The sequence below is a fragment of the Ornithodoros turicata genome, chromosome 3 (genome assembly GCF_037126465.1).
Source record: "Ornithodoros turicata isolate Travis chromosome 3, ASM3712646v1, whole genome shotgun sequence".
Lineage (NCBI taxonomy): Eukaryota > Metazoa > Arthropoda > Arachnida > Ixodida > Argasidae > Ornithodoros > Ornithodoros turicata.
Genome location: NC_088203.1, coordinates 73,308,381 through 73,439,701, shown reverse-complemented (window position 1 = coordinate 73,439,701; position 131,321 = coordinate 73,308,381). Strand labels below are relative to the sequence as shown.

The 131,321-nt window shown below is 46.9% G+C and overlaps 8 protein-coding genes and 2 long non-coding RNA genes across 12 annotated transcripts; 7 read left to right on the top strand and 3 right to left on the bottom strand.

The window, feature by feature from the left end:
- Window positions 1–13,106: 13,106 nt before the first annotated feature.
- On the bottom strand, window positions 13,107–15,410 carry LOC135388610 (uncharacterized). The gene is made up of 3 exons (XR_010421479.1): window positions 15,275–15,410; window positions 13,509–13,724; window positions 13,107–13,442 (listed from the first exon to the last, which is right to left on the bottom strand). It is a non-coding gene; the product is annotated as an uncharacterized LOC135388610 (long non-coding RNA).
- Window positions 15,411–16,668: 1,258 nt separating this feature from the next.
- On the top strand, window positions 16,669–19,053 carry LOC135388611 (uncharacterized). The gene is made up of 3 exons (XR_010421480.1): window positions 16,669–16,804; window positions 18,361–18,576; window positions 18,643–19,053. It is a non-coding gene; the product is annotated as an uncharacterized LOC135388611 (long non-coding RNA).
- Window positions 19,054–19,099: 46 nt separating this feature from the next.
- Window positions 19,100–22,368, top strand: LOC135388609 (uncharacterized). Its single transcript, XM_064618253.1, has 2 exons — window positions 19,100–22,155; window positions 22,214–22,368. The coding sequence occupies exons 1-2, from the start codon at window positions 19,167–19,169 to the stop codon at window positions 22,234–22,236; spliced, it is 3,012 nt and encodes a 1,003-aa protein (XP_064474323.1). The 5' UTR covers window positions 19,100–19,166; the 3' UTR covers window positions 22,237–22,368.
- A 10,727-nt stretch (window positions 22,369–33,095) lies between these two features.
- On the top strand, window positions 33,096–35,033 carry LOC135389644 (E3 SUMO-protein ligase ZBED1-like). Its single transcript, XM_064619678.1, has one exon. It carries the CDS (start codon window positions 33,096–33,098, stop codon window positions 35,031–35,033), a length of 1,938 nt encoding a protein of 645 aa, XP_064475748.1.
- Window positions 35,034–44,937: 9,904 nt separating this feature from the next.
- Window positions 44,938–45,579, top strand: LOC135389643 (uncharacterized). Its single transcript, XM_064619677.1, has one exon. It carries the CDS (start codon window positions 44,938–44,940, stop codon window positions 45,577–45,579), a length of 642 nt encoding a protein of 213 aa, XP_064475747.1.
- Window positions 45,580–49,019: 3,440 nt separating this feature from the next.
- LOC135389642 (uncharacterized) lies at window positions 49,020–50,133 on the top strand. Its single transcript, XM_064619676.1, has 2 exons — window positions 49,020–49,442; window positions 49,525–50,133. The coding sequence occupies exons 1-2, from the start codon at window positions 49,020–49,022 to the stop codon at window positions 50,131–50,133; spliced, it is 1,032 nt and encodes a 343-aa protein (XP_064475746.1).
- Window positions 50,134–52,312: 2,179 nt separating this feature from the next.
- LOC135389641 (uncharacterized) lies at window positions 52,313–53,296 on the top strand. Its single transcript, XM_064619675.1, has one exon. It carries the CDS (start codon window positions 52,313–52,315, stop codon window positions 53,294–53,296), a length of 984 nt encoding a protein of 327 aa, XP_064475745.1.
- A 1,779-nt stretch (window positions 53,297–55,075) lies between these two features.
- Window positions 55,076–112,545, bottom strand: LOC135388608 (uncharacterized). The gene is made up of 2 exons (XM_064618252.1): window positions 107,836–112,545; window positions 55,076–55,089 (listed from the first exon to the last, which is right to left on the bottom strand). Exon 1 carries the CDS (start codon window positions 111,344–111,346, stop codon window positions 110,120–110,122), a length of 1,227 nt encoding a protein of 408 aa, XP_064474322.1. The 5' UTR covers window positions 111,347–112,545; the 3' UTR covers window positions 55,076–55,089; window positions 107,836–110,119.
- Window positions 60,918–68,234, top strand: LOC135389640 (cell surface glycoprotein 1-like). The gene is made up of 28 exons (XM_064619674.1): window positions 60,918–61,090; window positions 61,122–61,193; window positions 61,269–61,340; window positions 61,416–61,487; window positions 61,563–61,634; window positions 61,710–61,781; window positions 61,857–61,928; window positions 62,004–62,075; window positions 62,151–62,222; window positions 62,298–62,369; window positions 62,445–62,516; window positions 62,592–62,663; window positions 62,739–62,810; window positions 62,886–62,957; window positions 63,033–63,104; window positions 63,180–63,251; window positions 63,327–63,398; window positions 63,474–63,545; window positions 63,621–63,692; window positions 63,768–63,839; window positions 63,915–63,986; window positions 64,062–64,133; window positions 64,209–64,280; window positions 64,356–64,427; window positions 64,503–64,574; window positions 64,831–65,021; window positions 65,160–65,269; window positions 68,163–68,234. Exons 1-28 carry the CDS (start codon window positions 60,918–60,920, stop codon window positions 68,232–68,234), a joined length of 2,274 nt encoding a protein of 757 aa, XP_064475744.1.
- Window positions 88,619–103,132, bottom strand: LOC135388606 (uncharacterized). 3 transcript variants are annotated; one of them, XM_064618251.1, is made up of 12 exons: window positions 98,318–103,132; window positions 98,201–98,243; window positions 97,924–97,992; window positions 94,110–94,500; window positions 93,120–93,188; window positions 92,989–93,042; window positions 92,326–92,686; window positions 90,704–90,868; window positions 90,416–90,602; window positions 90,104–90,343; window positions 89,119–89,261; window positions 88,619–88,998 (listed from the first exon to the last, which is right to left on the bottom strand). In XM_064618251.1, the coding sequence occupies exons 1-11, from the start codon at window positions 98,654–98,656 to the stop codon at window positions 89,215–89,217; spliced, it is 1,965 nt and encodes a 654-aa protein (XP_064474321.1). In that variant the 5' UTR covers window positions 98,657–103,132; the 3' UTR covers window positions 88,619–88,998; window positions 89,119–89,214. The 3 variants fall into 3 exon arrangements, with proteins under 3 accessions (XP_064474321.1, XP_064474319.1, XP_064474320.1); XM_064618249.1 differs by having other exon boundaries at window positions 89,119–89,788; window positions 98,318–100,805; XM_064618250.1 differs by having other exon boundaries at window positions 89,119–89,788; window positions 94,110–94,494; window positions 98,318–100,805.
- Window positions 112,546–131,321: the final 18,776 nt, after the last annotated feature.

Here is a 131,321-nt window from a genome sequence, read left to right as displayed (position 1 = left end):
TATAACGCGAAATGTGCGATTCCCGTAGTCAAAACAACCAAGATGGCGGTGTTGCGAAGAACACTTCGGATGTTGCCAACGCTGCTCCACAGACGGCGACGAGCCGCGCAACATCACGCAGCCAGCCATGTGGAACTGCGGTTCCTCATAACCTGGTTGCCGTTTCAATTTCGCTTCCGTGTTTGGAAAGCGTTATGTGCAAATTAACCTTTTGGGCGTATATACGACAACCATCAGGGCCTACTTCTTTCCCTCAACAACAACAACAACAACTTTATTTTCGGCCTTGGAGAGTGGGGAGTTTCATCGCCATATGACGATAGTTTCAGTTTCATATGACGCCCGTACACAGGCAAAGCAATAAGTTGACCCTCTGCCTAACTTTCTCATCAAATGTACACGCTTGATACTTTAGTGGCCAAATGCGAAGTGTCATTGATTACGCCTGATTTTTTTCTTTTTTCGTTGTTGTTGTTGCATTGTTTGTTGACGAATGTCTCTCCATGTGCGAAGGTGAAGTGGGTTTTTGAACAACAACAACAACAACCTGAATGACCATGAGATGAGGTGTTTCACCACAATAATTGCGATTGCGTTTTTCGATATGACGCAGTCTCTGTGCAATCAATTGTACCCCTAATAAGGGCCGTCGAAAAACTCGCTGAGAAGGCCAAAGGCCATAGTCAAAGGAGGGGTATGATGAAATTTTAGAAGTGCGATTCGACCTGGCGTCCGTCCATGGCAATACAACGATGCAGCCGTGTCACATATTCGCGAGTTGCGGCTTCTAGCATTTGGTTTGACACAGAAAGAAATGCTGCTTGTATGCGTTCTTCAAGCACTTGCAGGTTTGGAATTTGTCTGCCGTCATAAACTTTGGATTTGACGAAACCCCACAGAAAAAAGTCACATATTGTGAGGTCTGGAGATCGTGGGGGCTTTGGCATGTTAGGCGATCCTCGACCCATCCACCTACCAGGAAACATTTCTTTGAGCCAGCTTCGAACTGACACAGTCCAGTGCGGTGGCGCACCGTCGTGCATAAATGTGCACACCTCTCTCATGTGCAGTTCTTCCAGTTCGGGGAGAAAGAGTTCATTGAGCATTTCAAGGTAGTTGACGGCGCGAACGGTACTGAGGAAGAAGAACGGGCCAATCACACCTTGGTTCCAAATTCCACCCCATACAATAGTTTTTTTGTGTTTGAAATGAAGTTGAAAAGAGCTCCAGTTCCCAATGACGGTTGTCACGTACCCAGTTTCGACAATTTTGGGTGTTAACTCTGCCGTCAAGGTGGAACACTGCTTCGTCAGTGAACATCAGGAACGGCAGGTGATTCGGGTTCTGTTGGATTCTCTCCAACTCTTCAAGGTAGAACTGCTTCCTTCGCCGGCAGTCGATCGCAGACAGGGCATGGATCCTGTGCAACTTGAACGGGTACATTTTGTTCGATTTCAATGCCTTGTGTATTGTTTTTTTTTTTTTTGACACTGAAAAAAGATTGGCAGCACGGCTAATCGACATTCGGGGGTCGGCCTCAAACACACCAACCACGACATTTTTTAATTCCGTGCTTGATACTTTTTCGCTGCTGCCGTGCTTGCGGTTGAGGACTGTGCCGTCTTGCGCAAATCGCTTCACCCACTTTAGTATGGTCTTTTTGCTCGGTGGTCGCCTGTGAAAGTTACGGCGCATCGAATGCGTACTTTCTTGATACTCTTGGTTCGCGCATACCAGAGTACCACCCCACGCTCAAAAGCGGTTAACTGTCGCATTTTGCTCGCGAAACGAACTACGTGAAACGCCAAATTGCCGGCGTAATTACCAGACGACAACCAAAACAGATGTCGTCTGCTTACTGAAAGACAGCGAAATAACGTAAAAGCTGCCGTCGCTAACAATACAGATCTACAGAAAGTTTAAAAAACTAACGTGCGCCGAACATTGCGTAATTTTCTACCCGTTATTTAATCGTTACAGATCAAATAGTTGGAACTGGATACCGCGGTAAAGTTGGTTTGGCTTGCAGTACGGAGGACACGCCTCTGCCAAAGTGACTCGTCGCCGTCTGCGGAGCAGCATCTTAACTGCCCTCTGACAAACCGCCATCTTGGTTGTTTTGACTATGGGAATCACACGTTTCGCGTAATAACTTCGCATCGCGGGGCTCAATCGCGTGGAAATTTAGCACGGTTTATTGTCTCTAAGAGCTTTACATGCAGGCAGTACAATGTTGCGTCTGCATTGTGTATTTGCCAAGCATGGAGTGCCGGCGCGGGTAGACTTTTATAGCGTAACACCCTGTAGTTCTGTATCGGGACCACTATCTTTTTTTTAAAGAAAAAAGAATAAAGACAAAAATTAAACGCTTTTACGTGAAAGAGGAGCTAATTAGTAACGAAATTAAGCAGGAATGACCCTCGTATATTGCGTAAAACGTTTAAAAATTAAATTTTATCGCCTCTTGCCATCTTTACTCAGGACCTTCTGATCTAACCCGAGGCACAGTCTCGACGCCCGCACCGCCTAGTGCGTGCCTGGGTTGGGGGGGCGGCGCCCCCCCCCAGAGGCCCTCCCCAATCTGTAGAACCTAACCTAGACTAACCTCACCAAGGTGAGGTGATCGAACCCAATTCAACGACCCTACCTCTTGCAAGACGGCAAGTTTCGATGCAAGTTTCGAATCCGTTAGGCTTAGCATTCCCGTGTTTCTCCTGCGCTAAAACTGGATCAGATGGGGTTGTTGAAATGAATATAAAAAAACTTCTACATCACAGAATTTTACAATTCTTGCATTTTTAGATTCAGTATATGACCTTCTTCCACTTCTGTGCAATATTTACCTTTCTAACCCTTTCACTAATTTTTAAAAACGAGTGATCCCGATACGGAACTACACCCAAAACCACAATATGAAAGATCTCAACGCGAGCTCTCGTCTAAAGGAGAGCACGCTGTCCTCATATCATTATACATACGCACTTGGAAATAAGTCGGCGATACTCTTTGTCATGTCACGCTGCGGCTTTGAGCTTGGCTTGCCCCATTTCGGTGGCTGCCCCGTGCACGTCACTTCTTCTTTGTTCAGGTAGCAGCACACTGCTGCCGCGTGCTTACATTTTCCCGCTATTCCAGCTTTACAGGTGCACGACGCAGCCTGCACTGTTCGCGGGCACTTGGACACCTGTGATGGAAAGGTACCGGAATCGTGTTACATCACAACTTTCAGTGCGAGGAAAATGTGCATTCAATGATTTTTCTGATTAGACATATCATACTGATGTACAGTTTCTATATATTACGTGAGATCATGTCTACTGACCTCGATCCCGACTTCATAAACGACCCTGCCTTTCGCTTGCGAAATGCACTTCGCTTTGACGACGATTTCGTTTCCGTCCGATGCTTCTTCGACGCCAAAAACATGCTTGACGAGTAACTGGCCCTTCGGAAGGTTTGATTCTCTGGAAAAAAAAAAAAAAAATCGTGAAGGGCATCCAGCTTTTCGAACCCAGCATCACCACTTTACAGCATGCCATCATGACTTCTTCATTTATTGTTGTTGTTGTTGTTTTCGAACCCACAAAAGAAGCGATACATTGCTCCTTGCACAGAAAGTGTCTTCGATTCAGAAAAAAAGTGCAGGGCGCCAGTGTAAGGCGAGCGGGCGGAAGTGTACGTCAGTGCAGCCCCAGTGCAGGTTGCACCAAAGCTGAATCGAATAGGAGAGTTGGCTTCGTGCAGTCTGTCGTCTGCTGCTCGCCGTTCGGTTAATTTCCGCAATTTTTCAACAATCAGCGACTCTTTGCACAGCGCCTTTGAGCTCGCAGACTCCTGTAGCGAGGAGGAGGAAGACGAAGACAACGTCCACCATGGTCGCGACGTGCAAAGTGTTGTGGGAGTTGCGATTGAACAGGAACCGAGTGCCACTGTATTATGAGAACGTCGCAGACACACATGTTGGAAAAAAATATTTTAATTGTCGGCGAGCGCAGATTTTACACTCCAAACAGATTTACAGACCAAACAGATTTTAACACTCCAGCAACTTCAACAGTGAATTCCATGATGGAAAACCGTTCGCTTTGGTGACAAAATAGGCAGACGACACACTTCAAGCTTCAAGTACATTCAGAAACCGGATAAGGAATTACCGCGGAAAAGCGAACACACGGAAGTTCATCAAGATGCTTAAAAAACTAGAATAGGGATACTGAAATTGAACGTGAACCAAGTTTTCTTTTCAGTGCTTTATTTTACGCATCCGCCATGTTGCCGTCTGCTACTGAGTTGCACGGGACGCTGCACGGTGGTATGAGGAGGTGCAACATTTTCCTGCACTCGTGCTGCACTCCTGCGGCACTTTTTTGAATCGTCGGCAGACGACAACATGGAGGACGCGTAAAGTAAATCACTGAAAATAAAACTGCAGCTTCACTGTTTTTGTATTGAATTTCAGTGTCCCAATTCTGTTTTTTAAGCATTTTGATTAACTTCCCTGTTTTCGCTTTTTTTGCGACAATTTCTTACACGGTTTCTGAGTGGAGCAGACTGTCGTCCGCTTGTTTTGTCACCAAAGCAAACGGTTTTCCAACATGGAATTCACGGCTGAAATTGATGGAAAGTTAGAATATGTTTGGCCTGTTTTAGATGACGATGGTAACCATATTTTCCAAAACAGTGCGGCCCTTTTTGCAACAGAGGGTAAGATTTGCCTGATTATAATCACCTTCAAACTCATTATCAGAGACGGTGTCGAACCAAAAAAGATGCTCAAGTGAGCTTGTAAGAAGAAGTGTAACCCGATACAGGGGCAAAAGAATGAGTTCGCTGCTTCAGGTCACAATGCTTCTTACGGTGCAACGCGAATGAGGAGGCAACTACGCATGGTGTAAAAAATAAATAAATAAATAAAATAGAGAGAGCGAGAGCTCCCTTTTAAATTTTTTACAGCATGCGTTCGCATGTCAAGCGTTATTATTCTTCGTAATTGCAAATGCTTCGTGCTCTTACAGACGGGCGCCGAGTATTAGCTTTGCCATCGGACAGCGACCCCATAGGACCCACCCTTGGTTCTCAGACAGCTGCTGCTGATGAAAGAATCCAAAACGTGGACAATTTGACAGAAAATATCCCTACCCAGGAGAGAAAACACTCCTGGACAACACGCCAAACAAAATTTTTAATTACGATGTACAAGGAAATCAAAGAAAAGTCAAGCGGCAATACGTATTACAAACGAAAGAAAGGACATTTGGAAAGATCTGACTGAGGCCATCAACGGAGAGTTCTTGCTAATGTTGACCCCGCTCCAAGTTGAGAATAAATGGAAATCCCACGATCGAGCGTACCAAAAGGCAAAGAAAAAAAATTCCTCATCTGGACACTGTCGCGGAGAGTGCGAATTTGAGAAGTAAGTCTTTTTCAAATAGCGATAAGTAGCGTTCTTTACAAATTTGATGCCTGCAGGGAACTATCCGAGGTGCTTGAAAAAGACAAGAGGGTCAACCCTGCGGTGCTGATAAGCTCAGGGCTAATTCAGATGTGAGCATAGGGCCATATTTTGTTACATTTCCTTCAGCTTGTTAGCACCACTTTAGTACCTGCAAACCAAGCACCAGTACATTATATGCGAACCTAGTTCATTAGCTTTTGCTGTTCCTCAGGGCACAACCTGAAAGCCAAGCTGAGGCGTCCGCACCACCCAGCCCAGTAAGGCCTGCCGACACAGGGCCGCAAGCAACAGCTGGAACTAGCACCCAGCAGACGCAGGAAGCAAGACGCAGGATGGCTCCAGGAAACGAACACTTTAGCATGATGCTAAAAAAAATTCGATGACATTTTGGAAGAAAGAAAAAAAGAACATGCCGAAAGGGAAGCAGCAAATCAGCGCCGCCACGAAGAGCAAATGGCGCTCCTTACTCGGTTGGTTGAAGCCACAGAAAACAAGTTGCTGTAACTTTTCAAATAAAACATATGCTGTGGAGAGCTGTGTTGAGTGAACATTGCCAAGTCAGAAAAACAAAGAGTACGTATTGAGGTACAGATTGAACAGAAATATCAAAATATGTGTACAAGTCTCTGTCTTGTGCAGTCATCACTCTAAGCTCATTACAAGTTTCTCTCGTTGGGCTTCACTATACCGGTGTTCCGCTGCCTCGCTCAACAACGTCGGTCCGAGGTCATCGCCGTCTTCTTCAATTGTGTAATCGTGTAAGTCGTCAAGGATGTCGTCTGCGCCAGAGCACATGTTATGGAGCACGCAACACACCATGATTATCTGACATATTTGTATTGGGCTGTCGGCATCGACCAACTAGAGTTTTTGAAATATCTGTTTCAGGATCCCAAACGCGTGCTCAATGGTAACTCTTTGTTGGCTCAACCTCATGTTGAACTTTTTCTGCCATCGAGGGAAAGTACTCTTGTTGTCCCGATATGGCGTGACGAGCCACGGTAGCAACGGGTACGCGGCGTCCCCTAGTAGGTGTCCCCCTGCGAAAAGAGGTTTCAAAAATTAAGAAGCAATGAAGAGCACCGCTAAAGGTACCGTGCATAAATGAGGAAATGCATTTTTCTAATATACACCTCCTTTCCTGTACACCTACTGGGTCCAGCCTAAAAAAATGGACTGTTCCGAAGAACTTTGGCGTCGTGCACAGATCCAGGGAACCCTATGAACACATCCAGGAACCTGCTGTCCGACCCACACACCCCTTGCAACTCAATTGAAAAAAAAAATATTTCTGTTGTAATAACTGTCCGGGGAGTCATGAGGCCGTTTGATGGGAATATGGCCATCAATGCAACCGATCACGTTTCGAAATCCACGGCCGCCACTCTTCAGAAAAAATGATTCTTGAATACGTGCTCGTTCATCAAAATTTGGCCACGCAATTTCGCGCGCACTTATTGATTGCAACAAATTCAGGAACGTGTGGAGCGTTAGGTGCATGGACGATTCTGAGACATCGAATCTGTCAGCTACATCATACATCGATGATTTCGTGCCCATGTAGAGTAGCCCAATCAAACATGCCTTCCCGGGCGGGATGCACGGCCTACCCCCATTTGGGTTTTCAAGAGAGGAATTTGGGTGAGAGATTTCAAATTATCTTGATAGCGAGTCCCACGTCTGCCTCGACAAGGGAAACAGCTTCTTAAACTCGAAGTCGAAGTACGTGCCTACGACGCTCTCATAATACAGCCGCACTCGGTTTCTGTCCAACCGCAACTCGCACAGCACCTTACACGCCGCGATCAGTAGTTCGACATTATCTTCGTCTCCTTCATCCTCACTACTGGAGTCGGCGAGCTCAAAAATGCTGGGCAAAAAGTCGCTCATTGTCGAAATTAACCGAATAACGCGAAGCAGACGACGGCCTGCACGGGGCCAACACCCCTATTCGATTCAGCTTTGGTGCAACCTGCACCGGGGCTGCACTGACGTACACTTCCGGTCGCTCGCCTTACAAAGACACTTAGAGCGAAATCCGAGAGACCCAAACACTATTGAGTGCGTACCAATGTTTTCATTTGCTTGCACATGCAGCGCTGTCTCCCGCTGATCGCAACGCCGCCTGTCCGAGAGCTACAGGCCTATACCAGTCGGGGAGCAACTCCGATTCGCGATTTTCCCGACACTATATGGCGCCACGCTCGCCGTGCCTTAAACACGCCGTTCGCACCCGGCTCCAAAATAATCCCCATTGTCCACGATTGAGGTCGCGAGTTTAAGGCGGCACGCTCCCCGCGCTGTTTGTCGAGAGGTAAAGTGTCTGACTTTGATACGAAAGGTCCGCAGTTCGATTCGAGACATTCATGTCTTTTTGCTTGTCTCCTATTGCTATATGGCTACTTTGTTATTTTTTTTTGGGGGGGGGGGGGTATATATTTATGCTATAATTATTCTTTTCACAAGTCACTGGCGTCTGTACTGACTGATTATGGAATTTTTAGTTGCTTTTCGTATTGTTGTACTAGTGGGCGCATACTGACTATATGCCGACGTACAAGTGTGATCGGATAGTACGGATTGTAATATGGGCAATACAGACACAGATGGTATTATCAACGAAGGTTGCAGGCACTGAGTCTGAGCACTAGTCGATTGCCAATTAAGATATCAGGAAATGGCCACGGAAAGGTTACTTCATTTGCTACCAAAGCTCGCCCGAGATGTCGGTATCTCGGAGCCTCTCAACTGGATCTACTGGGTTACTTAAAATGCAGGCTCCCATAGTCCCTTCGTAAGTAGGGCCGAGCTCGCTTGAAGTTGTGACATGTCGACAGGAGGCGGCGCAGCGCGTTCAAACGCCGAAAAAAAAAAAAGGAATAGATCATCTGCGCGCTATCTTGACACCTGACGCCCTCCTCACCGTGCCCGGATTGCATTCTGTCTGCGGCGTGTGGTCTGACTGTTGTGTTGAAATTGACTGCGCGTGTTCGGTGTTAAGCATCGTACATCATTGTGCGCGGGACTTGAGCGACATGATCGAAGATCGCGGTGTTCCCTGCGGCTTTGCTCACCTTGGCTGGGTCCAAGCCGTTAGTGCTAAACCGAAAGTAGATAAAGTTTGGGCCTACCTTCGTAAGTCAAAGCATTGCATCCGGCAAGGACATCGCGGATGGAACTTCAAAGAAGGCTACGTGCGGAACGTATTATATAATACGGACACCGACTTCACATCAGAACATGTCACACTGGTGTGTGGTGTATGCCTACCATCAATGCGGAAGGGTGGTTACACGACGACGGCATGGTATCAAGACGACGGCACTGTTTCTGGTGCGCACTGTCAATGCGTTGCCGGGTGAGTACAAGTAGTATAGATTCGAGCCCCACAACAACCACTTTTTTCTAATCCAGTAGTAGGAATTTCTAATCCACCAGCCATTTCTAATCCAGGTCAAGCCAGGTCTAATCCAGGCTCGACCCCTTCATGGTGATCCATCTAATTCCTATGTCATTGGCTGCCCTTCATTGCCACATTTGCTCACTCGCTCATAAACACCAAAATTATCTATTCTATTCAATTCTAAGTCAGTTCATAGGCTTCCACATCACTCTTTTTTCTAATCCAGTTCTAGGAATTTCTAATCCACCACCCAATTCAACTCTAGGTCAAGCCACTTCTAAGTCCTCTGGTTGGTTGGTCACAGCTCCATTCCTTCACGCTGATTGACCGATCCAGGCTCCACCCCTTCATGGTGATCCATCTAATTTCTATGTGATTGGCTACCGTTCATTGCCACAACATCTGCTCACTCGCTCGTAGACACCAAAATGATCTATTCTATTCAATTCTAAGTCATAGGCTTCCAAATCGCTCACCTGTCCATAGGTCCGGGGGGTGGTCACTTCCATTCATTTCTAAAACCTAGTGATTGACCTATTGGCTGCCTCTCATACATGCTCGATAGACTCATTTGTCATTTCCACTCTCTGGTTACTCGGTCACACACTTTCAACTGCATATTGCTTCATAATTTCAACCGCAACATAGACAGCCCCTCGTGGGTCAATTCCATTCATTTCTGGGCCAGCTCACAAGCCCCCCCAAATTGCATATTGGCTTGGGACGCTTTCTAGTTAATCCAGGACAACGCTTCGGAACAGTAAGGACATAGAAAAACACGGGAAATAGTTTTCAACATTTATTAGACACATCATGGCATTCTCAGAGAGATTGTAGTTCTCTCCGGGGCACTTCTAGCACACTGGACATTTCCACCCCGCATCCATGGCGTTTTTCACATAAGTACCGTGTGGATCACCCAAGCGTTCGTCCTTCTCCATCCACGGCTCAGTCCCAGACCGCACGCGAGAACAGCATGTCACGGAAGTATCAGTTCTCTTCCTGCACATCTCCTGGAGCGAAAAAAGAACATTATGAGCTTCACTATTTACATCATCCATTTAAACTTACCATATTCACAGCTTCCGTAAGGGTAGGATTCGATGTCATTACAGAGGTATCTCTTGTCGTCGTATGCCATCAGACTTCTTTTGACGTTTCTGATGGTGTACATGCACTGTTTCTTTCCAACGATTGATACTTGTTCGTTCGATATGCTCGTGTGATTGAACAAGGTATTGTAGTATGTCTCATGGAGGAGGTGCTTGCGTACAATATTCTTTTTGACCCCTTTAGCTCTTGCAATTTGCTTTCCTCCAGCTAATTTGATGGAATACATTTTAGCTTTCAAGCATATTACTTCTTCGATAGGTACACTACCAGTTTCGCTTTTGAAAGCCCCAAGTCTCCCATGATTCTTTTCACTGTACAGTGGATGATCCCGGTCGAAGGAAGACAAATCTAAGTGGTCGTCAGCGATCGCTCGTAACTGATCTTCGTAGTCCTTGCAGAATAGGCCAAGGATCAGAGAATTCGTGTCAAAGTAACAGGCGATCACTGGACAAGTGAGCTTACTCAGCAAGGTTTCGTAGTAGAATGAGTACATGGTTAATTTACTCAGTCCCAAAATCGTAAACCCAATCTGGAGCGGGAAATCGCATCGCACTTTTCTTTTGCGCATTTCGTACATGACACAATCCGGGGACAAAATTTCCATCCTCACGCATTCCGCCCGACTCCCGAGGCGACTCGCCGTCTCCTCATCAAAGGCTACTCGAATGTCCCGCATGTTAAATTTATTTAAAAGCGTTCTTCCGAATACCGCATTATTTGAGAGTTTATAGAAATTTTTTTTGAACGTCGTGCTCGAGGCAACGCGTCTGGCAACATTGTCCTCGATGTAGGGACGCAGGAATGGTGCCTGGCGAAATTTTAGAATTCTGTGAATTTTTGTCACTCTCATACCCAATCTACAATAGAGAGCGAGCAGTGCATAATGAACGACGTACTCGACCTTGTCCTTGCACGTGAGCAGCAGCTTTTTGCTGTTAGCTGGCTGATACATTAATTCTTCGAGAAGCCCTCGCTGGAATGGCGAGAGCCAATCCTTCGGGACGACCATCTTCTCAGGAGCCAGGGGAAAGTACCGTGTCAGTGCGTGGATAGATTTTGGATACTCCAAGTCACATACATACACGTAGCCAACGTCTGAATCAGTGGGGTGACGCATAAAATCCACGGAGCTAAAATCCTCGACCCATTCGAAATCACCAATTGGGAGGTGCTTTATCATACTGAATCCGTAAAGATTGTTGCAATCTATGTATGATATGTACACCTCCTCTTTATCGGGATCATAGCCACTACACAGAGGGTTATTGGCACGTAAATGACGCCTGCTCGCCTGACAGAGCCCACCTCTAACGCCCGATTCGATGGTTCTGTACATGTCCTCGTCGATGATTAACTCCAATTTTGCCTGAGTGTAATTTAGCCACGAATAGGATGCTAGAGAAACACAATGAAGCAATTCCAATCCACTTGCGCTGTAGCACAGACGTCGGAAGTGCTGCATCACGTCAGCATGTAATAGGGCATCCGTTTTCAGGTACAATGCATTATAATCCCGTAAACTCGAGCACCCAAAATGTTCAAATACATGCAGAGCGTACTGGTAGTCTTCGTCACTTATATCTTCCCCAGTTAGATCGTTTCGAAAGGCGGATTTTTCTGGCAAGGTCAATTCATCGTACACTGCGAAAGAACTAATATAGCTGTACGGGAATACACCTTTACGAAGCAAAATTTCGTAGTCATCTCCAAATGCCTGCTTAAGGCATTGGAATGCCTCTGCACCCCCCATGCATTTGACAGTTTCCACAAGCTCCCCCAGCGACGAATTCAGGTACTGCATGGTATCTCTGAAGAGGAAGGTGCCAATTTCAAACGAACGAATTTTTTCCATGGAGCTGGCTACAATGAAGGGAGGTCGCTTCCACCCGAGAACGTGAAATTCCCGCAGCAGCCCGGCCAAATCGTAGGACAAATTGTGTACCATGATCGGCAATTTTTCCCTCGTCGTGCACGCGACGTTACAGGGGTTACACAAAGTTGCGATATAATTTGTCTCGCCCGCACTACAATGCTTCGAATGATCATGATGCCGGACACGGGGTAGATCTTCGGTAAACTCCTGTTTACAGTACGCACAGTGGGTAGCAGCTCTGTGCTCAGCGCATTGCTCATCATTCAGCACCATTGCGGCGGAGCAAGCGTTCAGGGCGATCATCTTATCTCGCATTTCCATGAGCGCCTTCACACACTGCTTTGCCGCATCTTCCCCATGGTGCGTCCTGATGCGCAACACCCTTGAGTCGTGGGTACGCACGAGCACGGCACAAAAGCTAGAGGTGATGTGACGCTGCATGCCATCACTACTGGGCGCAAGTACGCTCTCCGTGTCCAGCGCGACAACGTAGTTGTACTGTTGCATGTACTGTATTTTAGTAAATTTTACAAAGTTTTCTCCGGGTTCACAAAATTCTAATAGGATTTCGTTCACGTCCGCGCAAAGGCGTCGATGTTTCGCCATGCTCTTTTCCTCATTAAAAGAGCGAGTGCAACGTTCGCATACGAAACGCGTGTTCTTTCTCGTCAACAAACGCTCGAGGGACTTAATTCCGAAAAAATGCTCATCAACCTCCAATAAGTGAATTTTCTTTTCACTTTCCAGTTTTGGGGGTCGCGACACGTGCACTCCCTGATCGACGTACGCGTACACGTACACAGATATCCTATTTTTCTCTTCGAACTCGTCCAGATCAGCGAATGAAACAGGGAAGTGACTAGGCCACCAGTACTCTGTTGCATAATTTTCATATTTTTTCCATCGGTTCCTTTCCTGTGGGTGCAAGAGGGCGAGCGTATTGTATTTAAAGCACTCGCCCTCCTTACGCTCTGGTAAAGGGACATTTGTTAGGACATTCCTACGACTAGCCAAATTAGTGGGAAGTACCCCATTGCACCCGAATTTTTTAGTTTTCACAGAGGAAATACACATTTGAACTTTTTGGACGTCAGTGGATACAAACCCACTACCCTCGCGCTGGTAATTTTCAATGCGTGCGGTGGACTCCTGAATCACATCCATCAAAGTATTTGCGATAGCTCCGACGCTGTGGACTTCGCGAGCAAGCGCCATGAAATGAGCTATGTGTGCAGTTACATCCCCTCGATTTTCGTTCATCATTAGAACGTCAGAACAAATGCAAAACCTAAAGGGTATCCTTTGCGCTCGCAAAATAGGAATTATATTGTGGAGGTGGTTCATTAAATATTGTCGCAAGTCCTCTACTCCCTGATCGTGAACAGATGCCAATAGCACAAACGCTTTGACGATACCTCGAAATGCGCTATCAGTTTGAAAGAAAGGCAGGAAGGAAATGTCCACATAGGGATGTGATCGCTCGACGTGAGCATGCAATGTGGCAGGTGAAATGTCTGGAGAAGATGGTGAATTCTCTTCCAATGGCTCATCATCCCCGATATCATGAGGATCAAAAAAGCAGAACACGCATCTAGGCACTGAAAAAAAAAAAGAGGAAACACTAAGAAATCGTGCCCCACAGAGCGTGGATGAAAAATACTTACTTTTGAAGCGAGCTCCGCACACTCCCAAAGCGATGCGAAGACTGCTGCCTCTTTACACATCCTCCCCACTTATATAGCGGCGACCTCGCTGCATGCCCCAACATGCACGGGTGCGAGGAGTCGTCATAGCCTAAAAATAACTTGCTCTGCATGTTCAAGGTCGCAGCTTGCCCTTGGCTTCACGTAATGCTCCGTCCGCCTACACCATTGCCGCACCTGAGCGCAAAGTTCGCTCTCATCACATGTCATTCCGATATGCAAGTTGATTTCATGATCAGGCACACAACTATCCCATTTTGGCTGTGGAATTTCAATAATATTACTTAAAAGAAACAAACTGCAGTGAAATGCTGATTCATCTTAGACAGGAATTTCTACCCTCAGTGTTAAACTCTCAGATACCAGCATTTCTGCTCAAATAGCAAAATAGCTATGACTTCAAAAATTAAACACATGCTAAACAAACTACCATCAACTGCTATCAGATAATTATTGCATAATGCTAAATACTCATTTGCATTGTCCCTACGTGAAGAAAGCACAGGACAGGGGTACACAAATTCACTTAAGCGATGAGGGAAAAGGCTTAAGACCTCAGGTCACCACACATCGCCACGCGGCTAGCACAACATGACACCAACAAGATACTAGCAGCGGGAAGAACTGCAACACTGCTAAACAAGTCCAGACATGCCACGATGACGTCACAAACCAGGAAAAAAGCACGCGCGCGCGCACACAGCAGCTCAGGAATGCACAAGGAGAGGTGCTTTATTGGAATTTCTACTCCTGGCTCAGACATCAACATTTCTGCTCAAATCTGCCATAACTGCAAGATTAAGCACTGCTTACTTCATCGAGCACCCATCAAAATCTAACAAACAAAAAACAAACAAACCCACTTTCCGTAATAGAACACTATTCAGCTTTACCAAGTGATTTTCTTCTGCTTTAGCAGTGAAAGAAGAAAAGAGCCATGAAAAATTACACGTACTTTTGCTTGAATAGCTATAAGAGATAAAAAAAAAAAAAAACGAAGCACAGGCTGTGACAAAGGCACTCATTTCTGCTATCAGATAATTATTGCATAATGCTACATACACAGTCGCGTTGTCCCTGTGTAAAGAAAGCACAGGACAAGGGTACACAAATCGAATTGGGAAAATCACTTCTACTCGCGTAGCATAATACGATATACGCTGATTTTTTTTTACGGGCGAAAATTGCAATAAGAAGCCACTGCTATGCAAGTGCAACAACCCTTATTTTTAAACCAACATTTCATGCAATACCACATAAATTTATCACTCGAGTCACACGAAAAGGCATACACAATGTACTTACTGGTTAAGTGGGGTCACAGTTGCTCACACACACAACACAGACACAACGAGCGACAGTGAAAAATAAGAAATTACACGCACTTCTGCTCGAATAGCAAAGTGTCAAGCATGACAAAACACATTTGCTACCACCAGAAAATTATTAAACAGAATAATACAATATTCGCAAAAATTAAGCTTGTGTGGCAAACACACAACCTGAGGAACCCACCTATTCACATCTGCTTTCTGAATTTGTTATACAGGCGTGAGCGATTCGATAAGAATATAAAGCACGCTGCTTGGAGAAAGCATATATCATGTGTAACGCAGTCTACTCTATTGAAAATGCTATAAACCTTATTTTTCAAAAAAAAAAATCACAGTCGGCATAATATACGGCAATATCGGCAATATCACTGAAGTCAAACACAATGAACTTACTTGTCAAGTGGGGACCCAGCTGCACAAACGCGCACGCACACTCACACATTTTTAGTGCCTCACAACGAGCAAAAACACAAGGTCTATTCACAGCCACATAAATTCATATTATTCCTCACGTCAATAATTATCCAACCATCGTCAAAACGGGGAACACGCATATGCCAATGCGAAACAATAGGCCTTCCCGCCGGATGTAATACGATATCGCCAGTCGACCGTCCCAAAGCAAAAAATAAACACAGCATCTCAGGAATGCATGTTGCCTATACATCCAAGAACAGCGTGCAGCAATTATAACACAGAATGAGATTCATTTCCTTGTACTTTTGTTTTGCTTGCATATAAATATTTCACAAGAAATATTAGAGAATGAAAATGGAGAACAGCATTCGCTACACCCTGTAGCTCTTATCATTTTTAAACAAACCAGTTTTCATATGTTCATAACCACACTACCATTCACTAAATAGGGGAGTCACTAATGATTCAAATAAGATAAAATATCATTCCATCATCATTGATTGCAAACTTCACGCAAGAATAAGCAACTGCTGCGTGTCGTATTTTTCTTATAATAAACACCAAATCTCGCCCTGTTAAACACCAACAGCAACGATTTTTTCTTGTATTTTGTATTTATTTTTGTCCTTTCCAGCAGCTCATTACATTGTGCGAGTCATCAAAAATTAAAAATTTCCGATCTGCTGATGAAACAGTGTGCCCCCCACGTGAGCTGCATTTGGCCCGTTCACGCAGTTAGGACACGCTTGACGCAATGACGCGCGCTCCGTTATCGTTTCCCCGTACACTGTTTTATCAGCAGATCGGAATTTTTTAATTTTTGATGACTCGCACAATGTAATGAGCTGCTGGAAAGGACAAAAATAAATACAAAATACAAGAAAAAATCGTTGCTGTTGGTGTTTAACAGGGCGAGATTTGGTGTTTATTATAAGAAAAATACGACACGCAGCAGTTGCTTATTCTTGCGTGAAGTTTGCAATCAATGATGATGGAATGATATTTTATCTTATTTGAATCATTAGTGACTCCCCTATTTAGTGAATGGTAGTGTGGTTATGAACATATGAAAACTGGTTTGTTTAAAAATGATAAGAGCTACAGAGTGTAGCGAATGCTGTTCTCCATTTTCATTCTCTAATATTTCTTGTGAAATATTTATATGCAAGCAAAACAAAAGTACAAGGAAATGAATCTCATTCTGTGTTATAATTGCTGCACGCTGTTCTTGGATGTATAGGCAACATGCATTCCTGAGATGCTGTGTTTCTTTTTTGCTTTGGGGCGGTCGACTGGCGATATCGTATTACATCCGGCGGGAAGGCCTATTGTTTCGCATTGGCATATGCGTGTTCCCCGTTTTGACGATGGTTGGATAATTATTGACGTGAGGAATAATATGAATTTATGTGGCTGTGAATAGACCTTGTGTTTTTGCTCGTTGTGAGGCACTAAAAATGTGTGAGTGTGCGTGCGCGTTTGTGCAGCTGGGTCCCCACTTGACAAGTAAGTTCATTGTGTTTGACTTCAGTGATATTGCCGATATTGCCGTATATTATGCCGACTGTGATTTTTTTTTTTTTGAAAAATAAGGTTTATAGCATTTTCAATAGAGTAGACTGCGTTACACATGATATATGCTTTCTCCAAGCAGCGTGCTTTATATTCTTATCGAATCGTTCACGCCTGTATAACAAATTCAGAAAGCAGATGTGAATAGGTGTGTTCCTCAGGTTGTGTGTTTGCCACACAAGCTTAATTTTTGCGAATATTGTATTATTCTGTTTAATAATTTTCTGGTGGTAGCAAATGTGTTTTGTCATGCTTGACACTTTGCTATTCGAGCAGAAGTGCGTGTAATTTCTTATTTTTCACTGTCGCTCGTTGTGTCTGTGTTGTGTGTGTGTGTGTGTGCAACTGTGACCCCACTTAACCAGTAAGTACATTGTGTATGCCTTTTCGTGTGACTCGAGTGATAAATTTATGTGGTATTGCATGAAATGTTGGTTTAAAAATAAGGGTTGTTGCACTTGCATAGCAGTGGCTTCTTATTGCAATTTTCGCCCGTAAAAAAAAATCAGCGTATATCGTATTATGCTACGCGAGTAGAAGTGATTTTCCCAATTCGATTTGTGTACCCTTGTCCTGTGCTTTCTTTACACAGGGACAACGCGACTGTGTATGTAGCATTATGCAATAATTATCTGATAGCAGAAATGAGTGCCTTTGTCACAGCCTGTGCTTCGTTTTTTTTTTTTTATCTCTTATAGCTATTCAAGCAAAAGTACGTGTAATTTTTCATGGCTCTTTTCTTCTTTCACTGCTAAAGCAGAAGAAAATCACTTGGTAAAGCTGAATAGTGTTCTATTACGGAAAGTGGGTTTGTTTGTTTTTTGTTTGTTAGATTTTGATGGGTGCTCGATGAAGTAAGCAGTGCTTAATCTTGCAGTTATGGCAGATTTGAGCAGAAATGTTGATGTCTGAGCCAGGAGTAGAAATTCCAATAAAGCACCTCTCCTTGTGCATTCCTGAGCTGCTGTGTGCGCGCGCGCGTGCTTTTTTCCTGGTTTGTGACGTCATCGTGGCATGTCTGGACTTGTTTAGCAGTGTTGCAGTTCTTCCCGCTGCTAGTATCTTGTTGGTGTCATGTTGTGCTAGCCGCGTGGCGATGTGTGGTGACCTGAGGTCTTAAGCCTTTTCCCTCATCGCTTAAGTGAATTTGTGTACCCCTGTCCTGTGCTTTCTTCACGTAGGGACAATGCAAATGAGTATTTAGCATTATGCAATAATTATCTGATAGCAGTTGATGGTAGTTTGTTTAGCATGTGTTTAATTTTTGAAGTCATAGCTATTTTGCTATTTGAGCAGAAATGCTGGTATCTGAGAGTTTAACACTGAGGGTAGAAATTCCTGTCTAAGATGAATCAGCATTTCACTGCAGTTTGTTTCTTTTAAGTAATATTATTGAAATTCCACAGCCAAAATGGGATAGTTGTGTGCCTGATCATGAAATCAACTTGCATATCGGAATGACATGTGATGAGAGCGAACTTTGCGCTCAGGTGCGGCAATGGTGTAGGCGGACGGAGCATTACGTGAAGCCAAGGGCAAGCTGCGACCTTGAACATGCAGAGCAAGTTATTTTTAGGCTATGACGACTCCTCGCACCCGTGCATGTTGGGGCATGCAGCGAGGTCGCCGCTATATAAGTGGGGAGGATGTGTAAAGAGGCAGCAGTCTTCGCATCGCTTTGGGAGTGTGCGGAGCTCGCTTCAAAAGTAAGTATTTTTCATCCACGCTCTGTGGGGCACGATTTCTTAGTGTTTCCTCTTTTTTTTTTTCAGTGCCTAGATGCGTGTTCTGCTTTTTTGATCCTCATGATATCGGGGATGATGAGCCATTGGAAGAGAATTCACCATCTTCTCCAGACATTTCACCTGCCACATTGCATGCTCACGTCGAGCGATCACATCCCTATGTGGACATTTCCTTCCTGCCTTTCTTTCAAACTGATAGCGCATTTCGAGGTATCGTCAAAGCGTTTGTGCTATTGGCATCTGTTCACGATCAGGGAGTAGAGGACTTGCGACAATATTTAATGAACCACCTCCACAATATAATTCCTATTTTGCGAGCGCAAAGGATACCCTTTAGGTTTTGCATTTGTTCTGACGTTCTAATGATGAAAGAAAATCGAGGGGATGTAACTGCACACATAGCTCATTTCATGGCGCTTGCTCGCGAAGTCCACAGCGTCGGAGCTATCGCAAATACTTTGATGGATGTGATTCAGGAGTCCACCGCGCGCATTGAAAATTACCAGCGCGAGGGTAGTGGGTTTGTATCCACTGACGTCCAAAAAGTTCAAATGTGTATTTCCTCTGTGAAAACTAAAAAATTCGGGTGCAATGGGGTACTTCCCACTAATTTGGCTAGTCGTAGGAATGTCCTAACAAATGTCCCTTTACCAGAGCGTAAGGAGGGCGAGTGCTTTAAATACAATACGCTCGCCCTCTTGCACCCACAGGAAAGGAACCGATGGAAAAAATATGAAAATTATGCAACAGAGTACTGGTGGCCTAGTCACTTCCCTGTTTCATTCGCTGATCTGGACGAGTTCGAAGAGAAAAATAGGATATCTGTGTACGTGTACGCGTACGTCGATCAGGGAGTGCACGTGTCGCGACCCCCAAAACTGGAAAGCGAAAAGAAAATTCACTTATTGGAGGTTGATGAGCATTTTTTCGGAATTAAGTCCCTCGAGCGTTTGTTGACGAGAAAGAACACGCGTTTCGTATGCGAACGTTGCACTCGCTCTTTTAATGAGGAAAAGAGCATGGCGAAACATCGACGCCTTTGCGCGGACGTGAACGAAATCCTATTAGAATTTTGTGAACCCGGAGAAAACTTTGTAAAATTTACTAAAATACAGTACATGCAACAGTACAACTACGTTGTCGCGCTGGACACGGAGAGCGTACTTGCGCCCAGTAGTGATGGCATGCAGCGTCACATCACCTCTAGCTTTTGTGCCGTGCTCGTGCGTACCCACGACTCAAGGGTGTTGCGCATCAGGACGCACCATGGGGAAGATGCAGCAAAGCAGTGTGTGAAGGCGCTCATGGAAATGCGAGATGAGATGATCGCCCTGAACGCTTGCTCCGCCGCAATGGTGCTGAATGATGAGCAATGCGCTGAGCACAGAGCTGCTACCCACTGTGCGTACTGTAAACAGGAGTTTACCGAAGATCTACCCCGTGTCCGGCATCATGATCATTCGAAGCATTGTAGTGCGGGCGAGACAAATTATATCGCAACTTTGTGTAACCCCTGTAACGTCGCGTGCACGACGAGGGAAAAATTGCCGATCATGGTACACAATTTGTCCTACGATTTGGCCGGGCTGCTGCGGGAATTTCACGTTCTCGGGTGGAAGCGACCTCCCTTCATTGTAGCCAGCTCCATGGAAAAAATTCGTTCGTTTGAAATTGGCACCTTCCTCTTCAGAGATACCATGCAGTACCTGAATTCGTCGCTGGGGGAGCTTGTGGAAACTGTCAAATGCATGGGGGGTGCAGAGGCGTTCCAATGCCTTAAGCAGGCATTTGGAGATGACTACGAAATTTTGCTTCGTAAAGGTGTATTCCCGTACAGCTATATTAGTTCTTTCGCAGTGTACGATGAATTGACCTTGCCAGAAAAATCCGCCTTTCGAAACGATCTAACTGGGGAAGATATAAGTGACGAAGACTACCAGTACGCTCTGCATGTATTTGAACATTTTGGGTGCTCGAGTTTACGGGATTATAATGCATTGTACCTGAAAACGGATGCCCTATTACATGCTGACGTGATGCAGCACTTCCGACGTCTGTGCTACAGCGCAAGTGGATTGGAATTGCTTCATTGTGTTTCTCTAGCATCCTATTCGTGGCTAAATTACACTCGGGCAAAATTGGAGTTAATCATCGACGAGGACATGTACAGAACCATCGAATCGGGCGTTAGAGGTGGGCTCTGTCAGGCGAGCAGGCGTCATTTACGTGCCAATAACCCTCTGTGTAGTGGCTATGATCCCGATAAAGAGGAGGTGTACATATCATACATAGATTGCAACAATCTTTACGGATTCAGTATGATAAAGCACCTCCCAATTGGTGATTTCGAATGGGTCGAGGATTTTAGCTCCGTGGATTTTATGCGTCACCCCACTGATTCAGACGTTGGCTACGTGTATGTATGTGACTTGGAGTATCCAAAATCTATCCACGCACTGACACGGTACTTTCCCCTGGCTCCTGAGAAGATGGTCGTCCCGAAGGATTGGCTCTCGCCATTCCAGCGAGGGCTTCTCGAAGAATTAATGTATCAGCCAGCTAACAGCAAAAAGCTGCTGCTCACGTGCAAGGACAAGGTCGAGTACGTCGTTCATTATGCACTGCTCGCTCTCTATTGTAGATTGGGTATGAGAGTGACAAAAATTCACAGAATTCTAAAATTTCGCCAGGCACCATTCCTGCGTCCCTACATCGAGGACAATGTTGCCAGACGCGTTGCCTCGAGCACGACGTTCAAAAAAAATTTCTATAAACTCTCAAATAATGCGGTATTCGGAAGAACGCTTTTAAATAAATTTAACATGCGGGACATTCGAGTAGCCTTTGATGAGGAGACGGCGAGTCGCCTCGGGAGTCGGGCGGAATGCGTGAGGATGGAAATTTTGTCCCCGGATTGTGTCATGTACGAAATGCGCAAAAGAAAAGTGCGATGCGATTTCCCGCTCCAGATTGGGTTTACGATTTTGGGACTGAGTAAATTAACCATGTACTCATTCTACTACGAAACCTTGCTGAGTAAGCTCACTTGTCCAGTGATCGCCTGTTACTTTGACACGAATTCTCTGATCCTCGGCCTATTCTGCAAGGACTACGAAGATCAGTTACGAGCGATCGCTGACGACCACTTAGATTTGTCTTCCTTCGACCGGGATCATCCACTGTACAGTGAAAAGAATCATGGGAGACTTGGGGCTTTCAAAAGCGAAACTGGTAGTGTACCTATCGAAGAAGTAATATGCTTGAAAGCTAAAATGTATTCCATCAAATTAGCTGGAGGAAAGCAAATTGCAAGAGCTAAAGGGGTCAAAAAGAATATTGTACGCAAGCACCTCCTCCATGAGACATACTACAATACCTTGTTCAATCACACGAGCATATCGAACGAACAAGTATCAATCGTTGGAAAGAAACAGTGCATGTACACCATCAGAAACGTCAAAAGAAGTCTGATGGCATACGACGACAAGAGATACCTCTGTAATGACATCGAATCCTACCCTTACGGAAGCTGTGAATATGGTAAGTTTAAATGGATGATGTAAATAGTGAAGCTCATAATGTTCTTTTTTCGCTCCAGGAGATGTGCAGGAAGAGAACTGATACTTCCGTGACATGCTGTTCTCGCGTGCGGTCTGGGACTGAGCCGTGGATGGAGAAGGACGAACGCTTGGGTGATCCACATGGTACTTATGTGAAAAACGCCATGGATGCGGGGTGGAAATGTCCAGTGTGCTAGAAGTGCCCCGGAGAGAACTACAATCTCTCTGAGAATGCCATGATGTGTCTAATAAATGTTGAAAACTATTTCCCGTGTTTTTCTATGTCCTTACTGTTCCGAAGCGTTGTCCTGGATTAACTAGAAAGCGTCCCAAGCCAATATGCAATTTGGGGGGGCTTGTGAGCTGGCCCAGAAATGAATGGAATTGACCCACGAGGGGCTGTCTATGTTGCGGTTGAAATTATGAAGCAATATGCAGTTGAAAGTGTGTGACCGAGTAACCAGAGAGTGGAAATGACAAATGAGTCTATCGAGCATGTATGAGAGGCAGCCAATAGGTCAATCACTAGGTTTTAGAAATGAATGGAAGTGACCACCCCCCGGACCTATGGACAGGTGAGCGATTTGGAAGCCTATGACTTAGAATTGAATAGAATAGATCATTTTGGTGTCTACGAGCGAGTGAGCAGATGTTGTGGCAATGAACGGTAGCCAATCACATAGAAATTAGATGGATCACCATGAAGGGGTGGAGCCTGGATCGGTCAATCAGCGTGAAGGAATGGAGCTGTGACCAACCAACCAGAGGACTTAGAAGTGGCTTGACCTAGAGTTGAATTGGGTGGTGGATTAGAAATTCCTAGAACTGGATTAGAAAAAAGAGTGATGTGGAAGCCTATGAACTGACTTAGAATTGAATAGAATAGATAATTTTGGTGTTTATGAGCGAGTGAGCAAATGTGGCAATGAAGGGCAGCCAATGACATAGGAATTAGATGGATCACCATGAAGGGGTCGAGCCTGGATTAGACCTGGCTTGACCTGGATTAGAAATGGCTGGTGGATTAGAAATTCCTACAACTGGATTAGAAAAAAGTGGTTGTTGTGGGGCTCGAATCTATACTACTAGTACATACGTTCTACGAGTTGTGGAGACCTACGTTCCCACACCCTCGGGGCGTCAGCCCGTCCGTTCCGCGCGCGAAGGAACAAGCAGTACAAAAGCAGATTCAAGCAAACATACCAGGTTTATTGCTAAGGAAAAGCAAGCCAACGGTCCAGCCAACAATCACGCAACAAACCCCCATTTTCCCTCCTGCACCGCATTTTATCCTCTATCCCGAGGGGAAACGCCCCCTAAACACAACCGGTTCCCACCGCTGCTGTCATGCAGGCTTCCGCTGCAGAACCACGCCACAATCCCCCCCCCCTCCTCAAAAGTCCATCAGGTCGTCAGAAGCGTCGAGGATAACGTCCTCTGAAGCTTGGGGCACAACTTTCTCTCCGACGGAGGCGCCGCTGAACGCAGGACTGGGTTGACTGGTCTTCAAGGTTCCGGACTCGGTGAGGAGGTCCGGCCACAGTCGTCTGAGCGCCGCCAGGGCGGCACCTACGTCTGTGGCAGCTTCGGTGCGAGCTGCGTGGAGGGAGCCTCGGCGGTGCGTGTTTCTGTGAAGTTCCGGAACCAGGCAAAGCGGACATAATAGCCGCCTCTCTTCCTGCGTTAAAGGTTGTAGGGGGTCCGACGGGTGGCGCTCCGACAGCGAGAGTCCTTTGAACGGGGTTGGTGTCTTGGAGAGGTCGTCGCCTCTGAGTGGTCGAGGCTGGTTTTTTGCCAGCGGGAACGTGAAGCCCAGGAGATGGGTTGGCAATTTGCCACCACCGTCCAGGTGGCGACGGAGTGCTGTTGAGAGTGGAGAGCCCGCGAAGGCTGGTCCTGAGGACGGGGAGCACGAACAGAGCCTTCGCGAGGACGGAAGCGAAAGGCCGGGTGGCCAGGGGAAGCGCGGGAACCCGAGGTCACACATGTCCGACGCCTCGGCGCTGACAGCGGGAGACGTTGCATCTGCGAGGGAAAAAAGAGAAACGGTAAAAAGGCGGCCTCAAACCGTGAGCGCCTCAGAAGGCACCCCTTTAGAATAGACATTACTTTCAGAGACAGAGAAGAGGTTAGAGGTAGAAGAGACCCAGGTCCGCACCACACAAGGTATCGCAGATCTGGGACTCATAGATAAAGAGAAAGCTAAGAAAAGAGAAAGCAACACAGCTAGGGTTAGTGGAGATAGAAGACGAAACAGGGGGGGGGGGGAATATGTTTATTATATATAAAAAAATAAGAGGGAAAGGTTAGCCACCGGTATGGCGGCTTGCTATTCCCAGGAAAAAAGGGGAAAAATAAAGGCAAAGAAAAAGGAAAACAGGAAATGAGACAAAGAATAGGTAATGAGCCGCGAAACCACAACCATGGGAACAGGCAACAACGGACGGCATTTATAGATAATCATCAAAACAAGAAACAATAATAAACATACATATACAACGTTACTTACATAGTTCTGCATGCATCCTGCTCATCCGTCAAAGAAACGAACCACACAAAAAAAATAATAACATGTTTAATCACCGTTCCGCAAAACCAAATCTTCTTGCTCTTAACATTCTACGTATGTACAGTTAACATTTACAAAGTCCCAGCCCGCAAAGTCTCCTGACCACACCAATAAACCTTCATAATATTCCTTTCGTCGGGTCGCAGCACAAGGCCACCTTACAACACTGCAGGTGTACCTGTCCTAGTTCTTCACAACGTCCAGTCACTCCCGTTACACTTTGCCTTTCGCCACTTTCTGTTTACAAACATGTGGCGTCCCGAGAAGACCGGTTCGAGGTTATGTTTTGCTCTGGTTGGCAAGAAGCGGGAAAAACGCGTCTGCTGATAGGCCGAAAAGGCTGATAAGGTTGATAGGTGCCCACCAGCATGCTTTGCGCGGCGGCGAAACGTAATCGATGACATAGGAGTGCAAGTGGTCTATATGTTCTTCACACAAGTCCTTTGCCGGGCAGCACTACCGTCTCCTGTCCTGGGCCGACTTCTCCCCCTCCGTGATGCAGTCCCACCAGAGCCACCAGGTTGAGCATCAAGACTGGTCTAATTTGTCCCGTAGATGGCGCTGTCGCTGCTCCCACGCAGACCACCAGAGGAGTTCCGCCGAGTCCAAGGCCGCCTTCACTTCCCAGGGGGTCCGTGATCGCCTCGTTGTCCTGAAGCACTGCACCCGCGCTGCCAACGCCATCTACACTGAACCTGCAATTCACCAACCGTGCTCCATGCACGAATACGTTAGAGCACCATCCAGAATTCCCTTATATAGCCGGAAACCCTTGGAGAACAATCGAAACGGTGATCCAAGCAGTTACTAGAACAAAGAAATAAGTTACTATACTGGACCAAAAACGGGGGACATTTTACATAGTCTGCTCTACAACAACGTGCTGCACGTGATTACTGTTTGAATTTGTTCATCCATGCATGAAAAATACCTAATGATGTATAATGAGAATTTACATAATGAGACACTGCCCTTGCGTTGTCGCAATAAGATGATTGTCTTAAAATGTTAACAGAATGTTGAGATAGCGATTCCCTTGCTACCAACCGTCCAAAGCGAATCGCAAAGCTGCAAGGCCTCGAGACGCATCACTTAGCGGGTGAGTCCGTCGAAGGACGAGGTCACCGACGCTGTAGGTGAGGTTTCGACGTCCACGGTTGTACTGGCGAGCCTGGTCCAACCTTGCGACGTCCAGACTCTCCCGAGCCGTCCGGGCTGCATCATCCAATCGACTCTGGAGGTCCTCAGCAAACCTTGAATAAGGAGGCCGGGTAGCACCATCCCAGAGCATTCTCCACAGGAAAAGGGACATCTCGTCCCAAGCTCAGGAACGTCGGGGTGAAGCCTGTGGATCTGTTGACCGTCGTCCGTGTAGCGAACGCCAGCTCAGCCAGGCGAAGATCCCAATCACGGTGGTCCTGACTAGTAAAAGCAACAATCATCATTTTCAGGTTCCGATTAACACGTTCGGTAATGTTAGCCTGAGGGTGATACGGGGAAGTCTTCTTGTGCTGAATGCCTAAGACTGCGCAAGAATCTGAGAACACCTTACTTGTAAAGTATGTTGCGTTGTCGGTGATGATGTTGCTGTGCGGGAAACCCGAACCGGCAAAAGGTGTCGAGTAGTTTTTTCTCACACTCCCTAGGAAGTCAGTGTCCTGAGAGAAAACAGCTCAACCCATTTCGTGAAATGATCAGTAACCACAAACAAATACTGGTTACCTCTAGGACTACCGGGAAATGGTCCCATCACATCACAAGCAACTATCTGCCAGGGTCTATTGCTCTGAACAGGCTGTTAGCGCCCAGGGGGTAAACCACCAGGAGGTTTTGCTCTCTGGCATACGGGACAAGTACGAACATACCTTGTTACATTCTGCCTCATTCCTGGCCATGTTGCAACACGACACAACTTTTCATAAGTTTTCCTGCCGCTGCTGTGACCTGCCAAGGCAGAGTCATGAAAGTAACGTATGAAAGACTTATGCAGCTTCCGTGGCACCACGACTCTGAACGGGGATGAGCCGTCGTCCTCATCCGCCTGGGGTATGTATCGGAACAGGATGTCATCCTCGCCCAGCAGATAGGAGTCGTGCCGTCCGTCAGTCGTTCCGATGTCCGCCGAGTCTTGCTCAGCTATCCACTGCGCTACCCGCTGACAAAGGCCGTCCGCTCTCTGAGCGTCTAGGAGCTGCTCTCTGCTCACGACCGTGCCCCAAGACGAAGATACGTCTCGTGCCACTTGTGCTGCTGCCAAAAGTTGAGAAGGCGCCTCGGTGCCTTCCTCTTCCCCCTCCGGTAGAGGCGCACGGGACAGCGCGTCTGCTACCACGTTCGTTGAGCCCCGCCTGTACTCCACATTGAAGGAGTAGCTTTGTAGCGTCAGGGCCCACCTGGCAAGTCGTCCAGACGGGTTATGGAGCCGCTGCAGCCAAGAAAGTGTCCGGTGATCAGTCTGGACAGTGAAGATACCGCCGTCCAGGCAAAGGTCGAACTTCCTGAAAGCGAAGATGATCGCCAAGCACTCCTTTTCCGTCACGGCGTAGTTCCGTTCTGCCGGATTCAGCGTGCGACTTGCAACAGCCACTGGACAAAGAGTAGCGTCATGCTCCTGCAAGGGAACGGCGCCAACACCATAATCGCTTGCATCTGTTTGCACGACAAATGGTTTGTTAAGGTCGGGCAGATAAAGCCTAGCCGTATCAGCGATTGCTTGTGATAGAGCTCGAAATGATCGTTCCTGCTCTTCTCCCCAATTCTAGCGCGTGTCCTTGTGCAACAACTGGTTAAGCGGCTGCGCTAGCTCGGCACAATTAGGAATGAATTGTCTGTAAAAACCAACCATACCTAGGAAGCGCTGCAAGGCTTTGACGTTACCGGGAACCGGAAACTCCATGATCCCCGTTAGGTTGTCGTCGTTAGGATGAATGGTACCTCCGTCTACCATGAAGCCGAGAAGGCTGATCTTAGACGATAACAGCTGCACCTTGCGGGGGTTGATCGTTATGCCCGCTTCGTTCATCCTTGCAAGGACGATAGACAGGCGTTCCAAGTGTTCCTGAAAATTTCTAGAAAACACTACGACATCATCCATGTATGCCATTGCGAAATTGTACTTCACATCTCCAAACACTGTATCCATCAACTGGCGGGTGAACTAGACAGACCGAAAGGCATTCGTACAAATTCAAACAAACCTTTGTGACATGTAAAGGCCGTTTTTGGGACATCCTCCGGGGCAACTTGGATTCGCAAAAATCCTCTACTACAATCAAGCGTTGAAAACACAGTCGCGTTGCCCAGGGAATACAAGATTGACTCAATGGACGGGAAGGGACAAGAGTCCCTTACAGTTACTGCGTTAAGTCGACGCATAACCTAGCCGTACCATCACGTTTCGGAGCCAGAAGAACAGGAAAGGCCCAAGGGCTCTGGGACCTTTGAACTGCACCGGTTTGGAGCATTTCGTCAAGAGCGTCTAACAAAGCACGCTTATGCACACTCAGTGGCCTGGGATTACAACGCCAGGGCCTAGCGTTACCGGTGTCTATGCTATGCTGTAGCACAGACGACTTACCCGGTTTTTCGGTAAAGATTCCGTCAAACTGCCGCAGTACTTGTTCAAGCTGACGGCGTTGCTCCTCGGGACCATGGAATGACCCCAAGACAGTCGGCAGCCCAGACGTTTCAACGGACGTTGCCACAGCTTGCTGTGCTGTGCAGTGGTCCCGTGCTGCGGCGAAGCGGAAAAATCCCGACGAGCCGTGGTAAACATATCCTCCATCGGGCAGGTCCAGCACCAACTTCTGCCGGATGATGAAGTCTCTGCCCAGGATAACAGGAACTGCTAGGCCAGGAAGGTGCACGATGTGCTGCTTTCGCCGTCTCCCATCCAAACGTACCCAGAGCACAACTGCAGCCTGTGCTGGAACGGCGTCATTGGAAGCAAGACGAAGAGTGACATCTGTGGATTGCAATTCCACATGCCGTGATACGCAATGTTCGTAAACACTGTCCCCGATAAGGGAAAGCGTAGCTCCCGTGTCGATAAGGGCGATGTCATCTTTACCCAAAATTCGAACGGCTATGTTTGGTTCCTTATCCTCGATGAAATCTCGGACAGAAAAAGCAGAAGGAGCCAAATCATCTCTTTGCGTTATCTTATTGCTTGCAAAGCTAGTTTTTGACTGATCAAGGCCACGGATAGTAACCGTTCGCTCGCTTTCTTCGCAACTTGCCGACGTCGTTGAACGAGCATTCATGGACGCCGGCTGCGACCGTTTCTCGATGGCACATTACGGGTGTTTGGTCTTTGTCGCGGGCATTCCCGACGAAAATGATAAGGGCTACCGCAATTCCAGCAGCCGTTGGGCGCTCGTGGCTGCGGGGGCGCAGGATGATGCTGCTCCCGCTGCCGTGGGGTTTCGCTAGCTGAAAGGCCAGGTTGACCGCGACCAGACTTGCCCGTAACAAAAAAAAAAGTAACTAAATACGTTACTCGTTACCAACATAGAAAAGTAACGAGTTCTCGTTACTCACACGTAACGAGTTACTTTTACGTTACCGCCGCATACTTAAAGGAGCCAACAAACATGCCGTCACTTGTCTTCAACTCTTTATTAATGAGGAATTGCACTTCAAAAGAAGCTGATCGCCACACGTGGAAACGTGATTAGTAACCCTTCGTTTTGTCTTGTTCCCCCTCTGTGTTGCGTCTTGGGTATATAGTCTGGGTTATTGTAATGAACCTTCTGCTGAGTCTGAGAATTTGTCGTCCGTCCTTCGTGTTCCGTGTCTCTCGGCCACTTACCATGATTCTATATCAGCTTGCCTGGACATTCTCCATTATTTCCTAAGTGGGGGTGATCGGAGATTATGAAAACACAAGAAAAGACACCGGTTTTCGTGCCACCGGTCACCAACAGTTCCCAAAAACAGACGAGGGGCTGCGTCATAATTTAGGGCGCTCAGAAGCTTAGCAAAGACAAGAAAAGGCTAGAAGTTCAAACGCGGTTTTTTGTAGCCATAGCACTGTAGAGACCTGTAGGGGCGCCACCGGTTGGCCAGCACGAGAGTGCTGTTGTGAGAGCGCGCCGCTGCCACGGAGTGGCGAGGAGGAATCCGGGGGAGGAGGACAGGAAGTGTGTTAAAAAGGGAGCGCGGTGGGGCTAGAGGAGACGGGAGACTGGACGCCCAGGCGAAAATCTGGACTGGTCCCAGAACGGTTCCAGTTGAATCTGGACTGGTTCCAGTTGGATGTTTGATGGTCCCGGAATGGTTCCAGTTGAATGTGGATGGTCCCGGCTGGATTCCCAAGTGGGGTGGCTGGTTCCACTTTGGTGACATCAGTGGGACCACTCTGGTCTCAGATGGTTCCAGAAGTTCCAGCTGGAGCCTCACAGGTACCATTTTGTTCCCAGAATGGTCGCTGAGACTCCAAGTGGGGCAGCTTCCCAGCTTCCCCCTTTGAGATTTCATCTTGTCCACACTTGCCATGTTTTGTTTGATCTATTACTCTGATCTATTTTAGCACAGGCATGGTCTCTGTTTATTGCTGTTTATCCAGGTGCGCGCGTCTGCGAATGCTGTAACTCCAATTCGTGCACATTCTCATCTGAGGTGAATATCATAACATATTAAGTACCAGAGAAATGTAAAAAAATACATCTCAACAACAACAAAAATTAAGCTAAATACTAGAAGAAAGACAAAAAGAAAATGTGACTGCAGAGGCTGATGCAATGTGAAGACGCCACGGCAATTCAAACTTCAAACGGCGAGAGCCGAGAGGGAGAGGAGAGAGCGAGAGGCGAGCGACGGAGCGAGAGGGCGAGGCCAGCGAGGCGAGAGTGGCAGGTGGCAGTTGGAAGTTAGATAGTGATGGGAAATTCGGTTCTTTTTAGTGAACCGGTTCGTCCGAATCAGTTAACATTAGCGATTCGTTCGAAAGATTCGTTCGTGAATCAGTGTCGTCACTGGATCATGTGGCCCTGTGATGGAGCCCCCACCATTGCCAGTCACGATAGTGGTGGCGCCAAATTCGAAGTCGGCAGGAACCCGAGTTCGGTCTAAAGATTTTCTCAGCTGTGATCAAAGCACTGTCAAATACTAGTTTGCATCCTTCCGTGGTTTATCTCGGAGCCTTAAATTTTATAAGCGGAAACCGAGAGGGAGGTAAAATGTAACGTCATAAGAAGAATGGAGCATGTTCTGTTTTTAACTTAGGATTTTTGAACTAACGTTAGAGATTCGAAAACCAACTTCCTTAAACTGCAGCCAGCACACTTCTGATTCCGAAGGCTTCCACCCATACAACGACCGCCATAAAGCTCGACGTCGACGCGCCGAATGAACCAACAGTAAAATCCCAAACGCGGAGAGTGAGAACAACGCGGTTCTACGCAGAGTAGCTGAGAACCGAATAACCCATGAACCAGTGAATCGTTTGCTCCTAAACGGTTCTGCTGCTCCTCGATTCATCCCGCGAGTCAGCGGCTCTCCGTCTTATCCGATTCAGCGATACGGTTTAGTTGTTTGGTTCTCTGTGGTTCTGCGATCTCTTCGACTCTCTGATTCATCCCGAATGGTGAGTGAGGCTCGACGGCTCGACCAATCACGATCCCGTCAGCCCTCCGTGTTGCCAACAGTCGAGCCCGTCGAGAGAGGGTTTATGTTACATTTAAGCCTGGGAAGATTGCAGACAGATGGCGTCCGCACCCGAATAGCTTTCAGCCGCGGGGCCTGAGGGAACGGTCGGTCTTGCTCCCATCCTTCCATCCGCATTCGGATCGGAAGAGAAGGAGCAACATGATTGTAAATTTGTCTACCGGCGTTGCGGTTCATCTGTGCTCCACAAGTACCCGTGAGATATTGACTCATGAAAAGTGTGCGAGCTCAAAGAGGGGTTACGTGATGAGGTGAACATTCCATATCTAAAATAATTAAAATTCGAGCTTTGAAAACACATTTTCTGAAGCGTCATGACTTGTGTCGCACCTCGTGGGTCCTACAGGATGGCTGTGCTTCCTTCTTAATGCGTCTGTGGCCGATATGGGAGTACACCTGAGTCAGCAATTAAACAGTTAGGTATCACAATACTTGTGTGTATATTAATTAGGACAGTCCAGTGGCGCGCATTCAATCTTGGTAAGAAGCATAAGGGCGGATATGTTACCCCATACCTCAATGCGTTATTGGTCATGTTATGGACGATGCAAGCGATTAAAGGGACGGTCTCTCGTACAGCCGGGACGATTCCGAAACTTTGCCACAACTATCTTCACGAGTACTGTACACATACAACCGTCAAAGTTTCATTCGGAATAACCAAGTCGTTTTCGAGGAACTTGTCGAAACGTGCCGTAATAGCAGACGACGGAACATGTGCTTTTCTCTCATGCAACGTCACGCATGACGTCGACCTGCGGGTACGTCGCCGTTGCCATGGCAATCGAAACCTGCAGAAGGATCTTGGGTTGAATCATCACCTTGCTCTCGAAATGGACACACTCAGACATATACCTCCGCGAGCGGAGAATGTAGTCCCTTCATTGACTGTGGGGTTCTTTCCCCGAATATTTAATTCGTTTTTTAAATAAACATGCACTCATTCTCCATGTACGTCGTCAGCGACACTTCATTTCGAAATATGATCAGTGTGCAACGGGGAGTGTAATGGAAGCGCGCGTAATATATTTTTGGTCGGAGCTGTAATGCGACCGCGACCGCCGATGGCCGGCGACTTCAGGTATGTGACTGTGAGTGGGGTGGTTTTGGTTCTGCAACTTTTAACTTGTCTATGGAGGTTAACATAGTTGTTCTAAACCACCATGTAGGCCACTTCTTAGAATGTGCATTTTTCGCCTGAGAACTGAAAGAAAATGTACGAGAGTTGCCGCGGTCCCCAGTCTGAAAGTCGTCTCCTCACGTAGGTGCACTGCTCGCGAAAAAGCAGACGACTTCTGTATCCTATCACGGACTTCCCGCAGGGCGACGTAGCCGTTCGGGTTGTTGCCAACACAGACCGTGGCATGCTCTGCAATCTTCATCAATTTAATCCGGTCATTTAATAACCGTGACGTGCTTTGTCGGGTAAGTTTGGGATATTCCATTTTCAACGAAGGGTAATCGAATGATACACTTTATGAAACGCTCGTTCAATGTACAATTCGCGCAATATGCTCTTGCCATATCTTCGGTGGTCATTGATCTACAAGGAATGAAATGACACTACAGTTTCGAAATTTCTCCCTCTCTTTGCCTTTCTCGGCACTGGGACCTCACACTCATTTCCTGTTATACCTTGTTCGTGGCTGCCACTGCTCTGTCTCCTCTATCCACATCTCGATGACATGGCGCAGCAGGAACGAAGTTTGTCGCGAAAGCGAAGTGCAATCTGGACATTGTTTACGCCCGCTGGAGACCATGTTGCAAAATGCAATTTTTGTGGCGCTCTTACGTCCTACAAGGGGGGAGCAACGGCAAATCTCTGGCGTCACGCGCGTACCAAGCACCCTACGTTAACTGTTTCAAGGGCATGTCCTATCCGAGGCCCACAGCAACAGTTAGTTGTCGAAAATGTGGACGATCCTGGGTTGCTGGACCCCCTGCCCTCCGCGGCTGCGTCAAGCTCGGAAGTAGCCTCGACAAGTTCGTGCACAGTGACAACTGTCTGTGCACCATCAACTTCATCTCAGCCAGTGGCGTCCGAGGGACGACGAAGGGAAATTCAAAGTACAATTTCACAGTTCGTGTCACGACCACTGCCTCACAGCAAGACAGCCAAGCTTGATGAGGAACTTGTCAAATTAATAGTAAAGGAGTATCACCCGTTCTCTCTTGTCGAAGGTGAGCGGTTTCGCAGTTTCGTGCGCGCTCTCAACCCGGGATATGTCCTTCCTACGAGAAAGACACTGTCCTCTACACTTCTTTCGCAGCAGTACACAAAAATCTCGGAAGACGTAAGAAGGCAGCTGCGATGTGCTACGCATGTTTGCTTGACAACGGATGGATGGACTTCACTGACAAACGAGAGCTACATCGCTTTAACAGCGCACTTCTTTGATGAAAACTGTGATCTGAGATCGTGCCTCCTTGAATGCTTTGCATATAGTGCAAGGCATACTGCAGAGAACCTCGCAATAGAACTGCAACGAGTGGCAAGAGAGTGGCATGTGGAAGAAAAAGTGTCAGCTGTGGTAAGTGACAACGCAGCGAATATTACTGCCGCCGTACGCATATGTGGTTGGCCCCACCATCCCTGTTTTGCGCATACACTGAACTTAGTTGTTCAAACAGGTGTACGCGAAATTATCAACGTGCAAGCTAAGGTTAAAGCCATTGTTCGCTTTTTCAAGCAGAGTGCTCACGGACTGGCGAAGCTCCAATCGATGCAGCAACAAATGGGTGCACCGATGTTAAAATTGAAACAAGACGTTCCAACAAGATGGAATTCCACATATGAAATGTTTTCAAGGTTGATAACTTTGAAGGAGGCTATACAGTCGACACTGGCCATCCTCGACTCCGGGGTGGAGTCACTCTCCCAGAGTGAATGGCATATTGTGGAAAAATCCTGTGACATACTGAAGCCGTTTTTGGAAGTAACCACTGAAATGAGTAGCGAGAAGGCAGTGACAGCATCAAAAGTAATTTTGCTGAGCAATGCTCTCATGGCCCACGTGGGAAACGCCGCAAAAGATGAAAGCCTCCCTGAAATCTGCGCAAAAATGGTTCAGGTTCTTGACGAGCAAATGAAAAAGCGATTTTCCGATGTGGAAGCCGTGAAAATACTGGCTGAAGCAACGTTTTTGGACCCTCGTTTCAAGAGACACGGGTTTCGTAAGGAGGTCACATTCAGAAATGCCTACCGTTGGCTCACACAACAAGCAAACTCCGTTGAAGTTGCAGAGTGCGACCAATCAAGGTTCCAGCTTTCTGCACAGGAGGCAAACCAGGACTCTCCGTCCATTTGGCAGACTTTCGACACAACCGTGTCGAGCCTCGTCAATCCCGCAAATCCAACTGCGGCTGGGATACGCGAACTAGACAAGTACTTGCAGGAGCCCATGATTCCGAGGAAAACAAATCCAATTCTCTGGTGGAAAGAAAGGAGACACGTCTATCCGCGTCTTTTTGAAATAATGAAGAGTAGGCTGTGTGTCGTCGCAACGTCAGTCCCATGTGAAAGAATCTTCTCCAAAGCTGGACAGATTGTGACGGAAAGAAGAAACCGCCTTGGGCACAACAAGGTTTCGAAAGTGCTATTTTTGAATGCAAACATGCAGTGATGTAAATATACCTGCACAGAAAGCACTTTTTCCGCTATTATATTTTGCCTAACCATATCAACCTTTCACTTGTTTCCTCGGTTTGCTTTTATTAACCTCTTTAATATATTGCTTTAGTTTGTTTTGTTTTTGCTTTGTTTGCTTGCTATCAACTAGTGCAAGTGTGTCACATATATTTTTTTATTTACATATACTGAGTTTGTACATACATATACGTATCTTGAGTAACATTTATCTTTGAATAAAGCAAAAATCAATGTATTTAAGTGTGTTCTTTTTATAGCCGCACCGTTATCCCGCTAAATGAAACAACAAGCTATCATTGTTTACCGTCATTCAATCTTCAAAGCGCCGATGTCCGTTGCAAGCGACACGAGAAGAGCGCCACAACGAAGTGGTTCCTCGCATGTGCGAGCTGCGAGCCACATAACCAAGCCACCAAGCCAACCAAGCGTCCAGTGGTTGACTACGCGAACCACGCGAACGAACCACTCTCCGCACGAACCAGCCGAGAACGACCGCGCCAGTGAATCACTAAGTCGCGATGTCGCGATCGTTTCCACTCGACTCCTTCGACTATCCGTCTCTTCCCAGTTTGCTTCGATTCGTTGAGTGCGGTTCATTTGGGTCAGTAGGATGGTACGATTCAGTGGTTCTCCGATATCTCTCGGTCGTGCCGGACACAAGCAGAATGCACCAATCATGAACAGCTCTAGCTTCTCCCTTGCCTTAGCACCTCCCTCGGGCAACTCATGTTCAGGACTCCAACGTGTCGTCGAATCCCCCCTCATCCACCCTCAGTGTCGTCAGCGTGTTTGTTCCCCTCTGTCTGTCCTTCCACAGTTCCACAGCCACAGGCGATTGAATGCGTACTTGGCGTGTTGGCGCGTGGCGCCGTCTGCTGCCGGACGACGGTTGGTTCAAGCTTCAGAGGAGAGCCGATAGATGGCGCGGTGTAACTACTGAATCTAGTGCTCTAACCTAACTGAACCACTTTGAACCACTGAACGAGGATTTGCGGGACGAGGAATCGGTTCTCGTGGTTCACTCTTATGATTCGTTCGCTGCGAACGAATCATTTGCGAACGACCCATCACTAAAGTTAGAACTGGTTAGAACAACTTCGACGCGTCGTAGCAAGTTCGTTTTGTCTTCAGTAACCGTCGCAAGGATGGTGATGGTGTATCTCCTGTGCACTATTTACGTGTGTTTCCGTGCGCTTTGTAAGACAATGCGATGACAATGGTTCCTCTGCAACACATTGTCGATTTCCCGGAAGAGTTTTGACGCCAAGAAGACGCGAACGGCGTAGAGGCAAGAACGCACTGTGAAACGCCAATCGGACTGCGCGTCGCGAATGTTTGCAGGTATGATTGATGACCGTGATGTTTTGATTGCTATTAATTAGATGTTTCATTTTAGAAACTTCGGAGGAACTTGAAGAGAAACAAGATAAGAAGATTCCGAACGTACGGTGAAGAGGAATGGGGTGTATGTCGCGACCTGCATGGAAAACAGGAGTGTCGTGTCATCTTCTCTAAGAAAATACAAGACGTGAGGTGGCCAACGAACGAAAGCTCCCTGTGGTCCGTGAGTGCATCGCACAGTCAGGCATATGCTTTGTTTAGACACAGTGAGTGATCAGACTTATACTGCGTGGTATGTAAATGTAGAGATGTATTGATTATTTCTTTCTGCTCAGTGTATGCTTTTAGCAGAATAAACGGTAATTTACTTGAGCAATATGTGCATTTCTACGCATTATTTTCGATCATGCATTCAGTGGTCCCAGCTGCTAAGTGGTCGTATCCCGGACCACTTAACAGACGGGACCACTGGATCAATTCCACTGGTTCCACTCCAAGTGGGACCTGTCCAATAAACCACTTCGAAGTGGTCCCACTCCAGATTTTTGCCTGGGCGTTGACCGGAACGACGGCTGTAACTTAGTTGAAGGTATGAAATAAACCTTTGTTTTGTTATTGAGTTGGCACAGCGTTCCAGCGTTGGCACAGCGGGCCGGACGGCCGAGCACGACCCCGAGAGCGGGAATGGTTCTCACAGCACAATTGGTGCCCATTCTTGGGGAGTGATGGCGGAGATGACGGAAACAAGAGAAAAGACAACAACACATCCAGCGAGGGACTGCAAATACTATGAGTCACACGTGGACGGGGGTCACGCAGGTCAGATCTGCACACATTGTGCCACACGGAGTGCTCAAATGTGCTCCCCCGCGCTGAACAAAAGGAACGAGTAACGTCGGTAACGAGTTACCAATTTTTGTAACTGATTCCGTTACTATTATCATGCTTTAAAGAGTAACTCAGTCGTTACTTCGTTACCAAAAAAGGTAACCGTTACCAAGTAATGAGTTAGGCACAACTCTGACCGCGATTTCGGGGCGGGACGGGTCTGTCAAGGCTCAGTCCTGCGGGGATCGTCCTCTGGTCATAGAGGAAGGGATCTAGGGCTCGGTGGGATGACTTCGCATTGTATGAATCACGGGGGTTGTCACCCAAACCTGTTGCATGCAGGGGTTCGACCGAGGCGGCTCCTCCCGTCCACGCGCAGCGCGGTTCCAACGCTTGCTCTGGGGGCGGAGAGGGCCGGTATTCGAGCTCTGGCAGGAGGTCGCCTTGTATTGAACGAGCCTCCTGGGCCAACGCCTCAAGAGTTTTAAAGCGATGGGCTCTTAAGTAGGGCCGGAAGCGCGTGTGGCACTGACGGATAGCCCGTGCGACGCGCTGTGGGATTCGCTCTGCTGTACAGATCCTGCAATGCCCGAACGAATTCAGATAAGCTTTCCTCAGGATGTTGAGTACGCTTATGCAATTCTTCTAGGACACGGTATTCGTAATCCGGGGGAAGAAGTTCGTTTTTGAACCGCTTCTGGAGGTCCTGAAAGGACATAAACTCCGATTGCAACCGAAGCCAGCGGGCGGCGTCTCCGACCAAAGCAACCTGTAGGATGCGTTGGATTAGAACTTCGTCCGAAATTCCCATACCCGTCTGATAGGCGGTAAGGTCGTCCAGGAAATCGGCAACAGACTTCTTATCGGAGTAACCTGAGAAGGTGGGCACCGGTAAGTTGAGTCGTAGAGGCGCTTGTGCGTGCGGCGGCGGCGAAACCGACCCGGCATCCAGGCGTTGAACCACCAACGAGCACAACTCCATCATGAGTGACAGGAATTCTGCCGTTGCAATGGCGTCAGACTGCGGCACTGCAGGTACCTCAGCCGACGTAGCTTGGAACGAAGGCACGGCATGTGCCTCCTTGCCCTCGGCTAGTCCTTTCGCCTCCGATGGCGCCGAGGCGTTGGAGTCCAGCCTCTGTTCCGAACGGGCCCGCTTCCGTCCAGGGACCACGGGTCCGCTACGGATGGGGTACCTGTGTAGCGGCGGTGAACGCTACATCCGCTCCGGGACACAGGTAGCGGGCTGGAGCTATAAAAAAACTCAAAAACAAACAAATAACACACGCAAGAACACACACACAAAAACTAACAGCAATAAACTCTAGCAACTACTAACTACGCACAAACTACAAACAGTGCCGCGTGTTCCCCGCCACGGAACAGACGCGGTCGGACCCCAAACGTTGGGCGCCAGTTGTGGAAACCTAAGTTCCCACAACCTCGGGGCGTCAGCCCATCTGTTGTGTTGCTTGTTCCTTCGCGCACGGAACGGACGGGCTGACGCCCCGAGGTTGTGGGAACTTAGGTTTCCACAAGCTTTCGGGTTTGAGAGCTACCTGGGTAGAAGGGAAGTCCAGGGACCTCGGATCTGCTGCGGAGGTCGTACCTGTGTAGCAGCGATGAACGCTGCATCCGCACCGGGACACAGGTACCGGGCGGGAGCTGTAAAAACTCAAAGAAAAACACGCGCAAATAGACACACACAAAAAAAGGCCGACAGCAAAAAACTACTAGGAACTAACCTAAAACTAGTAAAAACTACGCGTGCCGCGTGTTCCCCGCCACGGGACGGACGAGCTCGAGCCCCACGTTGGGCGCCAGTTGTGGAAACCTATTCCCACAACCTCGGGGCATCAGCCCGTCCGTTCCGCGCCGCGAAGGAACAAGCAGCGCAAAAGCAGATTCAAGCAAACATGCCAGGTTTATTGCCAAGGAAAAGTAAGCCAACGGTCCAGCCAACAATCACGAAACGAACCCCCGTTTTCCCTCCTGCACCGCATTTTATCCTCTATCCCGAGGGGAAATGCCCCCTAAACACAACCGGTTCCCACCGATGCTGCCATCCAGGCTTCCGCTGCAGAACCACGCCACAGACTATGGACATGGATGCTTGACAATGTCTGGTATATCAGTTTGTAAACACTGTATGAAGGGCAGATAGAACTGTTGTAGTTTGGGTTGATCAGTTTGTTGGCACTGTAGAAGCGCCGATCCGTGTCTGTGTCGCCTTGGCAATTCTTCTCAGTGACTTATTCTGTGTTTCTAGCATAGAATGACGTTTCTGCAACAGTTATGCAGTAAATTATAAGTCGTTTGCGGCCGATATGTGTACATTTTAATGTGGGATATTTGCTGCTTGCTTTCAGGCTCAGTGGAACATGTGAGCATGTTGCCGCATTGCCCTTCCATGTTGGTGCCACGAAACAGCCCCAAGTCTCCTGTACAGATGTGCCTTGTGTTTGGATTGTGCCCCCCAAAGGTATAGTCCTGCAAATCATTTGCCGAGCATGCATCGGACCAGAAGTATTTTTGCCATAATTTGTGCTTGTCCTGTGACACCTGCCTGAATTCTTTTGCAGCTAAAAAGCCGGTCCCAGTTACTCCGCTGCAAGATATTACTTTCCGGAAGCATTTGGTCAATAAAGCCACCCACGTTAAGACAAGGCTGCGCCTGTTTGACCCATGTGCGAAGTCCCCAGATCATGACAACAGCGATTACACAAGGACTCTCAAACGACTGGAAAAAGTACGTCCAAGCTTGGATGCTCCTGAGGTATTTCCCTGGAAAGTCCGTTCAGTCCCCCCCCCCCCCAGGCAGCGCAGCCAATACTCACAAATTCACAATAGGCGACGACGAAGACCTCTGGAGCCCCCACGTATCTCAGGAGGTAGACAAGTACATCACGTCACTCCCACAGCTGACTGTGAGTAAAAAAATGTGTGAGAGTACCAAGGGGCAGGCGGACAATGCAAAATGGTACTCCGAAAGAACTGGTCGTGTCACGGCGTCAAACTTTTGCAGAGTGGTTCGCTGCACGATACCTGAGTACCTTGTGAAGCAAATACTTTACCCCAGAAAAAGTGCCCATTCAGAAGCCATAGCATACGGGAGGGAGCATGAAGCTGACGCAGTGGATGCTTACGTGCACCTGATGCACCTGTATGACAGGCCCATTGAAGTGATCGAGACTGGTCTCATCGTGCATCGGAAGTACCCGTTCACTGCAGCCTCACCAAACCGCCTTGTGAAGGAGGGAGACATGGATGGACTGCTGGAGGTAAAGTGTCCACTCTCCAAGAGGGGGATAACAGCAGAAGAGGCCAGCAAGGACAAGAGGTTCTGCTGCAGCATTGTTGACGGCGAGGTTCGCCTGAAGCCCTCACATGCATATTTCTATCAAGTACAAGGCCAGATGGCGGTAGCAGAAAAAGAATGGTGCGACTTCGTTATTTGGACAAATGATGGAGCTGGGAACAGGTCCACGCGTGTTCAAAGGATAGACTTTGACCGCTCGTTTTGGGAGGAATAGATTTTATCTGGCATCCTGCACTTTGTTAGGCACGCGCTTGTCCCTGAAGTGCTGACAAAGAGAATACAGAGGATAGGAAAACTGTACACCAAAGGTGGCTATATTCCCTTTGGCAAGTACAGGAAAAACAACAGCAAAGAAAATGATGGGTTTGACTAGTTCTGGTTGAGACATTTATTTTGCTTGTCAATGTGGAGCGAATCTCTATCATAACACATCATCATCATGAGAAGTGTGTGAAGTAAAAATCATTTCATATACTGCAGTTGCTTTATGCACACTGACCATGTTGCTACATACCTTTTAAATAGATTTCAGCGTACCGTGGTATATAGTGAAACCTCGCTATTATGACCATGGCTGGAGGTTTGCACTACTTGGTTCCCCAGGCGTTTGGTCATACAGCGTGTATGTCAGAGTATCAGGGGTCAGAGAAACCTGTCAGAAGTCAGGTGAGGCTGCGTGTTGTGTTCTCATCCTCTGTTATGTTATCAGGGGTCATATTAACAAGGGTTCACTGTACACCACATGCAGGCCGCAACATATTTAACACACAGCTCTGATGATGGGCGGGTCCCTCCAGCTGGACAAAAAGCAGCAAGTATGGGACACCTGCTCTGCAATGTCAACCATATTCAGTGGCAATGGCCTGTCGAGTATGTGGAATTCTTTCACTCGTCGTATAACGCGTTCAACATGAAGCCTGACACTGGCTATACTGGGAGTTTTTTCCACGTCATTTACATTCATTTGGACTTCTCCTGGGTTCCTCATTGAAGGCATATACAAACTTATCCCAGGGGGCAAATTCTTGAACCTAAACCCTTTGTCAATCATTAGTACATCTCCTGGCATTAGGCTGCTAAACAAGCCTGACTGTTCAACGATATGCCCGTACAGATGCTAAATCCCCCCCACAACTTGGAGACAAAGCATAAGTACCCATCAGGAGCACATCTGATCACAGCTTTGTACGTATTATGTGGACTTCCGTGGCGTCAAGTACAACTCTTGTATTTTTGTACAGGCGGAAGGCTTTCGAGAGGTAGGGAGCAATTTCATTTACTGTAAGGAATGTTGTCAGGCTCTTAAGTTCTGCGTGTAGAAGGTTTATCCATGTGGTGAAGAGTTTGCTGAAGTGACCTTGCGAGATGCCAAAGTTTCTGGATACTTCCTTTCCAGGCATTCCCGTCCTAAGCCGAACCAACACGATGAATAACTCGTCCTGTGTGGTGAACTTTTTCATGTTTTCGTCATGATCCATCCTTTCTGAGCACCAGTACTGCTTTTTGGTTGCTTTTGGCTGCAGAAACTTGAACAGTGCTCTAAAGACATCATAGCTTGGTAGTCCAGTGTAGTACACCGCATTCACCATTGAGTTACGGATATGCTACACAGAACGAAGTCGTGAATTGGCATTCTCCAGTTGGCTTCTCAGCTTATCTTTCTCCTCTTCAGCACAAGGATCCTGCAGCGCAGCTAGGTTCTCTTCCAATGTCACTGGAGGAGCATTCATATTTAGTGCACCTGAAATTGCAGAAAAGACTCATGTGGGGAAGAAAACGGCACTCATAGATAAGGCCCTTTATTTTCTGCTACGGCAAATGTGAAATTCTGTGATCGGGGTTAGTAAAGTCTGCAATTTTATGCAATAATTGCAAAAAAGGGTACTTGTGGCTCCGATACTTACATCACCTTCATACGCAGAACTATTAGAAATCAGAAACAGCTGTTAGAGGACTACGTTACCGCTATCGAGCTACATTTCTGACTGGCCGAAAACGTCAGCCGTCAAATGGGTCATTCCATGCCATGTTATTCACAAGAGTTGCTCCCTCATCATGGATTGTGATGAAAAATTCAAGGTTGTTTGCGGGTTCAGTAGAATGGCTCATGGTGCATAATGTATAATTAAAAAATCTGTAGTGTTCCCCGCTAGAGGGTTCGGAACATGGCGACAGGTGCGACAACCAAGTTCTCTTTTCTAGCGTCTCATGGCACTTGTACTTTTTCCGAGTGACCCACTTCTTGAAAAAAAAAGGAAAGCCTGACTGATCAGACTCATGAATCGAGTGTGCACTTTTTCACCTATATGCGTGACGGTCGAGCAACCCCTCTGGGTCACCTGGCATGGAGTGATCAGTTATTAATAAAGGTTTCCTATAAAGAGAAGAAAAAGGCCTCCCAATGAGCCTAAAGCCTACCAGCTGAAGCTACAATAAAATGGACGACATTTGTATTTGGAACCAACGCACAAGCTGTGAAATATATACACACCCGGCTTTCTCTCAAGGGGGAAGGCTCACCTACCATTGTTCAAACTGAGTGCCTCTGCAAAATTTGAAGAGCAGTTCCAGCAGTCCTCCAGCAGTCCTCTGCGAATGTTGAATCACGTGATGTTGACGCTACAAAAGTGTAGAGGACATTTGTACTTGGATCAGTTGACATTACCCACTATGTGATATGCGACACACAGGATGGCCGAAAGAAAAACTAAATTCTGTACCTCCAATTCACTTCACGACGTTTCAGTGTCAAACCAGATTTGTCCCCGAGTTTCCGCCCTGAATCAAGGTCTACGTGTGCAGTGAATTAGTATTTGGTTTGGGCTTGTTAGTAAGGTGTCAGCAACTTCGTCTTCCCGGTTGTGGTTGAGACGACGAAGAGGGCGATGAAAAAAAAGAAAAGAGGGTGCCCTGATACGTTGATGAGCGTGGCGCGCGGTCACTGGTCGATTCAGTTGTTCCAACATTGAGGACGATAAAGTTGTTGGAAGTCGGCCCAGGACGCACATTCCCCCAGGGCGTGAGTCGTGACGTTGCCCACATACGTGAGGCCGACAACGGCAAGCCCTATCACCACCACCACCACCATAAAGTTGTTTGTGTTCCTGGTCAGGGTCGTCTTGGATGTCCTTTTTGTAGAGATCGAAAGAACATTTTTACATGGTGCCGAAACCCGGGAGACTGACTCAGAGGCCTCCCACTGTATCGAAGCCAGGAACCGTGGACCGGGACTGTCTCAACGTTTAGAGGATTATCGTCTTCAGATCAACGATGGACCGGCTGAAGCCAAAGCGAGCTGCACGCCGAACGCAGACGACTAAGGTCATCTCCGAGGCGACAGCAGCACTGACCGACCCCACTACTACACCACAAACGTACTGCTTGCGACATACTTGTTTGATATCTCCAGCCCCCTAAAAGCGGGTTACCGAACCAAGTTGCTGTGCTACCGTCGCCTCACTTCCGTTCCCCTGGTGGCGGCAGGCCTGCGCAGCGCCACCAGACGGGAGAGATGGCGATCCGATAACCGCGCATCGTCTGCTAGCTCCAAATGCGTCGACGGGGCAGCGCTTTCCTCGGAATGCGGAGTGCGAATGCATGGACCAATGAATGGACCTCAAGAATAACACATCGGGAACAATCGAGAAAGTGTTGATAAGCTTATCAACACTTTCTCGATTGTTCCTAAGGTGTTGTTCCGCCCTCTACGCTTCCCTGCCCAGGCCAATGAGCGCAGTGATTGAGAGTGGAGAGGCACCAACGCGTTACTGAGGTCCCGTGTTCCACAGCGTTTTTTTTCCTCATTTTGTATAAGTTTATTATTTCTTTTTTTATCCTAGCCAGCAAGCGAGGCTTGCTTGCTTCGCATAACACTAGTAAATAAAATGAGATAATCCCTCGCTTGTGCCAGTTTCACGGAGCAGCCGTGGTCCCTTGCATTACTGTGACACCTTTCACAAAAAGTCCTGACGACCGCAGGAACTGCTCAAATGTGGCCTAATCCCGGTGTACTTACGTTTCAAAAACAGTAAACAGGAACAAAAGGAAACAGGTTACAATTCCCATTCCACTCCGCATCCCGAGGAAAGCGCGGCCCCGTCGATGCATTTGGAGCTAGCAGACGACGCGCGGTTATCGGATCGCCATCTCTCCCGTCTGGTGGCATTGCGCAGCCCCGCCGCCACCAGGGGAAAGGAAGTGAGGCGAAGGCGACGATAGCACAGCAACTTGGTTCGCTAACCCGCTCTTACAGCGGTTGGAGATATCAAACAAGTATGTCGCGAGCAGTAGGCATCACTGCTGGAAAGGCTGTCGCACAACAGCAAGGAGCTAAGTATCTTGGATAGAGAAATAGAACCGCTGATTACAGATCAGCACATGGATCAGGAGTATGCGACTGCTCGAATACGAAGATCAAGTCCTCAAGATGACGAGCCTGTTGAAGGCGAAGGCAACTGAACCCGCTCTAAACACTGGGGCAGCCACCACGGCATCAACGAACCCGATATCAAACGGTGGAAGGTCAAGTGTGGTTCGACTTCCAAGGTTGCAGCTGCAGACCTTTAAGGGAGATATTCCGAAGTGGCCACCATTTTGGGAGCAGTTTCGACAGTCTATTCACGAAAATGAAAATCTCTCACGAAGTGAGAAATTCCAGTATTGGCGTTCTTTGCTGTCCGGACCACCTGCAGCGGCGATAGCGGGTCTTCAAGCGACGGAGATGTGCTACCAGGACGCGATTGACATTTTAACTCGTCGTTTCGGAGATCAGAAGAGAATTGAACGAGAGCATCTTGGAAAGCTGAGGATACCTCCTGTGGTGACGTCGTCAGACGACATCCGGGGTCTCCGCGGATTGTTCGACCACGTGCAGACACACAGACGAGGACTACAGGCCCTCGGAATTTCCCCGTCAACGTACGCCGCGTTACTCGTGGACATCATCCCGAAGGCGTTACCTGGCAATATCACCGTCGTGTACTATCGTCGATCGGCTCGTGGATCCATAGTTTCTGCACAACCGAGCACGTGAGGCGGCCACCAGAGCTCACAACGGAACGATGAAAGCACCACAATCTCGATCCGAGCTCGACAGCATTCTCGATTTTCTACAAATAGAAGTGGAGAGCAGAGAGAAAGCTGGTAACAGCAATGCTAGCAAAAATGGTTCTGGTCGAGATCAACAGCCGAAGGGAAACCGAATCAAGAAACCCCGACCAGCGTCCGCAGTTTTGCATGCATCGGCGAAGGTGGCGCGGTGCAACTTCTGCGATTCCGAGCAGCACACGATGGGGAACTGCACCGCCCCCATAGATTTGGACCGAAAGAAGAGGATAATCTCCGCAGAAAGTCGCTGTTTTAGGTGTGCATTGAAAGGACACCGCGCCTTGCAGAGGAGGGTTGTATGCTCGTCGTGCAAAGGCAAACACGTGACTTCACTCTGCGACCCCAACTGGAACTCCGTCTCGGGGACGAAGGTTAAAACGGTCGAAACAACAAGCATGTACGCCGCGAGCACAGGAGGAGTGTTACGGATTTCATGTTAACTTCGTCGTTGAAGAGAAAAAATAGAGGACGAGGAGGAGGAAGTTGGGATTCCCGAGGGGAGAAGCGTGGTAGACGGTGATTGGGGGGACTTGTTGCTGTATTTCGTGATGGAATGATGTTCGGAGGACGATAAAGTTTGTCCCTGCGGTCACCTGTTTTCGACTCCAGTTCTTGGGGATTCTTGCGACTATAATTTGTAACATGGTGCCGAAACCTGGGAGCTTGCTCTGGGACTAACGACTGGGATCGACTCGAGAACCCGTGGACCCGGAGATATTGGACGCATTGAAGACTATCGTCGTCGGACAAAGAATGGATCGCCTGAAGGCGAAGCGAAGTGCGCGGCGAGCTCAGACAACAAGGATCGTCAACGAAGCTACAGCAGCCCTCGCCGACCCGAATAGCACAGCGGAAGCCTGCAGCGCTCTCTTGGAACGCCTTGAGTCATGCAGTAAGGATCTCGGCATTCTCGACAAGGAAATCGAGTCACATGTTACGGACAAGCACATGAAACAACAGTACACTGCAGTCTTGGATAATGAGGATCGTGTGGTCCAAGCGACGGCGCTGCTCAAGGCCAAGATCAGAGGCCTGATGGGGGCTGGACAGGTTACACAGGCGACTACGCCATCGACTGGAACGAACGGTAGGAGATAAAGCAGAATAAGGTTGCCCAAGCTACAGCTGCAGACGTTCCGTGGAGAGCTGTCACAGTGGCTACCATTCTGGGAGCAATTCAGGGCAGCTATCGACGAAAACGACGACCTTCCGCGAAGTGAGAAGTTTCACTATTTACGGACGTTGGTGTCTGGTCCGCCGGCGGCTGCGATTGCCGGACTGCAAGCCACAGAAGGATGCTACCAAGACGCAATCAAAATACTGGAAAGTCGGTTCGGAGACCATCAAAGGATTGAGCAGGACCATGTTGTGAATTTACGAAATCCACCAGTAGTGACTTCAGTAGACGACATACGAGGACTAAGGAAGCTGTATGACCACATGCAAAGCCACATTCGAGGTCTACAAGCACTGGGGGTTTCCACGGGCACGTATGCAACGCTACTAGTGGACATTCTGCTGAAGGCACTTCCCAGCGAGATGGCTGTGGAGTATCGTCGTCAGCTGGCGCACGACGGAAGGGCCGGCCAGCGGCAGGATCACAGGATGACGCGGGTGAACGACGGCCCGACGGCTCCGCAACGACAGTGTTAGAGCTTGACAGAATGTTGGACTTCCTTCGAGTAGAAGTCGAGAGCAGGGAAAGAACTGGAAGCATCAGCGCAAAGAAAGAGGACGCTAGTCGAAAGTCGATGAAAGATCGTCGAGGAAGAAGCCGACCATCAGCAGCTGTCTTGCATGCGGCAGCTAAGAGCGGACAACCTGTTTTGCAGCTCCGAGAACCACGGCACGGAGGTGTGCGACGGTCTAATGAATCTTGAACAAAAGAAGAAACTTCTGGCATCACAAAGTCGCTGCTTCAGGTGCACAGTAAAGGGATATCGGCAAAGGATTGCAGGAGGAAAGTACAGTGCTCAAAGTGCAAAGGCCGTCATGTGACGTCTCTCTGTGACCCGAAATGGCGCTCGTCAGCGGCGACACAGGTGAAGTCGGTGGAGGCTACCAGCATGTACACCGCAAGTACGGGTGAGGACACGAGGGATAACGCCGTTCTTCTGCAAACGTTTCGTGCGTGGGTCATCGCTGATGACCATTCGGTGTACATCAGAGGGATATTTGATGGCGGCAGCCAGAAGACTTTCATCAGGCAAGACATCTCCAGGAAATTGAAGCTGCACGTGCTGAGAGAAATAGTTGTACGGCTGAACACGTTCGGTGATGGGGGGGGGGCACAGGATCAGAAACCGCTCACCGACACCGCCTGGTACAAGTCCGACTGTGAAGTCAATACGATGAGAAGGAATACCTGCTTGAAGCGGTGGAGATCCCGTTCATCTCCAAAGACATCGTAGCAGCTTCCGTGAACGACAGTTTTGTGGCAGCAGTCAAAGCAGAGGGTGGATGCATCGCCGACGAGGTTTTCTTCGCTGCAGTAGAGGCCCAACCTGGAATCGGGCTATTGGTCGGAGCAGACCAAATGTGGCGACTTCTGAAAACTGAGTTGAGACGCTCTGCTGGTTCTGAGAGCACAGTGGCTGTCAACACGCATCTGGGATGGACGTTCCAGGGACCCAGCCTACTGAAGTCATCGGTGACTAAGGGTACGAATGCTCTAACTTGCGTACTCCACGTTCAAGCCACGACAGAGGGGCACTGCTTCGACATCAGGAAGTTATGGAAGTTGGAGAGTCTTGGGATCACCGACGACACAAGTGACAAGCGACTTGAAGATGACTTGACCTTGAGGGACTTCGACAGCATGATTGAAAATAAGGATGGTCGATACCAGGTCGGCCTACCGTGGAAGGCAGACAGTGCTTACCTGGGGAACAACCTCAAGGTGGCGGAGCGCAGACTTGAGAGCCTGGTGAAGAGGCTACGCTCCAACGAGAGGCAACTGCTCGGCTATGATGAAGCAATGAGGAACTACTTGACCTAAGGCCACGCAGAAGTGGTTTCTGAAGACGAGCGCACGAGAGCACTTCCGCAGAACACGTTTACTACATGCCTCACCAAGCAGTATTCCGGGAAGCTTCGGCAACGACGAAGCTTAGGGTGGTTTTCGACGCGTCTTCTCACGCACCAGATACCGCATCGTTAAACGAGTGTTTGGAGAAAGGCCCGAAGCTAAACGCCGAATTACTGCCGCTACTCTTACGATTTCGCACGGAACGGATTGGTATTGCTGCGGACATTGCGAAGGCGTTCCTACAGGTCTTGGTGAGAGAGGAAGATGCGCTGCGCTTCCTCTGGTTCCAGGAAACGCCACCAGTGGATGGCCCTTTGCCCGAAATCCATATCTAGAGAATGACTCGTGTACCGTTCGGTACGACTTCAAATCCGTTTCTTTTATCGGCAGCGATCCAACATCATCTGAAGAAAGTCGAGGGACCCCTTAAAGAAACGGCAGAGAAGCTTAGGGAGTCCTTCTACGTAGACGACTTGCTAACAGGTGCTTCTACCGAAGCAGAAACCAAACGACTGTACACTGAAGCGAACACCATCATCCAGTTGGCTGGGATGGATTTGAGAAAGTGGGCGTCAAGTTCAGCAGTTCTCAGCCAACGTTTCCAAGAGCACGACGACAGGTGTCCTGGAGGGTATTACGCAGCGACGACAGAACTCGGTCTCCTAGGATTGCTGTGGGACCGAGAAACGGATCAACTGAAGCTCTCTCGCAACAGCTGGAGCCTGTTTTCAAGAGGGAACACGAAACGCGCCGTACTGAAGGTCTCCGCCCCGTCTTTGACCCGCTCGGCTTCGTCGCACCATTCACATACGAGCGAAAATGCTGTTTCAACGAATTTGGCAGATTGGGCTCGACTGGGACGAAGACTTACCGGACGCGATGGCTGAAGAATGGGCGTGGCGGCATGGTAAGCTTCCACAGATAAAAAGCATGGCAATACCACGCTACCTTTGCCAAGGCATCGGATACTCGTCCAGTCAGGTCAAGGTGCATGTGTTCACGGATGCTAGACCGGCTGCGTACGGCGCGGTAGCATACATGCGGACACAGGATGACTGCGGGGAAATTGCGGTAGTCTTTCTTATGGCGAAGGCACGAGTGTCACCTCTGACAACGTTGACGCTGCCACGTCTGGAACTGATGGGAGCTTTAATCGAATGCAGACTTGCGAAGACCATTCGTGCATCTCTCACGCATCATATCATCAAGTTCTACTTCTGGATAGATTCAAGCATCATACTGTGCTGGATTCAGCTGATCAGCTGGATCAGCACTGCGGTGGAAACAGTTCGTCAAAAACAGAGTCACAGAAATACAGGTGGAGACGGATCCAGTAGCATGGAGGCATTGCCCCGGGCAGCAAAATCCAGCGTATCTTCTAACCAGGGGAGAGACGATGAAGAAGTTGCTAGACGACCACAGATGGCTGAAAGGTCCCGAATGGTTCGCTAAATCGTCTGAAAGATGGCCGAGCACATTTCCGACAGAATCGGCAGACGACGCGACAGGGGAAGCGGAACGAGTGAGGACCCAGGTCCTGCTGGTGGACGGCGATGACATGCCGTCTTCAGTTACGAACATCGAAGACTACAGTCAACAGCATCGGCTTTTGCGAGTCACGGCTTGGATTTACCGCTTCGTCAAGAACTGGCGACTCGCAGGGAATAACGTCACCGCATCACTAAGCGCTGAAGAGATCCGTAACGCTGAAGTCTACTGGATCAAGGAGGCGCCAAGAATTGAGTATCAAATGTATCATCAAATGAGTATCAAACGCAATTGCTGTGTCAACGAGAGCTCGCAGATTTTGAAATTTCAAGCAGCGTTGGACGGAAATGGGATCTTGATGGTTTCTGGCCGTCTACAGCACTCTACACTGCCTCTTCACGTAAAGCACCTGGTACTGCTACCGCATGGACACCGGTTCATGAGCTGGCAGTGGATGCTGCGCATCGTCGGCTACTCCACGCGGGTGTCCAAGAAACAATGGCGGATATGCGAGAGCACTACTGGATCCCTAGATGCCGACAGCTTGTGAAGAAAATTCTGCACCAGTGTACAGCGTGCGCACGGCACAGAGCTAAACCAGCAACCGCACCCGTAGCTCCACTTCCGGGAGACCGAGTAACGCAAAGTGGACCATTCGACGTGATCGGGGTGGACTTTGCCGGGCCCTTGTACGTGAAGTCTGAAGATGGAGAAGATCAAAAGGCGTACATCGCCCTGTTCACCTGTGCGGTTACTCGAGCCGTCCACCTCGAGTTGGTCTCCAGAATGACGACACCGTGTTTTCTATTAGCCTTTCGACGTTTCACGGCCCGACGCGGCGTTCCTTCCGTAATCTATTCCGACAACGCTACGACCTTCAAGAAAGCAGAGAAGGAAATTTGGAAGGCGTTGAAAGGCCAGGGTTTCCAGGACTACCTTGCCGATCATAAGATTCACTGGAAGTACATAATTGAACGGGCGTCGTGGTGGGCGGCTTCTGGGAACGCCTGGTCAGAAGACCCTCGGGAAAAACGGGCTCACCTTCGAGGAGCTGACGACCGGTCTGCACGGTGTCGAGGCGGTCATTAACTCTCGACCCCTTACGTTTGTGAACGACAGCCCTGCTGACGAAGGACCGCTTACCCCGCCCACATCTTGGTGGGAAAAACAACAACTTGGCTTCCACCACTGGACGTCGTACCTCCGAGATCATCCACTGACACACATAACCGGTGGTTGCTTCACCAGCAGATGTTTGACAGCTTCTGGAGGTGGTGGCGGAACGAATACCTCCTTCAACTGAGGTCTGCGCACCAGGTCACAGCGTTTCACGGAAGTAACGTGCTGCAAGTGGACGACTTGGTCATCGTCCACAGTGAGCGGCCGCCACGACACATGTGGAAAACTGGGCGAATAGTTTGACTATTCTTCGGTAGAGACAATAATGTCCGCGCCTGTGCAGTGAGAATGGGTGATGGAACAGTACTATGAAGACAGGTCCAGTTATTATATCCGCTAGAAATTCGTTAGTTACCATAGGGTTTGTTTGTTGTTGGTTACAGTCGAGATGTCAAATTAGGATCCTCATTTCCGGGGGAGATAGTTACGGATTTCATGTTAACTTCGTCGTTGAAGAGAAAAAATAGAGGACGAGGAGGAGGAAGTTGGGATTCCCGAGGGGAGAAGCGAGAAGGGGACATGTTGGCTATATTTCGTGATGTAATGATGTTCGGAGGACGATAAAGTTGGTCCCTGCGGTCACCTGTTTTCGGCTCCGGTTCTTAATTTGCGACTATAATTTGTAAGAAGGAGCAAACGATGGCGACGTCGTGCTATTACAGACATTTCGAGCGTGGAATCTTGGCGGAAAACAGTCGGCCTATGTTAGAGGCATCTTTGATGGCGACAGCCAGAAGACTTTCGTCCATCAAGATGTGTCCAGGCGGTTGAACCTGGAGAAGTTAGGCGACATAGTGGTGAGGCTGAACACCTTTGGGAGGATGGTCGGTACAAAGTAGAGTTGCCATGGAAGGACACCAGAAGTCCACTAGAAGACAACAGAGAAGTCGCAGAGCACCGGTTACGTACTTTGGTCAAACGACTGCGGCGAAACTACAGCCACTTATTAGACTACGATGGAGCAATGCGCAAATACCTGGAGCAAGGACACGCGGAGGTCGTTACTGATTCGGAGCCAACGTCGTCAGAGCATGTATATTGCATGCCACACCAAGCGGTGATTCAGCAAAGCTCCACAACCACCAAACTCGGGGTCGTTTTCGACGCTTCCGCTCACGCTCCAAACACAGCTCCATTAAACGCATACCTGGAAAAAGGGCCCAAGCTGAACACAGAACTGATACCGCTATTACTGCGCTTCCGCACCGAACGCATCGCGCGTGTTGCTGACATCGCCCAAGCATTTTTGAAGGTAGTGGTTAGAGAGGCAGATCGAGACGCACTGCGTTTCTTGTGGTACAAAGAAACACCGGCGGAGGAGGGTCCTTTACCAGCCCCTGAGGTTTGGAGAATGACTAGAGTACCGTTCGGGACGACTTCGAGTCCGTTCCTCTTGGCAGCAACACTTATACACCACCTGAACGGCCTAGAGGAACGGTTGAAAGCAACAGCTTCCAAGCTCGCCGCATCCTTCTACGTGGATGACCTGTTGACAGGGGCTTCCTGCGAGGAGGGTGCCCAACGGATTTACAAAGAAGCCAACGCGATGATGAGATCAGCGGGAATGGACCCGAGGAAGTGGGCATCAAATTCTAAGCGTCTTAACCAGCTTTTTGAAGAACAAGACGAGGTTGGTCCCGGAGATCACGACACAGGCTTACTGGGATTACGATGGGATCGGCACACAGACAGTCTGAAGCTTGCACAAGACAACAGGAGTGCCGGTTCGGAAAGCACTACGAAACGAACGATACTGCAAGTCTCTGCATCGGTATTCGACCCACTAGGTTTCGTGTCACCATTCACGATATGTTCAAAGATTCTCTTCCAACGGATCTGGCAAGCCGGCGTTGGCTCGGACAAAGACCTACCCGTGGAGATGGAGAGTGGACACGATGGGTCGAGGGCCTACCGTACATGCAACGCATCAAGATACCGCGTTTTGTGAGCCAAGGAATAGGAGACATCGCGGGAGTACAAGTACACGTTTTCACGGACGCAAGTCCCTTGGCAGTTGCATACTTGAGAACAGAAGTCACGACTGGGGACGTCTCAGTAACGCTCATGATCTCGAAGGCGCGCGTCGCACCCTTGAAAACTTTAACATTGCCGGGACTGGAACTGATGGGAGCGTTAGTCGGGTGCAGGCTAGCAAAGGTCATACGGAGCTCCCTTACAAACTGGCCGCTGAAGTTCTACTTCTGGACGGATTCCAGCATCGTCCTTCAATGGATCAAAGGATCACGATCACGAACTGACCACGATCCTGCACGGTGTGGAGGCAGTCGTAAACTCACGTCCTCTGACTTCCGTCGCCGACAGCCCGGATGAAGCAGAACCACTTACGCCAGCGCATTTCTTGGTCAGCAAGCGGGTTACTTCGTTACCATCCTTCTCTGGGAGCACACCGAAGCCAACAGAGGATCTACAGGCCCGTTGGAAACAACAGCAGCTCCTACTAGATTGTTCCTGGAAACGATGGAAAGAAGAATATCTTCTGCGACTTAGGTCAGCGCACATGTCCAAGACGTCCAGCAGAAAACCGACGCTACGAGTGGGAGACTTAGTCATTGTTCATAATGGAAGACTACTGCATGACCTGTGGAAGACCGGACGCATCACAGAGGTGTTTCCAGGCAGGGACAAAAACATTCGCGCGTGCGCAGTAAGACTGTCGGCCAAAACAGTATTGCGCAGACCAGTGCAACTGCTCTACCCTCTACTCTAGAGATTTGTTAGAGTTGTGTGGTTACTAGTTTGTTGGTGGGGTAGGTATCACTTTGAGTACTTTTGCGAATGAGAATTCTCATTTCCCGGGGGAGTGTGTAGTGAACTAGTATTTGGTTTGTGCTTGTTAGTAAGGTCTTCCTGGTCTTCCCGGTTGTGATTGAGACGACAAAGAGGGCGATGAAAAAAAAAAGAGGGTGCCCTGATACGTTGATGAGCGTGGCGCACGGTCACTGGTCGATTCAGTTGTTACAACATTGAGGACTATAAAGTTGTTTGGGTTCCTGGTCATGGTCGTCTTGGATGTCCCTTTTGTAGAGATCGAAATATCATTTTTACAACGTGCTTCGGATTAAGCCCGATTGCTACCCGCGAAATTGCACCTAAGCCAGGAACCTCAAGGCAGTGACATTCTAACGTTTCACAAGATACGCAGTTGGCCTCTACTTCTGCTACTTCTGACACGCTGGATAAACGGTACAACGAACGTTTATCCTACAACGAAGCTCGATATCTCCCTGCAATCAGTCCGAGACTAATTTTTCCACTCGAATTTGCATGAATTTTCGACCTTCAGTTATTGACCCGATTTTTATCCCCAATTTAAAAAAAATAAAACCAGAGAACTTCAGGGTCTACATACAGGGTGTTCCAGGTAAGGTGTTATGAAATTATATTTAATGAGATCGATAAAGGAAAAACGGGCGCCACTTTTTTGCTACGTTAATAAAGCAAGTGCTACATCAGAGGTAGCACCTGTTTCTTATTCAAGTAGCAGAAAAGTAGTGATTGGTTTTCCTTTATTGATTTCATCAAACGTATACAAATCCCAGTAACCTGTGTGGGCACCTCGACTTGTAGTTGAGAGGAGTGCATTACCGTATGGAGTGTCTTCATGATTCGTATTCTTTGTGTCGGATACAACAGGAGACAGCTCGCTGAAAGAAGCAGTGCATGATGCAAGCAATTCGCCTTGGTTGTCACCGCTGCCTTGACTTTATTTTGCTGCATGTTCTGCGCGCAAAGGAACATAAGAATATGCTATCACTGCCCTTAAGATGCTTTTACTGTGCACAGTGACATGCAACCAACAGGAGTATACATTACCATTTGCATCACTTTCATGTCCTACCTGAAAAACTATGACGGGTCTGCCGTGTTTTTCGACAGCTACACACTTCCCCCCATCGAAGCAAACCTTTGAAGGACTTTACTAGTGGACGAGTATAACGACCAGTGTATTCAATCGCCTTTTTCGCCTTACTGCAGGCTTTTTTGTACCTACGTAGCCAAGAGCACGTCGAAATGCTACAGCTTGAAATGTATCCATGTTTTCCTGTAACCTCAAAGAGAATGACGAAACAATAAAACGTCTCCTCGTGAGCGAACTCGTTTCGTAAAATAGTCTATTTATTTTACTTATTATACACAAGACACTTGCGAGACGATCTTCCAACATGCTGACCCGACGCTCGTCGCCGGTCACCGTGACATCGAGGGATGTGTGGAGAAGCCAGTAGCGACGGACAATAGGTCAGTTGAAACCTGCGTTGATGACACATGGGTCGACTGTCTCTCCTCGTCTATACTTTTCCAACAGCTCGAGCTTGTAATCTACGAAACGCTTCATTTTCTTTGCAATCTTCCCACTGACTGTGAATAGACGTAAGTGTATCGTCTTGAGAATCGAGCCAAAGTCACCCTCGCAGCCATCGCCGTGAATATAATCGCAGCAAGTCCCGATACATTCGCGTTTGCACAAAGGTTGCAAACCTCTGCTCGGGCGTCATGACTGAGACGGAATGAGAGTATATACACAACCTTTTTTATTGATCATGAGAGGTTACACATGAATTAGACTCCAGCTTTGGTTTCGTAGCCGGGAAGACAGCCCAAATACGGACGAAGGCTCGAGTCTAACCAATGGCTGGGGTTTCTCGACCAGAGTCCACCGCAACGACAGGTTGTCAGTTGATCGCTGATCCGCAAAAAGAAGGTCTTCGGAGGAGACTTGAATGTTAGGACCAGGGGTAGATCTCCCATCAGTAGCCATTCGTAATCTGCACGAAAGGAGCGTGAGAAACACATATTTTTATCTGAAACACACATGTACAATCTTCTTCGGCCACAGAGTGACACTGATGGTCTATGTTCTCCATCTTCCTTCAATAGTCGAAGTCCTTCACAACGTACGTCGAACGGTACCGTCCGACAGCCGAGAAACGGGCGACTCAATCGGTCTGTCCAATGCTTTTGCTCTGAAAAAAATGTGACTTGTTATAGAACGTATTAAAAATAACGAGGAAGCGTACCTTTGGACCACAATCCACCGCAGTTGGTGCAGAAGAAGCGGGCGCTGCCGATCTCCCGAAATATGTGAGGCGGGAAAAAAACGACTTTACGCGCAGCAAAAGTGATGTACACTGTAAACGAAACTCTTCAAACATTTCGACCATGACGTCATGGGTACTACTTACGAGGATCTACCAAGCTGAGCATGATGGCACGAGAATGACGATCAAACGTTTGCTTTGCACATTTATAGTAAAGCTTTTCCTCTCACTCTCTATGACGTCCTTGAACGTGTTTGGACATGTTAAGACGTGTTTGAACATGTTAGGACGTGTCTGAACACGTTTTGGCGTGTTTAGACACGAGCCCTGCGATAAGAAAAGCGTCACGCAGCACGAATTAGACTAGTGGTTAGCGTATCGCGTCCAGTGTAGGAGGTTTCTGGGTTCGAATCCCACTCTGGGTCTTCGTGTCGTCATATAGAAGTCGGCCCAGAACCCACCAGAGTGTTAGCTAGACATTAGTGTAATGTTTTATTCAACGTCGATGGTATCATTGTCAGTCGCAAAGAAAAAAGGCGCGAAAGACGGAAGGCGGGGTGGGCAAAGTACAGATGACACCGTCACAATGCGAGGAGGAGGAGAGCGGTGTAGAGACTATAAAAGGTGCACCAGTTCTACGACGATTGACCGAAAGCCCATGAGGGGCATCCATCCACGATGTGAGTCGTTTCGTGGAGCAAAATGTAAGTTGACCGGCTCTCCTGTGAGAGTGTATTCTATGTATGGCGTTGTTTTTCCGGAACCAATAGCCGCTGTCACCGGATGACACCGAACACACACAGGGACTCGTCCCATCCTCTCTCATGATCAATCTCAAGCGTTCCTCAACTGAAGGGAAAAGTTGATTGATTGATTGATTGATGTGTGAAGGGAAAAGTGAGCATTGTTTCGTTAAGGAGAATCTCGTACTGATTTTGTTTGACCGCAGTGCCACGCTGTCTCGTATGTCAGTACGACCCCATCGATGCCATGCTCGTGGCCGTAGAAAGGCAGCACGAAGCTCGAATAGAGAATCTCAGTATCAGCCCACTCGTCCTTTCAGTTGATGACAACGACATAGTCAGTAGTCTGGGTTCCTAATAAGTGAAACGGATGACGACGAACCCCCAGATGGGCACGTCAATGCTAGGGGCGCTAGGAGCGCGCGCATGCGTAGCTGCCGTGGCGCCCCAGTCACTTGCTCGCTGGCTGTCGTGGAGAGCAGACATGCGCTCGGTTGCTCCGCAGTCCCCGCGCTCATTCAGTTTCTGCTTGGCTCTCGGGTGGAGCAGTCGCACTGTCGCCGCGGAGGAAAAGGTGAGTGATTTGCCGATGTTTGCGCGTTGTTTGACCACGCTCGTGTTAAGCCTTTTCTCGCATGTTTGCCGTACGCGCATGTTTAGACTTGTTAGACAGCAGTGAGCAAGCCTTTTGTTCGTGTTGTCGCATGTTGAGCAATGTGTGCCTAGTGGTTCCCCCCTTGTGTTATCTGCGTAGCGTTGTGCGGTGACGCTGTGGTTAGGCCTAACCGGTCGCCTTTTCCCCGATTTGTACTGTTTTCTTCGTGCTGTTTAGCAGTAGCGGATAGACCTTTTCTCTCGCATGCCTAGACTTGTTTAGCAGTGTTGCCATTTTTACCTGCCGCTAGTATCTTGTTGTTCTCTGTCTTTCTCGCATAGAGCTATGATGGTGGCGCCATCTGGTGTGATGCCTTGCAACTAAGTGGCCACCTGTCGTAGATCTCTGCAACTGCCCGTCGCAAAATACCAACATGGTGGAGGAGGAGGAGGAGTGTCGTTGGGAGGAACCCGAGAGGTCTGCCTGCCTGATTAGGCGGCATGTTTCTCGGGAAGGGAAAGGTGGTGGAGAGGAGGAGAGGAAAGGGTGAAGTGGAAGACCGAGCGGAATCCGCACGGGGGGAGGATAGCTGCGTCCATGGGCCGACTTCAGGGGAACTATGCCGGCATACGCCTATTACACATCTGAGGGAAACCCAGGAAAAACACCAGACGGCACAGCCGGCCCGCGGATTCGAACCGCGGACCTCCCAGTCTCCAAGCGCACGCGTTACCGCTGCGCCACCGGCGCTGGTCACTCGGGCATTCCGGAGTGGTTTCTTCGCCACTGCGTCGTTGATTTTCGAATAAATTGTTTTTCTCCACTCTATTTCTATCTATTTCTCTTCTTTTTTTTCTTTTTTATGGACACAGGTTGCCGTCAACTCACAGCTTGGTTAGGACATGAGTTAGATATTCCCCAATTAGTGTGGTGACACCCTGGAGGGTGCTCATTAATGTGGGGGGTCCCAATTAGATCTATTGCTAATTAAATCGTGTTTAGACCAAGTTGTCAGATGGCGGCAGTCTGTGTCCAGTCATTACTACTTACACCCTCATGCTCACAGGTGGGTCAAGCTCTTGTTTTGTTTAACATTTTAACTTCTGCATTCCTAGCAGGTGCATGATATGACAATATTTCCACCATTGGTGGAACCAGCTGTTGCATCATTCTGGAAATCTGAAGACAACAGTTTTGAATGGCCTGCTGATACAAGTTTGCAGATACTAAAAGCTCTTCTGCTTTGCAGTGTTGTGCCCTCTGCTTCATGTGAGCGAAAACATATCACAGTATCAAGTGAAATATTGCTGTATCCGCGGTGGGAGGGAACACAAGAACCGTGGAAAAGGAGTACGCACAACAAGGTAGGACAATTTTCCTTGTATAGTTCAAACGCATTACATCAAATGAATCTGTTAGCATAATCAGTCGTTCGCACGAAGCTTTGTGCGCTCTTGATCACCATGGTGTGTAGACGATGTATCCACAAAAATGAGTAACTCCTGATATCTCGTTACAGCACATACGTCAAGGAATGTGAATTCTACATTGAGTGCCGCGTGTCAAGTGATGGAGAGTATCTGGAAGTTGCAGCCATGGGTAGTCATAACAACCATGAAATCTCTGAGGTAAGATGCACTGACTAGAGACGTGGCGTGCACAATTTGACGGTCTTGCTGATCATTGCATTTCACGATCTCTTCTCTCACCTGCCACATAACAGAAAACTCACGGAAGAAGTGCAAAAGGATGCCAGGAGGCTTCTCGACCTTGGGTCGAATAAAAAGCGCGTTGCCCATGCACTCCAAGAGCAAACTGGTCAGGTAGTACTGTCAAAAGACCTGTCAAACCTTGTCACAGCAAGCAAAGACCCAGAAAGGCATGACCTGAAGGCCACGGTAGATTTTCTTCAGTCGACATACAGTAAGTATTGCAATTTCAATGTGCAAGTTAGAGAGAGAGTTAGCTGAGTAGCACCCAAAGCACAGTTTAAAATTTTTTTAGAGTCAGACTGCCACCTCTTGACTGACGGAGAGAAGTTCCGCGGCCTCCTGATTTCAACACCTGGCATGAGGCAGTCCATGGAATATTATCCTGAATATATTGGCATCGACGGGACCTACAAGTTGCTGCATATACGTACACCACTCTTCATAATACATAATGTCGACGGTAACGGCAACACGGAAACGGTGTGCATCGCCCTTGTTGTACATGAACGCAGAGATGATGAACTGGATGCTGGCCAAATTCAAGGAGATGAACCCCGCTGCCTGTAAGACACGGTGTGTCATGGCAGATATGGATTTGCTAGAAAGACAACTGCTTAAAGAGCACTTCCAGGAAGCAAATGTCCTTATCTGCACCTACCGTACCCTACGCACCTTCAACAGGGAGATCACCACTCAAAAGATGGGAATCACCAGCAAGCTAAGAGAGGACCTCTTGGAAGTACTACGGGGTATGGTGATGGCTAAGTCCAAAGAGAGGTTTGACGACCTAGAGGAGAAGTTCTTTGCTCTTGCTCCCTGCAAAGTGAGGGACTACTACAGTAAAAACTGGAGTCCAATCAAGAACGAATGGTTCAGAGGATCTCGATTTATGGAGGGTACGTTCAACAATACTACAAACAACAGACTGGAGAACCTCAACTGGCAGATCAAGAACATCATGGGGACGAAGAACGGCTTCAAGGATTTCTTCGTCCACATCTTCAAGTTGATTGGTGGTCTCAAGCAAGAGCACAAACACAAGTACTACTATGCACTGTCCAAGCGACCAAGCGATTTGAAAGAATGGGATGCTTGCCTTTAAATGTACCACGAGACAGTTACACCTTTTGCGTTCGGTCACCTTGAGAAGCAACGCAGGCTCTCAGAAGATGTTGAGCTTCCAAAGCCCACAGGTGGCATATATACACCTATGAGAGTTGCACAGGATCAAGTCTCCTCGTGTTCCCTGAAGCCTGCCAGTGTACGGACTACCTCTCCATGCAAACACATTTTCGCTGTCCGTCGTGATCAAGAGCTGGATTTGTATGACCCGTGCTTAGTACCGCAAAGATGGACACGTGACTACTACTTAGAGCAGCTTGGGCATTCAAGCACTGAAAATGATGATGCAGAACATCCACCGCTCACTGTCTCCAAGGTCCGAAATAAGAAGAGCGTGATGTCACAACAAGAAAAGTACCGCAAGGCATTCCACTACAGCAAGCGCCTCGCAGAATTAGCGTCAGAGGAGACAGGAGATAACTTTCTAGATCGTCTCTATGTGTTGACATCATTGATCAACCTCTGGGAAAGGCATCAAAAGGCGGAGCTCGTTGAAGTTTTACCACCAGGGTAAGTAATCAGTTTCGACTGTCCGTTGCAGACCTCACGGAAGCCACCAGTACGGGACAACTGCAGAGGAGACGGAGGTGCCCGCACCAGAGGAAGCACCAGGGTAAGTAACATTTTCAACAGCAAGGTGTATGCTGCTGCCAACGGGTGTGTAATCAGTTTCGACTGTCCATTGCAGACCTCACGGAAGCCACCAGGACGGGACAACTGCGGAGGACACAGAGGTGCCCACACCAGAGGAAGCACCAGGGTAAGTAACATTTTCAACAGCAAGGTGTATGCTGCTGCCAACGGGTGTGTAATCAGTTTCGACTGTCCGTTGCAGACCTCACGGAAGCCACCAGGACGGGACAACTGCAGAGGAGACGGAGGTGCCCGCACCAGAGGAAGCACCAGGGTAAGTAACATTTTCAACAGCAAGGTGTATGCTGCTGCCAACGGGTGTGTAATCAGTTTCGACTGTCCGTTGCAGACCTCACGGAAGCCACCAGGACGGGACAACTGCAGAGGAGACGGAGGTGCCCGCACCAGAGGAAGCACCAGGGTAAGTAACATTTTCAACAGCAAGGTGTATGCTGCTGCCAACGGGTGTGTAATCAGTTTCGACTGTCCATTGCAGACCTCACGGAAGCCACCAGGACGGGACAACTGCGGAGGACACAGAGGTGCCCGCACCAGAGAAAGCACCAGGGTAAGTAACATTTTCAACAGCAAGGTGTATGCTGCTGCCAACGGGTGTGTAATCAGTTTCGACTGTCCGTTGCAGACCTCACGGAAGCCACCAGGACGGGACAACTGCAGAGGAGACGGAGGTGCCCGCACCAGAGGAAGCACCAGGGTAAGTAACATTTTCAACAGCAAGGTGTATGCTGCTGCCAACGGGTGTGTAATCAGTTTCGACTGTCCATTGCAGACCTCACGGAAGCCACCAGGACGGGACAACTGCGGAGGACACGGAGGTGCCCGCACCAGAGGAGGCACCAGGGTAAGTAACATTTTCAACAGCAAGGTGTATGCTGCTGCCAACGGGTGTGTAATCAGTTTCGACTGTCCGTTGCAGACCTCACGGAAGCCACCAGGACGGGACAACTGCAGAGGACACGGAGGTGCCCGCACCAGAGGAAGCACCAGGGTAAGTAACATTTTCAACAGCAAGGTGTATGCTGCTGCCAACGGGTGTGTAATCAGTTTCGATTGTCCGTTGCAGACCTCACGGAAGCCACCAGGACGGGACAACTGCAGAGGACACGGAGGTGCCCGCACCAGAGGAAGCACCAGGGTAAGTAACATTTTCAACAGCAAGGTGTATGCTGCTGCCAACGGATGTGTAATCAGTTTCGATTGTCCGTTGCAGACCTCACGGAAGCCACCAGGACGGGACAACTGCAGAGGACACGGAGGTGCCCGCACCAGAGGAAGCACCAGGGTAAGTAACATTTTCAACAGCAAGGTGTATGCTGCTGCCAACGGGTGTGTAATCAGTTTCGACTGTCCGTTGCAGACCTCACGGAAGCCACCAGGACGGGACAACTGCAGAGGACACGGAGGTGCCCGCACCAGAGGAAGCACCAGGGTAAGTAACATTTTCAACAGCAAGGTGTATGCTGCTGCCAACGGGTGTGTAATCAGTTTCGACTGTCCGTTGCAGACCTCACGGAAGCCACCAGGACGGGACAACTGCAGAGGAGACGGAGGTGCCCGCACCAGAGGAAGCACCAGGGTAAGTAACATTTTCAACAGCAAGGTGTATGCTGCTGCCAACGGGTGTGTAATCAGTTTCGACTGTCCATTGCAGACCTCACGGAAGCCACCAGGACGGGACAACTGCGGAGGACACGGAGGTGCCCGCACCAGAGGAGGCACCAGGGTAAGTAACATTTTCAACAGCAAGGTGTATGCTGCTGCCAACGGGTGTGTAATCAGTTTCGACTGTCCGTTGCAGACCTCACGGAAGCCACCAGGACGGGACAACTGCAGAGGACACGGAGGTGCCCGCACCAGAGGAAGCACCAGGGTAAGTAACATTTTCAACAGCAAGGTGTATGCTGCTGCCAACGGGTGTGTAATCAGTTTCGATTGTCCGTTGCAGACCTCACGGAAGCCACCAGGACGGGACAACTGCAGAGGACACGGAGGTGCCCGCACCAGAGGAAGCACCAGGGTAAGTAACATTTTCAACAGCAAGGTGTATGCTGCTGCCAACGGGTGTGTAATCAGTTTCGACTGTCCGTTGCAGACCTCACGGAAGCCACCAGGACGGGACAACTGCAGAGGAGACGGAGGTGCCCGCACCAGAGGAAGCACCAGGGTAAGTAACATTTTCAACAGCAAGGTGTATGCTGCTGCCAACGGGTGTGTAATCAGTTTCGACTGTCCGTTGCAGACCTCACGGAAGCCACCAGGACGGGACAACTGCAGAGGACACGGAGGTGCCCGCACCAGAGGAAGCACCAGGGTAAGTAACATTTTCAACAGCAAGGTGTATGCTGCTGCCAACGGGTGTGTAATCAGTTTTGACTGTCCGTTGCAGACCTCACGGAAGCCACCAGGACGGGACAACTGCAGAGGACACGGAGGTGCCCGCACCAGAGGAAGCACCAGGGTAAGTAACATTTTCAACAGCAAGGTGTATGCTGCTGCCAACGGGTGTGTAATCAGTTTCGACTGTCCGTTGCAGACCTCACGGAAGCCACCAGGACGGGACAACTGCAGAGGACACGGAGGTGCCCGCACCAGAGGAAGCACCAGGGTAAGTAACATTTTCAACAGCAAGGTGTATGCTGCTGCCAACGGGTGTGTAATCAGTTTCGACTGTCCATTGCAGACCTCACGGAAGCCACCAGGACGGGACAACTGCAGAGGACACGGAGGTGCCCGCACCAGAGGAAGCACCAGGGTAAGTAACATTTTCAACAGCAAGGTGTATGCTGCTGCCAACGGGTGTGTAATCAGTTTCGACTGTCCGTTGCAGACCTCACGGAAGCCACCAGGACGGGACAACTGCAGAGGACACGGAGGTGCCCGCACCAGAGGAAGCACCAGGGTAAGTAACATTTTCAACAGCAAGGTGTATGCTGCTGCCAACGGGTGTGTAATCAGTTTCGACTGTCCGTTGCAGACCTCACGGAAGCCACCAGGACGGGACAACTGCAGAGGACACGGAGGTGCCCGCACCAGAGGAAGCACCAGGGTAAGTAACATTTTCAACAGCAAGGTGTATGCTGCTGCCAACGGGTGTGTAATCAGTTTCGACTGTCCGTTGCAGACCTCACGGAAGCCACCAGGACGGGACAACTGCAGAGGACACGGAGGTGCCCGCACCAAAGGAAGCACCAGGGTAAGTAACATTTTCAACAGCAAGGTGTATGCTGCTGCCAACGGGTGTGTAATCAGTTTCGACTGTCCATTGCAGACCTCACGGAAGCCACCAGGACGGGACAACTGCAGAGGACACGGAGGTGCCCGCACCAGAGGAAGCACCAGGGTAAGTAACATTTTCAACAGCAAGGTGTATGCTGCTGCCAACGGTGTGTAATCAGTTTCGACTGTCCATTGCAGACCTCACGGAAGCCACCAGGACAGGACCACTGCAGAGGGTTTCAGTTTGATGAACCTTCAGCGGATAAAGATGCCCCAAACAATTAAAGTCCGAGGCCGGCAAAAAGGGGCTTCGAAGACGGTCATCGGAATCCCAGCAAAAAGGCGGAAATGCCATGACAAGGCTCCTTTTTCCTTTTCAGGGACCGATGCAGGGCAGTGTCAAATCATCAAATGACGACTAATGGAAGAGATGGCAGTGAACCAAAAAGGAAGAAGCCCTCTCCTGCAAGATTTGTTGACTTGCCAACAACAGCGAAACAGTTGAAAATGCTGAAATGGTTTGTCTCAGAATCTAAGGCAAGACTGGCATTATTTGAAAATACTTTGTTGGGTGAGTACATGTTTTCTTCCATCCTGTTGAAGGCATGTGAACAATACCAGAAAAGGTTAGGGTTTTGCAATTCAAAGCACTAGATCATATTAGTAAAATTTATACTCTCGTAATCTTTTTCTTTACCTTCTTTTTCAGAGGAGACTAATGTCGAGGTGTTTCCCTGCTGGGTCTCTGAGGCAGCGCTAGAGAACACCATAGACCTCAAAATTATCTCGGAGTTCTTCACACCTGATGCATGGGCTGCAGTATGCAGTGTAGTTCAAACAAAGAAGGAAAATATGACTTGGAAATGTAATTCATGCAGGGAAATTTTGGGAGATGAGTCTGTAGCCTGTGAAGGGTGTCTTCTTTGGTATGACATCATCCGTGCACGTGTGCCAAAGTCAAGGCTCTCAAGCAAAACCCCATGGTTCTACAAAAAGTGCTGTAGAACTTAAGTTCTCATTGTCATTATGTGTGTACATAGTACAGGTGGCCCGGTGTATACAGTGTATATAATTCTGTGGACTACTGAATAATGCAAGTTATTGCCTTGTCTCATAAGTGCAATTTGAGGTGTTGTATAGCTGTATATTGTTGTATATTTGGTTCTTGCTGTTCGCATTTCTCTGTCTTTGCAGTCTGCTGGCAGTATTTTCTAAAAAAAAAAAGTAGCTTGTTACAAGTAGGTGAACATAATAAATGCATGACTAACGCGAGTTTCTTGTGCACTGTGATAATCATTGTGATGTGTGAATATTAAAGGGACTATGAAATGACTTTTTTCTCGTTTTCATCAGAAAGTAAACCTTTTTCCGAGTCTAGAACCAAAATTTTACCTTCATCACGCGAGGAGTATTCTCGGGAGCGAATTTAAAGGGACAGTCCGGGAAAACCGGAAGTTGATGTTTTCCAACTGCCACGGAGGCTTACATGCTGGGTGGAAAGTTTCAGCTCACAAAAAGGCGTGGTTTTCGAGATATCGAATAAAAAATACTCCTCTGAAGACATCCGGTTTCGTTTTTCTCCCTCGCATACTCCTTGCCCCAAGGATACCCTATGTACGTCAGCCGTCACGTGAGCATGACGTCCCCAATGGACAAAGGGGAGCGGAGGACTGCGCCGTTGCTGGGAATGCAGAGAGGTGTTTTTTTCTATGAGTGTACTGAACAGAAGGCTACGTCGTGATACCTGTGTTTACATTGACGCTACTGTGCATTTTAGTCTACATAACGCGTGATTGCTACTCAAAAACATCATCATGGACAAATGCTAGCACGCAACAATCAACTATCGCGAAACAGGCATGCGCAAGTCACGTGCGGCATTGCTCTTATGCACGTCACGCGAGAGCTCGCTGCGGCCTTTACTCAGGACCAACTGCGGCATAGAAAAAAGTCGATTATAAATCGTGCGATACGATTTCGTCTGAAATATTTTGCACAGTTGTTGTGAGGAATATTAGAAATCATAAGGCGGTGTTTCCCAGACATATGTTTTCGACCGGACTGTCACTTTAAACGGAGCGGCGAAGGTAGGACAGCTGGCGCCGCGCCGTGGCGAGCTGCCGAGCGGAGACACAGCGGGTAACTTGACGGGACCACGGCCGGCTCGGCAACACGTCATCGTGACGTGTGGCCGAGCCGAAGGATCCCGCCACGAGCATGCGCCGTAGGATCCCGCGTATGCGTTCATCGGGAGTGGAAATCTCCATGACGGCAGCTTCCGCGCGATGGTCGCAGTTTATCGCAGTCGCATCCTGTGGTTTTTGTCGACATGCCGAGACGATGTTGGATAGTTGGTTGTCCTAATTTACGTCCATACTCGCCTGGTATCCAATGTGCCATGCTTCCCAGTGACGAGACGGACAGCTTTTGATGCCACGAAGCAATCGGACCGCCGGAGTGGAAAGACGAAGTGGTGCCATCGACTGCTCGTCTTTTTAGCGGACATTTGCATGATCGAATTTACGAAGGGTACGCTGAACCTCTTCAACGTACTAGATAACGAGCTGCCGTCTGAATCAAGGTGTAGCAACCTGCACACACCGGGGAAAGAACATCCACCAAAACGGCGCAAAGGTGTGAGTATTTTTCGTTATTGGGGCTAACAAAGGTCTCTCAGTCCGTGTGGTTCAAATGCTATCATAGATTTCAGGATTGCGTGAATGGGTTAATTAACAACTGCGTGACTCTGAACCTTGCCGCCGCTTACGGCACAGAGAGAGTAAAAAAAAGAAAAGAGAAGTTACCGAATCTAGTCTCTAAACTCAGGTGGTGCACTGTTAATAAAAGTACACTACGTTTAGCATGATCTTAGAAACCATACTTCAACAGAATATTTATGTAATATATTGAACATACGTATCCGTTCTTTTCTCTTCACTCAGCTGCTTTCATGTTCACAGGTGACTTCCTCAGCGGAGCCGGAAACCCCTTAGGTGAGACAGCATAATCATTGTAACCCACTATTCAGAGCAGACAAATGCCTGTGCACCCTCTTTCCAGATTCCTCTTTAATACAGTGTCTTGCCTACCATTCGGGCTCTGTATATTGTTCACAAGTTTTTTTATACCTTTTTTCTAATTTGATTTACAGTTTGCTTTATCATGTGCACAAATATGATATTGAGGGGGACATTTTCTTGTTTACACTCCTTATGCTAATAATAACCATTGCTCAGTTAGATTACATCATTTCCATTCACCGGAACTGGCCCATGTGTATGGCAGCTGAAGTCCTTCACCAGGGTAACATACCAAGACAACTCCAGCAACTGCTCTGCAGGTCACTTCTAAATTAAAGGAACCTACCTTTGATGCACTATGTCCTCACGAGATTTTGTTCCTGCTACAACTCTGCGCTTTGTTTCGCATTACCAAAAAATAACCCTACCAACCATTATCATACCGGTGTACAGCTGTGTTTAACCAGTTCAACTTGCTCTGGGCGTCCTGCAAGGCTGTGCAGCTACTTCAGCCCTTATTCGCTGGTAACACTGGTGCCAATACAGTTGTTAGATGAGATGTGACAGTGTAAAATAGAACATATCCTGTGTTCTATTAAAAATAAAAATTATGCATGTATAGCATATAACGTGTATATGTAGATGTTAGGTCTTAGTTATTGTACTATTTGAGCTAAATGTCAACATTTCAGCTGTTTGAGTCTGATGCCCTCGTCCTTGACGCACATACAAGTGTGCCCACACCCTCGGAGGAGCCTGCATAGCGAGGACTGTCCCAGTGGCAAATGGAACAGTTCTTTCACAAAGAAAGCAGATTTCCGCCAGAAGACCAACAAGCAGTTTTCTTGAAATAGTACTAATTACTTGTCGCTTTTCTAATTGCAAAATGTTGGGCATGCTACTGGGGTTTTTTTGCTTCTCTCCAGTTACTTCAACTGGTGACTTCAAGCTTACGTAACACAATAATATAAGAGGACATGAAGCAGGCGAACTGGTGTCGTGAGATTGTGTCCCCCAGTCTTAGGGATGTATTACACAGTATTGGAAACCTGGATGAACAATAAGTCTGTCAACACTTGTCAAACACTTGTCAGATGTGCAGAATAGGTACTCTTACACAATACGCTACAGCTGAGCTTTGTAGTCATGGTGGTTGGCAATGCTAAATGTTCAATCGCCTATAGGCGCGATTTATCAAATAAAAATCGCCTGAAGGCGCGAAGCTGCTTTGAATAAGAACAGTAATGATGACGAAGAAATACTAAGAGGTGCTTTCTTTACGCAAGGGCAATGCGACTGTGTATGTGGCATTATGCAAGAATTATCTGGTGGCAGAAATGGGTGTCTTTTTCTCAGTTTATTAGCGTGCGCTACGGTTTCTTGCAGTTACAGCTATTGGGGCACAAATGCGTGTAATTTTTCGCGGTTCTTTTCTTCTTTCACTGCTTTTACTCAGACTGTAGGAGGAGGAGTGTCGTTGGGAGGAACCCGAGAGGTCTGCCAGCGCCTCCTTTATTACTCAATGCCTGTCAGAAAGGAGCGATAACAATAGGAGAGGCTGGCCTTGCTAGTTCCCCAGCTCCGCCGCAAAAGTGAGTGGTGGCGCTGTTGAAGTAGGGTGGCTGCCGAGGTTGCGGACGCGAGCTAATGACGGGTAAGCGGCAATAGCTTAGGTTTCGCGTGAAGATCACTTGTTTTGCAATGAACTGATGCTGCATGTTCTGCAGTCAGCTATTGAGTGTTCAGCTTCACATCACCGACAGTATAACAGGAAGGTACCGATGTGCAAGCGTGTATGGAACGAATGTTCACGTGCAGTTACAAAGGAAGCACGCCCGTGTAAAAAAGGGACCAAGACTATCCAGCATTATGAGCACACCTTCTACGCCAGAATACAAGACACAAAGAAAACATAACGTTTATTATTCACATCAACTACATTTTTTTCAACTTTGCGAGAGAGTGGCTTTTGGCGGAATGCTTTGTACACATCGTTCTTGTCGGTGACAGTGAAGGCATAGTTGCTCAGAAGTGGCCTGAAGGAATATCTGCAAATCAAGGTGCACAGTTCTTCCCTAAGCTCACAGTCATGGCTAGGACATTGCAACAGTGGGGAACGAGATACAGCAGGCACAGCATATTTGAGCAGTGTACCCAGTGGGCGAGGCAGGTTTGGCTTGCTCTTCAACGCAGCATCAGCAAATTTGTTCAGAATGTCCACGGCACGGAGAAGGTCTTGTGAAGCGTTTCTCATGTTCCTCAGCTTCCTGTTCCATCTTGATCTTTCAAGTGCAGTGATGTCCCTCTTCCTGAGGTTGTCCACTTGGGTTGCTTGGTCCCGTCGTAGTGTTTGCTGTGGTGCTTTGCTCATATCCGCTGTTACTGCTTGTCTCAGCCTTTCTTCAGGCCGAACCGTACAGTGTCAGTGTCCATGCTGAGAGTCTGGTCGACTTTAAATTCTTCCTCTGGCTACGCAACATTCTGGGCAAGCTTAATTCCTTTTGCTGAATCGATGATGCCGCGTGTGTCATTGGCCAACTTTCGTTTCCTGATAGAGCTATCACCGCGGTTCGAAATTTGTCGTGGCTGAAGATGCGATGGATAGTCCGGGAACACCGGATGTAGCGCTCCCTTTTTGAGCCTCCGTCTCTTATCTTCCACAAAATCTGTATTTGTGAAATGCCGGCTGCACACTTTACTATAGTTAGACGTCGCGTTCCGCACCCAGTTATCACGTTTGATGCGCTTCAGCCACTGCTTCCGTGTGTCAATATCCGCGGGAATCTCGTGGAAAGACACAACCTGGGCGGCTTCTTCTTGGAGTCCGATCGACAGAGTGGAATGCAACAATACGCCATTACCTAAAAGGAGAAGGAATAAAACTCTTTTAAACGGGTGCTCGAAGGACTAAGCGTGCATTCATTCTCGTAGCTAAACACCACGCCTATATACATTTCGCTAATGCACTAAAAGCGAGGAATAAAGTCTTACCTCAGGCTTTTCATTAAGAAGGGACCAGCTTCACACGTGTGCAAAAAGAAGGAGGCAAGAAGCAAGGCGTGAAACACGCTAGAACCACTGCCACTGTGAACTTTGGCGACTATCCTTGACTTTGCTGACCAAGAGCGAGAGAGGCTCCGCCTCCAAATGGCGCGCCAATAGGAGGACTCGGAGGCGGAGCGATGCGGCCTATGCTCTTGCCTAATAGATGGCGCATCGGTAGCGCTCGGCTCGGGATATGTGAGCCGCTGTCGTCTGCTTCTTCCGGTAGAGCTACGACCTTGAAGCCTCCGCTCTCGCGTAAGAGATGGCGCCACATTGGCGCTCGGGCTCGGTAAGGGCACGTGTTGTCGCCATAACTTTGAGCCTCGACCTTGAGACTGGCCGGTAACCTAAATTCCGATGGCGCGGCGATAGCAAACCATATAGTGCGTAGTTTTGACGATTATGCTTCACGGATGTGTCATTACATTACCAAATTTGTGGCCAGTTCGACGTTTCGCTCCGCTCTTATGCGTGAACATTGTCTCAGCTCATGAAAAAGGAAATAAATGTTGCTGCTTTTGTTCTACTCCTCGCACTGAAATAAATCATTTAAAATAATTGTACTGTGTGTTTCTTTTTTTTTCTTTTTGTAAGTAGTTACGCAAGTATGTAAAAAGGAAAGAAATGTTGCTGCTTGTTCTACTCCTCACACTGAACTAAATCCTTTGAAATAATTGTACTCTGTTTCTTTTTTCCCTTTCTGTAAGTAGTTACGGAAGAAAATAATTGTACTGTGTGTGTGTTTCGTTTTTGTAAGTACAGAAGTACGTAAAAAGGAAAGAAATGTTGCTGATTGTTCTACTTTTTGCACTGAAATAAATCGTTTGAAATAATTGTTCTGTGTGTGTCTTTTTCGTTTTGTAAGTCGTTACGGAAGAAACTGTTTCGTTTTTGTAAGGGATTCCGGGACATTTGATCGAACGTCGTTTGGTCGAAAGCTGTTTGATCGATGGTCCCGGAAGAAATGGTCCCGGAAAAAATGGTCCCGGAAGAAATGGCCCCGGCTGCGAGGGCGGAAAAAATGGTCCCGTTGACTTTTTTCTTTTTTTAGGATGCAGCTTCACTGTGAACGTACGTCATTTATGCAATTTGTAATTTTCGTATTTCAAAAAGTGTCCAGTTGGGGTGTTTTGAGAACGATTTCCCCCGACAGCGGCGCCGTCAACGTTGCGAAGGCATTGTACAGGATGAAAAATATGGCGACATCGACGACAGAGAAGCCAGCAGCTATTGTTGCCCAAACAACAGTATGCCTTACTCTTGGGGAAAAAGCTTCACTTAGATCCGAGGAGAGCATGAAGCGTTGCATACGCGCCCAAAGATCTTCGCTTTGTCCTCCATAGCCCTTCGTGACCTTATAATCGATGGTGACTGGACATTAACACGCGGCACCACCCCCGAACCATTCTTAATACACGACAACGGACCAGATGCCGAAAACCGCATCATTGTATTTGCCGCAGCAAGTGGCTCAGGCTCAGACATCTAAGCTAGAGCACGTTATGGCTCATGGATGACAACTCTGATTCTGCTCCAAAGCTATTCAAGCAGCTCTATTTTATTTTAGCACCTCTTGGAGACAGCACCGTATCAGTTGTCTATGCTTTTATGACTTCAAAAGCCCAGGAAGCGTATGAGGAACTTTTTCAAGCAATCGTCAATGCATGCGCTGCCTAGGGTATGATGCCTTCACCTGGTGTTGTCATCACGGACTTCGAAAAAGGCGCCATGAACGCCGTGAAGCAGGTCTTCGGTGAAAAAGTACAGACACGAGGCTGCTTCTTTCACCTGTGCCAGAGTACATGGGCAAACATTCAGCAGCTGGGACTAAGTACAAGGTACAAAGAAGAAGAGGAGTTTCGCCACTTTATTGGCATGCTAGATGGCCTCGCATTCCTTCCCCTTCGTGACGTAGAAGCGGGGATGTTGTTTCTGAAAGCTGTCGCTCCAGGAGAAGCGGAAGCTGTGGTCGCCTACTTCGACGAAACATACGTGAATGGAACGTACGGTCACGTTGGAAGACTCGACGAGAACCCACGGATTCGTCGCACACCAGCAAGGTTCCCCCCCCCCCTGAAGTTTGGAATGTCCCCGACGTCACCCTGGACGGGGGAGACCGAACAAACAACCATTGCGAAGCATGGAACAGAAGATTCGGCAGCTTGATCGGCCACTCCCACCCCACCGTATGGCGTGCAATATATGCACTCCGCCTGGAGCATTCAACGGTAGAAGGGAAGTTAGCACAGTCACTCGCGGGAGTAAATAGATATAAGTAATTCCCGGAACTCAGGGAATATATAAGCGTATAATCAATCATTTCCAATGGTACGTAGTAGGTGAGGCAGGGAAACAAACAGGACGACGACATACAGCATCAACAACGCCCGAAGGAATCATTTCATTGAACTCATTTCGTATGGTACACGCAGAGCTTTACTGTTGAGCGCCCAAAATGTTTTGTTGTAATTAACTAACTCGAACAAAACTAATCAAATTCTCTCCCGCTATTTAAGGGCCGAGTCCTCATTTTTAGAACCTCTTTCTACTGCCATGCGGCAAACATAAAAAAGTCGAACACGGGACCATTTTTTCCGCCCCCGCCGGCGGGGACCATTCTTTCCGGGGTCATTTTTTCCGGGACCATTTCTTCCGGAACCCCATGAAACAGAACACACAGACAACGTGCCAAAACTAATAAGCAATTCGCCAAGGCCCTGATACCTTCTGCATATTTCCGGCAGATATGTTGGGAAAACGCTGCGAACCACATGTCTCACGTTAGCGTGGGCGTAGGAAAAAATTGTCCCAGTTTGCGGAGCATTTTACCAAATGAAATGTTTGCGCGTACTTTTAGCAATACGCTGCGGCAGTACCAGCCACGAGGACATGAGAGTGGAGCTAAACGTCTAATTTTACTTTCAAAGCTCCTGCAAACGCAGTGTCAGCACTCAATGCAAATAAATACCAAAAAAAAAGCACATCATCGGATCGCCTTCTGGATGCGAAAACGTGGATTAGGATGAGGAATGTGTTTATGGGCGAGCGGATTACACAGAGTGAAATATTCCTTGGGATAACAGCATTTAGAACTGAAGCTTTCTTTTGTTGTTTTCTTCTTTTGTGTTTCAACGCTCCAAGCGAACGAATAAAAGTATCGATCAAACGGTGTTTGATCAAATGCCTTTCGACCAAACGACGTTCGATCAAATGTCCCGGAACCCTTACAAAAACGAAACACACACACAGTACAATTATTTTCTTCCGTAACTACCTACAAAAAGGGAAAAAAAGAAACAGAGTATAATTATTTCAAAGGATTTAGTTCAGTGTGAGGAGTAGAACAAGCAGCAACATTTCTTTCCTCTTTGCATACTTCCGTTACTTACAAAAAGAAAGAAAAAGACACACAAACAGTACCATTGTAAATGATTTATTTCAGTGCGAGAAGTAGAACAAGCAGCAACATTTCTTTCCTTTTTACATACTTGCGTAACTACTTACAAAAAGAAAGAAAAAAAGAAACACACAGTACAATTATTTTAAATGATTTATTTCAGTGCGAGGAGTAGAACAAAAGCAGCAACATTTCTTTCCTTTTTCATGAGCTGAGACAATGTTCACGCATAAGAGTGGAGCAAAACGTCGAACTGGCCAAAAATTTGGTAATGTAATGACACATCCATGAAGCATAATCGTCAAAATTACGCAGTATACTTGCCTGACTACTTACAAAAAGAAAAGAAAAAGAAAAAAGAAATACACAGTACAATTGAACCTCTATATGCAATAAGGGGATAAGTCGACTTATCATCTTTTTACTATTTTTGTTGCAATGACATCTACATACCAGTATGCACCCGCCAATGAAAATTTAGGACCTTATTGCGATTTGTTGGCCCGCTACAGCATGGTAAAAAACAGGAATGGAATGTGTCAACGGAACGGACAATCATATCAGGCCCCTTTTCTCATTTTGGGAGTTTTTGACCTATCCCCTTATTGCATACAGAGGTTCGATTATTTTAAATGATTTATTTCAGTGCGAGGAGTAGAACAAAAGCAGCAACATTTATTTCCTTTTTCATGAGTTGAGACAATGTTCATGCATAAGAGCGGAGCGAAACGTCGAACTGGCCACAAATTTGGTAATGTAATGACACATCCATGAAGCATAATGGCATAATCATCAAAACTATACGCACTATGGTTTGCTATCGCCGCGTCATCGGAATTTAGGTTACCGGCCAGTCTCAAGGTCGAGGCTCAAAGTTATGGCGACCACACGTGCCCTTACCGAGCGCCAATGTTGCGCCATCCCTTACGCGAGAGCAGAGCCTTCAAGGTCGTAGCTCTACCGGAAGAAGCAGACGACATCGGCTCACATATCCCGAGCCGAGCGCTAACGATGCGCCATCTATTAGGCAAGAGCAGAGGCCGCATCGCTCCGCCTCCCGGGTCCTCCTATTGGCGCGCCATTTGGAGGTCTGACTAAGAAACCCACACGTGGTCAAAAATTTGATTACGTTATCAAACGGCACAAGAGGGGTGTCACCCAGTAGAAGGGCTGGGTGGAGTGGGACATGGTATCTGTAGAATGCGGTGAAATACTGTTGGCGTTGGTGTTCGAAGTGAGGGCAGGATGCCAGTACGTGCAAGACAGTCAAGCTGTCACCGCAGTGCGCACAAGCTGGCGGATCCTGACCTCTGAGTAGGTGGTGATGCGTGAGCCATGTGTGTCCAATCCTCAATCTCGCGTAAAGAACTTCGGATGATCTGTTGATGTGTTCAGTCCGATGCGGGGGAGAAACGTGTGGCTGTGTGAGGTGTAGCTTGTTATTTTCTTCCATGTCCCACTCCTGCTGCCACTGTGTGCAGACAGCTCTCTTTAACACTGGCAGGATGTCTTGGTAGGGTAGTCCTAGAGCTGACTCCTCTTGTGCCAACGCTCGCCGAGCCTCACGGTCGGCTCGTTCATTCCCCGGGATCCCAGTGTGGCTGGGGACCCAGCAGAGACAGATTGAAAAGCCTCGGGAACAAAGTTGGGTCGCAAGCGCTCGTACTCGCTTGACGAGGTGATTCTTGCTGTCATAGCATGAAAGCAGCGCACGCACAGAGCTTAGCGAATCGGAATAAATCACTGAATTTTGAAGGTCGTTTTGTTGAATGTGCCGCAGAGCCAGGAGAATCGCGTAAAGATCTGCGGTGAAAACTGTGGCGTTCGTGTTCAGGCGTGCCGTCATAATAGAATCACCTTCAAGGGCAACGGCCGCCACACCATTGCTTACTTTAGTCCCATCAGTGTAGATTGCATGGTGGTTCCCGAAGTTATGGTGAATCTCCAGGAATTCCTGGAGAATGACAGTGTGTGCAGTGGATTGTTTGTCAAACTGTGTCATTTTTAAATTCGATTGTATTAGATGTCTCTGCCAAGGCGCAGCATCGAGGACTGCCTGCTGCAAGGGAACGCCAGAGGGGCTGAATCCCACACGGGAACTCGCCGCCTCCACACGAAGCGGGAACGAGGGTACAACAGAGGGCTTTGCAAGGAAGAGTCGCTCCAGAGCGGGGTTCACACTAGAGTGTACAACTGGGTCATCGCCCTGGCATCTGTACCTTAGCGCAGCCTTCACATGTTCAAATTGTCTCCGTCTCTCGAGCGACCATTCATTGCCCTCAACATACAAACTCTTCACAGGGGACGTCCGGAAGGCACCGGTGGCGAGTCGGATGCCTTCGTGGTGGATGGGGTCCAACACCTTCAATGCCGAAGGCCGCGCCGAGCCATACACGACACTCCCGTACTCAATTACTGATCGCACAACCGAGTCATAGACCCGCAACAGTGTGACTTTGTCGGCTCCCCACGATCGATGGGATAAAACTTTGAGTATGTTGGAGGATTTCAGGCACTTCTGTTTTATATAGTTTATGTGTGGCACAAAAGACAGCTTCTTGTCAAACACCACCCCCAGAAATTTTTGCTCATCAGAAACTGGTAGTGTGTTGCCACCGAGGAGTAGCGAGGGCTCAGCAAATGTGCCTCGCTTCCTAGTAAAGACAACACACGCTGTCTTTTGCGCGGAAAACCTGAAGCCGTTTTCATCAGCCCACTTAGATAGACGGTTGATCGTGAGCTGCACCTGCCTCTCAGCTGTTGAAAGATTTGATGCCGAGTAGGAAACCTGGACATCGTCTACGTACAGGGAGTACTGGACGCCAGGTGGGATGGCTCTGGCTATCGAGTTCATTTTCACAACGAATAGCGTAACGCTCAGCACAGACCCCTGTGGAACCCCGTTCTCTTGTACAAAGACGTTAGATAAAGTTGAGCCCAGACTGACACGAAACTTTCTATCTCTGAGGAAATTATCGATGCACCTGTACATGCACCCTGTGATACCACATGCGTGTAGATCTTGCAGAATCCCGAAGCGCCATGTGGTATCGTACGCCTTTTCGAGATCAAAAAACACGGATACGCAGGAGCAGGAGAAAGTCGCTCGGCAGAGGCATGAGAATGGAATTTGTTTGTTTTTTGTTATATGTTGTTGAGTGTCAGTATTCACTTTGCTTGATATGTTGATGGAGTAGCTGTATGCAGTTATAAATATTTGTGCAGAAATGCTGGTATGTGAGCGTGGAGGAGAAATTCCAATAAAGCACCTCTCCTTGTGCATTCCTGAGCTGATGTCTGTGTGTGCGTGCTTGTTTCCTGGTTTGCGACGTCATCATGGCATGTTGGGGCTTGTTTAGCAGTGTTGCAATTTTACCCGCCGCTATTATCTTGTTGTTATCTTGTGTTAGCCGCGTAGCGATGTGCGGTGACTCTGCTATTATTCCTGAGGTCTTAAGCCTTTTCGCTTCTCGCTTAAAGGAATTTGTGTGCCCTCGTCCTGTGCTTTCTTTACGAAGGGACAATGCGGCTGTGCATGTAGCATTATGCAAAAATTATCTGATACCAGACATGAGTGTCTTTTTCTTAGTTTATTAGCATATGCTTCAGTTTTTGAAGCCATAGCAATTCCAGCACCAGTGCGCGCAATTTTTGCTGCTCTTTCCTCAAATCACTGCTTTTGTGCAGAAGAAAGTCACATGGTAAAGCTGAGAAGTGGGTTTCTCTGCTTGTTTGTTAGATGTTGTTAGGAGCTCGGTATGTTGAAGAAGTAAGCTGTTATAGGTACTCGTGCAGAAATGCTTGCATCTGAGCACAGGATAGGAATTCCTGAAGCACGGCACCCTCAGTGTAAATTAATTATTTTGGATGTGAGTCTGCTTCACTGCATGACAAGGCTGAAATTGGAAGAGAGAAAAAATTGGAACGCTTCATAATGGCGATCCAAGTAATAGGATAGTTTCCATAGAAAGTAGAATTTTAATAGGCTCCTAAAATTATAGTTTTGTAGTAGTTTTTCTAAACTGCAATGCAAGATAGAAAATCATTAATATGGTGGGAATGCAATCATGTTCCCGTAAAGACGTTCTGTCTTGTGCTTTGTCGTGCGCGAATGGAACTTTGCCCCCCGGCTTTCGCGCGTTTTTACTCGCAGGTGTAGCCTCAGACAACGAGTATATGAGCATAGAAAGGGTCATGTATTACATAAGCCTGGTGATGATGTTGAGTGGTCTCACTGATTATTTTAAAAGAGCAGTGGTAGTTTACTGGTGTTGTGATTCTAATGACCATGATGAGCCTTTGGGGTGAAAATCGCTAACATGCACGGTGCTTTTTTGTTGAATTTTATTGTAAAAGTGAACGTCATTAAGAGACGGACAAAGGAAATAACCTTGCGATTCAACAAATAATAGGAGTGTTTGTCTTTGCCGCTGTCTTCTTCAGACAGGATGTGATGATGTCACGCAGTCTGTAGCAATGTATTGACCGTTACTGGAAAAAAGTTGATGATGATGATGATGATTCCGGTTTTTATGGCGCACAGACAACTAAGGTCATAGTGCGCCAAGACTATGGTGAAATTATGACTAATTAAATATGTGCGTGAACAATGATAGGGATGCGATCAGTTAAACTTCTATGCGATGTCCAGTAAAAACTTCTTTAAAAATACATAAAATAGCTATACAAAATTACACGAGATTGACTATCCCGGTGTCTTTCAAGAAGTTAAAAATGCTGTTAAAAGGGACGATAGCCTCATCACCCAGCAGAAGGGCTGGGTGAAGAGGTAAATAATGTGTATAAAACTGTCTAAAGTGATGTGTACGATGGGCTTCGTAGTGAGGACATGAAATGAGTAAGTGTATAACAGAGAGAAGTTCACCGCAGTGCTCGCACTGAGGTTGCTCCTCTCCACGAACTAAAAAACCCATGAGTGATGAATGTATGTCCTATGCGTAACCTTGTTAATATGACACTTTGAAAACGATTTTCTGGACGCTCTCCATGATGCTGAATGTTCGGTTTATTCAAATGAAGCTTGTTATGTGTTTGGCTGTCCCAGAAATTTTGCCAGTTTACATGAATTGACTGCTTTAGTGAAGATACAATATCCTGTAAGGGTAATTCAAAGGGGGTTATATCATTTGAAGCGGCAGCTGCAGCAGCCTGGTCTGCTAATTCATTGCCCTGTATGCCAACGTGGCTGGGTACCCAGCATAAGATTACAGAATACCCTTTCTTGTTTATCGTGTGGGCTATGTATTGTGCTCGCTGCACAAGAAAATTCTTCTGCTTGTGTATGCTACAGATAGCATTAAGGGAACTCAGGGAATCCGTGTACACAACTGCTGATTTTATGCAGCCTTCAAGAATATAGTTCAGCGCAAGAATAATAGCATATACTTCAGCTGTAAAAATGGATGCAATGTTTTTTATACGGTGGGACCTTGTGCATGTATCCGAAACCATGGCACATGTCACTCCTGCGCTAGACTTTGACCCATCAGTGTACACCTCAACATGATCCCCAAAGCTTCGCTTCAAATGTTCAAACTCTTGTTGCAGTATAGGCATGGCAGTGTTATGTTTGCTGTATTTCATAAGTGTAGTGTCAGATCTCGGAGGTGGTTCCCAGGGTGGGATCCTCTTACTCCGTTCTACAACCAGAGAATTGCAATAAGAGAAATTGTGAGACTCACTCTCATTTGCAAGACGCATACAGAGTGGTGGAACAACTGAGCGCTTGTTAGTAAAGAGCTGTTCAAACCGTGTGCTTGTAACACATGGCAGTGCAGGGTGTTGTGGATGACTTCTTATTCTTAATGCGTAAGATGCCCCAAGATAAAATCTCCGTCTCGTCAAGGAGTATTCATGAGTTTCAACATACAAACTTTCAACTGGTGAGGTTCTAAAAGCACCAGTTATCAGCCGAAGTCCTTGATGATGTACAGGATCCAGTATTTTTAAAACAGATGGACGAGCTGAACCATACACAATACTCCCATAGTCTAGTTTCGAACGTACTGTCGAAACATAGACTTTATGCAACGTCTCTCGATCTGCACCCCAGGACTTGTGCGAAAGAATTTTAAGAATATTATTCGATTTGATACATTTGACTTTTAAGTTTTTAAGATGCAACAAAAATGTGAGCTTTTTGTCAAATATAATACCGAGGAATTTGTGCTCGCTTCTTACAAGAATGTCATGGCCATTTAGTTTCAGAGATGGTTGAGGGAAAGCACCTCTAACTCTTGAGAAAGGAACACATACAGTTTTCTCTGGTGAGAACTTAAAACCATTCTCAGTAGACCATTTCACCAACTTATTTATAGCCAGCTGCATCTGTCGCTCACATATTGTCAGGTTGGTAGAGGAATAAGAGATTTGGATATCATCTACGTAGAGAGAGTATGTTATAGATGGTGGTATTACACTGGCTACGGAGTTGATTTTTACGAGGAATAGGATGACACTGAGTACGGATCCCTGCGGGACGCCGTTCTCTTGCACAAAATCATGGGATAATATGGTGCCCAGTTGAACCCTAAACGTTCGATTTTCAAGGAAGTTAGAAATGCACTTGAGAAGGCGACCCCTAATGCCGAAGGAATATAAATCTTGTAGAATGCCGTAACGCCAAGCAGTGTCATAAGCCTTCTCTAAGTCAAAGAATACAGATAAACAGTGTTGCCTTCTTACGAAAGCTTCCCGGATAATAGTTTCCAAGCGAACAAGGTGATCTGTTGTGGAGTGCCCCGCTCGGAAGCCACACTGAAATCGACATATTAAATTATCCTCTTCCAGGATATGAATCAGACGGTTACCGACCATCCGCTCAAACGTCTTGCCAATACAACTTGTAAGGGCAATAGGCCTGTAACTTGAAGGGTTCGAGGGCTCCTTTCCCGGTTTCAAAAGGGGGATTATGGTAGCAACTTTCCATCGTACAGGTAGCACTCCTTGTGCCCAAACATGATTGAAGAATTCAAGCAAGCATGACTTGGACATCTCAGACAGGTGGTCAAGCATTGAATATGTGATCCGGTCAGGACCTGGAGCAGTTGCTTTTGCAGGCAGTAAGGATCGTGACAGTTCTAACATGGTAAAAGGCTGATTATATGCGTAAGCATCACCTCCATGCAGTGGGATGGTTTGTTTTTCAGCCATTTGTTTAACTTTAAGGAATTCACTACCATAGTGGGAAGAACTGGATACGCTTTGGAAGTGATGCCCGAGGGCATTAGCCTGTTCTTCCAGGCTGTCACACACTTTTCCATTTACTTGTAAAAGAGGGACAGACCGACTGATATGTTCGCCTCTAATTTTGCGAAGCCTATCCCAGACCATTTTAGATGGGGTATTACAAGATAGAGAAGATACGAAGGTTTGCCAAGAAGATCGTTTAGCTTGTTTGCGGGTCCATCTGGCCTTCGCTCTTGCCTTTTTGAAAAGTAAGAGATTTTCTGATGTGGGGAATCTCCGGAATCTACCCCACGCTCGATTTTGAAGTTTGCGTGTTTCCTGACATTCACTATTCCACCAGGGCTTAGGTCGCTTCGGGAGACGACCAGAAGTCTGGGGAATGGATGCAGTCGCTGCATCCAGTATGATGTTGGTGATGAGGTTGTTAGCTTCCTCTACTGACACCACATCAAAGGGGATTAGTAGGAGGTCACATTTTTCTGTAAATTTATTCCAGTCAGCATCTTGCAATTTCCACCTGGGCGGTCGTGTTGTGAGACAGTCCACAGTTCGCAGATACTTTAAAACGACAGGGAAGTGGTCACTTCCATAAGGATTCTCATCTACAGTCCATTCCAACTCTTGAAACAGAGATGGACTGCAAAAGGAAAGGTCTAATGCAGAGAAAGTTTGGGTGGGTGTATACATGTATGTTTGTGAGCCGGTATTCAGAAGGCAACTAGATGATGACAACAAAATCTTTCGATGATGATGATGTTTGGGTTTTTTTTTGGCGCAAAAGCAACGAGGACTAGAGAGCGCCAAAACAGAGGTGAGATATGTTATGGTCTAAACTAAAGGGCTAAAGTGGGGATATCTTATATGTCACTGAGACAGCCAATGTCTTTTAAAAAATTGCATACATTACTAAAAGGAACAACAGCCTGATCACCGAGCAAAAGGGCTGGGTGAAAAGGTAAATACTGATAATAAAATTCTTTAAAATATCTACGGCGGTGCTGTTCATGCAATGGGCAGGTGATCAGCATGTGCAGCACAGTGAGCTGCACACCACAAACTGTACAACAGGGTGGGTCCTCCCCACGAACCAAGAATCCGTGCGTGAGGTATGTGTGGCCAATTCTGAGGCGACTTCGCAAGACGTCATGCAGCCGACATTCTAAACTGCTTACACGGGCCCCACAGTGGGGCTTGATGACATGAAGCTTAATTTGTTCATGTGTGTCCCAGAGGTGTTGCCATTTGATGTCTATGTTTGCCTTTAAAGAGCGCCTGAATTCTTCATATGGGATGTCAAAAGGGGTAATGTCGGCGGTGAGAGCAGCAGTGGCCGCTCTATCTGCACACTCGTTGCCATGGATGCCCACATGGCTTGGCACCCAGCAAAGGATCAAGGAATACCCTTTATTGCAAATTGTCCATGCCAAACACTGTGCTCTGTGTACAAGGAAGTTTTTCCCCGTCCTCAGACTACATATAGCATGTAATGAGCTTAAGGAGTCTGTGTAGATTACTGAAGACTTCATGCAATTCTGCAAAATGAAGTTCATTGCTAGGATGATTGCATAAACCTCAGCACAGAAGATAGATGCAACATTCTTTAACCTGTGATATCTTATTTCTGTCTCGGACACCATGGCGCATGACACCGCTGTGTTTGTCTTCGATCCGTCAGTATATATCTCAACATGGCCTCCAAAACTCTCCCGCAGATGCTGAAACTCGTGCTGAAGCTGAATCAGAGGTGTTTCATGTTTATTGTATTTTGCCAGTGTGAGGTTGCACCTGGGGGGTACTGCCCACGGAGGAATTCTGCGGCTGAACTCTGATAGCATAGAGTCATAGGCAGTGAAATTATAGAACTCGATGTCTCTCTGCATCCGCATACTGAACGGGGGAATACTGCTCGGTTTTCTTATGAACAGCTGTTTTAAGTGCGTGCCTTTGACGCAAGGGAGGGCAGGGTGTTTCGGGTAGCTCCGGATTCTTAATGCGTACATGGCTGCAAGGTAGAATCTCCGCATCTCCAAAGACCACTCATTGGTCTCGACGTAAAGACTCTGGACTGGTGAGGTTCGGTAGACGCCGAGGACAAGTCGCAGTCCCTGATTATGCACAGGGTCTAGTATCTTTAGGACTGACTGACGGGCCGATCCATACACAATAGAACCATAGTCAAACCTTGAACGAACCACCGAGATATATATACGGTATAGCGTTTCGAGATCGACACCCCAGGACCTGTGTGACAATACCTTAAAGCGACAGTCCGGACCTAAGGCAGGTCTCCGGATTGCGACTGCATTTGATTGTGCGTTATACGTATATCATCCATGCAAAATGGGAACGATCAAAGTTCCCGCGTTTCAGAGAAAATGAATTAAATCGTATGCATAATCCATATCCGGTTTCGGTTTGACCGTGACGTAGGAGTTGTTCCTGACGTCACCGTTGTACAAGACGGCGCAATTACAATCGGCGCGTCGAAAGCGAAAGTCATGAGCGATGTGGAGGACGATGTGTCTTCGGACAGTGACGACGAGCTCTATTACGGTAGCTATTTACAGGATGAATGCCCTTTTACAACAGACCCAATGCCAGTACGGGAAGCGCAAACTGGAAGGCCTTCCCCGTCACCACCGTCTCCGGTTGAAGCGCGGAATGAAATCTTCAGGTAGGCGTTCATATCTAGCGATCTAGCTACGGGAGCTTACGATATCTAGCTTATGAAATGTATACTGTGCAGGTGTTGGTGCTCTACCTGCAATCCTGAAAGGCCAGATGAATTCTTGTGCTGCCGAAGTATAGCGGTCGTATCTCGAATTTGTGATGAAAACGAGATCGACTGTATCTCTTCTCATCCGATCTTTCCACTTTTGTGCCTTCACCGAGAACTCCTCGGGATTCAAGTACGCCACATGAGACATTATATCTAGGGTTCGTGGTTTTCGGCATTTTCCGAAAAATGCCGGAAAACACCCCCCGAATGATTTTTTTCAGATTCGGAATATTCCGAAAAAATCCGAATTTCTCGTATCTTGACAGCTGCCATTCCTGGAACCGCAAAGGGAAATCCCCTTGGAATCTCCCGTTGTCGACTATTTCTCGAACGTGGCATTATCTTCAGGCTGTGCCCTTGTTTCGTTGTGCTTAAGCGCTTATAAGAGGATGACCTCAGCTTTGGCAGCACACGTACTTAGTGACACACCTATCTTCAGTGAATTTACTATTCAGAACCTTTGTGGTCTGTTGTTGTCGGATTAAAAAGAGATCACGAGTGTACGGAGCTCCCAAACGGTTTCAAAAGCCGATCGCTGATCCCCTGCCCTAGCCTTCTAGTTCATTTTTGTGTTCTTTGTATTCCTCTATCTACCTCGCTCCAGTTACCACTTGGAGTGACCCTTGTTTCCGTTCCTGAGGCACTTAAAGGCACTTCACTGTATGAGGACTTATTCTTACTCTTTCTACGAGATGAATCTCATATGGATGATATAAAGCGCGAGTTTTTCGAATATGCTGCATGCCCTGCCCCTCAGGTGGATATATCTCCTATTCAATTTTGGACGACCCCTTCCAGCACATGGCCTTTGTTATCGCAGTGCGCCTTAAGCATACTGGCTATTCCTGTTTCTAGCGCTAATGTTGAGCACGCGTTCTCTAAACTGCGTGTTATTAATCGCAAGGCGCAAGCCGCTATGACAGATGCGAGCATGATGATGTACGCTTGCATCTATTACAACAAGAGGTAGTCTCCTTGTTTGCTGGTTTGGCACAGGCAATAAAAGACATTGTTAATGAAACCATGAATCGATTCACTTCTTTTCGGTTCGTTGTTACTTCGCTCGCAAAATAGGTTTTTCCTTCATGCGAAATAAATAGATGCCCGTATTCGGGCATTTATTTTTTGGGCGGAATATAGATGCCGAAAAAATCCGATTTATTGTCCCTCATATAAATGCCGATAAACACCCCCCGAATTGGGTTGAAAATAAATGCCGAAAACCACAAACCCTAATTATATCCCAATTCGACTGGAGGCTTGCAGCGATGTAAACAGGTAATCTGAATCTTGCCAACTTTTCATTCTGGATTTTGAAAACTCTTTCACGATATTCTGCTTAGTTGAATCTCTATGTATTTAGATGACACCGGAATCACCAATGCAAGTTATTTTGAATGTGCCAAAGCAGCTTATATGATGTGAATTTTTTGAAAAAATGTCTCGTTCAGCACCCTCAGGTTTGCATCCTACACCCTGTTTGTTTGTTGGGTATGGGGACGACTAGGGCGAGGTCGACGCAGGCAACTGCCTGGCTGCTGTGTTTCTTTGATCAGAAATACATTCCCTTCACCAGTTTACCATGGTTTTGAAGGTAGGAAAGAAAACAGGCAATTCCAGTGATATAATAATACACTGTTACTTGTAACTATGTCTGCATGAAACTGCTGATCAAAAAGCACCAAATGAACTTTTTTCAGGGGTTACTCACTGCATGACTGGAAAATGATTTGCTGTCTGGCTTTCCTCCTATGTGGCTACCTCAGAAGTCACACAGCAATTGTGAAACAAATGATTTATTTCCTCATGTTGTCTTACAAGCATGCTTCTAGTTGTGATGTTACGGGGGCTGCTGGACAATGTTAGTGCTAGTGAAACCCAGGGCCAGTGAGATATTACGGGCCCCAGGAGCGCTGCTCGTACCCGTTCCTTGCGCCACCTGTGGTGCCACCAACTGTTGGTCCTCGGGTCTAACGGGCCCCTGAAGAGACCCGGGCCCCAAGGCTCCATCTCTGGCTGCCCCACCCTCCCACTAGCCCTGGTGAAACTTGCCACGAGATATCCTACATAATTGTCCTATGCAGTCAGTGTGTTAAATATCCTGGTGCACTTTTATAAGTTCTAACACATTCCAAAGACGGTACTGCGATAAGAGGCGGTGCTGCATGTTGCTCAGTGTAGGCATTTGAATACATTCCGTGTCATTATGTGCTCGGTATATTAACATATGCTTTTTCTTTCCATTGCAGGTTAATGCCATGTGTAACACCATACAGCCACACATTGTATTTTCCTGTTGTGTTTGTACCCTCATTGTAACCTTTCATGTACCACACCTTGATTTTTTCCATGTAGAGCAATAAAGGTGTACTAGACAAGTTTTGACTTGTCTTTTCTGGTTTGGTTATGACGAAAGAAAATAGTATCAAGGAGGGTGTCATTCAGCATTTGTTGGTGCATGCTTGAGTTTATTCTAACCATGGAGGTTAAAATATAGAAAATGATGTGCAAACAGACATTTGAAATCGAGAAGAAACCACAATAGAACAAAAGACATCCCACGTGCGTAATGAAGACACATATGTAAAATAATATGATTACTAGGTCTCGGGGCTTTATGCAGAAAAATCTTCCAGAATATGCATGCAAATATGCAAAAATAATGCAGAAATATAGATTTTGCATACCTTGGGACCGCATAAATACCACACAAGGAAACATTTGCACATAAAAACATAGGTATAGCTAATTGGTCATTGCTGTGCAGTACGCCAGCAGCCATAGTCGGGTTTTAAAAAGTCGCTACATACACAAGCATTTTCAGTTTGTTTTGCTAGTTGAGCCTGCTGTACCGTGTACCAGGAAAACATGCCCTATGGCACCGAAATATGATAGAATACGCAACCATTATATTGTATCATGAAATGGGAAGAAATACGGACAAAACATTGTTGAATTGTGTAGTCATGATCCGTAACATGTGGAGAAATGTTCAGGTATTAAACAGAACTATTTGAAAAGAAAAAAAAAAAAAAAAGAAGATCCCAGGCCCTTCCATGTGGTACCATGGCAACTTTTTAACATAGTTTATGTGAAACAGCACATTTCTTATGGATTAATATGATACAAAATTAATCACATTGCCTCGTGAATGCTTCAGCTCACAGCACGCAATAAATACCCCTATTAATGAGGAACTATATGATGCAACGAACAGACCACATATAATTCGTTCCTCTCTGCAAGATAAGCGAAACAATCTGAGATGCCTACCCATAAATATTTGTCTTAGGAAACATAACCAAATAAGATGCTCAGACAGAGATAGCACCACAGCAGCTGCAGAGTGCAGGAGAGGATTATGATTTCAAAAGGTGGTCCCAAAAGCCCAAAAGCAACCATTGTACACCAAATTTCACAATATTTTGCTTGTGGTACACACACTCCATCAATTACATAATCTATTGCTCCTAACTGTACTTACGTGACCTGTAACTCCCGTGATAAACAAAATACATGACATTCAGTAAAAATTCAGCTCTCTTGAAATTTATGGTAGCACTAGCTTTTTAGGCTTTCTGACTAGGATACTGACAAGAACATCTCGTTGACAGAACATGTAGAACACAGTGAAAAGGGGGATTACATGACGTGCAAGGCACTGTTGCAAGTTTGAATTCCAATATGTGCAAAGCACTCAATCTCAGACCCTGCCTATCCTATTAGACCCTATTATTATCCTCATTGGTACTGCCAATCACTGAATTTGACAAGCATGCTCAATTTGTCTATTACCATATTCCCTGCAAATATTCTGTGTTAATTTTTGGAATAAACAACGTTTCAGTTCTCACATAGTGCCCGTGTGGGCATGCTAATCACATTGAGGATATACATGCAAAAAATTGCATACCAGATCTTTACGTGTGCTACAGAATTGATAAATGCTTGTGAGGTTACATAACAGTCAGTGTGTTTTGTAAAAGCACCTGCTACTCCTTGCAACTATGCTCCAGTGACTACTTGAGGAACTCTCTTTTGTTAGTCAACGTTGTCAAAGTAATGAGTCAAGTTCCTTATGGTTCCATTCCGGTCTTCAAACATTGCAAACTGCAACATTCTTCTCTAATCGGACAACGGCCACATGTGCACATGCATGGCATGCGTGACTCCACACTGCCTTGTTTTTACACAGTGAACACTAGAAATGCGATGAAAGATGAAAGTCACTGAAAAGGTTAGCCAGCTGTAGGACTCGAACCCACATCTTCTGGATTACCGGCCCAGGGCTCTACCTATTGAACTAAGCTAACACGCCTTCTCAGCGACTTCCAGGGTGCATCATCTGAAGGGACAAACCAGTCACTCTCTCTCACTCATTCTTCTTTCACTCTTACATTTTTACACACTCATACACACATTCATACAACAGGGATCGACGCAAGCGGCAAATGTTGAACATGAGAGAACTGATGTTCTGAGGCTGGAACAACATAGAAGGGACAATCACATACAGGGCCTCAAGTTGCCTAAGAAATTAACGATGAAAGAGGAAAGTCCCTTCTATGTTGTTCCAGCCTCAGAACATCAGTTCTCTCATTTTCAACATTTGCCGCTTGCGTCGATCCCTGCCGTATGAATATGTGTATGAGTGTATAAAAATGTAAGAGTGAAAGGAGGATGAGTGAGAGAGAGTGACTGGTTTGTCCCTTCAGATGACGCACCCTGGAAGTCGCTGAGAAGGCGTGTTAGCTTAATCAGTTTTCGTTGTCTGTGGTGGTGCTCATGATTGTAGTTGTGTGCCTACGCAAAGCTGCAAGACACTGGACTATTTTACTAAACTACCTTACCAACTCTAATACATATGTTTGCTTTTTGGCTAGGTGGTAATGGTGATATGACTGATTTGTTCTCATGGCAATGGAAGTCTAAAACCTGCTGTACTGCGAATCCAATACATCACTCAGCTCTGGTCTCTCCCCATAGCTGCTGCTTCTGGTAGGCAGGGATAATTCCACCAGAGCTGCTCTCGCCTTTCTGAAGGACGGATAAAGGGCAATGCGCTCGTAGACGGCAGATTTGAGATCATCTGTGTACGCTGCAAAACAGAAAAAACAGTAGTTAGCGGCCAGGGTAATGATTTGGTCATTACGTTTTATATATTATTTGTCCTCCAGGAAGCGTCTCCAATCCAATTTTTTTCCCTCTGATTACTTACTGTACAAAGCATCCTCTTTCACAGGAACAGCAATCCATGTCTTCCGCACTTTGGAGGGCTTCAGACGATGCTTCACGACACCATCCCTAACCTGTGCTATGCGATCTGCATTAGCATTATAGTGCAATGCTGCCAGCGCAGTCCTAGAAGCATATAGATCAATGTAAATTCACTGCTTTAGCATTAGAAAGATGTGACAACTTTCCACTGATTTTCACCGAAACTACGTAGCCAGTGGAAACAATCATATAAGACGAGCAAAACATTTAACACCAAACAAAGCTGGTTGCCTTTTTTTGTGACAAGGTTGTGGGTCAGGGGGCATCATATATAGCAGACTCATGTCCTTCATGGGTACAAATAAATAAATACCTGCATTGCTACCATATAGATGCTTATGTTTTCATGCTTTTATCTTGTTTTATGTATTATACTTATGTTAACCTACATTCACATGTGTACTTGCAACACAGTGACAGTAATGAGTAATGAGTGTATCTTGCAACCATTCCTTGGTCTGAAAAACTGTTGGATTTCGGAGCGAAGTGAATGAGCACTGCATGGAAGGTCTCCAGTCCAAATGTTTGCTGAGCAGATGACAATTGGGGAATATCCTTGACAAGTTGTTTTGCAAGCAGGATGTCATGAAGCTTCTTGTATGTCTCTGTCCCTGAACCCAGAAATATATTCATTTATTCACTACAACTGGCAGCTTCAGAAAAGTTTTTATACGAAAACTCAAAAATTGTTCTTTTTTATTTGTACAAGGAAGTGCTGTGCACAGCCCCTGTTTCTCGTGCTAGTATTGTGCCTCTTTACTTATTCATTTGTTGTTTCTCCCTCCTGCCTGATATGGTAGAATAAACAAAGAGGAAAGAAACATCAGGTAGTAACAAAATGTTAACAAGCAGCAGAAATATGCTGCAGAGCACTGTCAAAAGCAGAGCTTTCTTTCATATGAGCGTCACAGGAAGGAAGGACTTACCTTCATGAAGCCATTCTCTTTCACCCAAATCACCATGGAAACAGACTGGGTGGAGACTGTTTGGATGGCTGTGGACATTGATGACATGCCTCACGACTGTTTCCCACTTTGCAAGTAGAAGCTCCCCATTGTCGCTGGTGCGGGCACACCAGTAGAGATGCCGGATGATACTTTCACACCACAGTCGCAGCACCTGATGCTTCTTAGACTGTGATACAGCTGCTATTTTTTTCTTGATGCCTGCACAGTTTCCTTTGTTTAGTGCTCAATGAAAATCTCTTGACCCTTTCTATTTATGCAACAACATTTCACCTTTTGCGACATGCCACACGTCAAAGCGATGGCTTATATGTGGATGCTTGTTCCTCAGGAAGGCCTTCACCTGTGAATGCCTATCCGTCACAAGTGTGTTCACCTCCATCCCCTTAGTCGCGATGTAGTCAAGGCACAGCTCCAGTCCTTTCTGCTCCATGCAATAACTGGAGGATACAGTGGTTGCCTGAAAGTTGAATTTTTAAATTGGAGTTATTATCCATAAGTTTGGAAATAAGCCAGATGTGCAGACATATGTGGCAGAGCATATTAATTTAGGAAATATACCTTAACAACTTCAAAGTGCACAATCCTGTTGACTGTTGTCTCCATGACAGTGTATGTTCCATGAAGTGCAGTGTGCCCAGGAGAATCGCAACGAGCATCACCAGCCAGATGCAAAGGCCTGCCCTCTAGTTTCTCTGTCACTGCTGCCTGTTCTTTTTCCCAAACCTGCATCAAGTGTTGAGTAGAAACGTCATTACCTTATGTGTTTGAATGTAGCCTCATACAAATGAGGCTAACGTACAGGGTGTCCCAGAAAACGTGTCATTGAATTATAATAAAACAACCACACCACTTCGAATCACACAATCAACGACATACGCTCTAACTGGATTTTCCTCATTCCTTGATGTGAATGTCATCTAGCTGTATGGAAGTTTCATCATGGCAATTGTTACGAGATGACCTGTAGTTTGTGCCAAGCAAAGGTTGCTGTTTGCACCACCAATTTAAAGCATGTTCCAAACTTAATCCAATACATGATAATTGACAGGGAGCAATCAAATTTAAAAAAATAGCAGAACATGATACTTTTTGGAGTGCCCACAGGACAGCAATTGTTCTCAGTCCCGACTACAGGAGATGGCAAATCCAGTGCACAGAAAGATAGTCGCAAAAGTTATTTTATATTCTGAGTTAGCACCACGGAGCAACTGTGGCTACGAGCAACACACAGATGTGGACAGATGGAACAAGGACAGCAGGGCGGCAGGGGGATTAGTACGTCTCCTGGGACGACTTCAGGGGGTCTGTGCAGACATTTGTCTGGAAAGTCTTGGGAAAACCCACAGAAAAGCTCAGACAGCATAGCTGGTGGTAGGATGTGAACCTACCACCTTCAGCACGACTTCGGTTACCACCACCGAGCGGGGCGCCTTGGCGCCTATTGACATGTTTGCGTGACTTTAGTAAAAAAAAAAAAGTTATTTTTTAGCTGCACCTGCAAGATTTGAATCCATGAACGATATTATACCAGGCCATTGGGAGTGTCGTGGAAATTCAGCAGAGAGCAACAAGAGCGAAAGCAATGAGAGCAGTGAGAAATGCGAGAAACCAGGCGATTCCAGGAAGCTCGAGTTGCTGGAGGTCTGAGGTGGACCTCTGAGCCCCCGGAATGCATGATGTTCCGTGATATTTCCCGATCTGATAGATCTTCAATACCTGTGTTAATTACCATGAACTTCAGTATAAATTTGACAAGCCGTTGGTGTGGTAAGAAACCAATCTTCACCTGGCAAATGTTTTAGTTTCATATAAAATGGCATAATAAGACTGATGATGTTCATATCAAGAGGCAGCACAAACCTAGTAAGAACGAATACCATTGACCACATTATTCTAAGAGGCATAGTTTTTGTACGTAATTCACTAACATGTTTCCTGGGGCACCCTATGTAATACCCTTGTAATACTGTGGCATACACATTGCATATCACTGCTACAAATAATTTATGCAAAAGGTACGTCCCTCATGCATGAAGCAATGTCTGCCTTGCTGTTTGTGTGTGTGTGCATACATGGAATTTATATGAGCAGGAATGGATAATTAATGTGCAGAGATAAAGACTATAATACACATGAACTATTCATGCGACATGCCTACATAATTTATCAGCGTAACTCACATTTTGTATTGCCGGAAATAAGTAGCATTTCTGGTACTCAAAGTACTGGCTCCGGTGTATTCGAGCAATACCCATGATGTCGAACAGGCGCAGTGACTTGGTGATGCTACTGCCAGAGAACAAGATCGCAGAACACATCGCAATATTTCCAGCTGGTTTCTCGTGCACAAGGGGCTGGCTGTTCCATTGCCTCCTGTGGCCGCTCACACAGGTGACTGTGGCTCTGGCAAGTGAGCCCATAGTAGTGAGCTGTACACTTGTCTCCCTTGATGAGCACAGAGCACACACTTGCAGCAGTTCCACCAAGCAGGAACGTGACACAATGTACATGTCAGGCAGTGAGGAAGGCTGCTCTACAGACCTTGTGGGAAGACATCAAATGCGAGCAATTACAAGGTTTTCAGAATTCATTTTCGACAGGGCTAGTCAGAATCCCACAAGAAAGTCAGAAAAAAAAAGTCCCACGCAATGTGTTACACACATTGCACACCCCTCTTGCTCAAGTTGGTTGCTCTGTGCGTTTCCAAACATTCTTAAAATAACTGGAGCAAAGTGGCACGCTGCAAATGGCCACTGAGGAAAAAGAACAGAAATGTGTGCAAACTGCGTGATAACAACAACCATCAAGGGGGACAGCAACCTGCACTCCCTCACAACACTTACCCACCAGCCTCCAGCTCGTCGACAAGATGACGTGTATCTGCCATGTCAACTGGCCTGTCAAGAGAGTAATGAACAGGGGGTTGATAGCCGAAGCACAACTGCTGCGTACAGATCCAAAGTAGTGCACTCACTCTCCATCACTGTCATATCCAAGCTCCGAGCTGAGCTGGTAGGACGGGTCATCATTTTGTATCTGTGAACTAACAGATGGTATAGTAGATCAGGATAGGCTACAAAATGATGCTTAATGCTCTTAAAGCAAATGTATGTAATGAGAGAAACTTAGCTGCAGCTTGCTTTTTAGTGCTACCTTAAACAGCCATAGCTCTGTTAAACTTAAGAAGGAAAAGCAATCTTCCATGATGTACGTTCACTCTTGGACATAATGAGACTGAATAGCCCGCCAAGAGAAATACTGCAGCACCACCATGCAGCATCAGCGAGGGAGTGGCAAGGAGGGCTCACATAGTGTCATGCGGCCAATTTTAACAATATATGGAAGCAGAGCGAGTACCAGGGACTACATTATCTGTTGCAAGACGGAGCATGACCTCTCCACCTTACAGCCATGAGCCATCCTATATGCGAGACTGTAAAATTTTCAGGGCTGATTGACTAGATTTCTCTTTCATCCTATAAGTTGCACACAACTATAAATTTCACTGAATCGAAGCGCAGTTAGGACGAGACACATGGTAGATAAACGGCAGGACGGGTGTTAATTTCAACTCGGTTTATTGCTGGAAGACAGTAAGAAGGCGCGACAATGCCCCTGTGCAAGACTACATACTAGTTTTGTCCCTCCACTAGATAAGTGCAAAATACTAGACTGGTGAGGTGTGAAAGTTGTCTCGCTGTCGTTGCAAGTTCTTGCCTAGCCAGTCTAGTATCTTGCACTTCTCTAGTGGAGGGAAAAAAAACAGTATGTCGCCTTGCACCGAGGCACAGTCGTACCTTCCTGCTGTCTTCCAGAAATAAACCCAGTTGAAAGTAGCACCTGTCCTGTCATTTCTCTTCCTTTTGTCAAGTCGCACTCAGATTCAATGAAGTCATGTAGTGCCACGCCCAGCAATCAACGCTTTATAGAACTATATATATTTCAGCTCTAACAGCACCCCTACCTGTGCTGCTCATCAAATACGTCGACTGTGTCTTCCTGCCCTTCTGATGAGAATGAGAGCACCATGCGGTCAGGTGAAAGAGGGTTCCCAAAAGGTGTTGATGATCTGAGTGGCTGGTGACTGGGAGTACCGAATGTTATGTTGTCATTCTCGGGTGATACGCATGCGTCTATTGGCTCGTCCATATGAGGGACGGGCATAGAAGATGAGGAAGCTTGGGCGGTGTCTTGTGCCACTGGTACATGCACTATGACCATACGAGGTGGAGGCTCAATGGTGGTCTGAATCATCACATCCCGTGTAGATCTTGGTCGTGCATCTGAAGGACCCTCCTCGACATGCATATCTGTCTGAGTCGTGGCATCATGCATAGCTCGTCTTGGCCCTGTGTCTGAGGCAAGGGATTAATTAAAATGAGGTTCCCGTTCACCAATTCATATGGATCGGTTCAAGCATGAACATCTTTGTATCCAATATTTGTATTGCCTTACAACTCTGAATACCGGTTTTCTGTGTCGTATCTCTTAAAGTTGATCTCTTCGTCATTTTTTTTATTCAGAGTTGTGTTGGCAACATACCATCTAATGTGCTTGGATCCATGATAGGATGTCATACACATCGTATGACATCTATTGCGTACGTCCCTTATGAGTTATGAAGTGGATCATTCTGATCATTTAAGATACAAAGCGTTACACATTGTTTGTTTCCACATCTGTCTGCTTAACTGCTGAACACACACATTTTTGCCTCCTTATAGCTTGTTACAGCATGAGTGAAATGAATGTGCACAAGATAATAGAGACCGAAACGAATTATTTTACAGGGAATGTTGTGGATGCGTTGGAGAAAGAGTTCACTCCTTCTTCGAACGGGCAGACGGCACTGCACCAGCGTTTCAAAGCGCAACAGATAAATATGCTCATTTTGTGACACCCACCGTAACTGAGACTGCTTTCAGGGTTCTGACACTGGACAGGAACCGAACTGATATTTGTTTCGGTTTCAGTCCCTGCTTTCATGACTTGTGTTGCCACCTTTTGTCCTTTGCAAATGAACAGCATCCATCAATAGGTTTCAGCACTTATAATAAATGATGAAGCGGGGGGGGGGGGGGGGGGGGGGGAATATGTTTCATGCAAACTTAAAAAAAAGAGGAAAAAGACAGAGAAAGGAAAGGTTAGCCACGGTGTGGGCTTGCTATTCCCTAAAGCTTTCAAGAACAAAAAAAAAAAAGATCTCCTTCACTAATCGTTGGGCATAGGACACATCAGAGAATGCCCAGGAGTTTAGATTCTTGAAGTAATCGTGTCAGCGCCGACGTGACTTCAGCATGCTGGGTAGGGCCAAGTAGCACCGCGAGGGTAAGCTCTCGGTAGCCTAGATGAGCAAGGCGGCGGAGACTCGATCGGTGATCTTCGTACCGCTGGCAGGCAATGAGGATGTGTGGCACATTGGCTTTTACATTGCACGTTGGGCAAAGAGGTGATGGGTGCTGATACATCTTAAATAGGAGGAGTGGAATTCGTGCCACATTCAGCCGCAGCCGATGAAGCAACGATTCCTTGATGCGGCCAGGCACAGCATATGTCATTAAAGGGTCAATGGATTTAAGGAAGGCATTGGTTCGTATAGCTTCTTGCTGAAAGAGCTGTGTGTGGTTGGCAGTGAAGCAGCGGATTTTCAGCTGGCACATAGAGTGCGCAAGGGGAAAGACAGCTGGTTGCTCAGGGAGTTTATCTGGTGTGAAGGTCAAAGGCGACATCCTTCCCAGCCGAAAAAAAAGGAAATGGTCCAGTTGGAATTTCGAATTGGTTCGAATAGGACTCAACAGGTCCCATGTCAAAACCTGTTGGATCGTTCAGTTCCAGTTGGACTGTCCAATTGGTAGTTGAACACCAACTGGAAGGTCCATTTGGTTTCATGCACTCCAACTGGACACTCAATTGGACATCATTGGTCCAATTGGTCGTTCTAATAGGGAACTCCAGTTCCATTTGGTTTCTCGGTCTCCAATTGGTCTGCCCAATTAGCAGACAATTAGCAACTGTTGGCCCAATTGGTAACTGATCCCAATGTAGAGTTGTAAAGTGAGTGATGTTACTCAGTATTCTCAATACAATTAGTCAGTGCAGGTGTACCTAAACTATTAATGCTATCAATAAGCAACAGTAATTTATATTAACAGTATTTTATATTTTAAGGATTAGTTCGTCCCCCGGAGAGTGAGATTTTTCGGCATAAATAGCAGAAAATGCGTAAATTAGGTTTCATAGCCACAGATGATATAAAATGATAAAAAAATATAAAATAATAGAAATGTAAAATATAAAATGATAGCGGCAAAGAAAGTTCGTGGTTCTACATCGCACGAGTAAAGCTTTCGCTGTCTTCCCTTCAGTTTGAAACCGAAACTTTGATGCTCTCATCGTCATGTCTGACGCAGCGCATCGACATCATCCCAGAATCTAGGACGCGTTGTACATGCTACGCAGTCCACCCGATACAAAGGGGATAGCCTCCAGGATCATCATCATCATCATCATCATCATGTTTGAACAAGTTTCCGTTGACGTCGATCGCGTCGATTATGCAGCTCCGTGAATGAAGCGTTTCGTATGGTTTTTCAGACCGTGTAAGGACGCGAACATAATTGTATTTGTGTCGTGAGCTGTTGTGTTATGCGTAGAATTTTCTCTTCGCATCCGTGCACCAGCTGAGTTACGAGAAAGGACAAGCGGCCCGTGCATGACAGTTGTGAATTTCCTGAACTCTCAAATCCGAACTAAGGTGGGTGATAGTAACTCGATAGATATGTATGTTTATCTGAACCTCCCTTATGACGTGTCATCGCCTTGCGCCAGATAGCTAATAGCTTTTTAACAAAAACCTGTTGTATTGTTTTCGTTTGGAAGTGACCATTGTAAAGTACTTTGTTCTGAGCAGTTCTAGTCAACAAGACTAGTCCGGACGTACAATAAACAAGTTGTTACCTCCTGCATATGTTCGTGTGTGATATTCTCTGATGAAACCGTAGCTGTAGCCCTATGTGGCAGACCCGGCAGGGCTACTCGTTTCCAGTTAGAGACCCTACTGGGTCCAACTGGACCATTTTGTGTAACCATTTGGATTGAGTTGGTTAGCTAGCATGGGACCGATTGGGAAGCCTGAGCTTGCCAGTTCTTTGTAATGGGGGGACCAATCGATCTCAACTGGTTTTAGTGCAATGGGTGACAAAAACACAACTGGAACTCCAATTGATTTGAATGGGAAAATGTCCAATTGGACCAATTCCTTTTTTTCGACTGGGTTGAGTTTCAGGGAAGGAGTGACACGAACTAGTGACGCGACTCAAACAGATTCAAAGTTTTCTTCTAATTTGTGATCCCAGTTTTCCAGGTTTGCCAACTTTGAGCCCACTTTGCGTCATGTCTTTAGACTCTGTGTCACGCTTTCCTCAAACTCAAGGATACCGCTTTCTTAAAGTAAATGGACAGAGGGAAACATTCATGCATGTAGAATAAAAATATGTTTAGGTATGCGACAAAGATAAACTTATGCCACCACCAGGAAATGAATTTAGCGAGCTTGATGATTCGTGGCATAGGCATTGTCTCTGAACATGCCCAAACCACAATACATATAACACACACAAAAAAAATCACACATCTGACTTTGTACTGTCTGTGTCAGCCTCTAAAGATGGTTCTGTCCACTTGAAACCACTTTGCAAAGGGGTTTCCGAAAATGTTTCAAATGCATTAACTGATGTTTTTTTAGTTTAGCTACTTGGAATTGCAAACACTATATTCACCTGTAGATACTGTGCATTGTGCGCCAGACTCTTGTGAAACAGTATGGTGGAATGGCACTGGTGGCACACCTGAAAAAGTGAGAGAAACAGTATGACACATACAGCTCCATAAATGAAAAGCTATTGGGTGAACACGATGGAAATTGATGTTCGTGGCTTTGGTGAAGGGATGTGCTTGAGCATATGTGTCTCGCCTCAGCACGACACGAAAATAGCAACGCAATCAATTTCCTCGACAGTATACAATCGTACATGACTAACTGACAATAGCACTTACTCGTCTCTTCGAAAGGAAAGCCTGACGTGCCGGGCTCCTCATCCTGCGCAATCAGATATGAAACAAGTTAATTTAGCCCAACAAACCTGACTAAAACTCATGGAAACAAAGACTTACACTATCACGGCGCGATGAACTCGACGGTACATCGAAGTCACCTTCGTGCTCAACGAAAAGTGACGGGACGGCGTCAGGTTTGAGTCTTTGCCTTAGTCGCTTTCCGGGAAGAACTAAGCCAAACTCTTGTTGTAGTCTCTCTGCCTCCTCAAAGCAGTCCGCGGTGAAGTGGTCGGAACAGAGTCTGCTTGACTTATACAACTTCCATCCGGGACGACGAACTTTCGCTATCCACAACTGTTTCAGGCGCTCGCACTTCGGAAAACCGAAAAACGTCACACCCGTTGTGTTTTCCCTCTTGTTCTTGCAATGAACAAAACAGCACCTGTGTCCAACCATTTTTCAATGGATGTTTCACAACTACTGTCACCTGTTAAACTGTAAACGTCGAAAAGCAGCAGAAACGCGATAGGTAAACGAAAGCACGCAAGACGCAGAGCAGACACCGGAAGGGGACAACTGTGACGTCACGGTTGATCGTGGTGCGGCTTTTAATCGAGGGTAAAGCGTCAACTGTAAAATCCCATAAAAAATTATCGGGCCCGAATACAAAAGAAAGGTTTTGCACAGTGGCTTATTAAGACATAAGGAATCGTGCGGCAACGCCCTTTTAGTTCACGCTTTGGGTCCAGACAGTCCCTTTAAGTATGTTCAGTGATCTGACGCACTTGACCTTTAGTTGTTTGACATGTTGTAAAAAGGTGAGCTTACTGTCAAAGTGAACACCAAGAAATTTATGTTCGTGTGCAACAAGCAGATTGTGACCATTCATCTTGAGGTCAGGTTCTGGGACAATTCCTCTAACCCTTGAGAATGGCACACAAACTGTCTTATTGGGTGAGAAGGTGAAACCATTCTTTGTAGACCATTCGGAGAGTTTGTTTATAGTTAACTGGAGTTGTCTCTCGCACATGGCCATGCTTCTGGAGCAATACGAGATTTGAATGTCGTCGACATATAAGGAGTAGGCTACGGAAGGTGGGATTGCATTGGCAACAGAGTTCATCTTGACGATAAACAAGGTAACACTAAGGATCGCCCCCTGTGGCACACCATTCTCCTGTATAAAAAGGTGTGATAAAGCTGTACCAAGCTGCACTCTGAAGGTCCTTCCTTGAAGGAAGTTGGCAATGCATCGTAACAAACGGCCTCGTACCCCCAACGAATGCAAGACTACGAGGATGCCGTGACGCCACGTGGTGTCATAAGCTTTTTCGAGGTCAAAAAATACCGACACGCAGTGCTGTCCTTTTACAAAGGCTTCACGAATGGTAGTTTCCAAGCGGAGGAGATGGTCAGTTGTTGAACAGCCTGCTCGGAAACCGCACTGGTATCGACTAAGGCACTCGTTTTCCTCAAGAAAGTGTACCAAACGGTTGTTCACCATTCGCTCAAAAGTTTTGCCTAAACAGCTGGTGAGCGCGATAGGCCTGTAGCTACCAGGTGATGATGGGTCCTTCTCCGGTTTAAGGACAGGGATAATTGTAGCTACCTTCTACTGAGATGGAAGACATCCTTCTCTCCAAACCAGGTTGAAGAATTGTAAGAGGCGTTCCTTCGATGTACCCGACAGATGGCGTAGCATAGAATAAGTTATCCTGTCTGGACCCGGTGCTGTGTCTTTTGAAGGAGGTAACGCCCTTAAGAGTTCAGACATGTTAAAGGGCATGTCATATGCACTGTTGTCACTACCACCATTTAAAATGCTGCGTTTCTCAGCACGCATTTTGACCTTAAGGAACTCCCTGCTGTAGTGGGAGGAGCTAGAAATATTCTGAAAGTGTTCCCCCAGGACATTAGCTTGTTCTTCCAAGCTCTCACAAGGGCTATTATTAATTTGCAAGAGAGGAATAGAAAGGTCTCGATAATCTCCCCTGATTTTTCTCAGCCTTTCCCATACCTTTTTGGAAGGTGTGTTACTATTCAGTGACGAGAGAAAATTTCTCCAGGATTCTTTTTTAGATTGTTTCCTTGTCCATCGTGCCTTAGCTCGAGCCTTTTTAAACGCAAGTTTGCCACAGTTGGGTACCTTCGGAAAATACCCCACATGCGATGTTGCTCCTGGCGGGTCTTTTTGCACTCATCCGTCCACCAAGGCTTCGGCCGCCTTGGTAGACGACCAGATGTTTGCGGAATAGAGAGAGAGGCTGCGCTTATTATTGTATCTGTAATGACGTTACTTGCATTTTGAGCAGTCATTCCCTCTAAAACCAAAGACGACAGATCAGAATGTTGTGCGAAGACGCTCCAGTCTGCCGAACACAGCTTCCACCGTGGTGGGATGGAAGTTAAACTACTTTCTGTAGAGCAATAGTTCAGTACGATCGGGAAGTGGTCACTGCCGTAAGGGTTTTTATCCACTTCCCAGTGTATGCTCTGAAACACAGACGGACTACACATCGAGATGTCAATTGAAGAAAATGATTGCGTGGAGCTGTTTACATACATTGGTGACCCTGTGTTCAACAGACAGAGCGGTCGTGCAAGTAGAACTCGCTCGAACATCCTGCCACGAACGTCAGCCTTCCTGCTGCCCCACAGTGGATTGTGCGCATTGAAGTCTCCCAGTAAAATAAACGGCTTGGGTAGTTGATCTAGGAGTTTCTCAAATTCTTTTTGTTCCACGGCAACTGAAGGTGGAAGGTATAAAGAGCATACTGCTATAACAGTATCGAAACAGATTTGTACAGCAACTGCCTCGAGTGTTGTTGTGAGTGGGACAATTCGCGCAGGAAGTTCCTTTCGAGTCAGCACTGCAACACCTCCTGCTGCTCGTCCTGCGTCTACCCTGTTTTTGATTTGATTTGATTTGGGGTTTTTTGGCGCAAGAGCAGCTCTGGCCATACTGCGCCAAGACAATGGTTAAATATAGCAGGCTTCTATATAGTTAAACAATTAAAAGCTGTGACTATGGCAATTTGATAATGAAGTGAATGATGAAAGTCACCCATGTGGGGTGTGAATGGGCGAGGCTTTGAGGCAACCCCAGGCAAGGGAGTTGCCAATCCTCCTCTGTCTCATGTGAGACTTCGGGGCTGCCTCGGGTGAGGGCATCACCCAACTCCCTACCTAAGGGATTCCGGGGGGTGTCCTGCGTCTACCCTGTGTCTCCGGAAGATGTTCCATTGTCTTAAAGGATTGGAAATTTCAGGGTAAAGGTATGTCTCTTGCAAACAGAAACAGATGGAATTATGTTTTTCTGAGAGATCATGGATGTCATCAATGTTTGTGGTAAGACCCCGGCAATTCCACTGTATAATGCTAGTAGGAGCCATAAGGAGTACGAGGAAGAGGAGGAGAATAAAAGACCACTGTTTCATTTGAGTGCGTGTAGGGATTTGCTTAGGCATCTTGTTAGAGAAGAGCATTCAGGGAGGTAATACTCTTGGAGGGGCCGGTTTGCTTTTGTCCCTGGGTTTATTCCCCCTTCCTCTGCCACCAGCTTTTTCTCTTTGCTCTCTCACCTGAGAGGTCATGCCTGGAAGGCTGGATGACGACTTCTGCGACATGCAGTCGTCGCCATCGAGCTCCATGTCCTGTGCAACACTCTGGGAAGGGCTTTCAGCAAACCCATCCCAAAGAGAAAGCGTGCTGCCAACCTCCTTCGAGGTGCCAGCTGCTTCTTCCTGCTCAGCACTTTGGCTGGTCAGGGAAACTGAAGGGGACACCTGAGTGTCCGTGGGAACATGATGGGGAGTCTGCAGTGGAGGCCCAACAGTTTGGGTCTCCACCGACTTTCTGGGTGGTGCTGATGATGATGATGATAATTAGGGGTTTCATGGCGCAACGACAACGAGGATCATAATGCGCCAAGACTCTGTTGAAGTTTAAACGACACTTAACTTAAAATTAAACTGATTAGTTTAAAACAGGGTTAAAAAATTCAGAGGGTGTAAAACACATAAAAGTGGGGAAATACTTTCTGGGTGGTGCGACTCCCCTACGCACCACCTCAGAAAAAGTGCCTTTTCTTTGAAAATCTAGCTGCGCACGTGCCGCTTTGAAGGTCAAATTTTGTTCAGTTTTTATTTTGAGAACTTCTTTTTCATCTTTGAAACGTGGACAAGTTCTAGAATATGCAGGGTGATCGCCCTGGCAGTTCACACAATGGTTAGCGTTGCCGCACGACTCTTGACTGTGGTTGGTACTGGCACATTTAGGACAGACCAGCTGCCCACGACAAACCTGGGAATGGTGGCCAAAACGTTGGCACTTGAAACACCGTTTAGGGTTTGGTATGTACGGGCGGATACGACAGTTAACATACCTGGCCTTTATCTCTGGTGGGAGAGCATGAAGTTGAAGTGTCAGAATTATATGCTTTGTGGGGATCTCTTTGTTATCCCTTCGTAGGACTATCCTTTTTGCACTAACGACACCTTGCTCTTTGAGTCCCTCCTCAATCTCAGACTCTGTACATGACAGAAGCTCATCCACAGAGATGACCCCCTTCACCATATTCAAAGTACGATGTGCGGTGACGGAGACCAAAGTCTCGCCAATCTTTCCAAGGGACATTAGCGCCGAGCTCTGCTGTCTGCTCTGGATCTCGACCTGGATGTCACCCGAGCCAAGCTTCTTGGCACTGTATGCCTTTGCGATAGCCTGTTCAAGTGTCTTTGCAACAAGAAAGGGAGATATCTTGGAGAGTGGTTTTTCTTGATCATCAGAATGTATAACAAGGATCTTAGGGAACCATGGCTCTTCAGGTTTTGCTGCGATCTGCAGTGTGCGTACTCCGTTGTGGCTCCTCTTAAAGGGCCGATCATTCTTTTTGGCTGTTTGATGATCCATGCAGTGGGAGTATGATTCGGTGTAGAAGGCGTGCCACCCACCACGGAGCCCAACTCAGGGAACGTGTCCCACACGCTAACACTACCTCTACACTATACCCAAGTGCAGCCTCTCAAAGACAGAAAGCACTGCCCAAGGTTGACCCTTGCCGCCAGTGAGGGTGAAAGGAGGAGGGGAATAGAAGAGAGGGTAGAAAGGAAAAGCAAAGAAAGGAAGATGGCGACTAGCTGAATAATCCTGGCCGGGCCTTCCAGGACCACCCGTCTATGGGAAGCAGGGACCAAAGCGGTGTGTTGTTTTCCCGGAGGGGCCCCGAAGGGTCCAAACCAACCTCCGAGTCCACTCAACCGCCAGGATCCCCCTTTCCCCAGACACGGGAAAGCCACGCACAGCTATACGTGGGGGTCTCCCTCCTGCGGCGACCCAACCGTGAGTGCAGGAGGGGGCTACTGCGGCTGCTGCCGGGCGATGGGGGCGCCAATTTCCCGACGCCGGGAAAAATCTTTCGAGCATTTTCACCCGAGTGTCAATTCTACTACTGCTCCAAAGGGGATTATGGGCATTAAAATCACCCAAAAGGATAAGAGGGGATGGAAGCTGCCTGTACAAGTTTTCAATGTCCTTTTGCGTAATCAACTGCGATGGTGGGAGGTAGACTGAACAGATGGTAACAATTCTGTCGAGACACACCTGGACAGCTACAGCTTCCAAGTCCGTGACTAGATTAACTTCTTTGGCTGGAAGGGTTTGCCGTGTAATGATTGCTACACCGCCAGATGCACGGGTTGTATCATCTCGATCTTTGCGGAAAATATTATACCTACGGAACGGATTTTGTACATGTGTGTTCAAGTAAGTTTCTTGCACACAAAAGCATACTGCGTTGTGCTTCTCAAAAAGATCATGGACGTCGTCTAAATTAGAAAGTAGACCGCGACAATTCCACTGAAGGATTGTGTAGCCCATCATGATAGCAGAAATGAGAAGAAAAAAAAGACAGTGTACAACGCTTTGTTCTGCCGACCGGAAAAAAGAATTGCCATTACCGTACGGCTGCTAGGTCTTACTCCTCTGGGGAGGAGTAATCCTTGGCTTCCGTGCTTTTCTTCTGGCCTCCGCCAAATCCTTCTCCGATATCTCGGGGAGTGAACCACTCCTCGAGAGGTTTCCTCTTGAGGGTGTCAGAAATGGTGAGCTCGTGCTCCCCAAGGAGAGCTCCGAGCTCGAATCATCATCACACTCCATAGAGCACAACTCCATGGAGGGTGATGACAAAGGTAGGACTGCTGTCGCAGTCACTACCGTGTTTTCATCATGGGGCTTGGTTTTCACCCCGTCTACACTTGTTGTTTGTTGTGCTCTAGGTGGAGAGTCTGTCTGTGTGTGTACTGTTACCATCTTTGGTTTCTCTTGAAGTACAGTGGAAAAAGATTTTTGATTGAAGAATGGGGATACCTTTCTCCTTGCTTCAGGATAGCTGATATTTTCTGTAACCTTGATACGCAAAATCTCCTTTTCTAATTTCCACTTAGCGCAAGACCTGGAGTAAGAGGGGTGATCACTGGAGCAGTTTACGCAGCAATCAGGCCCTCTACACTCTTTCGTGTCATGGCCCTGCTGACCACAACGAGCACAGCACGGCGTCCCACGGCAAGCATCAGCGGCATGCCCGAAGCGGTTGCATTTGAAACAACGAAGAGGGTTCGGAATGTATGGACGGACCTCTGCAGACAGGTATCCAACTTTTAGTTTATCCGGCAGCGAAGGACGATCAAAGGTAAGGACTACGTTTCTGGTGGTAATATATTCATTATTTTTCCGTATCTTAAGTTTCCTGACATCAATCACTGCCTGTTCCTTTAGGTTAGCAAGAATCTCTTCTACCGGGACGTCAATTAATTCAGTGACAGCTACCACCCCACGGCATGTGTTCAGAGTTTTATGCAAGGATGCAGATATCGGGACCCCAAGCACCCCCCTGGTGGTCAGGATCCTTTGACAGTCTTTTTCTGATGTACATTTGATGAGAATGTCACCAGATCGTAGCTTCTTGATTTCGCTTATGTGTTTTGATAGTGAAGACACCGCCTTCTCAATAAAGAAGGGAGACATTTTTCCAAGTGGCAGATTTTTTCCTTCCTCTGAAGAGTCGGAAGACAGGACAATGTATTTTGACAAAAAGAACTGTTCATTCAGTTTTAAGGCTTCGGTCCGGGGACGTTTCCCGCCCCCGATCGTAGATGAAGAGAAATATTTTACCATGCAGGTTTGATTACTAGGCATTCCACAATGTCACCCACACTTCATGCCTATACATGTGGGAAGGTCCCGGAGTTTTAAGGAAACCCGTCGGCCGGAGCTTGACCAAGGCCCCGACCGCCACCGTTCAAGGTTTCTATCCCTTCACCTTTCATCCCCTCGGCACGGTAGGTAACACCTTGGGACTGGGGGCTAGGGTCCGTGGTGGCGCCACTCACCAAACATCAGCGTAAGCTGATGCCCCCTGCGGGGTGGTGGAAAAAAAAAAAAAAGTGTAGCAAGTGTAACAATAGAAAAATTGTGTGTATTGTCCTGGATGGATTTATGATGAGTACTGTTTTTGAATAAGAGGAGTGCGTGTGCTTAGAAATAGTTTGATGCTGGCTTTCTTCTTTGTTCAAGTGTTTCTCTGTTTTTTTCCTCCTTGTTGTCTGACGAACATGTGCTGACATGCCCTGACCTGTTTTGTCATGTTTTCCTTCTACATGTAGTGACAAGGAACATTCTTGTCTTGACGATAGTGCTGCCCTGAATGGGAGTAGTGCTAGAACATTTCTTAATAATTTTGCGATTCATTTAGTTCAGAGAGCAACCACAAGGGGGACAGGTGCATGGCTTTATCCAGTCGAGGAAAAAAGCGTCATTATTCAGTTATCTCCCTGGCTCTCGAATGGGACGGACATGTCTCGATTAGCTCGTTGTATGTAGCCATTGATGGTGTTAGGATATTTTGTTTTTTCCTGCATTCGTAAGTCTGATGATGATGATTGGGAGTTTTGTGGCGCAGCGACAACTAGGATCATAATGCGCCAAAACTCTGGTGTTATTTAAAACAAATTTAACTTAAAAATAGAGTGATTTGTTTAAAATCAAAAGGAATCGAAAGGTGTTGGTTCGATAAGTGTGTAAAACACCATATAAAATGAGATAACTAAGATATTACAATTCATTTTCGATGCCTATATCTCTTAAAAATAGGAAAACGTCCTCGAAAGGGATGACAGCCTCATCCCCTAGTAATAATGCGGGGTGAAGGGGGATACAGTACTTGTAGAAGATATGAAAATGACGTTGGCGATGTGTCATAAAGGAAGGGCAACTAATGAGTATATGCAAAATGGAAAGGTCTGCGCCACAGTGTGCACACTCAGGTGCTTCCTCTCCTCGTAAAAGGTACCCATGGGTCAAATGTGTGTGACCCAATCTTAACCGACTTGACAAAATCTCGTGTAGCCGGTTTTTAAATACTTGAACTGGGGCTCCAATTTGAGATTTAACTGTGTGCAATTTGTTATCTGTTTGGCCAGACCAGAAAGCTTGCCACTTCCTGCGGATGACCCTTTTCAAATCCAGCAGTAGATCAGGGAGAGGGATTTCAAAAGAAGTGTTGTCATAACCATGGGCAGCGAGAGCTGCACGGTCAGCCCTCTCGTTGCCGCTTATACCGACATGGCTGGGTACCCAACAAAGTTTCAAACTGTACCCTTTCTCATATATGACAGTTGCTAAATGCTGCGCACGTCGAACTAAAAGATTTTTGTGTGGCTTGATGTTACAAATGGCATGTATGGAACTCAGTGAGTCTGTATATATAACAGACGACGTTATCCGTGTTTCTAGAATATGATTTAGTGCAACAATAATCGCATACATTTCTGCGCTGAAAATTGTCAGAACACTGTTCAAAGAATGCGATTTTGTACATGTTCCTGAAACCATGGCGCACGATACTCCTGTACTAGTTTTTGAGGCATCCGTGTAAATATCAGTGTGTTCACCGAAGCCTTCCTTGAGGGTCTCAAATTCTTGCTGTATTTCCACAGGAGGCCTCTCATGTTTGTTAAATTTGGTTAGCGAAGTATCATGTGCCACGGGTGTCCGCCAAGGAGGGAGCATTTGTGGGGGCTGTAGCGGGGGTAGATTGTAGCTCTGCGTAAAAGTATAGTGCTCTATATTTTGTTGGAGCCGGATACTGTATACAGGAATGGCATTCGGTTTGTTCATGAATAGCCGTTCGGAACATGTACCCTCCACACAGGGCAGCGCAGGATGCTGAGGGTAACCTTTAATTCTGAGCCCATACGACGCACCAAGATAAAACCGTCGTCTTTCTAGGGACCATTCATTTGCTTGAACGTAAAGACTTTGGACTGGAGAAGTTCTGAAGGCTCCAAGGACCAGCCTTAATCCGAGGTGATGCACTGTGTCTAAGGTCTTCATAACTGAGGGACGTGCAGACCCATACACGAAACATGCATAATCTAGCCTAGCACGGACAGTGGATATGTAAATGCGGTGGAGGGTTTCGCGGTCTGCTCCCCAAGACCTATGAGAGAGGATCTTCAGCACATTCAAAGATCTTAAGCATTTGCGTTTCAAATCCTTCACATGGGCCAGAAAGGTCAGCTTTCTGTCAAAAATCAAACCAAGAAACTTATGTTCATACTGAACACAAATATCCTGACCTTTCATTTGGAGTGATGGATCCGGAAAAAGGCCTCTTGTTCTGGAAAACGGTACGCAAACAGTCTTGGTGGGTGAGAACCTGAACCCGTTTTCAGATGACCATTTGGTTAGCCTGTTGATAGTCAGCTGGAGCTGTCTTTCGCACACAGCAAGGTTAGAAGACGAAACACATATTTGCAGATCGTCTACATACAAAGAATACGAGACGGATGGGGGTATAACACTGGCCAGTGAATTCATTTTTATTACAAAAAGGGTGACACTGAGAACGGCGCCTTGCGGGACACCATTCTCCTGTACGAAAGGCCTCGATAAAGTAGTGCCCAACTGAATTCTAAACAGTCGACTCTGGAGGAAGTCTCTGACACAGCGAAACAGGCGACCACGCACTCCCAGAGAGTGGAGGTCCCTGAGAATACCATAACGCCACGCTGTGTCATAGGCCTTTTCCAAATCAAAAAAGACAGAAACACAGTGCTGTTTCCTGATGAAAGCTTCCCTTATTATACTTTCTAGGCGCAGAAGATGATCAGTTGTTGAGTGTGCAGCTCTAAAGCCGCACTGAAAACGGTCCAGACACTGGTTTTGTTCCAGGTAGTACACAAGTCGACTGTTCACCATGCGCTCGAAGGTTTTTCCGAGACAGCTGGTGAGAGCAATCGGCCTGTAGCTTGATGGATCAGATTTATCTTTTCCTGGCTTCAAGAGAGGGATGACTGTTGCCAATTTCCAGCTAGAAGGTAGCATGCCTTCTTTCCAGACCAGATTAAAGAAGTCCAAAAGACTGTCAAGGGAGGTGTCTGACAGATGGCTGAGCATAGAATAAGTGATGTTGTCTGGTCCAGGTGCCGTGGCTTTACGAGAAAACAAGGCTTGAAGAAGTTCTGGTTTTGTAAATGGCTTATTGTAGCCACATCTGTCACCTGATGCGCTTGAGAGTGTTTGTTTTTCCGCACGCTCCTTGAACCTTAAGAAGTCAGGTGTGTAATGTGATGAGCTCGAAACGTTTGAGAAGTGCTCACCAAGAGCATTTGCCTGTTCATCTATGCTCTTACAAACTGTGCCATTAACCTGTAGTAGAGGTACGGAAAAGCTGGCGTAGTCGCCCTTAATTTTTCTTAGTCTATCCCACAGTGCTTTTGAAGGGGTGTTAGAGTTTAGAGAGGATACAAATCTTTTCCACGACTCCTTCTTGGCTCGGCGTCGCGTCCATCGGGCTTTAGCACGAGCTTTTTTAAATGCAAGCAGATTAGCACTTGTGGGGTATCTTCGAAATATCCCCCACGCTCGGTTCTGCTCCCTGCGTGTTTTCTCACATTCACTCGTCCACCAGGGTTTAGGACGCCTGGGGAGATTCCCTTTTGTTTGTGGGATGGATAGTGTAGCAGCATGAATAATTTTGTCTGTGATCACCTTGTTGGCCTCCTCCACACAGAGACGATCAAAAGATGAAGGTGCAAGTTCTGCCTCTTTGGTAAATAACTCCCAGTCTGCTTCAGATAGCTTCCACCGGGGTGGCCGTGCTCTTTTATTACTGGTACCAGAGAATTTAAGGATAACCGGAAAGTGATCACTACCTCGAGGGTTTTGGTCGACTTTCCAGTCAACAAAGGGGTAAAGAGTGGGACTGCATAATGAGATGTCAATTGCAGAGAGTGACTGGGTTGCAGAGTTCATGTAGGTCGGCAACCCTCTATTTAACAAACAAATTGACCGGGAAAAGAGTATTCTTTCCAACATCTTACCACGGTTGTCAGTTTTTGCACTGCCCCACAAAGAATTGTGGGCATTAAAATCTCCCAAAATCATAAATGGTTGAGGCAGCTGGTCGCAAAGCTGCTCAAAGTCCCTCTGACGTACCATAGCTGAGGGAGGCAAGTACAAAGAGCAGACTGTAATGATCTGGTCTAAGCAAATTTGTACGGCTACAGCCTCAAGGTCTGTTACCAGTGGAATGTTCCTTACAGGGACAGAGAGTGGTACGACAACAGCCACACCACCAGATGCACGTGCTGTGTGCGCACGGTCCTTGCGGAAAATAGTGTACTTACGAAAAGGATTTAAATTTTCCGAAGTTAGGTACGTTTCCTGTAAACAGAAACACATTGCACTGTTCTCCTCAAACAGGTCATGAACGTCGTCCAAGTTTGAAAAAAGACCTCGACAATTCCATTGGATTATAACCTGTGCACCCATAAAAAGGATGGGAGAGAGAAGCAGCAAAATCCTTAACATGTGGTCGCTAATACAGAATCCCGTGGACTGTTTGGACATGAATGTTATTTAGGGAGGAGTTATCCTTGGTGGAAGCACTTTCTGTGTAGTTTTTGGTCTGCTGCCCCTACCTCGGCTAGATGTCCTCTCTCTCTTTTCTTTCCCCTGAGAGAGTACACCTGGGAGACTAGACGACGACTTCTGCGATAAGCAGTCGTCGTCGTCCATGTCCATGTCTTGCAATGTGGCCTGGGATTGGCCTGGTGTGGCCCCATCCCAGATGGAGGCTGTGCCATCAACTTCAGTAGAAGTTGTGGCTGTCTCCGGAGGAAATCCAGAGACAGGAAGAGACACCTCGGTGTCCTTTCCTTCTTGTTGGGGAGTATGGGGTAGAGGCCCAGAAGTCTGGGTCTCTACAGATTTCCTCAGTGGTGCTACTCCCCTGCGCACCACTTCGGAGAAGGTTCCCTTTCTCGAAAACTCAACCTGCGCTTTTGCATCTCGGTATGAAAGATTTTGTGTCACTTTGACTTTTAGTATGTCCTTCTCTTCCTTCCACCGTGGACAGGCGCGAGAGTAGACAGGATGATTACCTTTACAGTTTGCACACCTGACATCCTTCTCACAGGATTCTGCAGCGTGATCCGTGCCAGCGCATTTCGGACAAGTAGCCTGTCCACGACAGACCTGCGACCCGTGGCCGAAACGTTGGCACTTAAAGCACCTCCGCGGATTGGGGATATATGGCCGGACGTGACAGTTTATGTACCCTGCTTTAATGGTAGTGGGAAGCTTATGTAATTGAAAGGAAAGGACAATGTGTTTAGTGGCAATCTCCTTACCGTCTCGACGCATGGTTATTCGCCGCGCTGTCACAACACCTTCGTCCTTTAGACCTTCTTCGATCTCTGCATCTGAACAATCGAGAAGTTCATGTTCCGATATCACGCCCTTCACGATGTTCAGCGTACGATGCCTCGAAACTGTAACAGGTATGCCAGCAATTCTGTTTAGGGAAAACAGAGTTGAGCTTTGCTGTCGTGTCTGGACTTCGATCTGCAAGTCTCCTGTAGTCAGCTTTTTCGCAGAATACGACTTCCCAATGGCTTTTTCCAGTTCCTTCGCGATCGCAAATGGTGATACTTTGCTCAGGGGCTTAGACTCATCTTCTCCATGGATGATCAGGACCTTTGCAAACCATGGTTCTGGTGTGAGGTCCAGTGATTGTGTAGTTAGTGCATCGGTGCGGTGCCGCTTTCGGTACCGATCATGTTTTTTTGAGTTTGAAGAAGCCATAAAAGAAATGTTGTGGTTCAGTGCAGTGGTGCGTCGCCCACCATGGAGCCCAACAAGGGAACGTGTCCCACACGCTAACGCCTGCCTCTGCACTATACCCTAGTGCAGCTTCTGGAGAGTGAAAGGACTGCCCAAGGTTGACCCTTGCCGCCAAAGAAGGTGAAGGGAGGAAAAGGAAGATAGTGAAGGAGTGGAGAAAGAAAAAGTAATGAAGGGGGAGATGGCGACTAGCTGAATAATCCTGGCCGGGTCTTCCAGGACCACCCGACTATGGGAAGCAGGGGCCAAAGCGGTGTGTTGCTTTCCCGGAGGGGCCCCGAAGGGTCCTAAACAACCTCCGGGTCCACTCAACCGCCAGGATCCCCCTTTCCCCAGACACGGGAAAGCCACGCACAGCTATACGTGGGGGTCTCCCTCCTGCGGCGACCCAACCGTTGGTGCAGGAGGGGGCTACTGCGGCTGCTGCCGGGCGATGGGGGCGCCAAGTTCCCGACGCCGGGGCATTCGTAAGTCTAATTTAGTAAGACTTTGGAAATGAAATGCTTAATTCCTACAATCAGCTTTCATGCATCGTGTTTTTCTGCAATAGTTTCCTATGCAATCGTTATAGTAGAATAAAGGAAATAATCTTGGGATAGTGATTCAATAAATAGCAGGTCCCCTGTCTAGAGCGTATGCGTCCTTGAGCCATGCAGCTGCATGATGACGTCATACCGCAACTCTATTGTTTCAGGTGGACCTTGTCCAGAGGAGCATTAGTGGAAAAAAACAGTGTAGCCCTGAGACAATAGGATGATGTCACGACCAATGAGGAAAGCCTGCAGGGGGTGCAAGGATTCACTTCTCTCTTGGACACTGACGGGTGTGGACACATTAATTCTGTTCCTAGCAACTGCGTTGGCCGTTAGTGGAAGAGCGTAGGTTCGGTGGGGTTCCCTCTGTGCCTGGTGGGGTGCGGATGTGTGGTTCGTCACTGGTGAATGGTGTTTGATGATGCCGGTGGATTTTGTGACGAGCGGATTTACAATGAGGGAATGTAGTGTACATGTCCGAGGATGGTGAGTGTCTTTTCACTCTGTTCATGTGTTTTTCTGTGTTTGATTTCCTCTGTTGCCCAGCAGTCGTGCGATTTGTCCTCGTGTAATAGCGCTCCTGACATGCCCCAACATGCATGCTTTCCTCTGTTGACGCTTTGTATTTTTTTCTTTGACAAGGAACATTCTTGACGATGACGCTAGTGCTGGCCTGAATGGGAATAGTGCTAGAACAATTCTTAATTTTGCGATTAAATTTGTTCAGAAAGTAACCGCAAGAGGGACAGATGCATGATTTTATAGAGGAGAAAAAAGCATTACGATTCAGTTCTGTGCCTGGCTGTCGGATAAAGTAGACGCATCGTTCTGCACTCCTTGTTACCCGTACTTTGTGTTGATTTGTTGAGTACCTAGTCCTCTTATTAGCCATTGATGGAGTTACGTGTTAGGATATTTTGTTCTTTTGCAAGCCTCATTTAGTAAGACTTTGGAATTCCTAAGATCAGCTTTCATACATGGTGCTTTTCTGCAATAGTTTTTCTGCTTCCTATGCAATCGTTAAATAAAGGAAATAATCTTGGGATAGTGATTCAATAAATAATAGGTCCCCTGTCTAGAGCATACGCGCCCTTGAATCATGCAGCTGCATGATGACGTCATGTCATGGCTTCGTTGCACATTGACCTTGTCCAGGTGTGTCGAACGTGTGAAAAAAAAAAGCGGTGTAGCCTTGGGACAATGGGATGATGTCACGACCAATGAGCAACGCAAGAAGAAGGCGCAGGAATACACTTCTCTCTTAGCCTCTCGCAGGTACGGTCATGTTACTTCTCACTGGTGGTCGCCGCAGAGGGCGCTAAGAGCGTGCGCGCATGCGTAGCCGGCCGCGGCGCGGCGCCCCAGTCACTTGCTCGCTGGATCTTGTGGAGTGCAGATGTGCTCGGTCGCTCAGCAGTCCCCGCGCGGCTTAGTTTGTGCCTGGCTGTCGGATGGAGCAGTCGCATCGGTCTGCGCTCCAACTTTATCCCCGCTTTGTTTGCAATTTTCATGCCCGTGCATCTCGGGCGCTGGTTGCTGTTGTCCTGGCATCCCTGCCATTTTCTATCTTCTTCTGCCTTGGGAACCAGAGTAGCGCTGGCGTGATTCTTAATAATTTTGTCATGAAATTAGTTGAGAAAGTAACCGCTAGGGGGTGCAGCTGCGGGGCTTTATACAGGAGAAAAAACCATTATGAGTCAGTTCTGTGCCTGGCTGTCGGATGGAGCAGTCGCATCATTCTGCGCTCCTTTTGTGGTGGGCTCATTTGTTGTGTAACGAATTCTTTTTGTTGTTAGCTATTGATGGTTAACATATTTACTCTTGCTTTCCCAGCCTCTGTATTACGAGTGTGTTTCTCCTCACATGTCCAGAGCTGTCCGAACCTGCCCAGACATGTCATGATGACGTCACAGGATGTCCAGAACTTGTGGTCACAGTTGAAGATGCTTTGCAACCTGCCTCTTTTATGGACACAGGTTGCCACCAATGCACAGCTGGCCTGAACACGAGTTAGACACTCCCCAATTAGTGTGATGACTCATTGAATGATGCTGATTAATGTGGGGGTCCCAATTAGCTCTAATTGATTAATATGTATAAGGCTAGTTGTGCGTTGGCGGTAGTCTGTGTCCAGTCATTACTACTTCTGCTCCCATCGATGCTGTCCCGCTGGCCTATAGTACTCCGATATACGATGCTCGGGGTTTGGATAATCATGTGATTGTACTTTGTGTAAAAGTTGAGAGTTGAGTACCTTTAATAGATACAGTATCGGTACAGTACCCCCAGCTGAAGGGCCTTACGGCGCGAGTCCGGAACTATAAGTTCGCGAATATGGACGCTTTCATTTATAGCTTCCATCAGTAAGCTCGATGAATTAATGAACATTAATAGATGTACTGGGTGAGTAAATTCAGTTGTGCTCCTCCCGCGGAACGAGAAAAAGAAAAAGATCACTGATTTTTGACGCTCGCTAAAAGGAAAGTGAAGGCGCGTTCATTAGACGGGCAGAGGCGCCATTCAGACGCTGGCTCAGACGTGGCACGTATTCCGTCGAAAAGGACGAATAACAGGTAGACTACGCCAACTTTTTTGTATGGGATTTTCAATGCTGTATTATTGGTTCACGAGGAATGAAATAACACTAGCTTCGAAACGTCAACAAAAAACAGATGTTTTTACCGTCCGCTTAACGTGCTCCCACTCTGCGAACGCTGCAGCATGCTGGTTGCGAAACGATCGACACTCCTCAGCGAAGAGGAAAATATTAGCCAGCGTGGAAAGTTAGGACAGACCGACTCCAATTATATCATACACATATAGGCCCTTTTGCTTTGGAAATCAAAGTTGCAGAAAACGTGATATCGAAGTTTGCATTTGTTTTAGAGACGAGTGTACCCCCTACTAGAACGTCGCTGCTCATTAGCCCAGCAGCATCCATATTTTGCTAAATGTAATGGAATATATCCATTACAATGAATTTTGTCGAAAGAAGGAAGTCACTCAAGAGGTTAGCCAGCTGTAAGACTTGAACCCACATCTGGATTATCGGTCCAGCTTACAACTGGTAATCCAAAAGATGTGGGTTTAGTGGGAGTCCTACATCGGGCTAACCTTTTCAGTGACTTCCTTCTTTGACCACTGTTTTCTTAGGCACTTCAGACTTTGCATGTGTTTGTCTTTTGTATGTGTTCCAGCCTTAGAACATCAATTTCCATAATATGGATTTTGTGTGCTGTACACATGCGTAAGTTCATGTATCATGAAAGTAGTGAACTATTGCTATGGGGGGTCCTGTAGTCTTACTCAATGCAGACTTGGTGGAGCTCCCAAAAGTATACTTTGTTTTCCATATTTTCTGGTGCACTTTTCACAAATCCAGTATGAAACCAGTGTGCTCCTTTGGATATATATATATATATATAAGTAGACATGTAAAAGCTATGCTCTTATCACAAGGTCAAGTTTTCTTTGTGTGTGTGCTGCTGCTGCTGATTTTCCCATATCATGACTTTGACAGTGGTCATTCTTTTGTTGTAGATGTCAACCAGCGATAAGAGGTCGACCTTGTGGAGGGGGGCAGGGCGCCTCAAGAGAACAGACCGCAGAGTACGCGGGACACCACCAATGAAGCACGCTGCGACACTGGTCATCGAAGAGAAGAAAGAGCTTGTCTTGCTGGCATGGGATAAGCCATGGGGGCAGCAACCCGTAGCCAGGATGGGATCTGCCGAATGTCTGCCCATTTTTAAAAGGATTTTGATGACAAATAGGGAACGCCCCAGCGCCACCCCCATGTGCCAGACAGAGAGTGGTTGCCGGAGTGTGCAACGTGTGGGGGGCACGTGGTATGTCATCGTGCACACCGGAGGAACGTCCGACATGAGCACCTCGAAGAACTCTCTAAGCTTCAGGGCAAAAGCCCAAAGGCAAAAGACGATGAAATGACTGAGGAGACAGTGTAAATATTGTAAATAAATAAATAAATAAATAAATAAATGAGTATGTGGAAATATGGGTGATTCTGTTGCTTTTACGAGACGTTATAGGTACAGCAAAGATCGGTGATGATGATGATGATAATTGGAGGTTTTTGGCGCAAAAGCGACTGAGACCATAGAGCGCCAAAAACTATGGTTGTAAATGACTCAACTTAGAAGTAAAAGTAAAAATGATGGAATTAAGAGAGAGAAGCAAATCTAGACATAGAAGTGGATATAAAAAATTTAGCTAAAAGTTACAAGTTCCTAAGCATTCCTATATCTCTAAAGAAACTCAAAATGTTCTCGAAAGGAACAAAAGGCTCATCACCCAGCAGAAGAGTTGGGTGAAGAGGTAAAAAGTACTTGTAGCACTCAGTAAAGTGACGATTTCGATGAGGTTTGTGTTTTGGACACGATATCAAAATATGTACAATAGAAATGGGCTCGTCACAGAGAGTGCACTGTGGCGGCTCCTCCCCACGAAGTAGAAAGCCGTGTGATAGGTAAGTGTGTCCAATTCTGAGCCTGTGCCACAGGACATCACAGATGCGGTGTTCCAATGTGTGCGTGTGATGACTGATGTGTGGCTTTATCAGGTGAAGTTTGTTCTGTGTTTGTGAATCCCAGAATTCTTGCCATTTTGCGTTAATGGCGCATTTTAGCACCCGTCTGAAGTCGTGAAAGGGCATGTCAAATGGACTGATGTCTAAGGTAAGGGCTGCTGAAGCAGCTCGATCTGCCTGCTCGTTTCCTGGGATACCCATATGGCTGGGCACCCAGCAAAACGTTAGTCTGTAACCTCTATTTATGACTCTACTTACCAAGGAAAGCGCTCTCTTAACCAACAGATTCTTGGTTCTCTGCAGACTGTGCAGGGCGTGTAGACAGCTCAGAGCATCTGTGTAGATTACAGCAGATCTAATGCTAGTTTGCAAGATAAAATTGAGGGCTAAGATAATTGCGTACACTTCGGCCGTAAAAATAGATGCGACTGGATTTAGGCGATGCGACCTTGTCACTGCTGCAGAGACCATGGCACACGAAACGCTGCTAGAGGTTCGTGATCCATCTGTGTATATTTCCACGTGATCCCCAAAGGAGCGTTTCAATTCCTCAAACTCCTGTTGAAAAACTAGGGGCAAAGTAGCCTTCTTGTCATACTTTGTTAGGGAATAATTGTAGCCAGGTTTTGGCTGCCACGGGGGAACTTCCAGTCCGGATTCTAAGATCCAGGAATCCCGACAAGAGAAATCATAGAGTTCTTGATAGTGTGATACCCTCATGCTGAACGGACGTACAACTGATGATCTACTTATGAAAAGTCGACAAAACTGTGTGCCCTGGACACAAGACAATGCAGGGTGTTGATGATAGCTTTTAATTTTAAGGGCGTAGAGAATACTGAGGTAGCAACGACGTCTCTCCAAAGACCATTCGTTGCACTCTACGTACAAACTCTCCACTGGTGAGGTTCGGAAAGCTCCAAGAGCTAACCGTAGCCCTTGATGATGTATAGGGTCAATTAATTTAAGGACAGACGGTCGAGCGGAACCATATACTACAGAACCGTAGTCCATCTTGGACCTAATTACTGAGATGTATATTTTGTGCAGCATATCTCTGTCTGCTCCCCAGGTCTTAAATGATATAACTTTCATCAAAGCCAACGATTTCATACATTTTGTCTTCAGTTCTTTGATGTGTGGCAAGAAAGTGAGTTTTTTGTCAAAGACCATTCCCAGGAATTTGTGTTCGTCCTGGACTGCAAGGTCCCGACCATTTATGGACAGTGTTGGGCTTGGAAGTAGTCCTCTTTTCCTGGAAAATAGGACACACACAGTCTTTTCTGGGGAGAATTTAAATCCATTTTGGTCAGCCCATCCGACAAGTCTGTTTATCGTTAGCTGGAGCTGCCTCTCACATGTATTCAAATTTGTCGAGGAGTAGGAGATTTGCACATCGTCGACGTACAGCGAGTAAGACACAGAAGGAGGAATTGCGGTAGCTATTGAATTCATTTTCACGATAAAAAGAGTCACACTCAGAACTGAACCCTGAGGTACTCCGTTCTCCTGAACAAATGGCCTTGACAGGGTAGAACCCAACTGTACCCTGAAGGTTCTCCCGTGAAGAAAATTGACGACACAACGTAAAAGTCGGCCTCTTATGCCTAAGGAATGCAAATCTCGTATGATACCATACCGCCATGCAGTATCATACGCTTTTTCTAGATCAAAAAATACCGAGACACAGTGACTCCGCCTGACAAATGCCTCTCTGATTGCGGTTTCCAAGCGGACAAGATGGTCTGTAGTAGAACGCGCAGCTCGAAAACCGCATTGATTATTGTCTAGGCAGTTATTCACTTCGAGGTAATACACCAGCCTGTTATTGACCATTCTCTCAAAAGTTTTTCCAATACAACTAGTGAGAGCAATGGGCCTATAGCTTGTAGGGTTTGATGGGTCCTTTCCTGGTTTCAGGAGAGGAATTACTGTAGCGACCTTCCATGCTGACGGCATTTGCCCACTACCCCAGACGTCATTGAAAAACTTGAGCAAACCTTCTTTGGATTTTTCTGATAAATGGACAAGCATGGAGTAGGTGATTCGATCTGGGCCCGGAGCACTAACATTTACTGATGATAGTGCCTGCAGGAGCTCACGGGCAGTGAAAGGTTGGTTATATGCACAGTTCTCATCTCCCGTTGTTGTGACAGTTCGCTGTTCTTCACGTCGCTTGACACTTAAGAATTTGTCTGTGTAATGGGAGGAATTTGATATATTGTGAAAGTGCTGACCCAATACATCAGCTTGTTCATTTAGGCTCTGGCATGGAATTCCATTTACCTCAAGCAGAGGGACAGAAAAACTTCTGTACTCTCCTTTGATCTTTCTGATTCTGTCCCACACTATCTTTGATGGGGTCTTGTGCGTTAAAGACGAGACAAAATTGCGCCAAGAGGACCGTTTGGCCTGGCGCCGTGTCCACCTTGCCTTAGCACGTGCCTTTTTGAAAGTTAAGAGGTTCTGTGCTGTGGGATACCTACGAAAGACACCCCAAGCGCGATTTTGTTGCTTCCGTGTGTCCTCACAGTCCTTTGTCCACCAGGGCTTTGGATGCCTTGGTAGACGGGAGGAGGTCTGCGGGATACTCTGAACAGCAGCTTCCAACATAACATTGGTAATAAAATTATTGGTGTCGTCGATCGACATTCCATTAAAAGATACTGGAGTGAACTCTGATTGTTCTTTGAATAAACTCCAGTTGGCTTCTCGGAGCTTCCAGCGAGGCTGACGTGTTGTTATTGTGCTTGTACTTGAAACATACGTCAACTTCACTGGGAAGTGATCACTGCCCATCGGATTTGTCATCGCTGCCCACGCAATGTCTGGGAACAGCGATGGGCTGCAAAAGGACAAGTCAATGGCGGAGCAAGATTGTGTGGCTGTATGGAGGTATGTTGGTGAACCTGTGTTAAGAAGACATATGGGTCGAGCAAGTAAGATCCTCTCTAACATTTTCCCCCGACTATCGACTTTAGCGCTCCCCCAAAGATAGTTGTGTGCATTAAAGTCTCCCAAGACAATGAAAGGAGGTGGGAGTTGCTCTAATACTTTCTCAATGTCCGCTTGTACTATTCTTTCTGAAGGAGGGAGGTACACAGAACAGACAGTTACAAGTTTGTTTAGACAGATTTGGACTGCAACAGCTTCTAGCTCACTTGCAACAGATATTTCTTTAGCCGGAAGTGACCGTGGTACGATCACAGCCACACCGCCAGCTGTTCGTGCGTTGTTCATGCGGTCTTTCCTAAACATGTTATAGTGCCTGAGGGGATTCATGTTTTGTGCACTCAGATAGGTTTCTTGTAGGCATGCACAAATAGTGTTATTCTTGTCTAGAATGTCCTTAATATCTTCTAAATTGGAATAGAATCCTCGACAATTCCACTGCCAGATAACCTGGTCCATAGCAGGGAAAAGGACGGGCAAAAGAAATAGAAGCGCATAACACTGAACAGTACCTCGGATGTGTGCGGACATTGACTGTCTTCTCATGTTTGTATTGTGGTTAAGGGGGCTGTACTCTAGGTGCAGGTACCTTTTGCTGATCTTTGGGTTTTGTACCCCTGCCTCTGCCCTTTTCCCTTTTCTCCATAGCCTGGGAAAAAGAAGGAAGACTCGACGACGACTTCTGCGACGCGCAGTCATCGTCGTCGACGTCCATACTATGGCTTGCATTTAGAGGCGAGCACTGAGTGCTGTCCTCCCAGATGGAGAGGTTGCCAGCAGCCTCTACGGAAGCTGTTGCCACCTCGTTAGTACTACCAGCCACTTGGCTGGCAGCAGATACTGGAGGAGGGGACATTTCCATGTCCTTCTCCTTTTGTTGGGGAGCGTGGAGTGGAGGCCCAACAGTTTGGGTCTCCACGGACACTCTGAGGGGCGCCACTCCCCTGCGCACAACCTCAGAGAAAGAACCTTTCTTCTGGAACTCTAGTTGGGCCTTAGCTGCTTTGTATGAGATGTTCTGTTCCGTTCTAATCTTGAGGACTTGTTTTTCGTCTTGCCATCGAGGGCAGGACCTGGAATATACTGGGTGCCCACCCTGGCAGTTCACACATTTGAAGTCATTCTGATAGGTTTCTGACATATGATCCTTTCCAGAGCATTTCGGGCATGTCGACTGTCCCCGACAAGTCTGCGAGCTATGCCCAAAGCGCTGGCATTTGAAACAGCGCTTCGGGTTGGGAATGAAAGGTCTAACGTGACAGTTGAGATAGCCGGCTTTTATGGTCGATGGGAGTGTGTGACGCCTGAAGGAAAGGATTACATGTTTAGTGGGAATCTCTTTGCCCTCTCTGCGCATGGTTATTCTTTTTGCAGAAACAACACCCTCTTCCTTCAAACCGTCCTCAATCTCAGACTCTGAACAGTCCAGCAGCTCGTCTTGGGAGATCACGCCCTTCACTGTGTTTAGTGTTCTGTGAGGCGTTACCGTCACAGGTATATCGCCAATCTGTTTCAGTGACTCTAAAGCTGTACTCTGCTGCTTGGTTTGAACCTCAATCTGGATATCCCCTGTACGAAGTTTCCTGGCCTGATACGACTTCCCTATTGCTTGTTCGATAACTTTGGCTGTCACAAATGGTGATAACTTGCCTAAAGTACCAGTGTCATTTTCAGCATGAATTATCAAAAACTTTGGAAACCACGTTTCCGCAGGTGTTTCTAAAAAATCCACTACTCGTCCTTCGGTGCGGAACCGTTTTCGGTCCCGATCGTTTCTTTTGGGGTTACGTGATGCCATAAAATAATACACAATGTTCTGTGCAAATGCCCTGTCGTCCACCACGGAACCCAACCACGGGATCGCGCTCCACGCGATAACAGGTACGTTCGCACTATACCCAAGTGCAGCTTCGCAAGAGGTGAAAGAACTGCACACGGTTGACCCTTGCCGCCAAAGAAGGTGAAATAAGAAAGAAGAAGAGAGGGGAGTGCAGAAAGAAAAAGTAGTGAAAAGTAGATGGCGACTAGCTGAATAGTCCTGGCCGGGCCTTCCAGGACCACCCGACTATGGGAAGCAGGGGCCAAAGCAGTGTGTTGTTTTCCCGAAGGGGCCCCGAAGGGTCCAAACCAACCTCCGAGTCCACTCAACTGCCAGGATCCCCGTTTCTCCAGACACGGGAAAGCCACGCACAGCTATACGTGGGGGTCTCCCTCCTGCGGCGACCCAACCGTGAGTGCAGGAGGGGGCTACTGCGGCTGCTGCCGGGCGATGGGGGCGCCAAGTTCCCGACGCCGGGAGCAAAGATCGGACAGGAGGACTCACGTACAAGTTTTGTTTATTGCTCCAAACACCTTTCCACCGCTTAGTTCAGTTAGTTATATAGTACAGTCGAACCTCGTTAAAACGAAGTCGGTTACAGCGAATTTCCGGTTATTACGAATTTTTCTCTTTACTTGGTTGGCCATGCTTTGGTTCTATGGGGATTTTTTTTCTACAACGAAGTAATCTCCTCTATTTTCATCGCATCCTCGGTTATTGCGAAGTTTTTGCCCCAAATTTCTTATCGCGGAATGACTTATCCACGGAGATTAGCGACGCAGCGTACGTGTCACCGATGAGACGAATGAGCGATCGCGTCCTGGCCTGGCGCTCCGCCAGCATTCTCTCGCTTCCTCCTCGCCACAACTGCACCTCCGCGCCCAGTCCTCCTCCACCCAGTTGACAACGCGACCACGCGTAACTTGATTCATTCCCTTCTGGCAGTGTGGACTACGTGGGTACACCTTCGGCTGGTACGCCATATCTCGCAAACGGAAAGCATTGTCTTTGGAAATGAAAATGCGATTGAGATGTTGTTCGGGGCGTGGAACGAAGTCACGCACACCACAATCCGAAACTGCTTTGCGAAAGGAGGGTTCGCGGCCATGGCGGAGGAAGTTAACACGGAGGCGACATCGGTAACAAACGAGGCTAGGCACCAAGTGGAAGCCAGCGTGTGGAAGCGTCTGCAAGTGGTGGAGAAGGTGCGATTTTGTGTCGGCCGACGACGGGCTCGTGGTGGCAGCTGAGCTACCGCAAAACACGATGGTTGGAGATGACGCAATCAGTGATGACGACTGCAGTGACAGCGAAAACGAAGGCACGGGGAACTCTCGCGTAACAAGTGCCGAGGCGCTTATGTCCTGTAATCCCTTCGACGACGTCAGAAGCAGATGTTTGCAACGGACTTCGTTGTCTCGATAAGGTGAGCGACATCGTCGTGCGCAATGGTATCGCGACGAGGCAACAACTGATTACAGATTTTTTCAAATAAAAATGCTTTTTTGAGTGCTCATTTTGTGTTGTAGCCTGACTGTATCATACCACAACGTCGTGCACACACTTGTTAGCAGCTTAGTGGCAATCTCCTACAAAATCTGGAGGTATTCTTTTAGTACGAATTTCGGATACAACGAACAAATTCGCTGTTCCCGTGAGACTTCGCTATAACGAGGTTCGACTGTAGTTCAGTTACCAGTATCACCGAGATAGCTGCCTGGAGATACAGGTTCAGAACGCAGACAACTGTCAACCAGGTTGCGAGTAGTACATCTGTAGTAGTAAAAGTAATTGAGACTCAATGTATTGTACAATCCGCTAACAGGGTACCCAAAAGGCAACGATTCTTAATTATATGTAAAAGCTGTTGACCTGTCATAAGATATGACACAGGGTTGCATATTATTGTTAGAAATGTTCAGATGCGTATACGAAGAGGGGAGTCAAGTCCTGTAGATCACATAAACAAATTTGAGAGAATTTGAGAGAATTGATTGAATTTGAGAATTGATTGCCTATTGAATTGAATTGAATTGAATTGAATTTGAGAATTGATTGCCTATTGTCGCACATCCGATCTTCACGACCGCAAACGCTGGTTGTATTCTCCAGTGTTCCACCTAGATTACCATCCTTCTACACAACCCGTGACCAGAGCCAGTTCCTACGGAATGTGAACCGCAACATCAGTCTCCTCAACCACCATTTCTGGTACTTATCCTTGCTAAACTCCGGAGTGGGAAGCATCCAGCACTTGCGGATGGACCAGTCACCTTGGAATTTCCTGGCTCTGGACGGCCACCACTTGAACCTTCGGGGCGCGAGGTGTTTGGCTTCCCACTACCGTAACTGCATCCTCACGCACATCTTGCAGGACCTCCCACCCCCAGCTGTGACGTCTTCCCCCTTTGAGCTGCGTCTGGAAGATTTCCCCCCCTTCCCCGTCGATCAGAGACCATCCACTTCTACAACCGACGCCACGACTGCGCGCTATGCCGACGTTCTTGCTCCACTTAACTCGTGCAACGACCAACCAGCCCCTTCTGCTTCCCATCCTGCGTTGGTTCCTACAACCCCTGTGCCCAAGACCTCTTCTCCACAAGCTCCAGCTTCACCCATCAACAGTCCCCCGGCCTCTTCTCCAGCCGCTGACAACGTAATCAGCTTCTCTCCTGCGAAGTGTGCTAACCATAGTGCCGGAGTCCACCTGCAATCCCCACTTCACCCCGATGCATCTCCAGGGGTGTCTGACTGTGTGAACGTGGGTTCTTCACCAAGGACTTTTTCTACTTCGCGTGGTGCGTCTGCTCAAGTACGCTCTTCTCCTCCAGCCAGGCCACAGAGGAGAGTTAGCCGTCGCTTCCCTATGACAACACGTAAGCAGTCTAGACAACGCAGGTCCGGCCGGACACAATGATTTGTACAGAACAATGAACGTCATTCAGTGCCCTTCTTGAAAGCGCGTAAACTTTTGGCTAGGAAAGCTAGATTCCTGTCTAATTTTAGTTTTTATACAGATTGTATATCTCAACGTATAATTCCCAAAGGTTTATCATTGTCCATCACGCCGTCTTTTAAGTTCCATTCCCCATTGAGCTCTACGAAGTGGGCTACCGCTCTCAATAATGCGTCGCTCCAACTAGTTAAAATTCTCAGACAGGAAAGTTCTTACGTCTTGAAAGATATTGATAACCAGCTCAAACAGCTTGCTAACCAACTCTCTCAACATGAAGTTCTTAATCTCTCTGAATTCACTGCCAATAAGCTGAAGAAAATTCACGAAATCAAAACCAAAAAATCGAAACGTGATGATCTTATTCTATCTCCCATTTTAGCGCATGGCATTTGTGACGTGATAAATTCTGAACCATCTTCCACGAAGGCTGGCCATAACACCGTCTTTAATCTTTCTGATGTGACCCTCGACGAGGCTGAACTTGGTGTTCTCTCAAAAGGTCTCAGTTTTGTACCTACGGAACGTAGTATTGATGAATTTGAAATTCTGCACGATCTGCACAACTTAGGTAGGAGAATGCACCTGAAAACCTTCTTTCACGATAAACCTAGCTCAGATGCTGCGCCCTTCCGAAACCCCTCTAGCTGGACGCCGGACTCCTCTAGAACTAGCCCCCTTATTGACAATTACATCAAGGCCGTTCACAAGGATATCAAGACAAATTATTCGAAATCTATTGTACACACTGATAACTTGTCTAATTGTGAGAAAGTAGCGCTACGAAATCTTAAAGCCCGTAATGACATTATTATCAGACCAGCGGACAAGGGTGGCGGTATAGTTGTTCTCAATACATCCGACTACATCGCGGAAGCAGACAGGCAGTTAAGTGACCGCTCATTCTACAGAGCTATCGATCAGGATCCAACCCCTTCCTTTTGTCTTCTTATTAATAAGAAAATTGATGAACTCGTCACTAGTAAACTTATCCCGTCCCATATTTCCAAATTCTTGCGTCCTAAGAACGTTACACCAGGTAATTTTTATCTTTTGATCAAAGTTCATAAACCCAATAACCCTGGGAGACCCATTATTTCAGGAATAAACACACCGACAGAGAAATTATCCTTAGTTGCTGACCACTGCATCAAACACATCCCACCCCTTCTCCCATCCTTTGTCAAAGACACAAACGATTTCCTTTCCAAAATTAACGCTGTCCATGACCATTTCAGTAACCATGGTGACATTTTGTTGGCAACAATGGATGTCGTTTCGCTATACACTAACATTCCCAATGACGAAGGTCTCTCTGCTGTTGAACACTTCCTTAATTCTCACCCTTCCGATATTCTTCCCATGCCCGCTATCATCCCCCTTTTAGAACTAGTTCTTAGCTGTAATAACTTCGTATTCAACGATCAACACTACGTCCAAATTCATGGCGCTGCCATGGGCTCCCGGGTTTCACCTAATTATGCCAATTTATTCATGGGTCGTTTTGAAAACTCAGCCCTCAATTCTTTCCCCCTTAAGCCACTTATATATCTCAGGTTCATCGACGACATTTTTGTCCTCTGGTCTGGTGATGAGGCATCTCTGCAGTCATTTTTTGATCACTTCAATTCTCTGCATAGCAAAATTAAATTTACCTGTAACTATTCAAGGTCATCCATCAACTTCCTTGATGTGACAGTGTCACGTAAATCTGGTAGGCTGACCACTGAACTATACAAGAAACCAACGGACAAGCGCCAGTATCTCCACTATGAAAGCTATCATCCCAATCACCAGAAAAGGAGTATTCCATATGGTCAGCTCTTGCGCCTGAAACGAATCTGCTCAGATCAGACTGATTTTGTAAAACATGCTCAGCAAATGGTATCTGATTTCGAAAAAAGAAATTACCCATTTGAACTCATCCATGACTCGTTTGCCAAATCATCTAGCCTATCCAGGGAGTCCTTATTCACCCCGAAACGTAAAGAGGACTTAAGTAATGTAGTTTTATCCACCACATATCATAAATCACTTGTCAATACCAATTCCATTCTTAGACGCCACCTCAATATATTACATGCTGACGAGCAATTAAAGGAAATTTTTCCCACTCCCCCATTAGTAGCATTCCGTAGATCGAAAAATTTGCGCGACATCCTCACGTCATCATGCATGATGAAGCGCTCGCCGGGTTGTTATCCCTGTGGTAGTACACGGTGCCAGACCTGTAAATTTATCGCGCCGTCCACCATTGCCCGTAGCACTTTGGGTGACTTCTGTTTGAAAATTCGTCATTCACTCCACTGTAATTCACCCAATATTTGTTACTTGATATTCTGCAGCAAGTGCAATTCACAATACATCGGTGAAACCTCCAACACAATGAGAAAAAGATTTTATGGCCACAAATTTGATATCCTAAATGCCCGCCAAACTCCTGTCGCCATTCACTTCAATCAACCTAATCACGATTTTGAAACTGATTTGAAAATTATATTGCTAGAATCTGGGTTCCGCACCGACATTAAACGTAAGAATAGAGAGTCCTACTTAATTTTGCAATTCAAGTGTCTCACACCAAATGGTCTGAATCTTAGTCCTGGCTCGTTATATCCGCTTATGTAAATTTAGTAGCTATATATCTATATTTTTTTGTGCACAATTCTTGAATCCCCACTTTCAGTCATCGTCTGGTACTCCGTTAGATAATCCGTAACCTTCCCTTTTGTCCATTCTGGGCCACTCGTTTCCCATACTCCTGACCCCCCTTCCGCGAAACTGGGTTGGCGAGCCTTTTTGTTCACAACGACACCTTTTACTGTTCTTAAACGGTTAGAGGTCACTTATCCGTCTGCCCAGCTATTCATTGTACACAGACGTGTGGCACCATATCTCCTTTCCTCTTCCCTTTCTTTGTACAGCAGTGTCTATACTATATATACTTATGTGTGTCACCACTTCACTTTGTACCTGAGGAAGCGTGGACCTCCACGCGAAAGCTTGTACAAATTAAACTTAAACAAAAATCTTCAGTGTCGGCTTCTGTATTTTGTTTATAGAAATGTTCAGATAACAATGAACTGCTAGAGCATGCACTAGCATAATGTTATCAAGAAAAAATTCAGGGTATCTGAACATACAGGAGTATCAAGCAGAGAATTACATTGGAGGGAAAACATGAGTGCTTGAACAACCAGAACCTGTTTCTGGCTACACCAATGGGAATAGTTCAGGACTGATCAAACTGTTGTTTTACAAACAGGCAATCTAACATGCAGTAGAATCTTTGAGCACTTTTAGCAATTTTAACGAGGAAGCTTTATTGCACTGGATTTGGCAAGCATAACAGCCGAATGTATAATGCATTGCACACAATGAGACAAACTTGTAACGTTATCCCAATGCTGAAATGAAAATCAACTAGTTGACTTCCAATATTAAAATGCATTGAAGCAAAGTAACATTAGTAAAATCGTGGTTGTGTAATGTTAAGAAAAAAGTAACGTGACGAAAACATCCAGGGATAGTGTTTGTGTGAACATGTTATGTTAGTGACTTCTTATTATGTTGCCAAAAGAGGCTGCACTCCAGGAATATTATTGCATACCTAAATTTTATGCATGTTGTACAACTTGATATGTAGTCTGCATGAAATGGTATGTTGAATTTAAATTGTTAGGTGTTATAGTAAAAATATGAATATGACTGAATGCAACAAGATGTAACTAAACACACTACAGTTTTATTTATTTATTTATGAATACTGCAGGCTCTCTGGCCCAAGCAGGAGTGGAAAAACTAAAGAAAAAATACATTGCATTTGTAATAATCATATGTCGAGACAGCACAGATATTTGACAAACAATACAAAGTCTGTATAATATATGCAGAGCAAACAGAGCAGCCATAGCCATAGGATACCAGCCACACACGATAACCACCAACTACGTTAACCCTATATTTCATGGTGTCACACATATGTTACGTACCCCTTTCCGCCCCAGGCATCACACTCTGAATGCATGCTCTCATTTTTGTCACGTCTGCCGAATTCCGAATAGAGCTACACAGCTTTGCAGACCAGTAGCGACATCTATATGAGGCTCTATGAAGCCCATTGGCGAAACAAAGACGAAGTCGCACGTGGCACCTCAGATGAACACTTCGCACACGCAGAAGGCTTAAATCTGCTTTGATCGGTGCAGGTATGTTGGATGTCGTTATTGTTATTTGATTATGAGTTATTCTCGTTTGAGTTGGTGGTGCTCACTTTCTATGTACATAAGTCCGACATAACAAAAAATACCAAACGTTCTTGGTATGTCTCACGGGTGATACAATATAAACTAGCGGACATGATTGATCAAGCTCTGTCACCCAACGTTCACCTCTCGCTTTCCTGTGTCATTTTAGTCATTTCCAATGCACAGAGTATTCATGAATCATGACTGTTTTTACAGCGGACTGTTCGTCATGAATACACAATTTTTCTACTGGCGGTCTAAGCCCGTTCCAAGCGAGAGCGAGGACAGTGACCTTTCGGATGATGACACCAAATGTGAGTAAGCTTGACCTGTTCTTTCAGTATTTGCCTCGCGTTGCATAGTCAGGGATGGGGTACATAGGTCTGGGTGTCCCCAACAATGAACCTCCCCACTGAGTTTGAAGTTGATTTTCTTTGCTCCCTTTGGGGCTCCGCAGTCCCCGCGTGGCTCAGCTTGTGCCTGGCTGTTGGATGGAGCAGTCGCATCGGTCTGCACTCCAACTTTATCCCCGCTTTGTTTGCGATTTTCATGCCCGTGCATGTCGGGCGCTGGTTGCTGTTATCCAGGCATCCCTTCCATTTTCTATCTTCTTCTGCCTTGGGAACCAGAGTAGCGCTGGCGTGATTCTTAATAATTTTGTCATGAAATTAGTTGAGAAAGTAACCGCTAGGGGGTGCAGCTGCGGGGCTTTATACAGGAGAAAAAACCATTACAAGTCAGTTCTCTGCCTGGCTGTCGGATGGAGCAGTCGCATGATTCTGCGCTCCTGTTGTGGTGGGCTCATTTGTTTTCTGCGCTCCTGTTGTGGTGGGCTCATTTGTTGTGTAACTAATTCTTTTAGTTGTTAGCTATTGATGGTTAACATATTTACTCTTGCTTTCCCAGCCTCTGTATTAGGAGTGTGTTTCTCCTCGCATGTCCAGAGCTGTCCGAACCTGCCCAGACATGTCATGATGACGTCACAGCTGACGTCACAGGATGTCCAGAACTTGTGGTCACAGCTGGATGCTTTGCAACCTGCCTCTGTGCTCCGGCGCCCGACGATGGTCAGCAGCAGTTCCGTACCGCTTTCTTCAAGATGGCGTCGTTGATCTTCAACTAAACTCCTTCTCTCCACTCTATCTCTATCTATTTTTTTTTCTTTCTTATGGACACAGGTTGCCACCAATGCACAGCTGGCCTGAACACGAGTTAGACGCTCCCCAATTAGTGTGATGACTCATTGGATGATGCTGATTAATGTGGGGTCCCAATTAGCTCTAATTGATTAATTAATCGCGTTTAAGGCTAGTTGTGCGTTGGCGGTAGTCTGTGTCCAGCCATTACTACTTCTGCTCCCATCGATGCTGTCCCGCTGGCCTATAGTACCCCGATATACGATGCTCGGGGTTTGGATAATCATGCGATTGTACTTTGTGTAAAAGTTGAGAGTTGAGTACCTTTAATAGATACAGTATCAGTACAGTACCCCCAGCTGAAGGGCCTTACAGCGCAAGTCCGGAACTATAAGTTCGCGAATATGGACGCTTTCATTTATAGCTTCCATCAGTAAGCTCGATGAGTTAATGAACATTAATATATGTACTGTGTGAGTAAATTCAGTTGTGCTCCTCCCGCGGAACGAGAAAAAGATCACTGATTTTTGACGCTCGCTAAACGGAAAGTGAAGGCGCGTTCATTAGACGGGCAGAGGCGCCATCCAGACGCTGGCTGAGACGCGGCACGAATTCCGTCGAAAAGGACGAATAACAGTTAGACTACGCCAACTTTTTTGTATGGGATTTTCAATGCTGTATTATTGGTTCACGAGGAATGAAATAACACTAGCTTCGAAACGTCAACGAAAAACAGACGTTTTTTCCGTCCGCTTAACGTGCTCCCACTCTGCGAACGCTGCAGCATGCTGGTTGCGAAACGATCGACACGCCTCAGCGAAGAGGAAAATATTAGCCAGCGTGGAAAGTTAGGACAGACCGACTCCAATTATATCATACACATGTAGGCCCTTTTGCTTTGGAAATCAAAGTTGCAGAAAACGTGATATCGAAGTTTGCATTTGCTTTAGAGACGAGTGTACCCCCTACTAGAACGTCGCTGCTCACTAGCCCAGCAGCATCCATATTTTGCTTAATGTAATGGAATATATCAATTACAATGAGTTTTGTCAAAAGAAGGAAGTCACTCAAGAGGTTAGCCAGCTGTAGGACTTGAACCCACATCTCGATTATCGGTCCAGCTTACCACTGGTAATCCAAAAGATGTGGGTTTAGTGGGAGTCCTACGCCGGGCTAACCTTTTCAGTGACTTCCTTCTTTGACCACTATTTTCTTAGGCACTTCAGACTTTGCATGTGTTTGTCTTTTGTATGTGTTCCAGCCTTAGAACATCAATTTCCATAATATGGATTTTGTGTGCTGTATACATGCGTAAGTTCATGTATCATGAAAGTAATGACCTATTGCTATGGGGGTCTTGTAGTCTTACTCAATGCAGACTTGGTGGAGCTCCCAAAAGTATACTTTTTTTTTCATATTTTCTGGTGCACTTTTCACAAATCCAGTATGAAACCAGTGTGCTCCTTTGGATATATATATATATATAGAGATGATGATGATGATGATGATTGGGGTTTTTTTGGCGCACGAGCAACTAAGGCTATAATGCGCCAATACTGTGATATATGATCTCTTTACCAGTTAAAAGATAACGATCAATTTAAAACTGATATAAACATAAAAAATATATGTGACTTCAGATATCTCTTAGGTACCCAGTGTCCCTAAAAAACTTGTAAACTCGGCTAAAACTTACAAGCGGCTCATCGCCCAGCAAAAGGGCTGGGTGAAGAGGAATTCTATACCGGTA

What these genes read in the sequence shown, in the direction of transcription:
- LOC135388609 (XM_064618253.1), top strand. Translation starts at nt 19,167, where the DNA reads ATGTGTATTTCCTCTGTGAAAACTAAAAAATTCGGGTGCAATGGGGTA. An exon ending in TTACGGAAGCTGTGAATATG is followed by an intron (nt 22,156 to 22,213) that starts GTAAGTTTAAAT and finishes TTTTCGCTCCAG; the next exon opens with GAGATGTGCAGGAAGAGAAC.
- LOC135389644 (XM_064619678.1), top strand. Translation starts at nt 33,096, where the DNA reads ATGGCGCAGCAGGAACGAAGTTTGTCGCGAAAGCGAAGTGCAATCTGG.
- LOC135389643 (XM_064619677.1), top strand. Translation starts at nt 44,938, where the DNA reads ATGCGACTGCTCGAATACGAAGATCAAGTCCTCAAGATGACGAGCCTG.
- LOC135389642 (XM_064619676.1), top strand. Translation starts at nt 49,020, where the DNA reads ATGACTCGTGTACCGTTCGGTACGACTTCAAATCCGTTTCTTTTATCG. An exon ending in CGAAACGCGCCGTACTGAAG is followed by an intron (nt 49,443 to 49,524) that starts GTCTCCGCCCCG and finishes CGAATTTGGCAG; the next exon opens with ATTGGGCTCGACTGGGACGA.
- LOC135389641 (XM_064619675.1), top strand. Translation starts at nt 52,313, where the DNA reads ATGCGCAAATACCTGGAGCAAGGACACGCGGAGGTCGTTACTGATTCG.
- LOC135389640 (XM_064619674.1), top strand. Translation starts at nt 60,918, where the DNA reads ATGTCACAACAAGAAAAGTACCGCAAGGCATTCCACTACAGCAAGCGC. An exon ending in GCACCAGAGGAAGCACCAGG is followed by an intron (nt 61,635 to 61,709) that starts GTAAGTAACATT and finishes TGTCCATTGCAG; the next exon opens with ACCTCACGGAAGCCACCAGG. An exon ending in GCACCAGAGGAAGCACCAGG is followed by an intron (nt 63,840 to 63,914) that starts GTAAGTAACATT and finishes TGTCCATTGCAG; the next exon opens with ACCTCACGGAAGCCACCAGG.
- LOC135388606 (XM_064618249.1), bottom strand. Translation starts at nt 98,656, where the DNA reads ATGGTTGGACACAGGTGCTGTTTTGTTCATTGCAAGAACAAGAGGGAA. An exon ending in GTATTTGATGAGCAGCACAG is followed by an intron (nt 93,189 to 94,109) that starts GTAGGGGTGCTG and finishes ACCATCTGTTAG; the next exon opens with TTCACAGATACAAAATGATG. An exon ending in CGTGTGGCATGTCGCAAAAG is followed by an intron (nt 90,344 to 90,415) that starts GTGAAATGTTGT and finishes GAAACTGTGCAG; the next exon opens with GCATCAAGAAAAAAATAGCA.
- LOC135388608 (XM_064618252.1), bottom strand. Translation starts at nt 111,346, where the DNA reads ATGGCTTCTTCAAACTCAAAAAAACATGATCGGTACCGAAAGCGGCAC.